General features: G+C 46.7%; 1 protein-coding gene across 1 annotated transcript; it reads left to right on the forward strand.

The window, feature by feature from the left end:
- The first annotated feature begins 43,994 nt into the window (after window positions 1-43,994).
- On the forward strand, window positions 43,995-121,222 carry CADM3 (cell adhesion molecule 3). Its single transcript, XM_081968239.1, has 9 exons — window positions 43,995-44,340; window positions 106,208-106,348; window positions 110,707-110,859; window positions 112,251-112,388; window positions 113,337-113,507; window positions 114,400-114,490; window positions 115,031-115,197; window positions 117,602-117,727; window positions 118,920-121,222. Exons 1-9 carry the CDS (start codon window positions 44,271-44,273, stop codon window positions 119,036-119,038), a joined length of 1,176 nt encoding a protein of 391 aa, XP_081824365.1. The 5' UTR covers window positions 43,995-44,270; the 3' UTR covers window positions 119,039-121,222.
- Window positions 121,223-137,822: the final 16,600 nt, after the last annotated feature.

Consider the following 137,822-nt stretch of genomic DNA (forward strand, 5'->3'; position numbering starts at 1 on the left):
TTGCAAGATATATAAATGCTTCCATTCCCCACCATCCAGTCAGAGCTGAAGAAGCTTTTTGGATGAGAAGCGAACCCTCTTCAAAGAAAAAACAGAAAGCCCAGTTGCCTTTTGAAAAAGGGACACTCAGTGCATTTATGTATTTTTAAAATATATATATAGAGATGTCTAGGAAGCACAGCACGAGACTCGCTCCCTTACCACCACATCCAATTGCTGTTTAAAATAGGATGCTGGGCGAAAGCTGGTCATTTTTGCCCCATTCCTCGCGCACCTTTTCCCAATCCCCTTATCCAGTGGCGCCAGGGCTGCAAAAAATTTAAAACATCGGACGCGATTGGGGAGAGGGGAAAAAAACCCCCACCTCTCACCAATTACTCCCGGCGTATAGATTTGAGGGAGGTGCATTCAGGGCTGGCAGAAAGATATCAAAGTTATAAATCAGGCCGAAGATTGGGTTCCCGAGTGTTTGAGCCACACTCTTTATGTCCCTTTTATTAGTTCAATTATGCTTCTTTAATAGCAGCCGGCATTTATGCCATAAGGGGCAGCCAGGCAGGGAAGATTTAAATCCAGAAGGTGGGTTAGAAAAGGCCTCCCGGGGACAGACGGTCCGGGCTTGGCAAAGGACAGGAATCCCCCCCCCCAACATTGTTCGGGGCCGTGATTAAGCATCTTCAACATCGTGACCCTGTTCTGCGTTCAAATAAGGCCAGGAGGTGCGTAGAGGCAGGATGAAAACCTAAGTGCGGATGAACAGCAGGGAAAAAGACACACAAGATGGGGTGTGTCCTTTGCCGTTTCATCATTGCGCCCTTTTCCAAAATGCCAATGTGGAATAAGTGTGCAACGGTTTGCAGGAGGCCCAGTCATTATTGCAGCGGGGGTGTGTGGAATACCAGTTCTGCACCCCCTTTTTAGGGGAATAAAAAAGCACCAGGAAGAGGTAGTGATTGGATTCGCACAACCCACTACACCAGGGGTCGCCAACCTTACGAAACTCAGGGACCGCTAAATTCATAATTTTAAATCCCGCGGACCATTAATGCGATCTGCCTAAGGACTGGCTGGGTGGACGTGGCTAGGCGGTCATGTGACTGGGTGGGCGTAGCCAACTCGATATCACTCACGTTGAGGAGCTCTTTGCCTGCCTCTACTCGCCCCTCCCCTCCCAGCTACTCCTCGCCTGCCCGCCCGGGCTCCTTAGGGTCCCAACAGGAAGCAGTTGCTGGAGCTAAGCAGCCACCATGAAAATGAGTTGGCAAAACTGCTCAGTTCATATTGGATCTGATCGAGAAGGAGGCTCAGCAGAAGCACCTCAATGAGGACTACCAGCATGGGAAGTCAAGGAATGCAAGGCCAGGTACTGGCGCCTGGAGGCTCAGTGGGCTGAGATGGTCAGCCAGTTCCAGGCCATGATGCAGTCCCACTGGAACGAGGCCCTCCGGCTCTTTGCCACCAGCGGTGCTTCCCTCCAGCCTTCGCCCAAAGCCCCCCACCAGGAAGCTGAAGCAGATCCCAAGTGGGAATTTCTGCCCCCCTCCGACCCACACAAAAAGACCCCGAAAGGGGGAGAATCCCTGCAGCAACACAATCGTTCATTGCACGTATCCATCCCAGGGGCCGTAGTTTGAGGACCCCTGATTGAGTGCAATATTTTAAAAATGCAAATAATTTTTCTGTGGACCATCACCATTTTCTCATGGATCACTAGTTGGTGACTAGACTGAAATGGGGTTGCATGGTTTGCGAATCTGGAGGCACGAGTGTCTTTGCAGGCTGTGTGAATGGAGCCGCTCTCTTCCTCTTTATTACTGGTGGGTTTTGTGGGTTTTTGACCCTTCCTCTCTCCTCCGGGAGATCAAAGCAACATTGATAGCACCCCGTTCTCCAATGCCGCCCCCAGAACTGGTTCTCTCACCGCTGCTGGGCTGCCGCCATTTTGGTGTTTAGTAACTGTGCATGTGCAGTTCACTGTAAATTGTTCTGAGCACGCGTCTAGCACGTGGGGGGTTGCAAACCTGTAGTAAAACTGGCAGCAACCTACCCCTGCCCCAGCCCCCTAATCCTCTTTGTTGCTCTTCTTTGCACTCTTCCTATAGTCTCCACATCTTTTTTACATCATGGCGAATGAAACTGGGTGCCGTATTCCAAGTGTGGCTTTACCAAGTGGTATTAGGCGGCGCAGTGGTTAGAATGAAGTACTGCAGGCTACTGCTGCTCCCTGCCAGCTGCCTGCAATTTGACAGTTCGAATCTCACCAGGCTCTAGGTTGACTCAGCCTTCCGTCCTTCCAAGGTGGGTCAAAGGAGGACCCGGATTGTTGGGGGCAAGAGGCCGATGCTGTAAACCACTTAGAGAGGGCTGTAAAAGCACTATGAAGCGGTATATAAATCTAAGGGCTATTGCTAGTCTGTCCTTCCCTCCCTCCCTCCCTCCCTCCCTCCCTCCCTCCCTCCCTCCCTCCTTCCTTCCTTCCTTCCTTCCTTCCTTCCTTCCTTCCTTCCCAGTGATTAAGATCGCAGGCTAACTCTGCAAAGTGCCAAAAGTTCAATCCTAACCAGCTCAAGGTTTACTCAGCCTTCCGAGGTGGGTCAAATGAGGACCCGGATTCTTGGGGGGCAAGAGGCTGTAAACCGCTTAGAGCGGGCTGTAAAAGCACTGTATAGAAGCGGTATATAAGTCTAAGTGCTATTGCACTATTAACAGAAGTGGCATTTCAAGGAAGCCTCTGAGTCTGGATTCCGAAGCTCCTTTCTCGAATTCCCCTCCTTTTCACTTTAGCAGAGATGAAACCATCCCTCTGCATCCTGTCCGTCACCCCCCCCCCACCCCCAAACCTTTCCCAGAATGGATGGAGGCGTTAGCAGGCCATTACCAATGGCAGGGTCACCGCAAAGTGTATCGATGCACAACCTGTCCCTCCCTGGATGGGATTCCCAGCCGGTCAGTTTGACATCTCCAGATTTTAGAATCCAGGGGGGATCGGAGTGGGTTGTATCAACATTTCCGAAAGCAGCCGTCGGTATCGGTGGCACCTCTGCTCTCCGTGGGTGTTTGATTACCTCTTTACACCCACGCTGGATGGATTAAAAGACCTTCTAAAACTCCCTTTGCTGGCAATGGCCACTTTAAACAGCAGGCCGTGACGGTGAGTGGCACCAGCGGTGAGGAAAAGGGGAGGTAAAGATGTGAGGCCTTTCCCTACCTCCCCAAAGACCCTGGGATCAAAACATTCATCTATTTGTAAATCTTTCTGTCGCCCGGGTCCTCCCAATACTGTGCTTTTTCTTAGCCGGTGGCGGTGTGGAGGAAAATCTAAAAAGGTGACTGCAGTAAGTTGTATTGTAGTGGGATGAGGGAATGGCTTTGGGGGGGAGAAGGGAAGGGATGCTGCCCAGGACAAAGCAATTGGATAAGAGAGGCTGGAGCCCCCAGTGGGTTAACAGTCAAGGGAAGAAAGGGCCCTCGTTAACCGGTCAAGCAGTTAAAAATGGTGGCAAAAGTTTACACTTGCAAAATTGATGTCAGTCTGTCAAGTAAATTAGGTAGAAAATACAACTTACTTCCCTACCTCCCTCACATAATCCTTCCTTCCCTCTCTCCCTCCTTTTTAATACTTCCTTCTTCCCTTCTTTTCTCCCTTCCTTCCCTCCCTCCCTCTCTTAATCCTTCTTTGCTTCTCTCCTTCCCTCTCTTAATTTTTACTTCCTTCCTCTCTTCCTTCCTTCTTTCTCTCCCACCCTCTCTTAACCCTTCTTTGCTTTCCTCCCTCCCTCTCTTAATTTTTCCTTCCTTCCTTCCTTCCTCTCTCCCTTCCTTTCCTCTCTCCTGCCCGCTCATAATCCTTCTTTGCTTCCCTCCCTCCCTCTCTTAATTTTTCCTTCCTTCCTTCCCTTCCTCTCTCCCTTCTAATACTACCTTCTTCCCTTACTTTCTCCCTTCCTTCCTTCCCTCTCTCTGTCCCTCTTAATCCTTCTTTACTTCTCTCCCTCCCTCTCTTAATTTTTTCTTCCTTCCTCTCTTCCTTCCTTCTTTCTCTCCCTTCCTCTCTTAACTCTTCTTTGCTTTGCTCACTCCCTCTCTTAATCTTTCCTTCTTTCCTCTCTCCCTTCCTTTCCTCTCTCCTGCCCTCTCTTAATCCTTCTTTGCTTTCCTCCCTCCATATCTTAATTTTTCCTTCCTCCATCCCTCCCTCCTCCCTCCCTCCCTTCCCTCAAATTCTGCCATCACTCCAATGACTAGCCAGCCAAGCAACTGAAAGAGAACAATAGCCGAGGATGCTGAAGCTCAATTTATTCCAGATGGCCACAAGCGAGTGGCCATTAATTTGTGCTCAGTGGCTGGAGGGGGCCGAATAGAGATGTGTCCATCCCTCAGCAACAGAGACGGCTTGCAATGTATGACCCTTTGCACCAGTCTGGAGGGAAGAGGCCAGGATGATGCAAATCCAAACTCATGAGATTGTTTTGCAAGCTTCATTAAGAGGATTCCTATTCAGCCACTCTTCTTTCCCTCTTCACATTTTTGGAATTCCACTTGCAAGTTTAGAATAACAGAGTTGGAAGGGACCTTGGAGGTCTTCCAGTCCAACCCCCTGCTCAGGCAGGAGACCCTACACCACTTCCAACAAAAGGTTATCTAACATCTTCTTTAAAACTTCCAACATTGGAGCATTCACAACTTCTGGAGGCAAGTTATTCCACTGATTCATTGTTCTCCCTGTCAGGAAATTTCTCCTAAGTTCTAAATTGCTTCTTTCCTTGATTAGTTTCCACCCATTGCTTCTTGTTATGCCCTCTGGTGCTTTGGAGAATAGCTTGACTCCCTCTTCTTTGTGGCAACACCTTCAGAAGTTGTGGGAGCTTCATCCCTGGAAGCTTTCAAGAAGTGACTGGGCTGCCCTCTGTCAGAAATCTGTTTGGACGGGCGGTTGGACTAGATGACCTACAAGGTCCCTTCAAACTATTCTATTCTAGTCTAGTCTAGTCTAGTCTATTTTATTCTATGCAGAATTCTCCTATTCTATTCTATTCTATTCTATTCTATTCTATTCTATTCCTTATTCTATTCCATTTCATTTCATCCCAATTCCATTCCATCAAAATAAATACAATGGAGCATATGTGTGGAAACCCTTTAGATGATTTGGGGAGGACAGAAAATAGTATCCAGTTGCCTTTATTTTTGGAAGGAGGATGGAAATCCATTGGGGGGTTATGGCGGTGGGGTGAAGAAGGTCAAATTGTTCTCCAGTGAGCCACGACTGACTTTCTAGTTGCAAAGAAGACTCTGAAACGATCTTTCCAGTTTTTCTTCTAAAGTTCCAGCTGAGCTGATTCACTTCCCAAACTTGCAGAGAGCTACAGAAACTCCCTGGCTATCTTTAGATCAGCAGTGGGGGGGGGGGTTATTCATGATTGGGTGTCCCCCTTGTGTGTGGTAAAGATAAAGGTTTCCCTTGCACATGCATGCTAGTCGTTCCCAACTCTAGGGGGCAGTGCTCATCCCCATTTTGAAGCCGAAGAGCCAGCGTTGTCTGAAGATGTCTCCGTGGTCATGTGGCCGGCATGACTCAATGCCGAAGGCACACAGAACGCTGTTCCCTTCCCACCAAAGGTGGTTCCTGTTTTTCTACTTGCGTTTTTTTACCTGCTTTCGAACTGTTAGGTTGGCAGAAGCTGGGACAAGTCACGGGAGCTCACTCCGTTATGCGGCGCTAGGGATTCGAACTGCCGACCTTTCTGATCGACAAGCTCAGTGTCTTAGCCCCTGAGCCACCGCATCCCTCTAACTCTTCACATTTTCACAGCGGTGCAGAAGTCATTCCTTATCTCAGTTGAGTGACCTCACATGGAGGAGTAATACCCCTATTTTGATAGTCAAGATGATGAAGGATCCGGAGGCTAAACCGTATGATGAACGGTTGAGCCAATTAGGTATGTCAAGACTAACCAAGGGAAGGGCGAGGGGTGATATGATAGCAGTCTTCCAAGACTTCGGGGCTGTCACAAGGAAAGGGGTGCCAATTTATTCTCCAGAGCACCCGAGGGCAGGACAAGAAGTAATGGATGGAAATTAATCAAGGATAGAAGCAACCTCGAACTAAAGAGGAATTTCCTGACAGCAAGAACAATTTGTCAGTGGAACAACTTGGCTTCTGAAGTTGTTGGCACTCCATCAATGGAGGTTTTTAAGAAGAGACTGGGCAGCCACTTGTCCGAAATGGGGGTTGGTCTAGAAGACCTCCATGGTTCCTTCCGACTCTGTTATCACTGGAGGCTTTCAAGAAGAGGCTGGACTTGTTTGGAATGGTACAGTTCAATCGAATTGATGTCCAATATACAGTGCGGATTCCAGGCAGACGAGCTGTATTCGAGAATTGGTCTGGCCAAGGTTTTGTGTGCCAGAGTTTGCAGTACAATGTCCCGGGAGAAAGAAGCTTCGCAAGATTTTCCTTGAAGACGTTTCGCTTCTCACCCAAGAGGCTTCTTCCAGATCCAGTTTCTTGGGGGGAAAAAAAGCACCTTTGCGATGCTTTCTCTGTGGCATCTGCAGGAAATTCATGCTGCATGAAATGAACTCAAGGAGCTGCCACACGGCCCCTTATCAAGAGAAGGGGAGGGAAAATCCACTTTTCTCTCTTTCGGGAATGGCTGCCCATCTGTGCTTCTTCTTTACTAACCTTAGAAGTGGACCTTCATCCAAGGGAAGGGTTGCATTTTGTGCTGAAGTGGATGGTGGGGGGGGAGGGGAGGAAGGGGGGGGGGAGGAGAAGAGTAAGCACAGCCCAGGAACCAAGAATGCTGGAGGTTGCAATGAGATTAATTTCTCCTGTAACGAGGAAATTCCTCAAGCTTGTGTTGTGTTGCCCCAGTGAGTAATCTGTTTGATTACCCACCCGAAAGGCAGTAAAAGGGAAATGGAGTTCTCTCTTTTTTAGGCCCCTGCTTTTCCCTCACTTGAAAGCAAAAACGTGGGACCATGAAAAGCAAATATGGCATTGTGTAGCATGCCGTGGTCTGACTCCGTGGTGGGTTTCAATTTATTTTACTACTGGTTTGCTCATGCTTGTGCAATGCTTCTGCCACTACTGTTTGCCTGATCCGGGGCAAACCACCCCGAAACCCACCTCTGGTCTGACTGATTTAAATGCTGCTCCTTTGGGAGGTTTGGGAGAGGTCTGGCAAGAGATGTGTGTGTGTATGTGTGTATCAGTGGTGAGATTCAAATTTTTTTTGCTACAGGTTCTGTGGGCGTGGCTTGGTGGGCGTGGCACAACTTAACGGGTGTGGCTTGGTAGTCATGGCTGGGGAAGGAGACTGCAAAATCCCCATTCCCTCCCCAGCCCACTAACCTGCTTCCCAGCTCCATTTTTCTGTGCGGGGCAACAAGTTAAAGGTCAGGACCAATTAAAGGTCATGACAATAAGAGTTTTAGTAGTGTACAAAAAAAAAGAGGCACTCCAAATGAATTGTGGTTGCAAACCAAATGAATTTTGGGATGCAAATGAATCTATATACTGAATATATAAAAACTGTTGTGTTTGTGTGTGTGTGTGTGTGTGTGTGTGTGTGTGTTCCAGCATAACTCTGGAAGGCCTTGAGCAATTTCAACCAAACTTGGTACACAGATGACTTACTCTCTGGGAACAAATACTGTGGGGCTAAAAGACCCCTAACACCCCTTGGGGTGTGTGTTCTGTTAAGATACAGCCTGTTGTACCTTAAAATGGCTTCTACTGTACTGCCATAAAATGGCTTCTATTGTACTGCCATCAAACGGCTTCTACTGTACAGTGCAGTGGAGTTGCCATGGTAACGGCTTCACAGTACTCCACAAGGGGGAAAATCCAACATTAGAAATTACGTTTGGTCCGGACATTCCCCCCCCCCACCTCTCCCCCTATAACACCGGGTTATCAATTAGTCTGAAATAAAGAGACAAACACCCCCCGCCCATTTCCCCCTGAAACTAAGAAAAATGGGACATAACCACAGAGATGAAATTTGCTGGGAAAACGTCGCAAGTTCAAGGAATACAATTTAGATCTCATTCGCAGCTGGGTTTTCTACCCCTCCCTCCTTTCTCCACCTTGAGGAAAGTGACAAAGTTCGTGTCACTCAGAAAACAAAACAAAAAACACATCCACAGTGTTTCTCCACCTGTTCTCATTCAATCCAAGAGTATTTGTGTTACAAATTGCTTTCAGAGGGACGGGGAGAGAGAGAGAGAGAGATGGGTGCATTTCTTACGATTGGAGACGGATGTTCCTACGTAGGATTTATTTGGAGGTTTTAAAAACTGGCTGCCCGGCTTTCAAACGCAGGTTTCCTCGTGGTGGTTTCCAGTGCCATGTTCCTGTAGTGCCAAAGGCTGTGTGGGTTTTCTATTTTTCCTTCCACGGATCTTTTTTTCCCAAGGGGGGGATCACAGGGTGGGTGGGTGGCATTTGAACTTAGAAAATAGGCCATAAATAGTTATAGGGAGGGCCATAATAACATTCTTTTTCAAGTTTTATTTTCCTTAGTCGTTCACACATTCACAACCGTACATTCTCATAAGTACTATTAATATTTATATGTTTTCTTCTAACATTTATCGCAATTCATTTAAGCATTTTTAAAAATATATATAATTGGGGTTGCTTCTACTTCTTCCGTCCTCCAAACCTCCCTTCTCTCCCTTCTTCTTTCCTCTCCTTTCTCTTTTCTTCTTCCCCCTCCCTCTCCCCCACTCCTCCTCTCTTCTTCCCCTTCCTCCTCTCTCTCCTACTCTTACTACCCCCTTTTCCCTTTCTCCTTTCCGAGGACCATAATAACTTGATAACATGATAGCAGTATTCCAGTATTTGAGAGGCTGCTACAAATAGGAGGGGGTCTTATTTTCCAGTCCCTGTAGGCAAGACAGAAAGCTAAAACATATGAAGAACGGTTGCAGGAATTGGGGTTTGTCTAGTTTAATGAAGAGAAGGACCAGGGGAGACATGATAGCAGACTTCCAATATCTCAGGGGCTGCCACAAAGAAGAGGGAGTCAAGCTATTCTCCAAAGCACCTGAGTGTAGAACAAGAAGCAATGGGTGGAAACTAACCAAGGAGAGAAGCAACTTAGAACTAAGGAGAAATTTCCTGACAGTTAGAACAATTAATCAGTGGAACAACTTGCCTCCAGAAGTTGTGAATGTCCCAACACTGGAAATTTTTAAGAAGATGTTGGATAATCAATTGTCAGAAGCGGTGTAGAGTTTCTTGTCCAAGCAGGGGGTTGGACTAGAAGACCTCCAAGGTCCCTTCCAATTCTGTTGTTCTATTCTACTTAAAGACAAAGAAACAATGGATGGAAACTAACCAAGGAGAGAAGCAACCTGGAACTAAGGAGAAACTCCCTAACCGTGAGGACAATTAACCAGTGGAACAGCTTGCCACCAGAAGTTGTGGATGCTTCATCAGTGGAGGTTTTTAAGAAGAGATCGGACAGCCACTTGTCTGAGATGGTATAGGGCAGTGGTTCTCAACCTTCCCAATGCCGCGACCCTTTAAGGCAGTTCCTCATGTTGTGGTGACCCCCAACCATAAAATTGGTGTCTCGGTTCCTAAGACCATCGAAAATACGGGTTTGCTGATGGTCTTAGGCGACCCCTGTGAAAGGGTCGTTCGACCCTCAAAGGGGTCCCGACCCACAGGTTGAGAACCACTGGTATAGAGTCTCCTGCTTGAGCAGGGGGTTGGATTAGAAGACACCCCCCATCCCAAGGTCCCTTCCAGCTCTGCTCTGATTCTGATTGAAACGGTGGCTGTGGTTGTTAAAGCGAGGGCTTCCTGTATAGCAACAGGTGTGAATCTCTCTTTGTTTTCATGGACCAATTCTGTTGTGCCGAACGGGGAGGAAATGAAAGGACTTTGTCCATCTCGGCTGGGAGATGCTATTCCCAGGAGGCCGAAGCGAAGCTTTTTTTTGCTAGTGCATAAAATGGGTTTTGATTTAATCAGCTTAGGCACTGTTTCCATCATACCTTCTTCTCAACACAGGTGCATTTTCTCTCGCTAAGCCGCAGAGTGGCAAAGCGGGAAGCCAGATAAACAGGGTTATGCGACTTCTCTTTGAAAAGCCCAGCTCTGCAAACGTTCGCCAGGGATGTCATCTTCCTTCTTCCTCAGATGGTGGGATCAGTAGTGGTATTCAGCCAGTTTGGACCGGTTGGAACGAACCGAGAGTGGTGCCCCATCCCGGCACAATGTCGTCCAATTTAGCCACATTTGCTAAGCCACACCATGCATGCAAGCCATGTGCACAAGCAAAGCACATGCGTGGAATGCCGTATGCGTGCGTGGAATGGCGAACCAGTGGTAAAACGATGTGAAACCCACCTCTGGGTTGAATTTCCAGTGGAGGATGGGCCACTTGATCCTGGTCCCCTCCCAATCTCTGGTCCTTCTTGGATCAATGGTTATTCGTAATTACTGGAAAGTTTTCTGGAATAACAAATGGAGACCAGAGAGATTTACCGGAATTTTAATCCCTGCCAATTGTTTTTCCATCTGGATAGCGACTTGTGCTTACCCTGCTTTTCTCCCCCCCCCCCCCTCAATTTGACATACCTCTCCATTTCCCTACAGCGGAAGGGAACATATGATCCTCCAGATGGCAACTTCAAGTCCCATCATCCCTGCCCGACATGGCCCAGGGTAAAAGATAATAGGAATGGCAATCTGGAGGGTGACTTAGCCAGTTAAGCGTAATTGAAACACACTTGTATGCAAACATTGCTGCCTTCTGGAAGGCGGCAATCCATCTCGGGGTTGGGGAGAATCTTTTTTTTTTTGTGTAAGAGCTATGCAAATAAGCCAGGATCCAATTAAGATTTGCAGTTTAAGGAGCTGATTCAATTTGAAGTGGGGGGACCGAAGCAAGAAGATTTGATTTGGGAACACGTGTGAGTGCATGAAAGTCAAAAAAGTGTGGAAAAGCCGTTCCCCCAAAGGCTACTGTGGTCAAGATCTTAAAATGGGGCTTCCAATTTGAAACCACCTGTTCACAGTCCTAAAGGTGTTTTTTTTTTCCAAGAGGCAACTGGGCTTTCTGGTTTCGCTTTGGAGACGTTTTGCTTCTCATCCAAGAAGCTTCCTCAACTCTTTAGAAGATTCGCTTCTCATCCAATCTTCTTCAGACCTTTTGCTTCTCATCTAAGAAGCTTCTTCAACTCTTTAGACCTTTTGCTTCTTGTCTGAGAAGCTTCTTCAACTCTTTAACCTTTTGCTTCTTGTCTGAGAAGCTTCTTCAACTCTTTAGACCTTTTGCTTCTCATCCAATCTTCTTCAGACCTTTTGTTTCTCATCTAAGAAGCTTCTTCGGCCCTTTAGATGTTTTACTTCTTGTCCGAGAAGCTTCTTCAACTCTTTAGACATTTCGCTTCTCATCCAAGCTTCTTCAGATATTTCGCTAACCATCTAAGAAGCTTCTTAAACTGTTTAGATATTTCGCTTGTCTAAGAAGCTTCTTCAACTCTTTAGATGTTTCACTTCTCATCCAATCTTCTTCAGACGTTTCGCTTTTCAGCCAAGAAGCTTCTTCGGCCCTTTAGACATTTTACTTCTCATCTAAGAAGTTTCTTCAACTCTTTAGATATTTCACTTCTCATCCAAGAAGCTTCTTCAACTCTTCAGACGTTTCGCTTCTCATCCAAGAAGCCTCTTCAACTCTTCAGACGTTTCGCTTCCCATCCAAGAAGCTTCTTCAACTCTGGATGAAGAACTCTTGTTCGCAGTCTGAGGGCAAAAATAGAAAACCTATCCCAAATTGGCGAAGGTTCATTTCTGGCTTCAAAATGAAGAGATGTGATTGTCACGAGCCTCTGGGCATGTCCAGACAGCACAGATCCCTAGCAGTGAGTCCTGTAGCAAAAGACAGCGCGACAATGGAAAGTGCCAATTATAAGTAAAAATGGTTTATCTGCTCTAAAAAACCTTATGGAAGAAAACTGAACGCTCAGTCTGTGGACTCAGCAGAATCTTTGTTATGTATATGTTCACATTTTGTCATGGCGGGACTTTACCGTTTATGATTAATTGGAACAATAATGAGAAATAAACAGCTGGGGCAGGAAAGAGATTGGGGGGAGGGGTGCCTTGGTATGTATTCCACTCCCCTCTCTCCTTTCCTGCAAATTTTGGGGTGAAAAAAAACAATTTCTGGGTTCTTAAGGCGCAGGCCTTGACATCCAGGACATTCCCAATTCAGATAGTCCTCAACTTATGACCACAATCGAGCCCAACATTTCTATGGCTCAGCGAGACCGTTCTTAAGAGAATTCTGCCCCATTTTACAACCTTTCTTGCCACTGTTGTTAAGTGAATCACTGTGATTGTTAATTTAGTAGCCCAGCTGTAAAACGAATCTGGCTTCCCCATGGATTGTGCTTGTCCAAAGGCCACAAAAGAGGATCACATGTCCCCCGGGACACCACAACCATCATAAGTCCATGCCAGTTGCCAAGCGTCTGAATTTTGATCTCATGGCAGTGAGGATGCTGCAATGTATACCTTTCTCCAGCTGCTCACCCTTTACTACCTATCTGGATACCATCTATACTGTAAATAATGTATAAATATCCACTATATATTTTTGCTTGCAGTGTCTCCTAATACTACTCATTTCTTAGGTCATAGTGTTTTTTTTGGTAAGGTAAACTTTTTTCCAACACCCTGATTTTTTTTTTAAAGTACCCCGCCTTTATTATTTTTACAAATAACTCAAGGCAGGAGACATATCCAAAACATCTTCCTTCTCCTATTTAGGCGAGACTAGAACTCACAGTCTCCTGGTGTTTGGGCTGACATGATCCAACTGGCTTTCACACCTAAGGCGGGACTAGAACTCACAGTCTCCTCGTATTTGAGGAACTAGAACTCACCGTCTCCTGGTGATTGGCTCAAAGTCACCCAGTTGGTTTTCACGCCTAAGGTGAGACTAGAACTCACTTTCTCCTGGTGATTGGCCCAAAGTCACCCAGTTGGCTTTCACGCCTAAGGCGAGACTAGAACTCACCATCTCCTGGTGATTGGCCCAAAGTCACCCAGCTGGCTTTCATGCCTAAGGCAAGACTAGAACTCCCAGTCTTCTTGAGCTTACTTTCTAGCCTCCCACTTTCCAACTTGGTGCCTTAACCATTAGACCGAATTATCTCCTTTAAAGTTTTTAGTTGCCACCTGGCAAATTCCAGGGGTCGCCTTCATGCAACACGAGTTGCAATTCAGCGTCTTAGCCCCTAAGCCACCGCACCCCCATATTGCAATATGCAGTGGTGCTCTTTTATTCTCCCTCTCTCCCAAAGAGGGGAGTCCGTGCTATGTTTCAGAGCCCTCCAACTTCACAGCGATCCTTGTTTATTTGAGCTGGTTGCCCTTTGAGTTCCCTTCCCTTTAAGAGGAAAGAATCATCTTCAGACTGCTGGGCGATCCAAAGGAATTATCTATTTATATCGGCCAGATGGCTGTCTTCATTGCTCAGTGGAACATGGGTGTGGCAAAAATCTTGGAAGGAAGGAACAGAACGCTTCGTCTTTCCCAACATCCTTAGTTGCCCCTTGAATGACTCTTGGCCTGCATAGAATCCTAGGGCCGGAGAGGACCTTAGGAGGCCTTTAATCTCTTGTCTAAGGCAGGAGTTCTCATATCCCCTTGGGCACCTTGTCTAATCTTTCTTGCCCCATCAGTGTTGGTAGGAGGTGGTTCTTTGATCAGGCTGCGGCTTACCTTATTTTGAGTTGGCAGTTCTTTGTTTACGACAGTCGCTGCGAATAAACAGAGAGCAACTCTTACGCCCTTCTAACAAGGATGAGGTTACCTAGTTGGGCCATGAAACGCCTGCAAGGAAACAACCAAGCTCAGAGACCACCACTGATCCCGTAGTCATTGTCCTCCTCCTCCTCTCCTCTGCAAACCCCACTCCCTTCGAGCACTGATGATGTTACTGAGTTGGGTCGTGAAACGTCTGCAAGGAAAAAGAGTGCACGCAGAACCCTGGGCTACAAATATTCTCTTCTATAGATCCTCCTCTCCAATTACGGAGGGCAGGAAGTTGGACCTCTCCTGTCCCAGGATCACAAAACTGCACCTGAGCCCCCTCTTCCTCCCCTTTCTCTCCCTCTCCTCCTCCTCCTATTACCAGTTGCTAAGACCAGGTCTACCAACCCACCACCTACCCTCATAATTTATAAGACTGGGCCAACGCTAAACATTACCCTAGACTCCACAGTATTGAAGGCTAGAGCAGGGGTGTCAAACTCAAGGCCCAGGGGCCGAATCCAGCCTGCGTGGTGCTTAGATCTAGCCCGCAAAGGACAGGCCCACGGTGCCTCTGCCAGCGGAAACGCAGCTTGGGAGCCCACTTTCGCTGGCAGAGTGCCCGGGCTGCCACAGTCACCCCCAACACAACACGAGTGACATTGAGGCTGGCCATGCCCCACCCCCCCATCCACCCACCCACCCCCCGAGGTCAAATACAACCCTAGCAGTGCCCGCAACGAAATTGAGTTTGATACCCTTGGTCTAGACTAGAGGAAAGGGTCAATTGGTCTTTTGTTTGGCAGCAAAATAAGGGAGCAATTAAAAAAAACCACACACACACACACACTGTCCTGGGGCTGGTTGGAGTTAGAAGTAGCCAGCATTTCATAATTCCTCCAATCTCCTACTGGCCTTCCCCCCCCCCCTTTCGGAAGAAACGCTCCTCTGCTTGTGTGTGTGTGTGTGTGTGTGTGTGTGTCTCCAAGACATGGAGAAGGGGATCATCCATCATTTCAGCAAATTTTGGCTGCTTTCCTAGGACTCGCCGTCCCAGCCACCCAGCTGCATGAGCCAGCCGGGAAATGATGGCAGGAGACGGAGTTTTGCGGGTGAATCGAGGCATTCGCCCAACTCCCAGTCTGGGGGAACATCCAAGAGGTGGCAAAGTGGACCTCGCGGGTGCGCGCATCCTCCTACTCCTTGCAGCCTTTGCAAAGGCTTTGCACGCTGTCCCTCCCTCCCTCCGTTCTCTCCTTCCCTCTCTCTCGCTTATATTCTCTCTCTCTCTCTCTCTCTCTCTCTCTCTCTCTCTCTCTCTTTTTTTTTTTTCTTTTTTTTTTTACTCCTTTTTTGCCAAGTGCAGCAGGATGCCATCTGGCCTTTTCTGCTTACTTTCAGATGGGAAATGTTGCCCCCCCCCCTCTCTGCTTTCTTTAAAAAAAAAAATAAATTGCAGAATCCAGCCAGGCTTAGCTAGACTGAGAGGACGTAGCCCTGAAGGAATTATTAAATGATGAATAAGATCTGCTGAGGTTGGTGTGATCTTTCACCCAGCGTTTAGAAAAGGGTGTGTGTGTGCCTTAATTCCGAGCAAACCTCAGCTTCGCTGGAACTTCATCCTGTCCTCCGGTTGGGTGGGGATCTAATCTTCACTTCCCACTTGTGTTTCAGTAAACCGGGGTTGCTAAATTGTTATAACCCCGTTGCCCCGCTCCTTTCCCCTTATGGGAATCGGGGCTAAATTCAGACCAAGGAAAGCGAGAGGGAAAAGAGAGAGGGAAAGCTAGATGGGAAAGACTGAGAAAAATTAAAGCATATATCCACCCCTTCTATTTTTGCCCCTTTTGCAGATGCGAAAACCTTTAGGTAAAGGTAAAGATTCCCCTCGCACATGTGTGCTACTCTTCCCGACTCTAGGGGGCGGTGCTTATCTCCGTTTCAAAGCCAAAGAGCCAGCACTGTCCAAAGACGTCTCCGTGGTCATGTGGCCAGCATGATTCAATGCCAAAGGCGCACGGAACGCTGTTCCCTTCCCACCAAAGGTGGTTCCTGTTTTTCTACTTGCATTTTTTACGTCCTTTCGAACCATTAGGTTGGCAGAAGCTGGGACAAGAAATGGGAGCTCACTCCGTTATGCGGTGCTGGGGATTCAAACCGCCAAACTGCCGACCTTCCTGATCGACAAGCTCAGCGTCTTAGCCACCAAGCCACACGTCATGTCAGTAGAAGTGATTAACTTGGCTTCTCAACTCTTCAGGAAAAGTGGGTAGAGGGGGAGTTTATGAATGGGAAGGAAGAAGTAAACAAACTAACTTATAAAGCCTTTAGTAAGGAGACACCTGGAATACGGCATCTAGTTTTGGTCACTTCATCGCAAGAAAAGATGTGGAGACTTTGGAAAAAGTGCAGAGAAGAGCAACTCGGATGATCAAAGGCCTGGAGACTAAAGAAAAGAAGGACCAGGGGTGACAGGATAGCAGTCTTCCAGTATTTGAGGAGCTGCCCCAAAGAGAAGGGAGTCAAATTATTCTCCAAAGCACCAGAGGGCAGGATAAGGAACAATGGATGGAAACTAACCAAGGAGAGGAGCAACCAGGAATTAAAGAGAAACTTCCTAACAGTGAGGACAATTAATCAGTGGAATAGCTTGGCTTCAGATATTGTGGGTGCTTCATCACTGGAGGTTTTTAAGAAGAGACTGGGCAGCCATCTGTCTGAAATGGTATAGGATCTAGTCCAAGATCTTCCAAGGTCCATTCCAGCTCTATTCCTTCCTTCCTTCCTTCCTTCCTTCCTTCCTTCCTTCCTTCCTCCCTCCCTCCCTCCCTCCCTCCCTCCCTTCCTGTTAGAATGCAGGCTAACTCTGCCAACTGCCAGCAGTTCGATTCTGACCGACTCAAGGTTGACTCAGCCTTCCATCCTTCCGAGGTGGGTAAAATGAGGACCCAGATTGTTGGGGGCAAGAGGCTGACTCTGTAAACCGCTTAGAGAGGGCTGTAAAAGCACCGTGAAATGGAATATATGTCTAAGTACTACTGCTCCTTCCTTCCTTCGCTCCCTCTCTCCCTCTCTCCCTCTCTCCCTCTCTCCCTCGCTCCTTCCTTCCTTCCTTCCTTCCTTCCTTCCTTCCTTCCTTCCTTCCTTCCTTCCTTCCTTCTTTCCTCTTTTTAAAATAATGTTTTAAAGTAGCCTGCTTGACTAGTTCTCCTGCTTGAACAGGGGGTTGGAGTAGAAGACCTCCAAGGTCCCTTCCATCTCTGTTATTTTGTATTCTTTGATTGCCCTCCACGTGGATACCTTTTTTTGGCCCCCTTGTTTGCTTTCCCCGACACTGTTTTAGAAGAATACAAATCGAAGCACAAATGTTGTTTCCCCTGACTTTTATACCCAGGGAAAACAAACAAGACCACAGCACACACTGTTTCTATGGCGTTGCAAAAAAAGATTAATAGAAGCCTGTTGAATCTTGCAGCTCAGGCCTTCCGACTAAGGGAGAATAATATTGGAGGAAAACTTATCTCACACCAGTGATTGCTTGCTGAGCCCCCGATTCACCCCATAGCGCCTCTTCATGCGTTATTCCCTTTATTTGCAGGGAGTTCTAATGCTCAATCTTTGTGGTGTTAAAGTTTCATTCCGATTGCTTACGGATAAATGTGGAAGCAAGGATTGGGGTGGGTGGGGCTTAAAAATGACAGGCTACGGCTGGTGCGATCAAAGCCTTGTGTTTGTGGGTCATTCTCTGGACTTTTTTTGAATTTAGCTCCTCTCTGAGGATGCCTGTTTTAAAAGGATGGACGGGTGGATGGGCAGGTGGGTGGATGGATGGATGGAGGGCAGGTGAATGGATGGATGGACAGGTAGATGGATGGAGGGAGGGAGGGGCAGGTGGATGGATGGACAGGTGGATGGATGGATGGGTGGGTGGATGGATGGAGGGGCAGGTGGATGGATGGACAGGTGGATGGATAGATGAATGGATGGAGGGACAGGTGGATAGATGGATGGATGGGCAGGTGAATGGATGGATGGATGGACAGGGGGCTGGATGGATGGGTGGATGGATGGATGGACAGGTGGATGGATGGATAGATGGATGGATGGACAGGTGGATGGATGGATGGGCATGTGAATGGATGGATGGACAGGTGGATGGATGGATGGATAGGTGGGTGGATGGATGGATGGATGGATGGATAGGTGGATGGATGGATGAATGGACAGGTGGATGGATGGATGGATGGATGGACAGGTGGATGGATGGATGGATGGATAGATGGATGGATGGACAGGTGGATGGATGAATGGATAGGTGGATGGAGGTTTGGGGTTCTCCAAACTGCACAGAATCTTAGCTAGAGGTTCTCTTGAACCCCTGCAAACCCCCAGCAGCCCACCCCTGGTGAGTGGATGGACAGATGGACTGACAGACAGGTGGATGGATTGAGAGACAGTTTGGTCTAGTGATGAAGGCACCAGGCTAGAAACTAGGAGACGGTGAGTTCTAGTTTCGCCTTAGACATGAAAGCTGACTGGGTGACTTTGGGCCAATCGCCTCCCCTTCCCTCTCTCTCCTAAGAGGAAGAAGGAAGATTCCAGCCTTAACCCTCTATTTTTGCAAACTTGTGGGTGTGTGGCTGACACTCAAAACAGAAGCGTCCTCCCCAGACTGAAACCAGCTGCGTCTCCTCTAGAAGGCCACACCGCTTATACGCTTATGCGCATCTCATGTCCACCAGGCCACAGAGATTTCCACAACACGGTTCGACGACGCAGCAAGCGATTAGTGCATTCGTCTCGGGAGTTAAATACTTTTTTCCCCTGCAACTCTTGACCTTGTAGAAGGGATGTGTGTGCGAGCCTCGGTGCGGGAAGCTGCCGCCTTTGGTGTGGTGGCGCGCGATAGAAATCTCACTCAGACAAGGGTACTTCTCTCACCGTGGAGCAATGCAGCGGCTTTGTTTAGTGTCCTTGTCGGAGACGCGTTTCGAACATGATCTTTCTCTCCCCAGCCACACAGCAAGGCCGAGGAGAACAATGTGGGAAGCGCTTGTAAACGGGGGAAACTTGAAAAAGCTTTTCGCTGGCTGCACAACTGATTATCTTCTCCTGCCATAAGCAGTGACATCATTGTGATGTTTCTAGAGAGGGGGGTTGGAGTCACCTCTGCCCCAAGGGTGGGTTCCTACCAGAGTTGTTACCGGTTCGCTTCGCTCACGTGCACGCCAGATGTGCAAAGCACGCGCGTGGGCAATTAAATTGTTCTGCGCATGCACAAACAACATGAAAAACTACTAAAAAAAACATGTCAGCCATGGCAGTGGAGAGTGGGGAACCAGTTCAGGGGCGTGGCCAGCCTGGACCACTGCCGGTTCTGCGACCCAGGCCAAGTTACGACTACCAGTTCACCCAAACTGGTAGAAACTCACATCTGCTCTGCACCCCACCGGCCCAACATAACCTGTCTGTTAATCTGAACTGGTATAGGTCTCCTGTTTGAGCTGGGGTTTGGACTAGAAGACCTCCAAGGTCCCTTCGAGCTCTATTCTGAAGTAATTAAAATGGTGGGAGCTTCACCGCTCGAAGCTTTTAAGAAGAGACTGGACTGCCATGGGTCAGAAATGGTGTAGGGTCTCCTGCCTGGGCAGGGGGGTGGATTAGATGACCTGCAAGGTCCCTTCCAGCTATGTTGATCTGTCTGTTAAGATGTTAATCTAATGGGAAAAACGAAAACATGGGCAAGGAAATTTTGGAATCAAATTCAAATGCGGTTAGAAAAAAATGACCAGACAATATATAGAGTTTAAGCCAGAATTATTTCTATATGTATATGTATATGTATGCGTATACGTATACGTATATGTGTGTGTATCTATGTATGTAAGTATGTCTGTCTGTCTGTCTTTCTGGGTCTGTGTGTCTATGTTGTTATTTTTGTTGTTAGTTGCGAAGTCGGGCCTGACTCATCGCAACCCCATGGACCATGTTCCTCCAGGCCTTCCTGTCCTCTACCATCCTCTGGAGTCCATTGAAGCTCAGGCCGACTGCTTCGGTGACTCCATCCAGCCCCCTCCTTCTCTGCCGTCCCCTTCTTCTTCTTTTGCCCTCCATCCTTCCCAGCATGAGGCTCTTCTCCAGGGAGTCCTTCTTCCTTCTCATTAGGTGGCCAAAGGATTTGAGTTTCCTCTTCAGGATCTGGCCTTCTAAAGAGCAGCCAGGGTTGATCTCCTCTAGGACTGACCAGTTGGATGGCCTTACAGTCCAAGGGACTCAATGCAGGAGTCTTCTTCTCCAGCACCAGAGTTCAAAGGCCTCCATTCTTTGGCCCTCAGCCTTCCTTATGCTCCAACCTTCACAGCCATCCATTGCAACTGGGGAAACCACAGCCTTGACTATACCATAGCCTCAAGTATATATTTTGTTTTGTTTTTCCCTTTGTTTTATGGCAAGTGGAATGCCAGGATAATTACACTGAATTCAATATATTTATATGTAAACAATAAGAATATATTTTTAAAAAAGAAGAGGGGGAAAAAGCTTCCACTGGCTGCACAAACTGATTATCTAATCCACGCCATAAGCAGCGACATTGTTGTAATGTTTCTGGAGAGGGGATTGGAGTCACCTCTGCTCCCTACCAGGCCAACATCTAATGGCAAAAACGAAAACCCAAACACGTTTGATCCCTGGACCTTCAAATCAGGGCTGGGAAAATTGTGTGTGTGTGTGTGTGTGTGTGTTTGTGTTTGTGTGATTACTTCGGAAAGCTCCAGACTTTGATAGCATCTGGAATTTTGCTGCTTCTAAGCTTCATTTTTATGACTGAATATTTTGGCTCGGGGCCTCGGCTTGAAAAGAAAGCCTTATGCCCTTTTCTGTTTTGGCATGTTCCAAGCAGAAAAACCCTTTGATGGATGGTATTCACGGGTAGTCTTCGATTTACGACTAGCATAACAGAATAGCGCAGTTGGAAAGAACCTTAGAGGTCTTCTAGTCCAACCCCCTGTTCAAGCAGGAGATCCTGTACTGTTTCAGACAAGCGGCTGTTGAGGATTCCAAAATGAAGTCCCAAAATTAGCAAAGAAGTCTAGGGAAGAGAAGGACCAGGGGAGACAGGAGAGCAGTCTTCCACTATTTGAGGGGCTGCCACAGAGAGGGAGGGGGTCAAGCCATTTCCCAAAGCACCTGAAGGCCAGACAAGGAACAATGGATGGAAACTGACCAAGGAGAGATTCAACCTGGAAATAAGGAGGAATTTCCTGACGGGGAGAACCATCAACCCATGGAACAGAAGTTGCCTTTGGAAGTTGTGGGAGTTTCATCCCTGGAGGCTTTCAAGAAGAGACTGGGCTGCCATTTGTCAGAAATGGTGTAGGGTCTCCTGCTTGGGCAGGGGGTTGGACTAGATGACCTACAAGGTCCCTTCCAACTCTGCTAGTCTGTTCATCTGTAAATCTATTTGAGCTCTCGGGAAACCGTTGCACGTCTCGCGCTTCAGATCTCTTGCTTTGGTAACTGAACTTCATTCTGGGGGAGAGGAAGAATTTAAAAATTAAAAAAAAAAAACCTACTTGGTCCTTTGTGGCTTTCATGTCACATTAGCCCAAGTGGCAAGGCTGCGATTTGAGGCAGCTCATCAGTTCAATAATTTTTCCCCCAAAAAAGAAAGAAAGAGAGAGAAGGAGTTTGCATAGACCCAGTGCTACATTTTGCACCGCGATTGCACAATCCAGTTCCCCAGGATGCAGAAAATGAGTTCCCTGGGTGGAGAACTGGCGCGCAATGCATAAATTAGGTAAATTGAAGTCCTTGATCCATAGAAAGCTTCCTTGTTCTTCATCACTTCTCCTGGGAGGAGCCAACAGGGTAATCTTTAATTCGGGACACACGCACGAAAGCACTCTTTTACACCGAGTGCGTAGTTAAGTAATTTGCGAGCCTAAGAGGTAGTGATGGCCATCAGCAGAGTGGCTTGGAAGATATTATTTCCCTCCTGGAGACAATCGTACCATTTGTTGGTAGACACAAGATGGTATTATGCTGTAAGCCGTTCGGAGTTGGCAAATAAATTTAATAAATAAATAAGACTCGTGTTCTGGAGTTCTGTTGTGGTCTGCCAGCAGCCAGTGGAGGGTTGGGGAGGAACCTGGGCCAGTCCTGGAGTCTGGGGAAGGCTCTGATGAGGGCTCTGTGTCGGAGGCAAAGAGGGGGCCAGGGCCGTCCGACTTGTTAACTGCAATTAACGTGATTTTATAAAGTTACCAACGGACGAAGAGTCCAGGTGGTTTTGAAATAAGATTTTGGAATTGATTACAAGACTCCTTCCTTTGGGAAAATGCCTTTGTTTTGAATTCTTAAAAAAAAAAAAACATGATAAGATGACAACGTTGAAAGTTGTCCACTAGGGGGAAGCAAAGGGTATGTGCACTCATAAAGAACAGAGCAATATACTTTAACATTAGACAATAGTTTTGAACAGTCAGTGGGGGAATACCAAATTTGCTTAATGACCACATAATTCCCTTAACAGCTGCAATGGTTCGCTTAACAACTATGGCAAAAAAAAAAAGTTGCAAAATGGAATTGCAATGGAAATTTTGGTGCTCATTGTTGTCGTACGTTGAGGACACCTAAACTTGCCAAGTCCATTCAGAACAACAGAGTTGGAAGGGACCTTGTAGGTCATCTAGTCCAACCCCCCACCCAAGCAGGAGACCCTCCACCATTTCTGACAGTCCAGTCCCTTCTTGAAAGCCTCCAGGGATGAAACTCCCACAACTTCCGAAGGCAACTTCTGCTCCATCAGTTGATGGTTCTCCCTGTCAGGAAATTTCTCCATACTCCCCCATCTTTCAATTTATTCTATCTTAAGTCAACTGAGGACCAGCTTAAGGGGACCCGTGAAAAGCTGGAGACAGAGGCAGGGGGAAAGAGACGGAGGACTGGAAAGCATCTGTTTGCTTCCAGATGAAAAATGGAGCGTGGGAAATCCTCGCAGCTTCTCGGTCGAGAGAATCAGTCCAACTTTGATGGGATTAACCCATTTCATTGAGTAATTGCCTGCTGCAAGGAGCAGGGAAATCGGACTTTGTGGCGGAGACAGAATAGGGGAGCCTGTGGCCATGCCTAATGGAAGCCAAGACGTTGCAGTGGAGCTTAATCTGGGCACAATTGAGGGTTTCAGATGAACATGTAATCAGAAAACCCAAGCTACGCGTTTCTTTAGCACCGAAAAGGTCCTAGCAGATTTGCACCAGAGCAAATCTACAAAAAATAGGAGGCTAAACAAAATCCAGCATTTTCCCGTGGGCTTTATCTTCTGCGGGGAGGAAAGCTATGGCAAAGCTAGACAGCATGCTAAAAAGCAGAGGCATCACCCTGCCAACAAAAGGGCATTTAATCAAGGCGATGGTTTTCCCAGTTGCAATGGACCATAAGGAGGGCTAAGTGCCAAAGAATGGAGGCCTTTGAACTCTGGTGCTGGAGAAGAAGACTCCTGCATTGAGTCCCTTGGACTGCAAGGCCATCCAACCGGTCAGTCCTAGAGGAGATCAACCCTGGCTGCTCTTTAGAAGGCCAGATCCTGAAGAGGAAACTCAAAGATTTTGGCCAACTAATGAGAAGGAAGAAGGACTCCCTGGAGAAGAGCCTCATGCTGGGAAGGATGGAGGGCAAAAGAAGAAGAAGGGGACGGCAGAGAAGGAGGGGGCTGGATGGAGTCACTGAAGCAGTTGGCCTGAGCTTCAATGGACTCCAGAGGATGGGAGAGGACAGGAAGGCCTGGAGGAACATGGTCCATGGGGTTGCGATGGGTCAGACATGACTTCGCAACTAACAACAACAACAATGACACAAACAAACACACAGACATATATATGCTTTGCTTTTTAAAAACCCTTTGCAACGCTAAATTGGTCCTTCCCTGCATTCAGTTTTTCCAACTTATCTTTTCCCCGAGCCCATTTCTACCTCTGATTTATCTACAATCTCTTTTCTGTGTTCTCTTTGCTGCCTTTTTGTATTCCCCTTCTTCTTTGTTGCTTGTGTTAAAACCCTCCTATCTCCTTCCACCGTTTCTTGTCTTGGTTGCTTCCGTTTTCCGTCGTTATCTCCCGGCTTCTTTATCAGCCAATATCCATTCGATTGATTTTTCTCTCCTTTATTTGTTATATATATATATATATAAAATCCTTAAAACTCATTTATTCCATCTGGGTTTTGCTTAATTGCTTCGGGCGACCTTGTTCTCCTCCTACCACCACATTGTATTTTTATTTTTAATTCTCCCTCATTCACGGGGTTTAAATTTAACTATGAGCTAAAGGGAAAATGCAGAACCATTTTTATGATAGTTGTATGACATCTCATTGGTACATCTTATTGTTGTGGCCCGCCAGTGGCCAGCAGAGGTGGCAGCAGAGTCAGACAGTGAGGAGGGTTGGGGAGGAACCTGGGCCAGTCCTGGAGTCTGGGGGAGGCTCTGAGGAGGGCTCTGTGTTGGAGGCAGAGAGGGGGCCAGGGCTGTCTGACAATTATCAGCTGCCTTCGGAGTCACACATCAGTGAGGCTGGAGCCTGTTCCCAGTGTGCGCATGCGCAGAGTTGCCAGACGAAGGGAACAGCTAAAGAACAGGGGGAGACTTGAGAGTGAGGCCACAGGTGGACGGTGAATGGCCCCTCCCAGAGGAAATAAAAGAGGAGCGAAAGGGGAGTGGAGTTTGCAGGAGACCATTAGTTCGCTTAATTGGTTCGTGACTCTCCGAGACTCCTGGCCAAGTTTTGCAGATATCAGCCTGGCAGCTCTCCAAGCCAGATAAGGTCTGTGACTGTAAATTAAATAAAAGAGGATTATTGGGACGAGGACTTGGCTCTGTGCTGCTAGGAAGCCTAGGCCAGAACACTTAATTCCGAGTAGTGTCAGAATCACATAGTTGATTTTTCATGGGTGAAGTAGGATTTGAACTTGGGACTCGCCATTCATAGTTTAGCATCTACCCCATTGCACCAGCCTGGCCGAGAGGGAGGGACTGCCCCAGAGTCCCAGCCAATGGGCTCCCGTGGCTGAGAGGGGGACTCGAACCTGGAGCTCTCCTAGACCTTCTTCTTCATCACTGTTCACCCTATTTCTTGGGCTAAGAAGGCACCTTAAAGGGACTTCTGTGGTTGAGGAAGGACTAGAATTGGGGGCTCTCCATTGTACCCCTTTTTAACCATCTCTTCCAACATCGCAGTGAGGTTTCACCTCCATGGAGGACTTCCACTTCTCCATAAGTTGAGGAGACCTTGAAGTTCTCCTTCTTGAGGTCCTTCTCAACCAGCCTCTTCTGGGGCTTCAGCAGCTGCCCAGAAGAATTGAGAGTGGCTTCTTTGCAGACAAGAGTCAAAAAATGAGGGGATTTGATGAGAGTCCCCCCTGGAACGGCCCAGTCATTTCCCCCAACTCAACTATGAGCTTTGTACCTGTTGGTAGAAATGTCCTTCTGGGTTCAGTTCCAAGTAGGGAAAAAGACACTGGAAACATGGAAGCTGCTTGGAAAGATGGTTTTAATGGTGGACAGGACCACATGGCTTGAGCCCTGAACAGAAAAGGGGGATCAGATGTTGGGTGAAGAAGAAAAAGAGAGAGAGATGCCGAAAGTCCCTGGTTTTATTCCCTCTCTGGCCTTTGATCTTGATCTTGTATTCTGATTGGTTGTCAGACTCCCATGGGGCCATGCAGGGGCAACTCTCTAGGCTGTGAGTCCATGTTTGGTTGAGGATCGCTTCTTCCCAGGTGCCCTGTGGCGAGATGGGTAAAGGGCCAATATTATCATGCTTTAATCCCATCCCCCTAGAGGTGAAGGGGGAGATCTTTGTTATGTAGAGTAGACCAGCTCAGGCCTTTGAATGGCCCATCGGCAAAAGGTGGGGGCTATTAAGAGTCGAGTCTGTCTAAAACCATGTTTCTCTGTTTTCCTATCCAAGGAAATATAATATCCCTCCTTTCCAATATTTCCCAGGACATCTCATTTTTTCTAGGAAAAGGGTGGGTGCTAACTTCCTACACACCTCTCCTTCGCAACACCCGTACAAAACACAACACAACGCTGCTTTCAGCACGCATTCCCCTTGACCTCCTCCCCCCCCCCCGGTACTTTTGTGACAATCACAATATCTGAGCCTCGATTCAACATAAAGCGCTAATCATAACAAACATCGTGGCGAGAAAGAACCTTTTTAGCGCTCCATAGAATCAAATAAATGCATTCTCGTCTCAGTTCAGAATTGGGGGGGGGGAGTGTTCCCTTTGCAGACCTGGAAGGGGATTCCACCCCCACCCCAATTTGGGGGCTTGCCGGGGAACGTCTAACATCAACAGTTGGATCTTTTGTATTTGCCTCCAAGGGAGGGGCATTTTGAGTTTTGATTACTCAGCCTCCCATAATTTCAAAGGAAACCTTCTGGCTGGAGTTATTTGACAGTAGAAGAGGTTGCCTTGATGGGTTGTTCCTACATTGGATAATTTACTAGAGGACAGACATCCATCTGTCAGGCCTGTTTTTTGCTTGGTTTTGAATACTGTGACAGTTTAATCTAGATCGGTGTTTCTCAACCTGGGCGATTAAGATGGGTGGGCTTCAACTCCCAGAACTCCTCAGCCAGCATGCTTTAATATGGGTGGACTTCAACTCCCAGAATCCCCCAGTTGGATGTTTTATGGTGGATCGACTTCAACTCCCAGAACTCCTCAGCCAGCTTGCTTTAAGATAGGTGGACTTCAACTCCCAGAATCCCCCAGTTGGATGTTTTAAGGTGGGGGGACTTCAACTCCCAGTTAGTCTACATTAAAATGGGTGGACTTCATTTCCCAGAATCCCCCAGCTAGCATGCTTTAAGATGGGTGGACTTCAACTCCCAGAATCCCCCAGCCAGCATGCCTTAAGAATGGTGTAAGATTTTTTTCTTCCCCACTGGCATCTTTTCCATATTTCTCCCCTAGGCAACAAATACAATAGTTCTTGACTTACAACAGTTCATTTAGTGAGCATTCAAAGTTACAACTGCACTTCAAAAAGTGATTTATGACCATTTTTCACACTGAATGACTATTGCAGCATCCCCATGGTCATGTGATCGAAATTCAGACAGCTGACTCATATTTATGACGGCTGCAGCGTCCTGGAGTTACATAATCCCCTTTTGCAACCTTCTGACAAGCAATGGGGAAGCCAGATTCACTTAACAACTGTATGACTAACTGAACCGCTGTGATTGATTCACTTGAAAACAGTGGCAAGAAAGGTCGTAAAATGGGGCAAAACCAGAGGTGGGATTCAGCCGGTTCTGACTGGTTCTGGTGAACCGTAGTGGAAATTTTGAGTAGTTCGGAGCACTGGCAAATATCACCTCTGGCTGGCCCCGCCCTCATCTATTCGCTGCCTCCTGAGTCCCAGCTGATCAGCATCCCATTGCCCTGCACAGGAGAATGGAGCTGGAAAGCAGGTTAGTGGGGTGGGGAGAGAATGGGGATTTTGCAGTATCCTTCCCCCAAGAGTGGGGAGGAAATGGGGATTTTGCAGTATCCTTCCCCTGCTACGCCCACCAAGCCACGCCACACCCACAGAACCGGTAGTAAAAAAAATTGAATCCCACCACTGGAAAACTCACTTAACAACTGTCCCGCTTAGCAACGGAAAATTGTGGCTCAATTGTGGCCATAAGTCGGGGACTACCTTTACTATGGGTGGGCAGCTCCTTTCCTTTTAAAGGAGTCTTGTGGAACTAACCCCTCCCCCTTCCTCCATGCTTCAAAGCCCATTTTCTTTCCACCCCCTACAGGCCTCCTACCTACCCAAGGCCAGATGTTTCTAGTTGGGCCCCTCCTGGACTGTGGGGGAAACCAGGAGAGGGGATAAGAGATCATGCTTGCCCGACGGGAGTTCACTGGGGGCTTTGGTGATGATCTGGAGGGGAAGACGCCTGGCATGAAGCGAGGGGTGGGGGGGAGTGGAAGAGCTTCTTTGATCTGCTGCTCCAGGAGGAGCCTCCAGAGGTAACGCTTCAAACTAGCAACTCACCTCTCCTTGGATGAGTTTCCCTTTCATCTAAATGATGGCAGGAAGAAGAGAAGAGAGGGACGCGGAAAAGGAAAAGCAAAACACCGTGTTGACTCGGCTTTAGCAGAGCCAGGCTTGGCTCTGGGCTGGGGGAGGGGGTCTTTTCTTGTTTCTCTTTCGGAAGGCCGAGAATCCGGGGGTGCAAACAAGGAGTGAAATCCTTTTTTATCCTCCTTCGTATCTATTTATCTATTTAATAATTTTAATTGCTTAATTTTATAGTTATTTACATGATGTATTTCTGATATGGACTGTACACCGCCCCGAGTCCCTTTCGGGAGAGGGGGCGGTCTATAAGCGCTCAGTAAATAAATAAATAAATTAAATAATCCTCCTGGTTCGGCACGGTTCGGCCGAACCAGTAGGGAGGATTGTCGTTGGTTCTGTGAACCGGTAGTAAAAAAAAAACAAAAAACTTCTGAGGATTGTACAGCTCAACTGTGAGCTGCATAATCATCGGAAGCTCCCCCCACTCCTTTTTAAAGCATTTTCTTTCCTGCCTATTTGCCCAAACTGGCAGGAATAAAATGCTTTTCAAAGCAAAAAAAAAATGTTGGCCATGCCCACCCAGTCACATGATACCCCCCCCCACACACACACAAAGCCTCGCCCATAGAACCAGTGGCAAAAAAAATATGTAGATTTCACCAGTGGTGCAAACAAACCCACTGGGGCATCGTGCCCCATTCGAATCAACTCTTGGAGAGCTCCAAGGAGCAGTCAGAAGGGCCAAGAAAAGGAACCATCTTCACTGTGAAGCTGAAGCAGATGGTTGTGGCCCACCAGTGAAGTTGGCAGCAGATTCGGACAGTGAGGAGGGTTGGGGAGGAACCTGGGCCAGTCCTGGAGTCTGGGGAAGGCTCTGATGAGGGCTCTGTGTCGGAGGCAGAGAGGGGGCCAGGGCCGTCTGACAGTTATCAGCTGCCCTCGGAGTCAGACATCAGTGAGGCAGAAGAACAGCTGGAGCCTTTTCCCAGTGTGCGCATGCGCAGAGTTGCCAGACGAAGGGAACAGCTAAAGAACAGGGGTCGACTTGGGAGTAAGGCCACAGGTGGACAATGAATGGCCCCTCCCAGAGGAAATAAAAGAGGAACAAAAGGGGAGTGGAGTTTGCAGGAGACCATTAGTTCATTCCTGCATTCTTGCCAAGAATTACGACGACTGAAAGATATCAGCCTGGCCACTCTCCAAGCTTGATCAAGGTCGGTAATTGTGAACTCTCTTGAAAGACGGTGGGAGAGGAAAGACTTTGCTGGAGAGGAATTCACTGTCAATCCAATAAAAGGGGTTTATCGGGACAAGGATTCGGCTTCGTGCTGCTGGGGAAGCCTAGGTCCGAACATGGATGGGAGAGGGTACTCAGTTTGTCCGGATCTCTGGAGATCTTTAAGACCAGCGTTTCTCAACCTTGTTAGCAATGTTAAGATGGGTGGACTTCAATTCCCAGAATTCCCCAGGCAGCCTTGGGAATTCTGGGAGGTGAAGTCCACCTGTCTTAAAGCAGGCTGGCTGGGAATTCTGGGAATGAAAGGACATTTTGAAACTGTTGGTCCTTGTCCTTCCTCTGGAAGAAGCTGATAGCCAGGGGCAAAGGTGGGTGAAGGACGCCCTTTCCTCCCTCCCACAAAGAACGTGTCCACCATTGTTTCAGAGGGAGGGGGCGATCTCCTTCTCTCTCGCTTCTCATCTCTCTCTTCCTTGCTTCTCTCCGGAAGCTGGCTGGCTTACGCATCTTTGGCTGCTTGGCAGCACACACACACACACACACACACACACACACACACACACACTTCTCAGCATCCCCAATTAAGTGGCCAGTCCAGGCCTTAAAAGCAGGGATGGAAATATATTGATCAAATCTGACTGGGGACGAGGCCAAACTCCTGCTGCAAATCTGCCCTGCGGTATTCGCTCTCAGCTCCCAAGGGATGGACATCCTGGTGTTTCGTGGATTTGGGGAGACTGGCCTGGCCCCAGAACCATTTGGAGGGTGGTGGGAAAAGACACTGGCTTCCTGTTTGGGTAGGGAGGGGGGGCAGTGATCTCCCCACCCAGAAAATCAATATCTAGAAGTCTCCCCAGTTTTGAAGGAAAGTCTTAAAACCCAGCAGCAGTGACCTTTGACTTCCCACAGTTCGTTGTGTGTCCATTCCAAGTTGCAACAGCACTGGAAAAAAAGTGACTTAGGATCATATTTCACACTTACAACCATTGCAGCATTCCCCACGGTCACGTGATCAAAATTCAGACACTTGGCAACTGACCCATATCATTGTCCCGGGAACACCTTTTGTGACCTTCTGACAAGTAAAGTCAACGGGGAATCCAGATTCATTTAAAATAGAATGGAGTTGAATGGAGTAGAATGGAATGGAATGGAATAGAATGGAATGGAATGGAGTGGAATCGAATGGAATGGAATAGAATGGAATGGAATGGAGTGGAATAGAATGGAATGGAATAGAATGGAGTGGAGTGGAATGGAGTAGAATAGAATGGAATGGAATGGAATAGAATGGAATGGAATAGAATGGAATGGAATGGAGTGGAATAGAATAGAATGGAATGGAGTGGAATAGAATGGAATGGAATAGAATGGAATGGAATGGAGTGGAATAGAATGGAATGGAGTGGAATAGAATGGAATGGAATGGAATAGAATGGAATGGAATGGAGTGGAATAGAATGGAATGGAATGGAATAGAATGGAATGGAATGGAGTGGAATAGAATGGAATGGAATAGAATGGAGTGGAGTGGAATGGAGTAGAATAGAATGGAATGGAATGGAATAGAATGGAATGGAATAGAATGGAATGGAATGGAGTGGAATAGAATGGAATGGAATAGAATGGAGTGGAGTGGAATGGAATGGAGTAGAATAGAATGGAACGGAATGGAGTGGAGTGGAGTGGAGTGGAACGGAACGGAGTGGAGTGCAGTGGAGTGGAATGGAGTAGAATAGAATGGAATGGAATGGAATGAAGTGGAGTGGAGTGGAGTGGAATGGAGTAGAATAGAATGGAACGGAATGGAGTGGAGTGGAGTGGAACGGAACGGAGTGGAGTGCAGTGGAGTGGAATGGAGTAGAATAGAATGGAATGGAATAGAATAGAATAGAATAGGATGGAATGGAATGGAGTAGAATGGAATGGAATAGAGTGGAGTGGAATGGAGTAGAATAGAATAGAATGGAATGAAATGGAATAGAATTCTTTATTGGCCAAGTGTGATTGGACAAGCAAGGAATTTGCCTTTGGTGCATAAGCTCTCAGTGTACATAAGGAGAATAAAATACATTCATCAAGAATAAAAAGATATGACACTTAATGATAGTCAAGGCTATTAATAAGCTATCAAATCATACTAGGAAACAAATAAATACAATATAAATGGAAAGATACAAGCAGCATGATTATAGTCATAAGTGGGAAGAGAGAGGTACTAGGAAGGAAGAGGAGAATAATAGTAATAATAGTCTTAGTAGATAATTTGAGTGTTGACGGAATTAGTTGTTAAGCAGAGTGATGGCTTTCGTGGAAAAACTGTCCTTGTGTCTAGTTGTTGTGGTGTGCAGTGCCCTATAGCATTATTTTGAGGGTAGGAGTTGGAACAATTGATGTCGAGGATGCGAGGGGTCTGTAGATATTTTCCCAGCCCTCTTTTTGACTCCTGCAGCGTGCAGGTCCTCAATGGAAGGTGTTCCTAGCTTAACAACTGCACAATTACCAAGTGTGGCAAGGAAGGTCGTAAAACAGGACAAAGCTCACTTAACCCATGTCTCACTTAGCACCGAAATTTGGTCATAAGTCAAGGACTACTTGTATAGGATGCTACACTTGCGGTAGTAGAGATATCAAACTTTTCGCTGTATCACATTGGGACCATCGTCTTAAACTATACTAACATCGCATGTTTGTTTAGCTTAGCACTTCTGCATTTTTAAAAATAGCTGGAATGCAGCTCAAACGGTAACCAAGCAAGAATTTGTTTTACACCAGTATGATTTATTCAATAAATGTATGTAGCTGCCCATCCGAGCGGAGGAATTCTGGATGGTGAACCAAGATAAAAGCATAAATACATAATCCAGAGGTCTTGAATAATTAAAACAAGCCGAGTGGAGGCCCCTGCAATTAAAAAAAAAATACACCCTCTTGCTAAGATGTCACACAAAAATATCACAACTCCATTAGCATCCCAACCTTAGTGCCTGGAGGGGGGGAAAGCTGGGTCTTCTTGATGGCCTTCTGGAACCCAAACAGGATCTTTGTTAGTGTAAATGTAAATGATGGTTTCCAGGTCTGACAGTGTGTGTGTTTGTGTGTGTGTGTTCCATAAGGCAGTTGTTGTCACCCGCCAGCAGCCAGCAGAGCTAGCAGCCGATTCGGACAGTGAGGAGGGTTGGGGAGGAACCTGGGCCAGTCCTGGAGTCCGGGGAAGGCTCTGAGGAGGGCTCTGTGTCGGAGGCAGAGAGGGGGCCAGGGCCGTCTGACAGTTATCAGCTGCCTTCGGAGTCAGACATAAGTGAGGCAGAGGAACAGCTGGAGCCTGTTCCCAGTGGGTGCATGCGCAGAGTTGCCACACGAAGGGAACAACGCAGAAATCATGGTAGACTTGGTAGTAAAGCCACAGGCGCAAGGTGATTGGCCCCTCCCATAGAGAATAAAAGAGGAGCGAAAAGGGAGGGGGCAATTTTTTGTTCGGTCATTAGATTTGTTTCAGGAGTGTGAAGATCTGTCCCTGAATCTCAGAGACTCTGTCCCAAGTCTTTCTTTGCACAGCCCCTCATTTGGGAAAATATTGACATGGCAGATTTCCAAGATAGATAAGGTCTGTGGTGATAAATATTCCTTTGAAAGACTGTTTCCCAGGCCCTGCTGAAAGTGAATGAGAGTATATCACATTTGTTTAATAAAAGGGGTTTTGTTGAGACCAGGACTCTGTCTCCGGCTTTTTGGGGAAGCCTAGGTCAGAACAGCAAGTGAGTTAGAGGCCACAGCAGAGAAAGCATCCTGCTAAGACCCTCACCCACTCAAGATGGCACAGCTTCATCCGAGGACTCAGAGCAGCCCACCCTGCCAGTTCTGGCAGGGCCAGCAGAGATGAATTCAACTATTGCTGAAAAAATCCAAAACTTTCTCTAATTATCGGCCTTACGGTGTTTCATAGATTTCCAGCGTAATTGCATTTCGCAATTGCTTTCTTGGCAATCTTTTATTCAAGTCTATCGAGAGGTCTTTAAAAGGGGGAGGGAGGAGAAAATAAAACGTAACAGGGATGGAAGGGAACTGGGAGATCTTCTAGTCCAACCCGTGTGTGTGCAAATGTGCATGTGCGTGCCCAGCACCCCAAAATGCAATGCATCTGCGGGGCCCCCGCATGTGCCCTCCCACGCCTGCCCAGTTGCTGAGTGGGCATGGCCTACTCAGCCTCCTGCACCACGGCGGTGTGATTGCATGTTTTCACCCTCCCCAGACTCCGGAGGCTTTCCTGGAGCCTCCGGGTGTGCAAAAATGGCCTCCCCTGGGCTACCGAGGCCCCTCCTCTGGAAATGGGCCCATTTCTGGATTTCCAGGAGGCCCCTTTTTCGCCCTCCCAGACCTCCGTGTGGGCCCTGTACTTAGCTGGCATGATGTACAGGCCGCGTGGAGACTCCTGGGAGGGGAGGGGTGGGTGTGGCCAGCCAGTCTTTGCAACAACCGATTCGGCAAACCGGTTGCAAAATGAACATCCGGTTCGCCCGAACCGGTGCGAACCGGCTGAATTCAACTCCTGTTTCCATCCAAAGCACTTTCAGAGCCCTTTCCTATCTCTCCCTCCATCCCCGTCGGGTTTCCCTAACTAGGCTTCCTGCCAATTCTCCCTCCCTCTGCCACCCCCACCCCCCCTTTTTTAAAATCCAGCACAGTGGCATTAGTTTCCAAGCAACAATATTTGAGATACGGCAATGAACACACGATGATTATTTTATTATATGTTTCTCCCGCCGCGTCACCAAGAGATCCCCGATGTGAAATCTGCCAAGTTAAATGCTGTGAAAAGGCAAGATGCTGAGAGGGATGGGGAGAGGGAGAGAGAGAGAGAAACAGAAGGCTTGGAATTTATTTTTATATAACTATCTATTTTCCCCTACCGGCCGGGACATTTCTTTGCTCCAATCCCACTAGGCGAAGGAAGATGCTGTGAATGGGATTGAGCAAATATTTGGCTGAGAGGTCTGGCAGTTCTCCAAGCAGAGGGGGAAGAAGAGGAGGAGGGGAGGGAGAGAGGAGGAGGAGAGGGAGGAGGAGGAAGAGAATGCGAAGAAGAAGAGGAGGAGGAGGAGGAGGGGGAGAAGGTGAAGAAGAGAATTCGGGGAAAGCCTCCGGAGCCTGGGGATGGCGAAAAGACCACGCCCACCCAGCAACTGGGCAGAGAACATTTTAGAATCCCACCACTGGATAGGACCAATAGCAACAAGCTCCTTGGTGCCATCCTTATACACCTGGAGCATCTCTTGAACACCAATCTGCATTGATAAAAATAAAAAAAATAAACCCTTGGTCAATAGCAAAAGGCAGCTCGACTTGGAACGGTAACAATAACCTTTAATGTCATCCAACAACATCTGTTGATCCCAAATCCCTGGGAAGGACTCGTCGGGTGGATAAAAAAAATGCCAAACCCAGTCTAAACATCTGGCTGACTGCGCCACAAACCGGAATAACATTTCAAATCTGCCCTTTTGGCTCTGTCCTCTTACGGGAGGAATGAAACCGACTCACCCGCAAAACATGGGAAAAAATGAACAATCAGAAAAACAAGCTGCGGAGTCAATATATATCCCTGATAAGGAGGTTTAACTTCTGATCCGATGAATCCTGGCAAGGAAAACCCTTTAATTTTTTCTAATGTCTCGTTGTTTACCAACGGGATGAGCAGAAAGACGAGCTGTCCCTTATGTCTTCTCTAAGACAGACCTTGCCAAACGCAATATTTTCCCTTTTTTTATTTTTCGTAACAAGGAGCTTGCATCAAAACCAGGCTTTTTTTAAAAAAGGGGGGGGGAGGGAATGCCACAAATTCAGATGAGCTGTCAAAATTGAATCGGATCCACGTTTTTTAATGAATTAAGGACGGGCTTAATTTGGTCAGTCCAGCCGATCTCTGACAGGTTGATCTTTTCACATGTCGACTCAAAAGGAGGTCCCTCCGGAGTTTAACCGGGTTTATTCTCCAAGTGGCTCAGGGGCTAAGACGCTGAGCTTGTCGATCAGAAAGGTCGGCGGTTTGGCAGTTCAAATCCCTAGCGCCGTGTAACAGAGTAAGCTCCCGTTCCTTGTCCCAGCGTCTGCCAACCTAGCAGTTCGAAAGCACGCAACAAATGCAAGAGGAAAAATAGGAGCCACCTTTGGTGGGAAGGGAACAGCGTTCCGTGCGCCTTCGGCGTTGAGTCATGCTGGCCGCATGACCACGGAGACGTCTTCGGACAGCCCTGGCTCTTCGGCTTTGAAACAGAGATGAGCAGCGCCCCCTAGAGTCGGGAACGACTAGCACAGATGTACGAGGGGAACCTTTTTACCTTTACTTATTCTCCAAGTAGACATGGGGAAAGCACCACCAACAGGCAAAGTCATCTAACAGAACTGAATCTGGGGAAAATTTATATTTTCCTCCCTTTCCAACTACAGGCAGTCCTCGACTTATGACAGTTCATTCAGTGACCGTTCAAAATTACAACGGCATGGGGAAAAGGCCATTTTTTCACACTTGTCACTGTTGCAGCATCCCCATGGTCACATGATCAAAATTGCGACTCTTGACAATGGACTTATATTTAGGATGGTCTCAGTGTCCTGGGGTCACGTGATACCCTTTTGCGACCTTCTGGCCAGCGATGGGGAAGCCAGATTCACTTAACGACCATGTTACTAACTTAAGTGCAGTGGTTCACTTAACAACTGGGGCAAGAATGGTCGTAAAATGGGGCAAAACTCACTTAACAAATGTCTCACAGCAACACAAATTTGGGGCTCAATTGTCATAATTCGAGGACCAGCGGTATAAAAATCAGTACCTCTAGCAACTAAACCAAGACGCCATTGTTAGTGCATCAATCTGGGTTCATTCACTTGGCATCATCGGCTGCAACGGTCACAAGTGCGAGGACTACTCATAAGTCACTTTCTTCAGCGCTGTTGTAACTTCAGTCACTAAACAAATGATTGTAAGGTTGTAAACATGTGTAATGTACAATACCTCCTGTATGATGTATACATTTATACATTTTTGGACATTACAGATCAACCTGTGTTAGGTTGTTCATACAAGATAATCTTCTTTTAATGACCAAATAATCCCTTGCGAGGTGGAGTGTGGGCAACTGAATGGAGCTGGCAAAGTGCTTTAGTGGCCGGATGCCCATCCTGTTGCCAGTGCGGAGTTTTGTGCAGCAGATTTATTCTCATTGTGCCCAGAGAGAGAAATATCTGCCTCTACCTAGGATTGAACTCACAGCCTCCTGATTGTGAGCCAAGAGCTCCACCTCCAGGCCACCGCACCACTCCTCAGATATGAACAAGATGGCGCCTGGAAACTCCCAGTGTAATCTAAGACACTTGCTTTGGTGCCCATCAAGCGCCAGACGCATCCCGCCTCTTGTAAAAATAACTCTTACTTTTTAAAAAAAAAAATCTTTAGGCAATAGCTCTTTAGCAAAACAAGCTGTTTCTAATATCCTAATTATTTGCAAGGAAGCTGTTTGAGAGAGGGGGGGGGAAGTATCCAGGGAGATAAATTTGCCTTCCAGAAAATGGGCTGTTCAGAGGAACAGGCCCCAGCCAAAATGGCATGGTGGAATTCCAAATTTGTCAAGATCCATCTGGATCTTGAGCCTATCATCTAGGATGTTGGCTATTCCTGCCAGTTTAGTATCTTCTGCAAATTTGGTAAGTTCCCCTTCTACTCCCTCAACTAAATCGTTTATGAAGATACTAGCTGGATACCCGTTATGCTTCGCGACAAAATGACGTGATCGGGCTATGCAGGAGAAATTCGATTCACAATCCGTTGGCTCAGTGGTGGTCCATGATTGAAACACATAAGGGAATTCTGCTCCCGCCGCCTTGAGTCCGGAAGCAGTTCCATAGGTGGAAGGCGTAGACATTTTGGTGAAGTACCGGCGTTTAATACTGTAAGGTGCCCCAGACCTCTCCCGAGTGAAAGAGTGGAATGTCTGCCAGTTTGAACTAAGGTGACAGAATGTGAGACAACTGGCAGTTGGAACAGAGTTCTTTTCAGGTGGGGAGGGGTAGTAGAATGTCTAACTCCTTAGCATCAGAGCGTGTTAAGAATGTAAGACAAATGGCAGTTGGAACAGAATTCTTTTTAGGTGGGGAAGGGGAGTAGAACTCCTTAGCATCAGAGTGTGTTAATTACTGTATAAGAAATACTAATGATCTGATGGTCATTCCGAAAAGTACTTTCTTAGCGGGCACTTAGAAGCCAAGAGGAACATAGGTGCCAAACTTCAAGTTTGTAGGCTTTACAGTCCTGGAGATTTCATGATGAGTGAGTGGTATTTTATATTTACACAGTGAGTACTAGTGCTTCACATACAGAATATTAGAAGTGAAAGATATCAATACATGGATATATTGGCTGGTATGTTCGCAACTTCACTGCTGCTGGAGGCTGGGAATTATTATTTTTTTGTTAAAGCCATTCCCTGCCTAGAAAATTACTTATCAATTCATGTAGTCAAATTCCTTAATCTAGGAACGGAAGGGATGAATTGATCAAGATGAATTGACCAAGGATCTAATTGCGAACGACTAGTAGAGATGTGTAAGAGGAACCTTTACCTTTAGGGGCCCAAGGAGGCGAAGGTTTTCGAAGTACACCTAAAAAGCAAATGCCATTGTCACCAGTCTGTTGGCCACAGGCCCTTGATCTTTTAATGTCTTCCCCAACCTCCTCTGCCACGGATCTGTAGTACCCATTTGCCTTTCTGTCACCTGGGGATGGCCTGGAGGAGAGCATCTCTGCATCTTTGGCAGGCGGCTACACACCAGTGTGTAGCGCATATGCAAGCAGTGGGGGTACCCGCTGTGTATTATTGTTCCGTCTTTGCCTGCCACTCCTTCCAAAGATGCCAACGCTTTAAGGTGGAATTCAGAAGTTTATTGCAACGAGAGCATCCTGGGTGACTAATGAATAGAGAGAGTGCCATTCTTCCTTCCTTTCCTTCCCTGCTGCTTTCGAGACTGGCAGCCTGAATTTAAAATAGGCATCGCCGAACTCTCGGGAGGAGTGAGAATCCCTCATTCCCCGTGGCCTTTTCAGGAAAGCAAAAACAACATTCAGAAAGCACTTGCGGGGAAGGAGAAGAAAAAAAAATTAAAGTTAGGGGTGAGAAATTGCCGTGGAAAATTAGACACGGGAGACTTAGAGACTTATTCTCAAAACAGACAGAGGCTTTTCAAATAAATCCCCCTGGGTCAGCAAAAGGAAATTCTGATTTCTTAAAAATGATGCAAGCTTTCAGAGCGGAGGGGCACCAGAAACGACCAAAAAACTACAACTCCCAGCAGCTCGGACAGCAGAGAGGGATGCTGGGAATTGTAGTTCAACGGGTGGGAGAGGATCTTGTGAAGCTTGTTTCAGACGGGGAGGTTGGGAATTTTGCAGCCAGAACGGTTTTTAGAGCAAGGCTTGGCTATTTTTTAAGGTTTGCGGACTTTGACAACCATAATTACTCAGCCAGGCATGTGGCTGGGGTATTCTGGGAGTTGAAGTCCACAAATTTGAAAAAAAACATTGTTTAGAGAGATGGGAAAATGTAGATAGATGGCTAGATAGACAGACAGACAGACAGACAGATGATATAGATAAAATAAGATTAGCAGTTGCACCCTTTGCCATAAGGTAAAGGTTCCTCTCGCACATATGTGCTAGTTGTTCCCGACTCTAGGGGGCGGTGCTCATCTCCCTTTTAAAGCCGAAGAGCCAGCGCTGTCCGAAGACATCTCCGGGGTCATGTAGCCGGCATGACTCAACGCCAGAGGAGCACGGAGCGCTGTTCCCTTCCCACCAAAGATGGTCCCTCTTTTTCTCCTTGCATTTTTTATCTGCTTTCGAACAGCTAGGTTGGCAGAAGCTGGGACAAGTCACGGGAGCTCACTCCGTTACGCAGCGCTAGGGATTCGAACCGCCCAACTACTGACCTTTATGATCGACAAGCTCAGTGTCTTAGCCACTGAGCCCACCATGTCCCTTACCTTTGCCATAAAGCAGGTTAAAGAGGGAGATGAGAGGAAAGAAATGCGAAGGAAATTCTCAAATACGACGAGAATAAAGCAGAAAAAAACGAAGCTGCTTTTTCAGCGGAAGAAATGGCAAGTTAGATTTGGGGGCTGCAATGATTGTTAGAGATCATGGTGGTATCGAACAAGCCGGATTGGTCTTCTCTCCTTGTGTAACAAAGGGATCCATCCAGCTAATCCACAAGGAAGGCTGATCAATGGCTCTTAGCTGTCCTGATAATTGCCAAGCCAGCTATTGGCATAAGGGATGGGAGGAGGAGAGCTCTGCAAGGAAAGAGGGGAGGAAGAAGGAGAGGCAGTACCAGCCTTGCCCAGGAGGTTGGTAGAAAAGCCATTGGATTTCCAGTCATCATTTCCCATTGAGCCTAAGATCAAGAGATTGGAATGGACACTGCTCCCCTTCTTTTGTTTTCCTTCCTTCCTTCCTTCCCCTTCCCTTCCCATTTTCCTTTCTTAGTCCCTTCCCTTCCATTCATTCATTCATTCATCCTTCCTTCCTTTCCTTCCTTCTTGTCCCTTTCTTTCCATTTTCCTTCCTTATTCCCTTCCATTCATTCATTCTTCCTTTCCTTCCTTCCTTTCTTTTTTCCCCTTCTCCTTCCCTTTCCATTTTCCTTTCTTATTCCCTTCCATTCATTCATTCTTCCTTTCCTTCCTTCCTTATCCCTTTCTTTCCATTTTCCTTTCTTATTCCCTTCCCTTCCATTTTTCCTTCCCTCCTTCCTTCCTTCCTGGCTTTTCCTTCTCTTTCCATTTTCCTTTGTTACTCCCTTCCCTTCCATTCATTCTTCCTTCCTTCTCCCTCTCCTTCCATTTTCCTTTCTGATTCTCTTCCATTCATTCTTCCTTCCTTCCTTCTTCCTCCCTTTCCATTTTCCTTTCTGATTCCTTTCCATTTTCCCTCCCTCCCTCCCTTCCTGCCTTCTCCCTCCCTTTCCATTTTCCTTTCGTCCCCTCCCTTCTCCAAAGTTCATCCAAAATTTTCTCTAAAAGGTACCAAAAACATCAGAGGGAATCTGGACTGCAAATTTTTCAGCTAACAACTTTTTTTATTAAAAACAGTGAGCTGCAGCTCACAAATCCACATGCCTTTCTCCAAACATCATTCGTTGGAAAAATTGTTACCAGATTCCTCCTGATTTTGGGGTACAGCACTATAGACAAGTGCAGTTCTCTCTTCCTACAATCTATCTTGTACACCCATCTTGCAGGAGTTAAATGAACCCCCTTCCTGGCTCCTTGTTGTTATAATCTATTTTATTAAAAATAAGTGTCTCTTGTTTGCTTGTCTCCTCATTTAATGCTTAGAAGGGAGTTTGAGAAGCCAAAAAGGAGCAGGAGGGTAGGAGGGGGACAATCGACTCCAGAGCAAGGATGCATTTTATTTTATTTTTTGGGTAAAAGCACATTCACCTAATCCATTTCATTTTTTTTACTGCTTTTTCAATTCAATCTGGCCAGAATCCCATCTTAAATCAGTGTTTCTCAACCTTGGCAACTTTAATAAAAGGGTAGACTTCATCTCCCAGAATTCTCCAAGCCAGAATTGTTTAAAAGAAATACATCTAATTGAATTAGATGATGGATGAGATAATTAGATTAGATCCTTTAAAAAAAAAAGACACATTTGGGCTTGTGAGTCTGCTCATTTCCATAAGCAGAGATCACATTTGGCTTGTTTCATAGCTGTATACATGTTGTTAGTTGCAAAGTCATGTCCCACCCAACGCAACCCCATGGACAACGTTCCTCCAGGCCTTCCTGCCCTCTACCATCCTCTGGAGTCCATTCAAGCTCAGGCTGACTGCTTCGGTGACTCCATCCAGCCTCCTCCTTCTCTGCTGTCCCCTTCTTCTTCTTTTGCCCTCCATCGTTCCCAGCATGAGGCTCTTCTCCAGGGAATCCTTCCTTCTCCTTAGGTGGCCAAAGGATTTGAGTTTCCTCTTCAGGATCCGGCCTTCTAAAGAGCAGTCAGGGTTGATCTCCTCTAGGACTGACCGGTTGGATGGCCTTGCAGTCCAAGGGACTCACTGCAGGAGTCTTCTTCTCCAGCACCAGAGTTCAAAGGCCTCCATTCTTTGGCGCTTGGCCTTCCTTATAGTCCCACCTTCACAGCCATCCATTGCAACTGGGGAAACCAGAGCCTTGACTAGACGCACTTGTGTTGGCAGGGTGATCTTTCTGCTTTTTAGGATGCTGTCTAGATTTGCCATCGCTTTCCTCCCCAGGAGCAAGCCTCTTTTAATTCCTTGGTTGCAGTCCCCATCTGCGGTGATCTTGGAGCCCAGGAAAATAAAATCTGTCACTCCCTCCATTCCTTTCCCATCTGTATGTATGTATGTATATATGTATGTATGTATCTATCATCTATCTATCTATCTATCTATCTATCTATCTATCTATCTATCTATCTATCTATCTATCTATCATCTATCTATCTATCTATCTATCTATCTATCATCTATCTATCTATCTATCTATCTATCTATCTATCTATCTATCTATCTATCTATCTATCATCATGTATGTATGTATGTATAGCTGTATACTAGCATTTCCATTTCCCCCTGCCTCTTCTACATCCCACATGGATGACTTTAGCTGCACTGGATATTATTAATCGACTGTCGCTTTAATTGTAAACCATCTTTGGTTTAAGGGACCTCCAACTCCTTCCAGACTTTTGTCCTGGTCTATACAGGTAGTTAATAACATTCTGAAACCTGTTTAAACTCTGGTGCCCCCTGCAGGCGGCCTGAGACTTAGCATAAAGGTTTGAAGAGGGTGTGGTCCAGCTCCCACCACCACCACCACCCACCCCCTATTTTCTCATTCCTTGCATGGGGTGAGGATGCTTTGCTTCTGTTGTTTATTATGAATTTTCCTCTGGAAAGTTAGTGCCAACCTGTTCAAGAAGGCTTTTGGGGAGAAATAGCTCTGATAACAGGGACGCGGTGGCTCGGTGGCTAAGATGTTGAGCTTGTCGATCAGAAAGGTCGGCAGTTCAAATCCCTAGCACCACGTAACGGAGTGAGCTCCCGTGACTTGTCCCAGCTTCTGCCAGCCTAGCAGCTCGAAAGCACGTAAAAAATGCAAGTAGAAAAATAGGGGCCACCTTTGGTGGGAAGGGAACTGTGTTCCGTGTGCCTTCGACATTGAGTCATGCCGGCCACATGACCACGGAGACGTCTTCAGACAGTGCTGGCTCTTCGGCTTTGAAACGGAGATGAGCACCGACCCCTAGAGTCGGGAACAGTTAGCACATATGTGCGAGGGGAACCTTTACCTTTAGTCCTGATATCACTCACTTCTGGTAAGCTTGCAAAGGGGTGTGGTTAAGGGGAAGACTTGGGCTGGGACAAGCCAACAATCAGGCCTTGATCATAACAGAGTTGGAAGGGACCTTGTAGGTCATCTAGTCCAACCCCCCGCCCAAGCAGGAGACCCTACCCCATTGACAGATCAGTCGGGGGAAATCCTGATTTTGGGCCTATCTCATCTCTCAGCCCTAGGTTTGTCCCCAAGGACCTAAAACTAAGTGAGATTCCCACCAAATTAGCCTCAAGCCCACTGACAACACTACATACAGGTAGTCCTTGACTTAGTACTAGTTGCTTAGTGGCTGACTGATGTTATGACACCCCACCCCCCAAAAAATAGGACGTAGAACCCAGATTCAAAATTCCAGCATCTGGGATCACCCCATGGTCACGTGACTGCCATTGTTGGCCCTCGGCAACGAACCCCTATTTATGTCCATTTCGCCAGAAAGCAGCATTTACGTCCGATTCGCCCCATGGCCAACAATGGACTTGCTTAACGACCGCTGTAACACCCCCCAAAAAAAGTGATAGCATTGGAATGCGGCCATGCGGCGATCCCCTTTACGGCCATCCCAACTCATAGTGGTCTCCATTCCAGGGGTAAGTCGCGGACTTCCTTTCTAAAGGAAGCTAAATTCCCACTCTGCCCCTTTCAGCGTAGACAGAACCCCGAGAGGGAAACTCTGAACAGGTGAGTCTTGTCCCACCTGTCTTTGGTTTTAAAACAGGTGGGACTTCGATCTCGTAGGTGTGGCTGTCATCTTGACCCTCCCATCCACGCGTTGGGTGGGATGACAACTGGCTAAAGCATCCCAGTGGACCAAGGGGGAATTCCACGCTCCAGACCCATCTCACACTAGGGACCCTCTTACCCATCATCCCCCCCCCCCGCCTTAGATGCTTGCATTATGATAATCATCCCTAGCTTTGTTCTGCTTGGCAATACACCCCTCCCAGTGCCCCTTTCCCTTCTGTTGCTTCCCCCCAATGTCCAGCCACGGCATGAGCTCCAATCTTATATATCCAATATATTGGCCGTAGCTTCCTCCTCCCTGGGGGGGGGGAGAGAAAGGGTGGGGGGAACCAGCCATCTGGACCGCACCAAGTCTCCGCTCAGAGGGGGAGGCGAGTGGGAGCTTCCCCACTCTCTCCCCCTTTCTCCCCTCCCCACCCGCAGGTTTGGGTGGGTCTCCCAAACGGGGCATCCCACCTGGCCCAGGCATCGCCCACCTGTCCGCCTCCGCCCGCGCCTCACCTGTCCCGAAAGGACCCTCCCCGATTTGCATGGAAGAGGGTGGGGTGATGCAAAGCCCCCCCTCTCTTTCTCTTCCTCCTCCTCCTCCTCCTCCTCTCCCTTTCCGTCCTCCCCTCTCCTCGGCGGCCAAATGGTCTCTCCCGGGTGCTCTATTTAATCCCAGTCACTGCAGCATCCTCGGCTTTTCTGCTGGACCGCTTCGGCAGCATCCTCCTGGCCGGCACGCTGCGCGCCACTGCGGTCCCGCTTCGGAGGCTCGAGCCGGGGCGGAGGGGTCGGGGGCAGAGGTCGAGCCCTGCTTTTTCTCTCTCCCCCCTCCTCTCTTTTCCCCCCGCCGGCGGGGAGGGGGCAAGGGCGAAGTTTGCCAGCCGCCCGCGAGGAGGGGAAGGCATCGGATCGCCCCTCTCCTCCTCCTTCTCCTCCTCCTTTCCTTCCTTCCTCCTTTCCTTCTTTCCTCCCCTCCTCCCCCCGGAACGACGGCCTCCCCCCGGCTCCCCCTGCCCACGATGCTGCCTCTGTGGCTACTGGTCAGCTCGGGGTTGATCGCCGCCAGCCGTGGAAACCTCTCGCACGACCGTGAGTCCACGCCTCGGCTGGGGAGAGGGGTCGGGGAAGGGGAGGGGGATGGGTGCGTGGAAGGGGAAGCGATGGATGCGTGGGAATGAGGTTGGAGGAGGGAGAGCCGTCTCTGTGGGGTGGTGGGAAGGGGCAGTGCCCCGCCGGTCGCCGGAGGGAGAAGGGGAGGCTGGCGATGATTTATTATTATTATTATTATTTCTCTCCGCCGTTGCAAGGAAGCCTCGGCCGTCTTAGGGGGGTTTCCTGGCCGCGGCGAGGGTGGGATGTTTTGCACGGAAGGGCTCCGCGCGCGAGGACCGGGGAAAAGAGGGAAAGGGGCCGGGAGAGAGAGAGAGAGAGAGACGGGGCTCCCACCGGACTCCAAAGCCAATCCAAGCGAACAGACTTCCTCGCATGGCACCCCAAGTCTCTCTCTCTCTCTCTCCCGGCCAGAGCAGAGCTCCTACCCTCCCCCTACCCCACCGAGCCCCCTCCCCTCTCTAAGGGACCCCCTCAAAGATTTACCCGGGCTTCGCTTTCAGGAGAGCAGCAAGCCAAAAAAAAAAGTGGGTGGGGGGATTTCCAAAGGGGCGTCCTGCATTTAAAATTAGGGAGCAGCCCTTGGAAAGGAAGCCGCTGGCAGAGACGGGAGAAACGCGAGGAAGCGGGGGGGGGGGGGGGTTCGCTGTTGCTTGCTTGCAATGGGAGGGTGGGGGTTGGTGGAAGAACCCCCCCTCCCCCGCCCAGGATAGCAACTGGGCTGGTTCGTGTTGATGTGTCTGACTGGGGGGGGGGGCGCAGAAGGAGGAGGAAGAAGAGGGGGGGAGGAAGAGGAGGCGGTGGCGACTGCAGGAATCTTTGCCAGCTGTAATGTATGCAAACAGAGCCACCTTGGGAGGGAGCAGCCCTTAAGTGGGGTGGGGGGGAAGGGAGGAGCCGTGGGTGGATTGTGGCGGTGGTGGTGGTGGGGGCGGCTGCTGCCCTTCGGAAGGAACATCAACAGGCCGGCTGGCTGGCAGGCAGGAGGAAACGGAGCGACGGCTGCGGCAACCTGCCCGCCTGCCAAGACGAGAAGGCAGCCGGGAGGGCACTGCCATTCCTGTCCCCTGCCAAGGCGCGAGAGGGGTTGGCGGATGCCACAGCAGCACATTTTCCTGAAACGGCTTTTGTTTGCCCAAGCGGCGGGCGGTTGGATGCCTTCGCGCGTCCCCTCCCCAAGGAGAGGGGAGGCCCTGTGTCTGGTGCTTTTGCCCTGTCCTTAAAATAATAATAATATTATTATTATTATAATTCTGGCTTGCAGTGACATTCAAATCATTGCATTCTTCAAGGCTGTTGAGAATAGAAAGGCGTGGGTTTTGTATTTTTATTTTTTTTATTTTTGCAAGAATAAATAAAAGCGCATGCTTTTTTTTTTTTTTTTTTGCAGTCTGCCTGTCCCATAAGTAGCCCTGCTTGGGTTTTACTCACCCTAAGTTAGGGAGAAGTTAAGCTTGCTGCTTTCAGAAATGTTCTCCACCACGGTGCTGGAATCCGGAATGCGTGGTCTGTTTTTGCTGTTGCGTGGACTCGGCGGTGTTGCGTAAGAACCGGAAGGGGGAGAGAATTTTATATATTTGCAGTATATGGAAGCCAAAACATCACGGCTGCTGTCAAACGGGAAGGCCAAGCTTGAAGGGATAGGAGAGAGAGAGAGAGGGAGGTGTAAGGAAACATTTTGGCTTTGTGATGAATGAGACTTTTGGGGCAACTGAGTTCAGAAGTTGGCTTCCTCCGAAGGGACCATCGCTGGAGCATTGAACTCTAAGTCTAGGGTCATGGGTTGGGCCTTCCCTTATTAAAATAAAAACTCTTGGCATTGAATTACTAATCAAACATGGGCTGGGCTTAGCAAATGTTTCTTAGCAGTGGAGAATTGGAAAGGATTTCTCTGTTAGATTGGTATCAAAGACCAGTAGTTCATCTTGCGGTCTCTGGCAAGCCCTGGGAGATGGCTTGGTCCCAACTCTTAGCTCCACACTCTTGCTTACTCCCCAATCTTCAGATTCAGGGGTGGACTGCCTTTGAACCTGGAGGTTTCATGGAGTCTAACAACCCATAAGAACCCCACTGGTTGAGGCCAACATCCTGTGAACCAAATTACCCCCTGCAAGATCTCTTCTATTTTCAACCACCATCTAAATATTGGTGACTCCTCTCAAATTCCATGGTAGCTGATTCCTTGGCATGGCCACGTCCCCTGGTTGGGAACTTGGACCATCCTCCACCTTAACTTCAGAGCAAACGTTTGACATCCCACTTCCTTACGTGTGAGTACGATTCGCTTCCAGTTGGAGAACATGGCACGATGACTTTGCAATCTCACAATTTCCTGGAGAGCTTCTCACAAGGGCAAGGTCTTGAGGGACGACTTGCTTCTTGAGATTTGGAAGCAGAGGAGAAAAGGGTGCTTTCGTTCCTTCCAGGAGTCCTGGGGGAGGAGACCATCCTGGGACCCTCACCAGATCTTCTCATCCTAACTCTCCCAACCTTACAGAGTGTTGTCCAAGCACAAAATGGACCTTCTTCTCAGTAATGGACTACTGTACTCCTAAAAAGATCTCCCTCGCAAGGAAGAAGGTGGCAAGGGCACTTCAGTTGCCCCAAGGTTGGGTCCTCTTTAGAAGGTCTTGGTTTCAGGTTGCTGGATGATTATTTGGTCTCTGTTCGTTGACTTCCCCCAACCATTCTTGAGTCCCTTTGTCTGACGTTTGCATGGATAGACTTTGGACAGCCTTGGTGTCTATTGATGAAGTACCACAGCCTTCTAAACAGGCTGTAATTTTCACTCTCAGGATTAATGGGTCTGAGCAGCACCTGAGGGAGCAACGCCTGTGAATACTACTTAGGTGTGTGCGTGTGAGAAAAAGAAAACTTCTTGGCACAGAGAGATGCTCGGTTCACATCGCACCCTTAATCAGATGCATTTGTGCAAATATACAAAGGGTTGTTTGCTTTTAATCTTGGTTTTGCAGTTTGGCATGTTGGCCAGGCCCAATCTCTTCAATTACCGTATTTTTCGGAGTATAAGATGCTCCGAAGTATAAGACGTGCCTAGCTTTGTGGGAGGAAAACAAAGGGGGGGGGGGAAATCTGCCTCTGCCTCCCAGCAATTTGCCTCCTTGCAGCAAACAGCAAATAATACAGACTCTATACACTGTTTGTGGTGTTACATTTCAGACTATATTTGTACAGATGCTGTTAAAATTGATGTGGCTTTCTGGAAGTATACGTTATTCTCTGCTATTTAAAAGAAGATACAATAGCACTGGGCCTCTTCAGATCAAACCTTTATTTTAAAAAAAGCTTCTTCATTTTGTTAAATTGTCTAGAACAATAATAAAGCAGTCTTTAAAAAATAAGTCTAATCATTTGAACATTCGATAGGCATTTATAGTTATTGACGTACCTCCTTGCAGCAAACAGCAAACAGCCTGTTTCAGTTTAGCCTGATTAGAAGAAAAAAATCTTCCTCTGCCTCCCAGCAATTTGCCTCCTTGCAGCAAACAGCCTGTTTCACTTTCAGTTTCAGCCTCCCGATGATCAGCTGTTTCAGGCTGCAGGGAATGCCACAGCCTATTGCCGCCTCCACAAACCCCATTTTCCCCCTTTGCCGCAAGGAGGTAAATTTCTGGGAGGCAGAGGCCAAAGAGTGGGGGGAAGTGGGTGGGTGGGGCTACATTCAGTGTATAAGACACACCCAAATTTTCACCCTCTTTTAGGAGGGAAAAAGGTGTGTCTTATACTCCGAAAAATACAGTAGTTTCTGCTTCAATATATGGCATGACCTCGAAAGATGGATTAATTCGGGAACCAAGTTTGATATATTGTCCTAACTAATGGATTACCTTGAGCCTGGTGCCCTGTTTCTCTGTAAGGTTCAAGAAAGGTTAAGGGAAAAATGCAATGCCTACCTACTTGAATCGGCATTATAACTATCCTGCAAAACTCTAGTTGATCACTAGATGGCAGCAGAAGATTTGATTCCCCCCCCCCCCCCAGTATCTCTTTGTTGCTACCTGGAGGCTCTCAAGTGTATTGCAACTGCTAGATAAGTTACATTTTCCAATGAACTTATCAGCACAGGAGGTTATTTCTCATGAATCATGGCCTCTTTTGTGAGTCAGTCTTTCTCGTGAAAATAACTTTTTACTGAAGGAATGGCAAGTTTTGAATTTTCCCCACCCACATGGAATTTTATTTCCTTTTGATCACCTGGTATGCATTTTGCAAAACCTTTGATCTCAAACTTGCACATTTAATGCGCTAGCGTGTATTTTCTGAATTACTGTCAATTGCCTCCTGACATTTGGAGAGAGTTAAATTTGATGATGTCCTGAACCAAAGATACACAAAATTGGCCATTCTGAAAATAGAACATTCAAGAGGACTCCAGAACCTTCCATTAGCACCACATCAACCCACTTATCCTGAGGCTGATCTGGTGGGTTTTTCAGAAGTTAATCCTGTACACTGGAAGGTAGCCCTTGACTTGCATTCATTTAGTGACCAAAGATAGAATGGCATTTTTAAAAAACACCGTATTATGACCGTTTTCCCACACTTACGACCGTTGCGGCATCCCCATGTGATCAAAATCCTTGATGCTCGGCAACTGGCATGCATTTATGACGATTCGAGTGTCACATGATAACTTTTTGCCTTCTTTTGGCAAGCAAAGTCAGGGGGGGGGGAGCCAGACTCGCTTAACAACTGTGCTACTGCTCTAACAACGGCAGTGATTCCCTTAACTGTGGCATGAAAGGTCGTAAAATGGGGTAAGGCTCCACTTAACTGTCTTGCTTAGCAATGGAAATTTTGGGATCCAATGTGGTTGTAAGTCGAGGACTGCCTGTACCAACAGACCTCCCTAGAATGACCAGATGTTGTGGCCTGTCGGCGGCCGGCCCCTCCAGTAGCTGAATCAGAGGAGGAGGAAGTGTGGGAATCAGGGTCAGCATCAGGGCAATTTGAAAGCTCCGAGGGGGAATGGAGCTGTCAGAGAGAGGGAAACAGAGAGAGACACAGAGGCAGTGCCTGGGCCATCCGTCAGCAGATGGACAGTCAACAGCCCCCAGGTCTGGAGGTGGCTGATGAGGAAGAGGAGAAACAGCTGGGTCCAGTGCCTGACGCGCAGATGCGCAGAAGGCAGAGGAGAGGAGAGCAGTGGAAATCTATGGGCAGGTCCTTGGGATGGAAGAGTCACCGCTGCTAGCAAAGCCCCATCCTAGCTCTGGGGATAAAAGGCAGGATCTTTGCATTTATCAGGTCTGGACTAAGGACTATGGATGTTGTCAGTTTGTACCAGCAATGTTCACCTCCCAGAATTCCCAGCCAGTGGGGCCTTGGGTGCTTGTTGGGAGAAGCCTGGTTGAAGTTAATGAAATTCATAGGTTGGCTGGTTTTCTCCTGTACAGCAATTCCAGCCTCCCCGTTCTCATTGGCTAGAAGTACTTCCTCCAGAAATTGCTTGGTTGAATTACCTGCCTGGGCTTGAAATGTCATTAATTTAAATATTAATAAGAGAGTGCGTATGTTTAATTTAGGCACCCGCCGTGCCCTTTTTTTTTGTTCCTTCTGTACCGCTGACTCTTAGGCTCGCAGAAGAAGGAAACATTCAACAGACATAGCGTTCTCTGGCGCGGGGCCACAAGAGTTGAACAGAGGTTGCTAGAAAAAAAGGACAGAGGGATAAAAACTGGGAGGATTCGCAGGCACCCCGTGATAAGTTCCAAGAAGGGAGGAGCAGCGGCTCAGCAGCTAAGACGCTTGTCGTTCAGAAAGGTCGGCAGTTCGGCCGTTCGAATCCCTAGCGCCGCATAACGGAGTGAGATCCCGTTCCTTGCCCCGGCTTCTGCCAACCTAGCAGTTCGAAAGCACATAAAAAATGCAAGTAGAAAAATAGGAACCACCTTTGGTGGGAAGAGAACAGCGTTCCGTGCACCTTCGGTGTTGAGTCATGCCGACTACATGACCCCGGAGACGTCTTCGGACAGCGCTGGCTCTTCGGCTTAGAAACGGAGATGAGCACCGCCCCCTAGAGTCGGGAAGAACTAGCACATATGCGCAAGGGGAACCTTTACCTTTAAGAAGGGAGAATGTTCACATCTAAAAAAGCACATTTCTTCCAACAAACTGCATGAGAACGGATAACAGAGAGAAGGGGAGGAGGGGGAATCTCTTACGACAAATGTCTTAAACCTGTTTTCCAAGCAAATGTTGGACAGATGGACATTGGCCACTAAGTCATCCATACCCCGTGGTTCTTGCACACAGTAGAATGTTCCAGAGATTCCTTTAACCCACGCCAGATCACTTCTTTAGAGAGGCTCATGCAAACACAATGAATTACCGGAGCTGAACTGAGTCGGGAGGCCTGGCGTCTTTGGCACGCCGCTTCCGGCTGGATGTTTGAGCACTGGCTTTGCTCTAAACTAGAATTACAGAAGAGAGAAAATATTCCCCAAGTCCCTTCCCTAATTCTCTTTCTGCTCGATGCAGGATCCGTTCGGCAAAGAACAACGACGGGTGTCTCGTCTTTCCAAGGGGCCACCTGGGAATGTGGCTCTGCCCACAGTGAGAAGTCCTAAAGGAGCCAGAGTTTGGGCAACAGGGTGATGTCAGAAAGACAGGGAGGAAGAAGGAAGGACAGTGCTTTCAGGTTCAAAACTGCCCTTGCTTGCCATTGTGATGAAATGTGCAGATGGAGAGGGGCCGGGGGGGAGGGGGGGAACGTCAGCAGTGGCACCACGGTTTTCTGGGAACAAGTATAGAATAGTATAGTATAGCCTTTATATGAGCTTGTTGATCAGAAGGGTCGGCAGTTGGGTGCCCCAGCGCCGCGTAACGGAGTGAGCTCCCGTTCCTTGTCCCAGCTTCTGCCAACCTAGCAGTTCGAAAGCAGGTAAAAAATGCAAGTAGAAAAATAGGAACCACCTTTGGCGGGAAGGGAACAGCGTTCCGTGCGCCTTCGGCATTGAGTCATGCCGGTCACATGACTATGGAGACATCTTAGAACAGCGCTGGCTCTTTGGCTTTGAAATGGAGAGGAGCAGCGCCCCCTAGAGTCGGGAAGCACATATGTGCGAGGGGAACCTTTATCTTTACCTTTTTATATCATGTATACAATGAAATTGATTGGTTAGTAGGGGCCCATAAGAAGAGACTGGACTATCCTGGATGGGGGAAGGGAGGAAGAGGTTCAGGTTAGCCACCCCCTAGACTGTCCCAGGATAGATCTGTTCTCTTACATAGAACAGTGTTTCTCAACCTTGGCAACTTGAAGATGGGTGGACTTCAACTCCCAGAATTCCGCAGCCAGCCATGCCAAAAGTCACCTAGCTGGCTTCATGCCAAGGCAGGAGTAGCATTCACCACTCCTTGGCAATTGGCCTAAAGTCACCCAGCCGGATTTCATGCCTAAAACGGGACTAGAACTCCCAGTTTCCTGGTAATTCTCCCAAATTCACCCAGCCAACTTTCATGCCTAAAGCATGACTAGAATTCACAGTCTCCTGGTGATAAGCCCAAAGTCACCCAGCTGGCTTTCAGGTCTAAGAGGGGACTAGAACTCCCAGTCTCCTGGTGATTCTTCCAAAGTCACCCAGATGGCTTTCATGTCTAAGAGGGGACTAGCACTGGCTTCAAATCACCAATGCTTGCTGGGGAATTCTGGGAGTTGAAATCCACCCAAGTTGCCAAGGTGGAAAGACACACTGTTAGAAGGCTACAGCTTTAGTCCGGCAAGATTGAGTCTATTAGCTATAAGCGGACAAGGAACTGGACTCATTTGGATCTCACTGTGTCATCTTTGGACTTGACACCCTAGGCATGGATTGTGGATGGTTCTCTTGAAAAATAACTGATGTGGCGCTATACTGTTTTCATGTTTAAGGAATATATTTATGATAAATGCTCTCCCCCTTACATGCGCTTGACTCATCCCTGGCAACAGTTAGATGGATGTGCTTGGATTAAGTAGGCAGGTGGTGCTTTAGGAAGATCCGTTTAACTCTGGCCGCCGCATTATCGGCCTTCCGATCTTTCCTCCCAACCCCATTTCTCTCTCTCATGTTCCTTCTCCCCCACCCCTCTCTCTGGATCCATCTGTCTTATCCATTAAGCCAGTACAGTGAGTGCCTCAATTAAGTCAGGTTTCCGAAGTTGCAGCAGAAGGCTGTGATGAGGTCACAGAAGAAGGAAGAGTCAAATTGTTCCTTCCTCTGAGCTGGCTCCCACAGGGTCACCTTCCGGAGACATCTTGCTTCTATTCTGGTGTCTCACTTCTTCTAGTTTCTAGACTTCCTGGAGATAAGATTGTTGTTGATCCTGTGCTCCAGCCTTGAATATTAGATGTTCCTCAACATCTAATATTAAAGATGGGTGGATAGTGTTGGTGTGGTCAGCCAGCGGCCAGCGGAGCTGGCAGAAGATTCAGACACTGAGGAGATTGGGGAGGAAGATGGGCCAGTCCTGGAGTTTGGGGAAGGCTCTGAGGAGGGCTCTGTGTTGGAGGCAGAGAGGGGGCCAGGGCCGTCTGACAGTTATCAGCTGCCTTCGGAGTCAGACATCAGTGAGGCAGTTAACAGCTGGAGTCTGTTCCCAGTGTGCGCATGTGGAGAGTTGCCAGATGAAGGGAAGAACTAAAGAACAGGGGTAGACTTGGGAGGAAGGCCAGAGGTGAACAATGAATGGCCCCTCCCAGAGGAAATAAAAGGGGAGTGGAGTTTGCAGGAGACCATTAGTTCACTTCATTGGTTCGTGATTCTCTGAGACTCCTGGCCAAGTTTTGCAGAGATTGGCCTGGCAGCTCTCCAAGCCAGAGAAGGTCTGTGACCATAAATCCTCCCTTGAAAGACTTTGCTGGATGTGAAGGAGCAGAATTCACAGTCAATTAACAAAAGGGTTTTTTGTCGGGACAACAAGGAGTTGGCTTCATGCTCTTGGGAAGCCTCGGTCAGAACAAGTGTCTCTCAGCTCAAAGTTGGGTGGACAGCGTCTCTCAACCTTGAAGATGGGTGGACTTCAACTCCCACAATTCCTCAGGTAGCTTCTGAGAATTGACATCAACCCATCTTCACGTAGCCGAGATTGAGAAACACTGTTGTGGAGGCATCTCAGGAAGATATGATGGAAATATGGAGCGGAGCCTAATGAAATCCTGAGATTGTAGAGTTGATATCTTTGGTGGCATCTAGTCCCACTGTGTCGATCCATGCATGCTCTGGGCAAGATCCACAGTGCAGCTACGTCATCCCTTGACTAATGGTCACCCAGTTTTGGCTTCAACGTCATTGATTCTTCAAAAATGGATTATGTTCCATCAAATCGGATCAACTTCTAGCAACCACAGAGTAATGCAGATTTTCTCCTTGATATTGTGCTAAAGGTGCTTTTTCAAGAGGCAACTGGACTTTGTGGTTTTTCTTTGAAGATGTTTCACTTCTCATCCACGAAGCCTCTTCACCTCTGACTGGATGGTGGAGAAGGGAAGGGTTTATATTCCTTGCTGGTCATTTGCATTCTTTTTTAGAGAGTCGTTGAGGCCACTTGGAGGTTTATCTGTATCCTTAGAGTCACCTGAGTGGTGCAAATGGGTGTTGAGACTTCTTGGAACTGCTCAATGGACTGTATTGTAAACTGGCGATAGACAATGTTGTATCTCTCCCACTCTCTTGAGAGAGGGCCAAGTGGCCTCAACAACTCTCTAAAAGGATGCAAATGACCAGCTATCTGCAAGGAGTATAAATCCTTCGATTCCCCACCATCCAGTCAGAGCTGAAGAAGCTTCTTGGATGAGAAGCAAAACGTCTTCAAAGAAAAAAAACCCCACAAAGTCCAGTTGCCTCTTGAAAAAGCACCTTTGGGACAATCATGGTCTGGAGAACGGAGAATCTCTATAGAAACCTCCTTGATATTCTGTCCCTAAACTGGTTTTCCATTCTTCCAATACGATGACGGAAGATCTTCCTTTGTTTAATGTTCTCCATTCCTTGCTCAAAATGGATCACTTGGCTAACATTGATTTCGGGCTCTGGAAACAGTCTATCTGTGAATCATATCAAATGCTGGAAGATCGATAAAAGGGAAGCGAACTGCTGTGATTGATTCGTGGACTTTCCAAGAGAGAGAGGAAGAGATCTGAAACACCATTTATCGATTTATCGATCTGCCTCCATGCCTTCCTTCCTCACCTACCAACCTCTGAAGGCCTCCATCTATGTGGGCCATCATTGACCGAGCCTTGGGTTGGAATTCAACCCAACTGGGTAATCAGAGCCAATGTAACTAAAAGTTTAACCCAACAAGGCTGAGCTTGTCAACCAGAAAGGTTGGCAGTTCGGCGGCTCGAATCCCTAGCGCCGCATAACGGAGTGGTCACATGACCAATTAGCCACGCCCACCCAGCAGTCTGACACACACAAACCCCAACAGTCTGAAGGACCGTGAAGTGGCCCCCTGTTTAAAAAGTTTGAGGACCCCTGATTTAAAGCGTCAACATTCTCCATATTGACGGGGGCAATTTAGGTCTCTTTGGAAGTTGAATAAACCTTCCCCCCCCCACACACAATTATTTAGAAGCTCCAACCAAAATCAATGCCGTCTGAATATTTGAATTTGGCTGATTTCTCTCTCACACACGAAGTCTGTATTAAAATTGGATGGCAGATCTGAACTGTATGGACAGTTGAAATCAGATTCCGGCTGATTTTTGGCCAGCCTGATTAAAGATGACAGACAGGTTTTCTTCATTTCTGGTTCAGACAGAAAAGTGCAGCTGGAGACCTTTGAAAACCTCGGTGTGTTCATCCCCAGAGCCTTTCTAGAAGTTACAGCTGAATTGTAAATTTTTTTTTTTCATGTGAAGGAAGTGGGATATTCTTAGCAGGTTAGGTGAAAAACCCTATTTTAACTGACGACAACGGATGTTATAACATGGCCTTAGCTGCTTTGCGCGCACAGTCCATGTGTGCAACATAATTGGGCATCTTGGTTTCCAACAACATCTGGTTGCAAATGAGAAATGCAGGGCTTGTTGATCAGAAAGGTCTGCAGTTCAGTGGTTCGAATCCCTAGCGCCACATAACGGAGTGAGCTCCTATCATTTGTCCCAGCTTCTGACAACCTAGCAGTTCGAATGCATGTAAAAATGCGTGTGCCTTCGGCGTTTAGTCATGCCAGCCACATGAGTACGGAGACGCCTTCGGACAGTTTTGGCTTTGAAACTGAGATGAGCACCACTCCCTAGAGTCGGGAACGACTAGCACATATGTGCGAGGGAAACCTTTACCTTTAGGAGTAACATCTATCTGAGCTGCAAATACACAGACAGCCACTAGGTGGCAGCAAAGCACGACAATTCTTTACCCGCTGCTGCCCTCTTTTGATTTCCTGGAAGAGTACAGCCCCAGGTATAATCTGCTTACCTCTGCAAACTACCTCTGCAAATGCCAGGCCTGCTGGCACCTACCCAAGGTTGCCAGGTGCTGCTGCTGAGCTGGTCAGCAATTCGATTCGGATATCTGTTCCAAGCCATGAAGCATCCTTTGGCCCTTTTCCTTGAGGGGGGAAATCCTGCAGGAACAATATCTCTTTCAAAGCAAATTGGAATCCATGGCTGCCATGTTGGTAAATTAAATAGAGATCTGGAGTCTCTCAGGTAACACAGCCATTTTCTGGCCCTGGCAAGATTTGAGCAGTCACTTTTTTGCACCCGGGGACAAATAAGGGAGATGTGAAGACAAAAGGGGGCAACCCCCCTCCCATTCCTGCTTTTAGCAATGAGCCCCCATCAGGAGCAACAACCTTGGCGAGCATACAGGAAGTGGCAGTGAGTCAACCGTATTATACTGAGTAACTGGAATTGTTGAGCGTTGCATTAAGAGCATTTTAGGCCCTAAATATTGATCCCTCACTGAATTTTGCTTGTTCATGGTTGCATTTAGTCTCTTCCCATTTCCTGAGAAGAACAAAATTATATATACACGGGGAAAAACCTGAATACAACAAGGCCAGCATACCTACACCACATGACCACAGAGACGTCTTCGGACAGCGCTGGTTCTTCGGCTTTGAAACAGAGAGGAGCACCGCCCCCTAGAGTCAGGAACGACTAGAACATATGTGTGAGGGGAACCGTTTTACCTTTACAAGGGTATTTGTTTTCGAACGAGAGGAAGCCAACAGTTATATGATGTCCTGCTCCCGTGGAAGTGGTTTTGCATATCTTCCCCAATCAAGTACGTTGGAGGGAGGAAGAAGCATCAGTCCTCATACAGAACAGGGGCGGGGGAGATAAGACACCCCCACCCCCAAATCCTCCCTACAAGACTGTTCACAGCCTCCCTGGGCACTGCAGTGATCTCTGACATGGCATTTTTGCCTGCAGCATTGAAGGGTACCGGACAAAAGGGTGGAGAGAAGGAAAAAAAAGCTCTCTGCGAAATCACGGGCTTTAAAAGCAGCCACTCAGCTATCTGGCAAATCTCATTAGCATCAGCAGGATAGGCAAATAATCCACCCATTGGCATTTGCAGAATAGGGCATATTTGGCTGCCGGGCAATTGAACATCACAGTGGCTACAAAAGGACTTGAGAGGGAGTATCCTTGGGCAGGGTTAGAGATTAGCAAGGGGGTGGGGGCAAGAATGCAGTTTGGGGTGCAGGAAGGCCAGAGAGCATGCAAGGACTCTCCATTGGATTTATTGCCGAGGCTGAGCTTGTCGATCAGAAAGGTCGGCAGTTTGGCGGTTTGAATCCCTAGCGCCACGGAACGGAGTGAGCTCCCATTACTTCTCCCAGCAGTTCGAAAGCACGTTAAAAAATGCAAGTAGAAAAATAGGAACCACCTTTGGTGGGAAGGGAACAGTGTTCTGTGTGCCTTTGGCGTTGAGTCACGCATGAACACAGAGACGACTTCGGACAGCGCTGGCTCTTCAGCTTTGAAACGGAGATGAGCACTGCCCCCTAGAGTTGGGAATGATTAGCACATATGTGCGAGGGGAACCTTTCCTTTTTAAGTGGGGCAGACCATAAGGAAGGCTGAGCGCCCAAGATGGAGGCCGTTGAACTCTGGTGCTGGAGGAGACTCCTGCATTGAGTCCCTTGGACTGCAAGGCCATCCAACCGGTCAGTCCTAGAGGAGATCCACCCTGGCTGCACTTTAGAAGGCCGGATCCTGAAGAGGAAACTCAAAGACTTTGGCCACCTGATGAGAAGGAAGAAGGACTCCCTGGAGAAGAGCCTCATGCTGGGAACGATGGAGGGCAAAAGAAGAAGAAAGGGATGGCAGAGAAGGAGGGGGCTGGATGGAGTGCCCGAAGCAGTCGGCGTGAGCTTGAATGGACTCAAGAGGGTGGTAGAGGACAGGAAGGCCTGGAGGAACGTTGTCCATGGGGTTGTGATGGATCGGACACGACTTCACAGCTAACAACAACAAATTGGGGCAGAGGTAGTGATGATGATGTTTTTGCTGTCGGTTTACTTGTGTTTTCTCCGTAGGCGTACTCGCGCGTCTCCCTTCGCTAGGTTGGCCTGTCTGAAAAATGGAGCCGGGGTTTTGGGTTAGGGTTTACAGGCCCTTGCATGAAAGGGAAACTGTGTCCCTGGGAGACGCAGCATGACAAATAGAAACAGATGTCTTGGCTCCGAGAAGCATTCACCTTAGTTGGCTTCATGAGATCATTCGGGGGAAATCAATCAATCTCATTATGCCGAATGGAGGCATCGTCCGATGGCTCTCGGGTTTCTGATTGGCTGGATCACGTCATCGGCCAGAATAACAGAATGACAGAGTTGGAAGGGACTTTGGAGGTCTTCTAGTCCAACCCCCCGCTCAGGCAGGAGACCCCGTATGGGTAAATCCTCGACTTACCAACCACAATTGAGCCAAAAACGTTTGCGGTTTGGTTCAGTGAGTTCCCCACACCCCACGATCTTTCTTGCCAGAGTTGTTAAGTGGATCACTGCGGTTTTTAGTAAGTAAGATGGTAGTTAGGTGGACTTGGTTTCTCCATTGATTTTGCTTTTCAGAAGGGACACACTCGGAATACGGCATTCAGTTTTGGCCACCACGATGTTAAAAAGATGTGGAGACTCTAGAAAGAGTGCAGAGAAGAGCAACAAAGAGGATGAGGGGAATCGAGGCCAAAGCATACGAAGAAAGGTTGCAGGAACTGGGTAGGTCTAGTCTAGTGAAGATAAGGACAGGGGAGACATGATAGCAATCTTCAAATATTTGAGGGGCTGCCCCAGAGAGGAGGAGGGGGTCGAGCGGTTTCCCGAAGCACATGAAGGTAGAACCAGAAGCAACGGACGGAAATTAAGCAAGGAGAGATGTAACCTAGAACTAAGGAGCGAAACGCCTTCAAAGAAAAACCAGAAAGTCCAGTGGCCTCTTGAAAAAAAGCCACCTTTGGGACAACTGTGACCTGGATGGAGACTTTCCGTAGGCATGAAGTAAGGAGATGGATTGAATCTTTTCAAACCCAATCGGAAAGCTTAGTTATTAAAACATTCAGCCGTGTTCGTTTTCTGAAATTCGCAAGCCGCCTCTTCGCTCCTAATGCAAACTGTTGCGTTGGCTATGTCAGCAGTATGTCCTGGTCCCTGTCCGCCCCCCCTTGTCCCCCCCCCGCTCTCCTGGCATCATGACAGTCCGTTGTGATCGGTTCCTCGCCATTTCACTCAAGTCATCACTTTTCCCCACTTGTTTGCTAAAGAGATTGAGTTTGCTAACAGCGGGCCTCCATGGTCTGCGGTTCGGTCTGCTGATGCCGAGATTCAGGTAACGGATGAACGAATCGCGGAGAGAGTGTCTTTTTTTTAAATTAAAAAAAACCCCAACTTTCCCAGACCCCCCCTCTCTCTCTTCAACGCAGCAGAGCTATGCAGCTATGGTAACTGAACTGGGCCTCGTTCACACGTTCATAGCGCTCAGATCCAGGAACAACCAAAATGTCAAAGGTTAAAAGGTAAAACTTCCCCTCGCACATGCCTGCTAGTCATTTGCCTCTCTAGGGGGCGGTTGGAAGAGTTGGAAGGGACCTTGGAGGTATTCTAGTCCAACCCAATCTCTTCTTGAAAAACCTCCAGTGCTGGAAAACACACAAGTTCTGGTGGCAAGCTGTTCCACTGGCTAATTGCTTTCATGGTCAGGAAATGTCTCCTTATGTCTAGGTTGGTTAGTGCTTCCATTTTTGCTGTTAGGTAAAGTTAAAGGTTCCCCTCGCACATACGTGCTAGTCATTCCCGACTCTAGGGGGCGGTGCTCATTTCCGTTTCAAAGCCGAAGAGCCAGCGCTGTCCGAAGACGTCTCCGTGGTCATGTGGCCGGCATGACTCAATGCCGAAGGCACCTGGAACGCTCTTCCCTTCCCACCAAAGGTGGTCCCTATTTTTCTACTTGCATTTTTTACCTGCTTTTGAACTGCTAGGTTGGCAGAAGCTGTGACAAGTCACAGGAGCTCACTCCATTACGTAGAGCTAGGGATTCAAACCGCCTAACTGTCGACCTTTCTGATCGACAAGCTCAGTGTCTTAGCCGCTGAGCCACCGTGTCGCTGTGATATGTCGAAAAGGAAGCCTTTTTTAAAAAAAACAACGGGCGGCTACCCAGACAGAGACAGATGGCTCTGTTCCCCCCCCCCCCCACTCCCATGGCATAAAAATGGAGCACACGCATTTTCCATCACCTCTGGTCAAAATGGAAAGGTTTTGTTTTCGTTTTGTTTTCAAAAAACCTTTTAAAAGCCCTCGTCGGTCCAGACAAAACAGCAAAGTGCTCAGTTTTGGCTCACCATTATAGACAGGGGCGGATTTTTTTTATTCGGGTTGTAATTTATTTATTTATTTACATCCAACCAAACCTCATTTGCGCTAATATGCGGATGGGAGCATTCATTCTCCAAATCACATCCTTTCTCCCCCCAAATGTTGCCATACAGTTCTTGGCTCAGGGAAGGCACACACAGATTTTGTATTTGAGAGGGGACGTTGCATATAATTTAAATGCAAATGTCGAGGCTTTTATTATTTTGCAAAAAAAAAGAGGGAGGAAAATGTAACCGACTTATGATTAAATGCAGGCTTTATCTGGGGCTGTTTTAAGTTGCGAACTGTAAAAAAAATGGCTGTGGAGGGTAAAGAAATTTGGAGGCCTGGGTTCTCGCCAGGTTTGGAGAAAATTAAGTTCAGCTGTTACACGCTTTTATCTTCATCCGCGAACTAAGAGGCACACCTTTCTTGGCAAGCGAAAAAAGGAGCCTTCTGTCGGCTGGCAATTCCTTCTAGCCAATTGCAGAACGACTAGTTATTTTGAGGTTGCAAACTTGATATAATGATTATATCAAATCTCGTGTGCAGAAAAAGCAAGGATGCCTTGCCTCAAGATGTGGTACAAAAAAAAAAAAACACCTCCCAAAAAGAGATTAGTTAGCCGAAGAGTAGAACATCCTTGTTCAAAGGCAGTGTATCTTTGATTATATTTGCTGGAGGCTGTATAGAACTGGGATCATACTAGCTGGCTTATGGTCTTCCTCCGTGAATAATGGACCATGGATGTAGTCCTCAGTTGACAACCACAATCGGGATGCGGGTTTTTATTGCTAAGCAAGGCAGTTGCTAAAAGAGTCGCGCCCGATCTTACAAACCTTTTTATCCTCCGTGGTTGTTGAATGAATCACTGCAGTTGTTAAATAAATCACACCATCGTTAAGCGAGTCTTGCCTCCCCCATTGGCCTTGCTTATCAGAAGCTGGCTGGGACATGACTCAACCCCCTGCTTAAGCTGGAGACCCCCATACCATTTCAGACAAATGATGGTCCAATATTTTCATTAAATCATCCAGGGAGAGAGGGAGGGAGGGAGGGGAGGGGCGAGTAGAGGCCAGCGAGACGCCCCTCCACATGAGTGACATCGAGTTGGCCATGCCCACCCAGTCACATGACCACCTAGCCACACCCACCCACCCAGTCATTAGGCAGATCACATTAGTGGTCTGTGGGACTTAAAATTATGAATTTAGTGGTCCCTGAGGTCCGAAAAGTTTGTTGAGCCCTGGAATATAGGATCTCGTGCTTGAGCAAGTGGGTTGGACTATGGGATGCTGCAACCGTTGTGTGAGAAACGATCATAAATCCCTTTTCCCAGTGCCGTTGTAACTTGGATCAGTCACTAAATGAACTGCTGCTGCCAGTTGAGGATTAACTGTACTCGTTGTGAATAAATAGGAATGGACTTGGGTCAGGTTGAGTATTTTGACTTGTGGAATGCTTCCCGGGGCCAGAAATGGGGGTCGTCTATCCTAAGGTTGAACCCGAATCTTTCCACTTTCAGAAGGAGAAAAAGAAAAGTATTCTCTTGCTAAAGAGATTGCCTTTTGGGGACGTTGCATTCGAGGTACTTGCAAATGTCTTTTATGCATCCTTAGGGAACAGTTCTCTGTTGGCTTTATTGTTGGAGGAGCATGGTGTGGTTTACAGTTGACGCATATTTTTTTAAAAATATATATACATGTTTTTTATTCCCTCCTTTCAAACCTCCCTGACCGTCACGCTTTTCCGTCTGAAGAATTTCCTCCTGTGTTTTTCTTCCTTGGGGCGGAAGGGGAATGTGGGAAAACAGGGAGGTGTCACACCACCAGGGGAGAAGATGGGTGTTCTCCGTCTTGTCATCCTTTCTCAACGTCTCTGACCTGCTTGTCCTACTTCTTTACTTCCTCTTTCTCCTTTCCTTGCTCTTTTTCATTCCTTCCTCCCTCTCTCTTTTCCTTCCTCCACTCTTTCTCTGTCTTCCTCCCTCCCTTTATCCCCTCCTCTTTCTCTTTTCCTTCCTTCTTCCCTCCGTCTTCCTCATCGTTTCTACCCTTTCTCTCTTTTCCTTGCTCTACATTTCTTTCCTTTCTTTCTTTCTTTCTTTATTTCCTTTCTTTCTTTCTTTCTTTGTCCCTCCCACCCACACTCCCTCTTTTTCTCCTTCCCACTCTCTCTCTCTCCCTTCCTCCATTTCTTCCTGTTGCATAGAACTCCTAAATTCTCACTTTTTATATCTTCTATGTTTTTAGGTCTCCTCCCTTCCTTCCTTCCTTCCTTCCTTCCTTCCTTCCTTCCTTCCTTCCTTCCACCTGCTTTCCCATTCCCTTCCTTCCTTTCCATTCCCTTCCTCTCTCCCTCACTCCCTCCCTTCCGTCTTGTTTCTGTCTCCTACCTTTCTTTCCTCTGTCCCTACCTTTCCCTTTGACTTCTTCCTTTCTTTTCCCCTTTCCTTCCTTCCTTACTGCCTTCCTTCCTCCCCATTCCCTTTCTCCCTCCCTCCCTCCTTTTCTTCATTCCTTCCATCTTATTTCTGTCTCCTACCTTTCTTTCCTCTGTCCCTCCTTTCTTCCTTTCCCTTTCTTTCTGACTTCTTCCTCTTTCTTTTACCTTCTTTCCTTCCTCCTTTCCTTCCTCCCTCCCTTCCTGTTAGAATGCAGTATTGCAGGCTAACCACCCACTGCCAGGAGTTCGATCCTGACAGGCTCAAGGTTGACTCAGCCTTCCATCCTTCCAAGGACGGTAAAATGAGGACCCAGCTTGTTGGGAGCAAGATGCCGACTCTGTAAACCGCTTAGAGAGGCTGTAAAAGCACTGTGAAGTGGTATATAAGTCTAAGTGTTATTGCTATCTCCCTCCCTCCCTCCCTCCCTTGAAGCCAGGGAAGTTGCAGGCAAAACTGTACCAAGAAAAGCAGGGCATTCATGCCAACCCCCATTCTCTGCCCACCTTCTTGTAACCATGGGTGAGAACAACACTTTTCCTTCCCAAGACGTTTTGAAAGCCTGTTCTTTTTCACCGCACAGAATAAAAACTGGCGGGGGGAAGAAAACACTGGAGACATTCCCCCCCCCCCCATCTCTTCTGCTGCAGAAGATGCTGGAGTGTGGAGGCAATGTGCTCAGAGCCAATAGATGGTCAGTTGCTCAGCCAGCCAGTGCGCAGAGATATTCCCAATGGGGGGTCGGGAAGAGAGGGGGAGAAACTTCTGTTTTCGGAACGGGGATAGGATTGAAAGAGTCTGTCAGAAAAAGTCCTTTGTCAGTGTTCCAAGTAATACATCCATAGCAAGCAAGACCCTCCCCCTCCTCCCTCTCTCCTGCCTCACCATCCTCTGTGTGTGTGTGTGTGTGTGTGTGTGTCTCTCTCTCCATCTCTGTTTCTCTCCCTCCCTCTCTCTTTCTCTCCCTCTCCCCCTCCCTCCCCCCCACTCTGTGTGTGTGTGTGTTTGTGTGTGTGTGTCTGTCTGTCTGTCTCTGTGTCTCTCTCTCCCTCCCCCTCTCTCTCTCTCTCTCTGACTCTCCCTCTCCCTCCCCCCTCTCTCCTGCCTCTCCATCCTCTCTCGCTCTGTGTTTCTCTGTGTGCCTCTCTCTCCATCTTTGTTTCTCTCCCTCCCTCTCTCTTTCTCTCCCTCCCCCCTCCCTCCCCCCCACTCTGTGTGTGTGTGTGTTTGTGTGTGTGTGTCTGTCTGTCTGTCTCTGTGTCTCTCTCTCCCTCCCCCTCTCTCTCTCTCTCTCTGACTCTCCCTCTCCCTCCCCCCTCTCTCCTGCCTCTCCATCCTCTCTCGCTCTGTGTTTCTCTGTGTGCCTCTCTCTCCATCTTTGTTTCTCTCCCTCCCTCCTTCTCTCTGTCTCCCCCCTCTCCCTCCCTTCCTCCCCTCTCTCCTTCCTCACCATATTCTCTCTGTGTGTCTCTCCCTCCCTCCCTCCTCTCTCTGTCTTCCCCTCTCCCCCTCCCACCTCTTTCCTGCCTCTCCATCCTCTCTCTTTCTCTGTTTCTCTCTGTGTGACTCTCTCTCCATCTCGGTGTCTCTTCCTCCCTCCCTCTCTCTGTCTCTCTCTGTGTGACTCCCTTTCCCTCCCCCCCTCTCTCTGTGTCTCTGTCTCTTTCTTTCCATCCCTTCCTCCCCTCTCTCCTGCCTCGCCATATTCTCTCTCTGTGTGTCTCTCCCTCCCTCCCTCCTCTCTCTGTCCTCCCCTCTCCCCCTCTCCCTCCCCCCTCTCTTGCCTCGCCATCCTCTCTCTCTCATATATGTATATGTGTGTATATGTATATGTGTGTGTATGTATACACGTATACATGAACACACACACACAAATACACACATACACTCCGCATCCAGGCAAGCCTCTTCCTCCCACTTGGCATCTAAGCGGCATCAGAACCCAAACAAGTTTTCCTGGTTCCCTAGTCAATTGCAGCTGCCCGAGATGGATGATGATGCTACGTCTGGTTTCCAATAATGAGAGTCACCAACTACCACTTATCTGGAGGAGTGTCAAGGCAATGAGATTAAGATGATGCATGAAAAGAAAGGCAAGGTTTCTTTCCCCCTTTCTCTCTCTCTCTCTTTCTCTCTCTTTCTTGGCACCAGCTGAAGCTCTTTTCTTAATTGCGTTCAAGGCTCCCTTGTCCAAAAGGATCCTTTCCCCACCCCTGTCCACACATAGCCCCCAACCCAATTGAGAGCATACAGTGTTTTTTTTTTAAAAAGCCCAAAGAATCCTCAGCTGTGGATCGGACCCATTTTAACCTAGTGGGAGGGAGGGAGGGAGGGACGGAGCTCCATTTGAGAATGATTCCCTCCAGGTTTAAAAGAAGTGGAACATTACACAGAGAAAGGGGTCTAATGCAAGACCCCTCCCTCGCATCTAGGTGTTTATTCTGCAAGGGGACACACATAGTGACTGAAGTGACTTCTTGGTTGCCTCTTGCCCCCTAGATCAATATATCACTTCTATATATACTATCTATATCTGTATCTATATCCATATCTAATACCTATATCAATATACAGTATCTCTTTCTGTCTCCCTATTCCTCTCTCTATCCCTATTCCTATCCACCTCTCTCTCTCTTTCCATCTATCCATCCATCCATCCATCTATCCACCTACCATCTATCCATCCATCCATCCACCTATCCATCCATCTATCCACCTATCTATCCATCCATCTCTCTCCCCTCTCTCTCTGTCTCTCTGTCTCTCTCTTTCCATATCATCTATCTATCTATCTATCTATCTATCTATCTATCTATCTATCTATCTATCTATCATCTATCCACCTACTGTATCCATCTATCCACCTATCCATTCATCTATACATCTACCATCTATCCATCCATCTATCCTTCTATCCACCTACTATGTATCTATCCATCTATCCATCCATCTATCCACCTACTGTATCCATCTATCCACCTATCCATCCATCTATCCATCCACCATCTATGCATCCATCTATCCACCTATCCATCCATCCATTTCTATCCCCCCTCTCTGTCTCTCTCTTTCCATATCTATCTAACGATCTATCTATCTATCTATCTATCTATCTATCTATCTATCTATCTATCTATCTATCTATCTATCTTCACATCTCTCCCCCCCCCCCCTCCTATACCGACTTCAATTTTTCCATTCTGGCATCACCATTCTAAGAAACACCAGTCCTTCTCTGAGGATCTGGTTAATGCCACCAATGCTTCCTTGAAGAAGGCTCTTCAAACACTCCTTGTATGGACCACTCCTTTGGCCTACCTTGGAGGAAGACTTTGTAATGGAAGAGTGCCTCTGCCCATATGAGGTTGGCCAAGTGGAGGACATCCTTGATTACAGCCTCTGCTACCCTATCTATGATGATAGGTACCTTTATCCTATGCTTTCCACCCATCTGGTAGGATTGGGCAGAATTGACCATGAGCTCTGGGCCTCCTCGCTCAAACCATGCCACCTCTGAGGGCCCGGGAGTTGGGCATCTTCCATGGTGGTGCCTACCTACTGTCGCAGCATTCCTCTGAGTTCTCTGTGGCTCCCGCCCTGATGGTGATGATGCTCTCGAAGTCTTCAAAAACTTGGCTGTTCTCCCAGACCTTGGAGTAAGGTGTTTGTAGAGCCCTGTCAGTTGTGTTTTATGGTTGGTAGAGCGTGCTTTGTCCAGATGTTTGTGCATTTCTTTGTATCGTTTCCTGTTTTTTTTTTAAGTCTAAGACACCCAGAGTGGTTTGGAAAGAAGGCAGCCTTTAAATAACAATAGATGGTGGCAAGGATGAGGAGGAGGAGGATAATGGAGGAGGAGGAGGAGGAGGAGGAGGAGATGAGGATGGAGGAGAAGAAAAAGGTGTTGGAAAAGAAGGAGGAGGAGGAGGAGGAGATAAGAAGATGAAAAGATGATGATGGAGGAAGATAAGATGATGGAGGGGAGGGGAGGGGGAGATGAGACGATAGGAGGAAAGGAGGAGGAGATGAGAAGAAGATGGAGGAAGAGAAGATGATGGAGGAGGAGGAGATGATGGAGGAGGAGAAGATGGAGGAGGAGGAGCAGATGATGGAGGAAGAGAAGATGATGGAGGAGGAGAGGAGGAGGAGGAGAAGATGATGGAAAAGGAGGAGAGGAGGAGGAGATGGACAAAGAGAAGATGATGGAGGAAGAGAATATGATGGAAGAGGAGAAGAGGGGCTGGGGGAGTCGAATGAGGAAAGAGGAGAAGGGGAAGAGATGATGATCATGAAGAAAGAAGAGAAGGAGATGATAATGATGTAGGAGGAGATGAAGCTGAGGGAGGAGAAGAAGATGGAGGAGATGGTAATTATGATAATAATAGTGATGGAGGAGAAGGAGATGATGAGAAGTTGATGATGATGGAGGAGGAGAAGATGAGGAGGAGGATGGAGGAGGAGGAGGAGGAGGAGGAGGAGAAGCTAAGGGGGGGGAGATAATGATGATGATGATGGAGAAGGAAAAGAAAGAAAACAAAGGTGGAAAAGGAATCGAACCGAACAACCAAATTCTTACAGATGTGATTCCATTATCAACTAGATCTTTGGTCTTGCTTTCTTTGATGCTTAGACGTTGCCAACCTCTCCATTGTAACACTAGTTCTGTCTTAACTTCATTCCCTCGTGCGCTTTTTTTCCTTCCTTTTTCTTCTTAATGTCCCCTAGTTTCAATTTTTTTTTAAAAAAAAAGGTTGTAACAACACTAACAGGACGGATAGATTGAACGGAAATCTAGGATTAAACCTGTCTTTAGTTTAGGGTTTTTGCCCAAGACATTTACCGTCGAATTAGCCCATAATAATCCTGACATTGAAGATCGGGAAAGCAACTGGGGGCTCAGCGCTTCCCCCCTTTTCAAATAGGGTCCTGGGGGTGGATGGGTTGAACTTTGGGCGGGGGGGGTTGGACTAGATGACCTAAAAGATCCCTTCCAACTCTGTTAACCTGAATCTATCGAAGTCGATTGCTACAAGGGGGAGCCCACAAGGAACAAACATAGGGGATTTTGCTTGCCCGAAATACTACTTGGCTACAAGCTCTATCCCTCCACCCCCCCCTCCACCCCAATCCCCCCCCTCCCCACTTCTGGCCTGCCTGGAAATCAGCTCGCAATACCGCTGTGTTTTGTTCAGCTAATTGACATCAAGAAGTGTAAACACAACAGAGACTCCAGGCCAACACAGATGATTTGCCAAGGCAGACGCGGGGCTGCTGACAGCAAAAAAAATAAAGGGGGGGGGTAGTGGCAGACTTGTACTCTCTCCGTCGCCTGTAGAGTCCCTAGAGGGGGGAAGGGAACTCAGAGGTCATCTAGTCCTGCCCCCACCCGTTTCAAGATCCACAAAAAAGTTTCAGGGGGAATTGTTCACCTGCCTTTGCTCGAAGGCCCACAAGGGAAAAATGTCCCACTCATGGACATTTGCCTTTGGGAAATCCTTCTTAAAGTCTATCCCGAATCGACTTCTCTGCCATTTCAACTCATTAGTTCCGGCCCTTCGCTCTAGGGGAATTTCTCAATCTCTTCAGCTTTAAGAACAGTGGACTTCAACTCCCAGAATTCCCCAGCCAGCATGCTTTAAGATGGATGGATTTCAACTCCCAGAATTCCCCAGCCAGCATGCTTTAAGATCGGTAGACTTCAACTCCTAGAATTCCCCAGCCAGCATGCTTTAAGAGGGGTGGACTTCAACTCCCAGAATCCCCCCAGTCAATATGCTTTAAGAGGGGTGGACTTCAACTCCCGGGATTGGCATTCCAGAAGTCCTTGACTTACAACTCTTTGTTTCGCGACCAGCGAGTCACTCGCACTTACGACCGTCACAACATTCCCCACAGCCCCGTGATCAAAATTCAAATTGGATTGGAATTGGATTTAGGACTGTTGCAGCTTATTCTGAATCAAAGCCAAGGTTTGGTCTGGATTCCCTCTTTCCCCCACCCCAATTGTCCATTCCCCCCCCTTTTTTTTTTCTCCACTCCCTTTCATCTCCTAACACCTTCTCCGGGGTGCTAATTGCCTATTGATTGCTAATTACCAGCTGGTTTCCAATCATTTCCTTTCTAGCCCAGCAATGCATGTGTAGCAACTGGTGATTTTTGATGGAACGGGCAGACTGGTGAGAGCAGTTGAAATTCTTTGGAGGGAATTTAAGAAGAAGAAAACACAGATTAACAGAGCAGGAAGGGGCCTTGTAGGTCATCTAGTCCAACCCCCTGCCCAAGCAGGAGACCCTATACCATTTCTGACAGGTGGCAGTCCAGTCTCTTCCAGGGATGAAGTTCCCACAACTTCTGAAGGCAACTTCTGTTCCACGGGTTGATTGTTCTCCCTGTCAGGAAATTCCTCCTTATTTCCAGGTTGAATCTCTCCTTGGTCAGTTTCCATCCATTGTTCCTTGTCTGGCCTTCGGGTGCTTTAGAGAATAGCTGGACCCTCTTCCTCCTCTCTGTGGCAGCCCCTCAAATATTGGAAGATGCTATTCCTGTCTCCCCTGGTCCTTCTCTTCCCTAGACTAGCCAGGCCCAGTTCCTGCAGCTGTTCATCGTAGGTTTTAGCCTCCAGGCCTTTGATCATCTTAGACAGATTCAGATTAACAGAGCTGGAAGGGACCTTGTAGGTCATCTAGTCTAACCCCCGCCCAAGCAGGGGACCCTATACCATTTCTGACAGAGGGCAGCCCAGTCTCTTCTTGAAAGCCTCCAGGGATGAAGCTCCCACAACTTCCAAGGGCAACTTCTGTTCCATGGATTGATTTTTCTCACTGTCAGGAAATTCCTCCTTATTTCCAGGTTAAATCTCTCCTTGGTCAGTTTCCATCCATTCTTCCTTGGATTTGGGCTCTCCTCTGTGCCCTCCCCCCCTCCTTTTTTTTCTTTTTTTGCTACACTCAACTTTTTCAGCATGGGGTATTTAGACTTTCAGGATTCTCCAGATGAAGATGTACCACAGAATTAAATACAAGTTCTGCGTTTCATAAATAAGATCCGGTTCGAGAATTGTTGGCCCGGCGGAAAGATGACGGATTATAAATTTTTGCAAGCTCCATGTGATTCCACGGCCTATTTTGCAGCAGCTGCTGGCTTACCCAAAATTGTGCCAAATCATCATTATTATCAGTGATAGTGGTGATAGCATTTGGCTTCACCCTCCTCCCTCAGAAAATCAGAGAAGGGGGGGAAGGATGCAGTTATCCCCTCCCTTTCTGATAATAACAGCTCCGTGCCCTGCCCAAGCCAAAAATGGGTAATGAAAAAAAGTCTAATTCCTGTCTGCGAAAAAGGTTATGTGTATTGCGACTTCCGCTAGCCGAAGCTGTAGCAATAACAATAGCACTTAGACATATACTGCTTCATAGTGCTTTTACGGCCCTCTCTAAGTGGTTTACAGAATCAGCATATTTGCCCCCAACAATCTGGGTCCTCATTTTACCCACCTTTCTATTAAAAAGTGAAAGTTTTCCCCTTTCCCCCTGCCAAGACATCAGTCATATCATTTAATCGAGGTGCTGGATGGTTGCTTGGTTACTTTGCTCCTCCTCTCCTCAGCCACCTGTCAGAATGACCTTGGTTCCCACGAGCAAAACCTTTTGTTTTGACTGCAAAACCCCAGATATCTATTACCCCTCTCCCTGTCCCTCCTTCTGCTTTGGGGCAACCTTGAAGCCTCCAAGATGGCCTCCGCCAGGCTCGCTTCAGGGTTGACAACATGTGTGCTTTTCTCCTGCCATTTTGTCTTCGGTCTCTCGCCATCCCTTTGCTTGGACCCATCCTCTTTCTGGTTTCCTTGGGGGGGGAAGGGGGGAAATCAGCCGAAATCCAACTTTCCTGGCCTTGTCTTCTCAAAAAAAATAAAAATAAAAAAAATAGATGCTCTCTTTCAAGAACAATTTAAGGAGATGCCAGCAACAAAGAAACTCGCCGGCTGCACCGAGTCATTTGAATATCGTTGAACCACAAAATCAGCTGAGGCTGCAGTGTTCCAACTTGACTGGCTTCTTCTTGGCTCCGTCAAACGGTCTCGGTCATCACGCAGGGTCTTTGGCAGCACGCTCTTTTTCACTAAGCTGCTTCGGGGAGCTGAGTCGGGCCTTTTATTGTGCTGAAATCTCAGCCGCGCAGGAAGGGTGGATCCAAACGGCCCTTCCTGGGCTGATCTTACGAAGGTCCAGGATCCAGACCAAGGTCTTGGTCAGCCTACTACAGGGATGGATAACCTTTTTGTTGTCCTGTGCTTAAAGTGCATGCATGCACATGTCCAATAGCGATGCCTCCTTCCATAATGCAATATGTGCATGACCCCTCACACCAGCCATTCCTTGCAACTACCGGTTCGGCGAACCAGATGTAAAATTAGCATCCAGTTCGCTCGAACTGATCCGAACCTGCTGAATCCCACCCCTGGGTTTGTGTGGAGACCAGGACAAGAAATATTCCGTCTGATCTCATTTAATCTCTGAAGTCAAGAGGGTTGAACGAGAGCTTCTGTGTAGTTTGGTTGATTGATTGATTTTCTATGGCTTCCCCATTCATCATGTAATTCCGTGCTCCCATTTTTCTCATTTTCAATTTGCTTTCGAGTTCCCTGATTTAGCCCCAGTGCCTGGTGGTTTCTTTTCCAGTCCGAATTCAGCTAGGGGCATATTGAACTAGCTGGATACCTGTGTTTTGCGATGAAACTATGTGATCGGGCTATGCAGGAGAAATTTGGTTCACAATCCATTAGCTCAGTGGTGGTCGGTGGCTGAAACACATAAGGGAATATCGCTCCCACTGCCTTGAGTCTGGCAGCAGTTCCATAGATGGAAGGAGTAGACATTTTGGTGCGGTACTGACATTTAGTACTATAAGGAGCCCCAGACCGCTTGTGAGTGAAGGAGTGGAACATCTGCCAGTTTGAACTGAGGTAGCGGAATGTGGGGCAACTGGCAGTTGGAACAGAGTTCTTTTCAGGTGGGGATGGGGAGTAGAATGTCTAACTCCTTAGCATCAGAGCGTGTTCATATAACGCAATAGGCAGTTGGAACAGAGTTCTTTTCAGGTGGGGAGGGGGAGTAGAATGTCTAACTCCTTAGCATCAGAGTGTGTTCATATAAGGCAATAGGCAGTTGGAACAGAGTTCTTTTCAGGTGGGGAGGGGGAGTAGAATGTCTAACTCCTTAGCATCAGAGCGTGTTCATATAAGGCAACTGGCAGTTGGAACAGTTCTTTTCAGGTGGGGAGGGGGAGTAGGACTCCTTAGCATTAAACCATGTTAATTACTGTATAAGAAATACTAATGATCTGATGGTCATTTCAAAAAATCCTTTCTTAGCGAGCACCTAGAAGCCAAGAGGAACAGATGTGCCAAATTTCAAGTTTGTAGGCTTTACAGTTCTAGAGATTTTGTGATGAGTGAGTGGTATTTGCCTTTTATATACATAGATTACAATTCAGTAATTAGTCCTTGACTTTTAAAACCCTTGCTTTAGCAACTCTTCAGAGTTACAGCAGCACTAAAAAAATGATTTATGACTGGTCCTTGCACTTACAACTGCCGCGAGAATTCCCGTGGTCCCCTGATCAAAACTCAGTTGCTTGGCAACAAGGATGTATTTATTACGACGGTTGCAACCTTCCCAACAGACTTCTGAAAAGCAAGGGGAATCTGGACTCACTTAATGTCCATGGAGTTCATTTAACAACCACAGAGTTTCGCTTAACAGCCACGGCAAATAAGGTCATAAAACCAGGCACGAGTCACTTAACAATCACTTCGTTTAGAGATGGGAATTCTATTGTCATAAGTTGAGGTTGACCTGTATACATCCACTCATCAACAAGGTTCCATCTTAGGCCCAGGACTCTTCAATATCTTCATTAATGACTTAGATGAGGGACTAGAAGGGGAACTTAACAAATTTGCAGAGGATACTAAGCTGGCAGGAATAGCCAACATTCTAAAAGATAGGCTCAAAATCCAGAAGGATCTTGACAGACTTGAACCCCGGGCCTTATCTAACAAAATGAAATTCAATGTAGAGAAAAGTAAATTCTTACACTTAGGTAAGAAAAACCAAAAGTACAAATATAGACTGGGTGAAACCAGGCTGAACAGCAGTGACTGTGAGAGGAATCTTGGAGTCTTAGTGGACAACCAGCTAAATATGAGCCAAGAGTGTGCGGGGGCAGCCAAAAAAGCCAATGCAATCTTAAATTGCATTAACAGACGGTTACCATCAAGATCAAGTGAGGTCCTAATACCACTCTATAAAGCCCTAGTAAGACCACACCTAGAGTACTGCATCCAGTTTTGGTCACCACACTATAAAAAAGATGTTGAGACTCTAGAAAGAGTGCAGAGAAGAGCAACAAAGAGGATGAGGGGACTGGAGGCTAAAACCTACGATGAACGGTTGCAGGAACTGGGCCTGGCTAGTCTAGGGAAGAGAAGGACCAGGGGAGACAGGAGAGCATCTTCCAATATTTGAGGGGCTGCCACAGAGAGGAGGAAGGGGGTCAAGCTATTCTCCAAAGCACCCAAAGGCCAGACAAGGAAGAATGGATGGAAACTGATCAAGGAGAGAGTCAACCTGGAAATAAGGAGGAATTTCCTGACAGGGAGAACAATCAACCAACGGAACAGAAGTTGTCTTCGGAAGTTGTGGGAGCTTCATCACTTGAGACATTCAAGAAGAGATTGGACTGCCATTTGTCAGAAATGGTGTAGGGTCTCCTGCTTGGGAGGTGGGGGGCAGGTTGGTCTAGATGACCTACAAGGTCTCTTCCAACTCTGTTAATCTCTATCTACAGCATGTGATACCTGGACGTGTTCATCCCGTAGGCCAACCCTGTTGCCCAATTCCTTTGCAGGTATGGCCAAAAAAAGCTTCCGTGCTCTTTTTACCTGGGAGAAAATGTGTCCCTCTGCACCAACCGCCTTTCTCTTATAAAAATTCACAGTGCAGGAGAGCTTTGCAAAAGGAGTGCAAATAGTTTAATTAAGGAAATATTGATTTCCCCCCCTCCCTTTTCCACCTTCCCCGACGGTGTGTAAGACAAGGAAGGTTGCTTTAATTTGGCTGCAATGGGCTGTCTCTGAACGCTTGTTTAACTGACCACGGAGAGATCAGGATTGGAGCAGAAGTGCCAAATATGGTCTATTGTCTACATCAGCGGTCACCAACTGGTGGTCCGCAAGAAAATTTTGGTGGTCCGCAGAAAAATTATTTGCATTTTTTATATTGCACTCAATCAGGGGTCCTCGAACTACGGCCCCTGGGACAGATATGTGCAGTGAACGCTTGTGTTGCTGCAGAGAGTCTCCCCCTTCGGGGTCTTTCTGTGCGGTTCGGAGGGGGGCAGAAATTCTGACTTGGGGTCTGCTTCAGCCTCCTGGTAAGGGGCTTTGGGCGAAGGCTGGAGGGAAGGGCCGCTGGTGGCGAAGAGCCGGAGGGCCTCGTTCCAGTGGGACTGCATCATGGCTTGGAACTGGCTGACCATCTCAGCCCACTGAGCCTCCAGGCGCTGGTCCCTGGCCTTGCACTCCCGCAGGTCTTCCCTCTGCTTGGAAAGCCCATGCTCCTAGTCCTCAGTGAGGTGCTTCTGCTGAGCCTCCTCGGTCAGATCATATTAGTGGTTCGCGGGATTTAAAATTATGAATTTGGTCATCCCAGAGGTCCGAAAGATTGGTGGCCCTTTCCTCCCTCTGCTGCGGCTCCGTCACCGGTCGGCGCCACAATTTTGAGAGGAGCTTCCAGTGGGGGTGGGGGGAGAGAAGCTCAGTGCACCAGGAGAAGACTCTATGGCAAGGGGAGGGTTTTCCAGTTGTCTCCACCATTGATAGGGCTTTCGGCTAGGACGGGTAGAGGAAAAAGGAAGCCGCGCTAGGAGGAGATTCTACGGTGGGGGAACTGAACTTCCGGTCAGCTCCAGAATTGAACTGGGGGCTTCTGGTTAGGACCTTTGTGGCTCCCAGTGTTTTATTTTCTGTGGGAAACGGGTCCAAATGGCTCTTTGAGTGTTGAAGTTTGCCGACCCCTGGCATAGCTCACCTTAAACGCGGACAATTATATTTGCCCACATGCCCGCCAGAGCAGGAAAAATGTCTGAAAAACGAGATCCGTTTTGAGGAAAAGATGTGTTATGTTTATAAATTATCACATTATGACGGGGGCTAATTCTGTGAAGAATTAGGCTGGGAAAGAAGGTGAAAAGTAAGTGATAAAAGAATAAAAGGAGCGTTACAGATCTGGTACAAACCTCATGGGAACGAAAGGCTAGGATGCAAGTTCAAAAAAAAAAATTAGCTGAGAAAAGGAAGCTTGGAGGCAGGGCTCAATATTTTCCACATCGACTTAACAACCATTCATTTAGTGACCGTTGGAAGTTACAACATGATTCGCAACGGCTTTTCACACTTACGGCTGTTGCAGCCTTCCCATGATCACCTGATCAAAATTGGGATGCTTGGCAACAGCTTCATATTTACGAGGGTCGTGGTGTCCCGTGGTCATGTTGCAACTTCAAACGGTCGTTAAACAATCAGTCACTAATCGAGGACTACCTGCAGTGCTTCTACCTCATGCTATACTGGTGTTTTTGAACCTTCCCAACTTGAAGATGTGTGGACTTCAACTCCCAGAATTCCCCAGCCAACCATTCTGGGAGTTGAAGCCCACCCATCTTAAAGCATGCTGGCTGGGGGATTCTGGGAGTTGAAGTCCACCCATCTTAAAGGATGCTGGTTGGGGGATTCTGGGAGTTGAAGTCCACCCATCTTCAAGCATGCTGGCTGGGGGATTCTGGGAGTTGAAGCCCACCCATCTGAAAGCATGCTGGCTGGGGAATTCTGGGAGTTGAAGTCCACCCATCTGAAAGCATGCTGGCTGGGGGATTCTGGGAGTTGAAGTCCACCCATCTTCAAGCATGCTGGCTGGGGGATTCTGGCAATTGAAATCCATCCATGTTAAAGCTTCCTGGCTGGAGGATTCTGGGAGTTGAAGCCCACCCATCTTAAAGCATGCTGGCTGGGGGATTCTGGGAGTTGAAGCCCACCCATCTTAAAGGATGCTGGTTGGGGGATTCTGGCAATTGAAATCCACCCATCTTAAAGCTTCCTGGCTGGAGGATTCTGAGAGTTGAAGTCCACCCATCTTAAAGCTTAATCTACCATCCTGTCTCTCCGTTCCAATTCTGGAATATAGCCGAGTGTGATTTAGTCACTTTGGCCATACCTGGAACCTCCAGAGGCCCCCAAGGTCTTTCAGAAGCTCCGATATTTGTTGTCATTGTCACCATCTCAATTCCTTGCCAGGAGGCCCCTGGGACTAACAAAGTTTTAAAAACAAGGACAGCCACGAGCTGTTGATTAAAAGAGCCAGGTGCCTGTCTGTGTGGTTTTGCCTCTGTTGTCAACAGTCCTTGTGTGTTGACTAATTTCTAAAGGTTATCATTTTCGTGAGTATATTTAAAAGAGAGAGCTGGGGACATTGGCATTGATGTGTCAAACGATCTCTTGGGCTAAACCTATGGCTCTACACGCACTGTAACTCTTTTCTCAAAGGCTTAAAATGCCTTGTGTACAGATAGTCCTCAACAAGGACAGGACTAAGGGGGATATGATAGCAGTCTTCTAATATTTGAGGGGCTCCCACAAAGAAGTGTATGTGTGTGGGGGGGTCAACCAATTCTCCGAAGCACCAGAAAGCAGGACCAGAAGCCCTGGATGGAAACTAATCAAGGAGAGAAACAACCTGGAATTAAAGAGAAACTTCCTAACCATGAGGACAATTAACCAATGGAACAGCTTGCCACCAGAAGTTGTAGGTGCTCCATACAACAGAAGTTTTTTTAAGAAGAGAAGGGCTAAACATTTGTCTGGAATGGTGCAGGGTTTCCTGCTTGAGCAGAGGGTTGGACTAGAAGACCTCCAAGGTCCCTTCCAGTTCTATTCTGATCCAAATCTATTCTCCAAGCCACCTGAAGGCAGAACATAGAAGCAATGGATGGAAACTAATCAAGGAAAGAAGCAACCTAGAACGAAGGAGACTGGTCCAATGTCACCCAGCTGGCTTTCATGCCTAAGGCGGGACTAAAACTCACCGTCTCCTAGTGATTGACCCAAAGTCACCTAGCTGGCATTCGTGCCTAAGGCGGGACTAGAACTCACCATCTCCTAGTGATTCGCCCAAGGTCACCTAGTCAGCTTTCATGTCTAAGGCGGGAGTAGAACTCACGGTCTCCTGGTTTCTAGGCCAGGGGGGATGAAGGGGTTGAAGGCAAAAATTGCTTCCTTCAGACTTTCAAGCTGTAGAATACCACCAAATCCACAACGGCACGTTCCACCTTGACAAAAGTTGTCAAAGGTTTTATTGCAAACCCTTCTTTATCTTGAATTGTATTTTGTCAGTGGCCACAAATACAGAGAGACAAAGAATGTTAGCCCTTCAAATAAATGGCAGGGATGGGTGGAAACACATCTTAAGCAACCCTGTTTAAGATGCTGACGGCGTTTCCATTCTCCCAGCTGGGTAGTCCTAGTAAGCTGATGAGAACAATGTTTGCCATCCCTGTAATTTGGGAAACGTCTGAATTCACAATTTAGTGAATTGTGGCTCCGTGGCTAAGATGCTGAGCTTGTCGATCAGAAAGTTCGGCGGTTCGAACCCCCAGCACCGCGTAACGGAGTGAGCTCCCATGACTTGTCCCAGCTTCTGCCAACCTAGCAGTTCGAAAGGATGTAAAAAAATCAGATCAGAAAGGTCGGCAGTTAGGCAGTTTGAATCCCTAGTGCCACGTAACGGAGTGAGCTCCCGTTACTTCTCCCAGCAGTTCGAAAGCACGTTAAAAAATGCAAGTAGAAAAATAGGGACCACATTTGGTGGGAAGGGAACAGCATTCCGTGCGCCTTCGGCGTTGAGTCATGCCGGCCACATGACCACGGAGACGTCTTCGGACAGCGCTGGCTCTTCGGCTTTGAAACGGAGATGAGCACCGCCCCCTAGAGTCGGGAACGACTAGCACATATGTGTAAGGGGAACCTTTACATTTACTTAAATTCACAATAAACTTTCTCATCTCTCTATCTCTTTTTTCTTTCTTTTCAAAATTGCCTTGTTGTTTTCTTTTCCCAGGCAGGTGGGCACATGTCCAAGGAAAGCTTGGAGCCATAGACACCTGTCATTATCATCCTGGGGGGACCAAGAAGAGCCACAGAGGCAGTCTGGGAAAATCAATACGATGTTGGTAGCCAGCCAGCTCTTGGTTTATTTTGTTAAATTACAAAAATCTTAACAAGGGAAGAGAGGAGGCGGGGAGAGAGAGAGAGAGAAAAGGACCTTGCGGCTGTTGAGAAAGTTGACCGCAAAATTCAGGCAGGCACCAATCCCAATTCTTCTCTTATATGCAGTTAGTCCTTGACTTATAACAGTTTTGTTTAGTGGCTGTTCAAAGGGACGACAAAGGACCAGTTTTCACGCCGAGGATCGTTGCAGCATCTGGGCAATCATGTGATCAAAATTAAAATGCTTGGCAACTGGCATGTTCTTATGACAGTTGCAACATCCCAAAGTCATCTGTAACCTTCCCAGCCAGCTTCCGACAAGCAGAGTCCATGGGGGAAGCCAGATTTGCTTAGCGGCTGCATTGACTCGCTTAACAACCGCAGTGATTTGCTTAACAATCCTGGCAGAAAAAAAGGTGGGGCAAATTCACTCAACAACTGCCTTGCTTTAGCAATGGACATTTTCGGCTGAATTGCGCTCCTGTGTTAAGGTGGGGAACCTACATCATTCTCAGCCCTTTCATTTTCCCTGGAGCTGGAAGCTGAAACGCTTTTGCAAATGTCCAGCTGTCTGCAAGGAATATAAATCCTTCCATTCCCCACTATCCTGTCAGAGCTGAAGAAGCTTCCTGGAGGAGAAGCGAAACGTCTTCAAAAGAAAAAAAAACAAGGAAGTCCAGTTGCCTCTTGAAAAAAGCACTTTTGGGATAACCAGGACCTGGATGACGGAGAATCTCCACAGACCTTTAGCGATACAATTTGGGATGGACACCCTTGGAATGGAGTGGGAGTAGGAACGGATTCCCAGAGGAAAAATGGCAGACTAAAGGAACCATTTGCACCACCCGAGGACACAAATAAACCTCCAAGTGGCCTCAACGATGCTCTAAAAAGGATGCAAAGGACCAGCTGTCTGCAAGGAGGATCAATCCTTCCCTTCCCCACCATCTAGTCAGAGCTGAAGAAGCTTCTTGGATGAAAAGGGAAACCTCTTCAGAGAAAAACCAGTTGTCTCTTGGGGGAAAAAAAGCATCTTTTGGACTTTGGCCTTTTTGCACACCAAAGTTGGTCCAAGATCATGACCTAAAAGGCCTCAGGGCAATTGTATTTCTCTCCAAGTCTTCCCCAGAAACAAAATGCAAACTTTTGAGTTGCCATCTGGCCTTCCCTAAACTTTCATGCCAGGAGCTCTCCAGGGTCCTGAAAATCCAGCCGTCCTCCGTCAGCCTCTGGCTCTTCCATCTTCCATGCCTTGCTGTTCTCTCTCTCAGTTCCCCCTCCCCCAAATCTCTCACCCGTTGCCCATGAACTGGTGGGCTCTGTTTCCCCAGTGATTCCATTAGGGATCCCTCATTGGAGATGTAATGGGGCCATGTTTCATGTTCTCCTCTGCCTTCGGGCGCTCGCGTTGATTTGCGACCTTCTGCTTCCTTACCATCTTCTTCTTCCTTGGTTGGCGGCTCGACGGTGGAGAACACCAGGAAGTGCCATGTTGGGTCAGATCAATGGGTCCCTCAGCTCTTGCTTTCCATCTCATAACATCGCCCCTCGGGTATTCTTTTGAGTTCTCGTCGTGAGACACAACTTGTCTTGTTGTCAAGTCTCTCTCCATCAAGCAACTTTGATGCAGGACAGCTGAAATATTTCATTTAGCACTGAGGTTATCCTGATTCAGGAACCAGGGTGGCGGAGGGGGGGGATATCGCAGCAATTTCAAGAAAACACTGGGTGACAAGGAGTTCTAGTCCCATCTTAGCTAATAAACCAGCTGGGTGACTTTGGGTCAGTCACCAGGAGATGGTGAGTTCTAGTCCCACCTTAGGCATAAAAGCTAGCTGTTTGACTTTGGGCCAGTCACCAAGGAATCCTGAGTTCTAGCATGAAAGCCAGGTAGGTGACTTGGAGCCAATCAGCAGGAGACAGTGAGTTCTAGTCCCACCTTAGGCATGAAAGCTGGATGGGTGACTTTGGGCCAATCACCAGGAGACAGTGAGTTCTAGTCCCGCCTTAGGCATGAAAGCCGGATGAGTGACTTTGGGCCAATCACCAGGAGACAGTGAGTTCTAGTCCTGCCTTAAGCACGAAAGCCAGGTAGGTGACTTGGGGCCACTCCTGCTTTCTCAGTCCAATCCACCTCACAGGGTTGTTGTCGGGCAAGGAGGAGGAGGAGAACGGTGGATATGTTCACCATCTTGAGTTATTTGTGAGAAGAATGAGACAGAAATAAATAATAAATAGATACACAAATACATTCATAAATCAATTTTAAAAACCTTTGTTCTGGGACCCTTCTAATCATGTTTTTTTTTTCTGAGTTGATGGCCCCCTTTGGCATATTAATAGCAGGCCCAACATCCGAATTTCCAACGTCAACAATAACTTTGAAGTTATCTAGAGGATAATCTGTGCCATTATACCTGTTTAACAACTTCAACCTCTCCCGTGTTTAAAAAAAGAAAAAAGAAAAGACAATTGCGTAACCCTTTTGAACAGAAGCCGATGTGATGGAGCCTGCCTGTCCCTTCTGGCAAGCAAGCTTCTCCCCAGGATCCCAGGAGGTTGGCGTACAGGTGTCATGAGCTCACACCTGGCAACAGGTGCGGTTGCACCAGCTGTAGATGGTTCCTTGGTTTCGCTTTGTTTTGTTTTCCTTTTGTCTTTTCCACGCACATCACCTCATAACCCTGAAAATGCCCTTCTGAGCCCAAGGAGACCTGAAAGGGGATTGCGTGATGGTTATTCTTCTCCCCACATCCCGCAACTCGTGACAATTGACTTCCCACCACCCCTCCCATTTCGTCGCTTTTGTTGTTAGTTGCGAAGTCGTGTCCGACCCATCGCGACCCCATGGACAATGTTCCTCCAGGCCTTCCTGTCCTCTCCCATCCTCTGGAGTCCATTGAAGCTCAAGCCGACTGCTTCGGTGACTCCATCCAGCCACCTCCTTCTCTGCCGTCCCCTTCTTCTTCTTTTGCCCTCCATTGTTCCCAGCATGAGGCTCTTCTCCAGGGAGTCCTTCTTCCTTCTCCTTAGGTGGCCAAAGTCTTTGAGTTTCCTCTTCAGGATCTGGCCTTCTAAAGAGCAGCCGATCCCCCTCTAGGACTGACCGGTTGGATGGCCTTGCAGTCCAAGGGATTCAATGCAGGAGTCTTCTCCAGCCCCAGAGTTCAAAGGCCTCCATTCGTTGGCGCTCAGCCTTCCTTGTGGTCCAAACTTCACAGCTATCCATTGCAACTGGGGAAAACAATAGCTTGCTTACTAATTGTCTCTTGGTCTCAACCATTTCCCTAGACTCCAAATACTGGCTAGTCCTCGACTTACGACTGCAGTTGGGCCCAGAATTTCCATTGCTAAGCAAAGCGATTGTTCAGTTTGTCCTGCTCCTTTTTACGACCTTTTTTTCTGCCAGGGTTGCTAAACAAATCCCAGCAATTGTTAAGCGCATCATACAGTCGTAAGCAAATCCCTCTGACTTTGGTTTTACATTTACGACACTGCGACCATCGTAAAATGCATGCCAGTCACTAAATGAATGGTTGTAAGTCAAGGGATTCCTGCAGGGCTTTCAGCATTGGTTTATTTTTCATTGTTTCGTGATTTCATTATTTTCATTTCAAGCCCCGCGGTGGCACAGTGGTGGAGTGGGGTACTGCAGGCTGATTCTGCTGACTGCTGGCTGCCTGCAATTTGGCCGTTCAACTCTCACCAGGCTCAAGGTTGATTCAGCCTTCCGTCCTTCCGTCCTGACCCAGAATATTGGGGACAAATATGCTGATTATTTAAACCACTTAGAGAGTATATAAATTTAAGTACTATGGTATTGCTATTGCCCGCCCGCCCTCCCTCCCTCCCTCCCTCCCTTCCTTCCTTCCTTCCTTCCTTCCTTCCTGACATTGGTTAGAATGCTGCATTGCAGGATGACTCTGCCCACTGCCAGCAGTTCGATCCTGACCAGCTCAAGGTTGACTCAGCCTTCCGTCCTTCTGAGGTGGGTAAAATGAGGACCCAGATTGTTGGAGGCAAGAGGCTGACTCTGTAAACCACTTAGAGAGGGCTGTAAAGCATTGTAAAGCAGTATATAAGTTTAAGGGCTATTGCTATTGTGATTGTGGGGGTACCAACTCCAAAGGAATTCCCATCGAGTCCAATGAAGCTATATCTCGGGCGCACGAGGACAGCATTATAAATCTAGACAACTGTTTGCAAGGGATGGTTCTGGTCCCCATATAGAATCAGGAAGGTGCAGCCCGAGGTACTCTATAGCAAAAAATTGGAATAAACCTATTTCTGCTTCCTAGCAACTAAGCTTTCCAGAACCTGCAAAAGTAGGGATCGGGGTGTATCTGTGTGAGTGATTTGATCTCAGCTTGCCGATTGGGAACCAGAAATGTGTTTTTGATTTCCCTAATCTTCGAAATATATTTCTTCCTTGCTGCTCTTCATAAAGCAAGATCTCATTAGGTGAGGCGCAGCTGGGTTTTCGCAAAAACTTAACCGGCTTTTCATACCTAATGCGGCCTCCCTCTTAGCGTCCCTCTCTCTGGGTTTCGGTATCCTCTCTCTATCTACCGTTGTTTTCAAAACCGCTCTTGAAACAGGGAAGATTATGAGTGCATCTAAATAGAATAAATGTGGAATAATATGCCAAATCCTCAAATCCACACGGTGGCTAAGACGCTGAGCTTGTCGATCGGAAAGGTCAGCAGTTTGGCAGTTTGAATCCCTAGCGCCGCATAACAGAGTGAGCTCCTGTGACTTGTTCCAGCTTCTGCCAACCTAGCAGTTCGAAAGCACGTTTAAAAAATGCAAGTAGAGAAATAGGAACCACCTTTGGTGGGAAGGGAACAGCGTTCCGTGCGCCTTCGGCGTTGAGTCATGCCGGCCATATGACCACAGAGACAGCCCTGGCTCTTCGGCTTTCAAACAGAGATGAGCACCCCCCCTAGAGTCGGGAACGACTAGCACACATGTGGCCAGCAGGACTCAACGCCAAAGGCGCACGGAAGGCTGTTCCCTTCCCACCAAAGGTGGTTCCTATTTTTTCAACTTGCATTTTTTTACCTGCTTTTGAACTGCTAGATGGGCAGAAGCTGGGACAAGGAACGGGAGCTCACTCCGTTACGCGGTGCTAGGGATTTGAACCGCCGAACTGCCGACTTTTTTCTGATCGACGAGCTCAACTTCTTAGCCCCGGAGCGACCGCTGGAGGTCTACCTGTAGTTATTTTTTTCTGGAAGAGAGATTAAAAACTCCCCTTTTCCCCAGCAGAACCGGTCCGGGGAAGCATCCTGGGCGAGAGTTCAGACGTGCCATATCCCTGCCAGTGCCGTGACCCCATTCTGTCAAGGGCCAGTGGGTTACAACTGGGGAACTCTTTTAATTAAATGCAACTGGCTGCAGGGATGCGTTTCAGCGTTCCCATCTGTTAGTTAAAGCTGTCAGCATCGCCAGGCGCTGGAGGGCGAATGGCGGATTTAGGTCACGCCTGTGGGAGGCAGGCAGGCAGGCGGGCCGCTCGGTGCTCTTGGGGGCGATGGGAGCCGTGGCAAGGAAATTGCCTTTATTCTGATCCTTCGGAATGTATTCCGATTATTCAGAATTTGTTCCGGAGCAGTGCAGCGTCCTAGGGGTGGAGCTCTGGCCTCGCAATCAAGAGGCTGGGAGTTCGATCCTAGGTAGAGGCAGATATTTCTCTCTCTCTGGGCATGATGAGAATTTATCTGCCGAACAAAACTCCTCATTGGCGACAGGAAGGGCATCTGGCCATTCAGACACTCCGCGAGCTCCATTCAGTTGCAATCCCGCAAGGGATTATGGGGTGGTGAAAAGAAGATGGTGTTTCAGAATTCATTCTGACTATACAGCATTTATTCTGATCGTTGTGCCACGAACAATGATAAATAAATTTAATTTAATTTAATTTAATTTAATTTATAGACCGCCCCCTCTCCCCAAAGGGACTCGGGGTGGTGTACAGACCACAATAAAACAATATTCAAACTTAAATAATTATAAATACCCATTAAAACAAATTATATGATAGGCTGTACAGTATAGTTAAAAATTAAAACAACCTATAAAATCTATCCCTAAACATTTAAAATATAAAGAATAGGAGCAGAATGTATTAGTCTACAGAAGACACTTACCTTAGGAGGCCTGCAAAGGCCAGAGAAGGAATTTTGCATTCCAGCAGAAACAGATGGTTTTCAGGCAGTCCTCAATTTATGACCACCGTGGGGAGCAGACATCCTGTCGCTAAGCAAGGCGGTTTTGAAATGAGCCATGCCTGGTTTTACAAATTTTTTTCTTTGTTGGCCAGGATTGTGAAGCAAATCAACTGTGTTTGTTCAACGAATTGCACCGTTTTTAAGTGAATCCAGTTACAAATGGGGATCACATGAGCCCAGGATTCCGTGACTGTTGTAAATACAATTGCCAAGCGCCTGAATTTTGGGGATGTTGTGTGCAATGATTGTGTGAGGTCATAGGTCACACAGGAAGTTAGTCCTTGAAATACGACCACAATCGGGGGCCCGGATTTCCATGGGTAAATAAGGCAGTTGTTTAATTAAATTGTGCCACATTTTAATGAGCTTTTTGGCCATGGGTTGATAAGCAAATCACTGCAGTTATTAAATGGATCAATCAGTCATTAAACGAATTCAGATTTCCCCCAGCATTGATTTTGCTTGTCAAAGGTTGGCCCAGATGCTGCAACTGTCATAAATACAAGACAGTTGTCAAGTGCCCAGATTTTGATTGCGTGACCCCCGAGGATGCTGTGATGGTCATAAGTATGAGGATGAGTCATAATTCTCTTCTTCCAGTGCCGCTGTAACATCGAATCATCGCTAAGTGAATGGTTGCAAAGCGAGGACTTCTGTTCTCTGCGACATTTTCCCAACCTGTGGTGTTGTGGCCCGCCAGCAGCCAATGGAGCTGGCAGCTGATTCGGACACTGAGGAGGGTTGGGGAGGAACCTGGGCCAGTCCTGAAGTCTGAGGAAGGCTCTGATGAGGGCTCTGTGTCGGAGGCAGAGAGGGGGCCAGGGCCGTATGCCAGTTATCAGCTGCCTTCGGAGTCAGACATCAGTGAGGCAGAAGAATAGCTGGAGCCTGTTCCCAGTGTGCGCATGCGCAGAGCTGCCAGATGAAGGGAACAGCTAAAGAACAGGGGTCGACTCGGGAGGAAGGCCACAGGTGGGCGATGAATGACCCCTCCGAGAGTAAATAAAAGAGGAGCGACAGGGGAGTGGAGTTTGCAGGAGACCATTAGTTCGCTTCATTGGTTTGTGACTCTCGGAGACTCCTGGCCAAGTTTTGCAGAGATCGTCCTGGCAGCTCTCCAAGCCAGATAAGGTCTGTGACCGTAAATCCTCCCTTGAAAGACTTTGCCGGCAGAATTCACAGTCAATTAATAAAAGGTTTCTTTGTTGGGACAACGAGTCGGCTTCATGCTCTACGGGAAACCTTTGTCAGAACACTCAGCCTCTTCATAGCAGGGAGCTGCAACAAGGATCTCCTTGGCCAACAGCACCTCCCTGAGGCCTAGCGACTTGTGGCGATGTTTTTGGCAGCCCAGTCGCAAAAGGTGGGTGGGTCTCATCACCCGCTCTAGGCCAGGAAGTTGCCATCTCACAGCCCAGCTTTTTATTTCCCCTGGGACCATCTTGTTATATCTCCGCTGCTCTCCCACATCCTAACATCGCCATCTCGTCTCAGCCGTTGGCTGGGATGACGTAAATAATAAAACCGAGGCACAGAGAGTGATCTGTTGATTACAACAGATCTTCTGAAAAGCCGTGGCAAGGATGGAATGGTCTGTGTGTGTGTCCAGAGAGCCTCCCCGACCATCTCTTTCCTGAATAAAATCATAAACCTGCTGTTTATATTTCATATTATTTTTCGCATCAGGCAAAGGTGCTTTTTTTCTCTTGTTGAAGACATTTTGCTTTTCATCCAAGAGGCTTCTTCCGCTCTGACTGGATGGTGGGGAATGGAAGGATTTATCCTCCTTGCAGACTGCTGGTCATTTGCATCCTTTTAGAGGGTCATTGCGGCCACTTGGAGGTTTATTTGTGTCTTTGTGGCTAAGACGCTGAGCTTGTCGATCAGAAAGGTCGGCAGTTCAGCAGTTTGAATCCCTAGCGCCGCGTAACGGAGTGAGCTCCCGTTCCTTGTCCCAGCTTCTGCCAACCTAGCAGTTCGAAAGCACATAAAAAATGCAAGTAGAAAAATAGGAACCACCTTTGATGGGAAGGGAACGGAGTTCCGTGCGCCTTTGGCATTTAGTCATGCCGGCCACATGACCACGGAGACATCTTCAGACAGCGCTGGCTCTTTGGCTTTGAAACAGGGATGAGCACCGCCCCCAAGAGTCGGGAATGACTAGCTCATATGTGCAAGGGGAATCTTCACCGTTACCCTTATCCAGGCAGTCTCCGAAAATTGCACACTGTTGAATGGGAGGAAAAAATATCAATACTTTTTCTTAACATATAATATAGTTTATTAATAATAAATGCACATGTATATGTCTTTGTTTCTTATGTATGTATGTTGTCTTTATCTGTATTTTATTTGCTTTGATTGTACGCCGCCCCGAGTCCTTCGGGAGAGGGTTGCGGCTAATCAAATAAAATTATTATTATTATTATTATTATTATTATTATTATTATTATTATTATTATTATTATTATTATTATTAATCAGGCCACATTGAGGGTAAGGCTACAGGTAGCTTCAGCCTAGTGCCCTGTCCTAACCATGCTGATTAAAGGCAACCTTAGGAAATATTAATATTCAAAAGTCGTGCAAAAATTTGATTTGGAGATACGGTTGGAGTTGTGTCATCCTTCCAAGTGGCTTCCCAGATAAAATTGGAAAGCGTTTGTTTATTCGTGTGTTTATTCATCATATTTATAGACTCTCTCTCTCCCTTTCGGAATAAATCTGTATCGATCTGGACAATTTGGCTGCTTTTGTGCAAGGGATTTTTTTTATTTTTTCTGAATCGGTTCTGAAATCTGTATCGAATGGTTTGAGTGGCTGGCCCGATGGGAACCGGAGCTACGTTGCTTTTCCAAATTGACGAAAATCAGCAAATCAGATTAGGTTAATTTCCCAAACCAAATCAGTGCTTGGAATCAGATTTGGCTCCATTTGCTGGCTTGATCGGGAGCCTACGAACAGACAAGGTGCATTGACGGCTTTGGAAAGGCGATTTTTTTCCCCTTTTATATTCAGCCAAGATTTGAAACAATCTAGCAAAGGAAGCAAAACTTTTAAAAGAGTTTTGTAGGGCAAAGCCGTCAATATTAAATAAAAGAGAGAGAGAGAAAGTTTGGTCTAGTCGTTAAATTACTAGGCTAGAAAGTGGGAGATGGTGAGTTCTAGTCCCAGCTTAGGTATGAAAGTTGACTGGGTGACTTTGGTTCTCCTCTCTCAGCCCGACCCACCTCACAGGGTTGTTGTCGTGAGCACATTAAGAGAAGGAAGGCGTGTTGGATATATTTCTGCTTTTAAGTTATTTGCAAAAATCATTTATTTATTTATTGATTTGATTTGATTTCTAGACCGCCCCCTCTCCCCGAAGGGACTCGGGGCGGTGTACAGGTGCCAGATTAAAAACCATACAGATAACAATAAATATAATTAAAACCGGATTAAACTTTAAACCCCTGTACAAATTTATAAAAATTAAAAACTTAGCTTTAAGACCAACCCGTAAAATTAAAAAAAAACAGACTGAGGTAGGAGAGCTGGAGTTAGGCCAGGCCGGCTAGATTAAACAGGTGGGTTTTGAGCTTCTTGCGGAAGGAGCGGAGGTCCGTGGTTGTTCTAATATCAGGGGGAAGGTCATTCCAGAGGGTCGGGCCCATCACAGAGAAGGCCCTTCCCCTGGGCGTCGCCCGCTGGCACAGCCTAGTGGACGGCACCCGGAGGAGTCCCTCTCTGTGTGAGCGGATCGGCCGAAGGGATGTATGGGGCAGGATACGATCCCGAAATCATAAAGGTGCAGGAGACAAATAAACACAACGAAGAAATAAACATATTCAGTGATGCCAACAATTTGTCCTGGTGGAGAAAGGAGATTTGAAACCCTGGATTGTTCTCATCGAACCGAGCCGGTAAGATGGCCTCTAATGCCCCCTCGGTTATTAGGACTGTGTCAAATGTTGGAATTCCTGCTTTTCTCCCCCGTTCTGCTCACTGCTTCCTGATTCGTTTCCCTCGCACCGCTTTACACGGGTTTAACTTCTGGTGTTATTAGGGGCTGTTAGGAAGTGTTGACCTCCATCGCAGCTATGAGCTATGCCTTGTTGCCTGCAAATGGTTTTGTTTTTAACTTATTATCGAAATTGGTCTGGGATTTTTTTTAAAAAAATTATTGTTGCTGTTTCCCTCCGCGCTGTGGGTAGGCTGTTTTATTTTCTCCCTTTTTCCGTTTTAATTGCCTTTGCCATGTTAACAAGGTTTTCCTCCCAGCTGTACATGCTGTGATCACCCCGAGATTAAAACCAGGGCAATGAATCCTTTCTCTTGAGGTTGGCTTTGACACCCCTTCAGGAGAGGTGGCTGGATGGAGTCACCGAAGCAGTCGGCGTGAGCTTAAATGGACTCCAGAGGATGGTAGACGGCAGGAAGGCCTGGAGGAACGTTGTCCAGGGGGGTCGCGATGGGTCGGACACGACTTTGTGACTAACTACAACAGGATAGATGCACATTGGTGGGTGCTGGAGACAAGAGGAAGGCATCTCAGCAGCATTTAAAGGTCTCTGCTAGTTAACAGATGGTGTCCACAAGAGGCAGGGCCTCATTGGATAGAGCCGTTGACCAACCTTGGGTGGTGAACATTGATGACGTTACCTAGTTGGGTAATGAAACGTCTACAAGAAAATAACCAAGCTCAGAGAGCACCAGGGACCCCACAATCCTCCTCCTCCTCCTCCTTGCAAGCCCCACTCCATCCAGCACTGATGATGCTATCTAGCTGGGTAATGAAATGTCTACAAGAAAATAACCAAGCTCAAACAGCACCAGGGATCCCACAATCCTCCTCCTCCTTCTCCTTGCAAGCCCCACTCCATCCAGCACTGATGACATTATCTAGTTGGGTAATGAAACATCTACAAGAAAATAAGCAAGCTCAGACAGCATCAGGGACCCCACAATCCTCCCCCCCTCTTCCTCACTTTGCAAGCCCCACTCCTGATGGAAGCTGTCTCCATCCTCTCCCCTCTCCTTGCTGCACTTCTTGTGGCTGTGTAACTACAACTCCCATGATCCTCCACTGTTGGGGATATTGCTTGGCTTGCTACAGGTTAGAGCTCAGCAATGGCGAAGGGCCAGACACGATGAGAAGGAAACCAACCCAAACAAAGCAGTCCCCAGGGTCGTAGCTCAGAACCATGGCAAGACAAGAAGCAATGGGTGGAAACTAATCCAGGAGAGAAGCAACTTAGATCTAAGGAGAAATTTCTTGACAGTGAGAACAATTAACCAGTGGAACAACTTGCCTCCAGAAGTTGTGAATGCTCCAACACTGGAGGTTTTTAAGAGATTGGACAAGTTTTAAAGAAGATGTTGGACAACCCTTTGTCTGAAGTGGTGTAGGGTTTCCTGCCTAAGCAGGGGGTTGGACTAGAAGACCTCCAAGGTCCCTTCCAACTCTCTTATTCTATTGTTATTCTACGATGGAATTTCTCACTGCAAGCCAGCAAAGTAGCTTTTGAAGGAAGTCAAGGTTGACAGTACAATAAATCGACCCTTGGAAAACCGAAGGAGGAAGCACAACGTAATTTGAGCTTTCTGAACTGCAGGGGCAATATAAATGGACTCGAAATGAATAATATAAGAAGGTTACATAAACCTCCTTAGATTATGTTTAACTGTTGGAATAGCCTGGCTCTTTCTTCGTAGGCATTTCTGCTCGGGTGGCCATTTATCCATCCTTTTGTCATTCCTCTCCGGAAGACTGGAGATTCCACAGGTCACCCGCATTATGGTACTCAGCGGCTAAGACGCTGAGCTTGTCGATCATAAAGGTCAGCCGTTCGACGGTTCAAATCCCTAGCACTGCGTAACGGAGTGAGCTCCCGTTACTTGTCCTGGAGTCTAGGAAAGGCTCTGATGAGGGCTCTGTGTCAGAGGCAGAAAGGGGGCCAGGGCCGTAAGCCGGTTATCAGCTGCCTTCGGAGTCAGACATCAGTGAGGCAGAAGAACAGCTGGAGCCTGTTCCCAGTGTGCGCATGCGCAGAGTTGCCAGACGAACGGAAGAGCTAAAGAATGGGTGTCGACTTGATAGTAAGGCCACAGGTGGATGGTGAATTGTCCCTCCCAGAGGAAATAACAGAGGAGCGGAAGGGGAGTGGAGTTTGCAGGAGACAATTAGTTTGCTTAATTGGTTCGTGACTCTCCGAGACTCCTGGCCAAGATTTGCAGAGATCGGCCTGGCAGCTCTCCAAGCCAGATAAGGTCTGTGACTGTAAATCCTCCCTCGAAAGACTTTGCTGGATGTGAAGGAGCAGAATTCACAGTAAATTAAGAAAAAGGATTTATTGTCGGGACAAGGAGTTGGCTTCATGCTCTTGGGAAGCCTCGGTCAGAACATGAGCCATCCAGCCACTAAACCTCACCTTTTGCTCCCTTTCTCCCTAACCTGCCACCACAAAGGCTGTTCCAGTTGTGGGGCAGCCCCTCTGGGCCGCTATCCCTGCAGGCGTTGGGACTTCCTAACCCTAATCCCAGCCCTCTTCTTTCCTTCCGTGTGAAATGAGGTCTTGCCGTTGCAATCGGGAAAGGAAGGAGTCAGCCAAGTGGGAAGCTTGGTAGGGTAATACTGGAGAGGAAGCGAGTTAGAAAGCAAGGAGCTCCAACAATTAGCTTCCCACCTTTTCAAGGGAGGCTGTGCCCCTCCCCAGGGGTCAGCCAGCTGCTGGAATAAGTACAAGATCCTGCAGGGAGCCAGGATCTCGCAGTCTGCGAACACCAAAGACATCCAGACTCGACAGCCTAGGGGGGCCCTCTATCCAGCGCAGTTAATTGCTTTCCAAGCTCGCTTCAATTTTAAGTTTCCGTCGGTGCCAAGAAATCAGCTTCGGCTCCTAAAACTCAGCTGCAGGAAAGGATTGTGTCAAGTCGGCCTCCCTCAGCAATTCTGTTCTATTCTATTTTCTTATTGCTATTCTATTCTATTCTATTTTTATTTTTATTCTATTCTATATTCTTATTCTATTCTATATTTTTATTCTGTTCTATATTCTATTATCAGAATCCTATTCTATTCTATTTTCTATTCTATTCTATTTTTATTCTTATTCTATTCTATTCAGAATTCTATTCAATTCTATCCTATTCTCTATTCTGTTCTCTTCTCTTCTCTTCTCTTCTCTTCTCTTCTCTTCTCTTCTATTCTATTCTATTCTATTCTACCCTATTCTATTCTAAACCAGCAGAATGGAACAGTCTACCACAATGCAATCTACCAGCAGAAAAACAGAGATTCATAAAACCCACCACATAATGTCCATCTTGAAACTTTCCCCGGTTTTTCAAAATTTTCTAGAAAAAAAAAAAAGAAACTTGTGGAATACATCACTGCACCATTTGGGAAGTTCTTAAAACAATTATTTTGGGTGGGGAGCTCGATTGGATTTGAAAGCGAGTCGAGGCCGGTTCCAGAAACGCCCGTCGTATAAAACAAGAAGGATCAGAAATCTCAGCTGACAAGCTATAAATCACCGAGAAATCTTTTTCAACACCCTTCTTCTGTTTTACATACACGGCGTTCTGTTTACTCCCTCGATCGGAGGTGTAAATGTCATTTTGTGTAGCGAGTAAATTCGCCATTCATTACCTCTAATAAGAATTTATTGTGTGCCTTTTCCGAGGGGTAGCACCCCTCGGAAGGAAAACACAATTGTTACAAAATGCTTTGCCTTATTAGTTAGCCATTTAAGCGCCGACCTGCTAAACCAATATTTAGAAGTCAAACAAAAGAGGCATGCATATTTAAAGGCAGCTTTGACAATACTGTGCTGAATTACACGTAGGCATCCATAATTTATCTAAAATAAATCCTAACCCGTCTTAAATCGGAGTCAGGTAAAACAACCTGTCCTTACACTAAACCTTCTCGTAGAATCAAATAAGTCTTTAACCTCCTCTTTGAAGGCCAGCAAATGACAGTCAATCCTCAACTTACGACCATGATTTAGCTTAACTGTTGCTAAAGCGAGACGGTGGTTGGTGAGTTTTGCCCCTTTTTACTTTCTTGCCACATTGTGCTCTGACCAAGGCTTCCCGAGAGCATGAAGCAAACTCCTGGTCCTGACCAAAAAAAAAAAAATCCCTTTTCTTAATTGACTGTGAATTCTGCTCCTTCACATCCAGCAAAGTCTTTCGAGGGAGGATTTACAGTCACAGACCTTCTCTGGCTTGGAGAGCTGCCAGGCCGATCTCTACAAAACTTGGCCAGGAGTCTCGGAGAGTCACGAACCAATTAAGCGAACGAATGGACTCCTGCAAACTCCACTCCCCTGTCGCTCCTCTTTTATTTCCTCTGGGAGGGGCCCTTCACCGTCTACCTGTGGCCTTCCTCTCAAGTCGACCCCTGTTCTTTAGCTGTTTCTTTTGTCTGGCAACTCTGCCCATGCGCCACTGGGAACAGGGTCCAGCTGTTCTTCTGCCTCACTGATGTCTGACTCCGAAGGCAGCTGATAACTGTCAGACAGCCCTGGCCCCTCTCTGCCTCCGACACAGAGCCCTCCTCAGAGCCTTCCCCAGACTCCAGGACTGGCCCAGGTTCCTCCCCAACCCTCCTCACTGTCCGAATCTGCTGCCAGCTCTGCTGTCCACTGGCGGGCCACAACACATTTGTTAAGTGAATCAGTGCAGTTAAGCCATGCTTAGCCACGGAAATTCTCCTCCCCACTGTGGCCGTAAATGGAGGGCTTACCTGTATCATGTAGCCACTTAAGGAAAAGGAAATAATTTGAATTAACCTGCTACCCAGACAATATAATATATATCATAGAAATAATCCTAATTTCATTGGAATAGTCTCAAAGATATGGAGAGAGGCTTCCTCAAATCGGATTTAAGCTTCCCCTTTTTGTTGGCATTGTCTTCAAAGGTAGACTGTGCCAGTTTACGGAGGTTCCAGAGGAAGGAAAAGAAGAACCTATGTGCAGGGAGTCCTCAACTTACGACCACAATGGAACCCAAAGATTGATGTTGCTAAGTGAGAAATTTTGCTAAGTGAGTTTGGTCCCATTTTACAAACTTTCTTGCCACATTTGCGATGGGCCACACAGTTGTTAAGCTTCCCCGTTGACTTGGCTTGCCAGAAGGTCGCAGAAGGAGATCACGTGACCATGCACACACACACACACACACACACACACACACACACACGGGATGCTGCAACCGTTATAAATGTGAGACAGTTTCCAAGCGTCAGAATCTCTGACTGCGGGGACACGCCGACGGTCCTAAGTGTGCAAAAAATGGTCCTAAGTGGCTTTTTTTTAGCGCCGTCGTAACTTTGAACGGTCACTAAGCGAGCTGTTGTAAGTCGGGGACCGCCTCTTTAAGAGCAGGCTTCCAAGTTGCCCTCGTCGCACCTTACAGCTATAAAACACCATTCCCACAAACCTACCACGAAAGACAGCGACTCGCTAAACCTAACATTTATTATTACGTGAGACTTTTAAGGTTTCTAGTTTTCTTTTGATTTCTTCTGTTGCTCCCGGCACACAGCACAACCTCAGCTGGGATCTGCATACACAAACACACCCTGCCGAATCTTTACACAAGTCACGCTTGAGAGATCGGCTCGCCCTGCCTCTTCCCGGTTCCCTGGAGTGATCCTGGTTCTGTATATACACACACACACACAGTATTGCTGAGCGGCTACTACTCCCCTTCTTTTTGTTTTGTTGTTTCTGTGCTCCTTGGAGGTCAGATTCAACCTCTTCCTAGGGAAATACCTTGGCAAACGCCCAAAGGGGAAAAAAGAAGAAGGATAAATTATACCTAAATCGGAATAGAGCTGGAAGGGACCTTGGAGGTCTTCTAGTCCAGCTCCCTGCTCAAGCAGGAGAGTACAGGAGTACCATTCCAGGTTGCTTCTCTCGGTGATAAGTTTCCATCCATTGTTTCTTGTCCTTCTCTTCAGGTGCTTTGGGGGATAGCTTGACCCATTCTTCTTTGTGGGGTTGTTGTTGTTAGTTGCGAAGTCATGTCCGACCCATCACGACCCCATGGACCACGTTCCTCCAGGCCTTCCTGTTTTCTCCTATCCTCTGGATTCCATTCAAGCACAGGCCAACTGCTTCGATGACCCCATCCAGCCACCTCCTTCTCTGCCGTCCCCTTCTTCTTTTGCCCTCCATCCTTCCCAGCATGAGGCTCTTCTCCAGGGAGTCCTTCTTCCTTCTCATTAGGTGGCCAAAGTCTTTGAGTTTCCTCTTCAGGATCCGGCCTTCTAAAGTGCAGCCAGGGTTGATCTCCTCTAGGTCCTGCCTTCAGGTGCTTTGTAAAATAAATTGACCCCCTCTTCTTTGTGGCAGCCCCTCATATACTGGAAGACAGATATCATATCCCCTCTAGTCCTTCTTTTCTCTAAACAGGCCAAACCCACATTCTGCCACCATTCTTCGTGTGTTTTAATATCCAGGCCTTTAAAATCATCTTGCTTGCTCTTCTTTGCACTTTCCCCCCCCCCCCCAAAGTCTCAACATCTTTTTTGTAACGTGATGACCAAAACTGGATGCTGTATTCCAGGTGTAGCCTTACTAAAGGCTTTATAAAGCGGTAAGTAATACTTCACGTGATGTTGATTATATGCCTCTGCTTATACAACCCAGGATTGTGTTAGCACATCGATTGTTTCCCTTCGGTGTTCAGAATCAGAATTGCCTGTGAGCCGAGCTCCCCTGTTCAGAGGCAGTCTATCTTAATTCTATCTCAATTCAACCACCCATAAGCAGTCTTGTGGAAAACCACGGTGCGTTTATTTTAATTTTCAGTCTGGACATGAGACAGGAGGGGCTTACACAGGTATTCCTTGATTTACAAACTCCACTGAGACCGTTGTTAAGCAAGGCAGCTTTTCAAACTCCAATCTCAGTGGGAACCAAATACCAACTGGAAAGTTCCCAGAACTTATTCCCGCTTCAACTAAAAACAAGGATTTAAGGGGGGCAGGGGGGAGGGAAATGTTCTTGGCATTCAAACTGCAATGCTTGGAATCGCATTTCCAGACACAGCAGGGAAAACGCAGCTAGGACAAAACCTAAATTGGATTGCTTTTCATTTGCATCAGATTCAGGTTAGAATTAAATATCGCTAATTCGATTCCTTGCTAGTCGTCTGCTTAATTACGTTCATCTCTTCCAACACCTCCCCCACCCCCAATAAAATCGGCCACATCTTAATTGATTTTGCAAACTCAGGAGGGTGGAAGGGATGCCATCCTGGAATTTGGGGTGGCGTGTTTTTGTAATAGAGAACTGGGCTCCGAAGTGTAGACAGACAAGACAGACAGACAGACACGCACTGAGCATCTGTTTATCATTTGCCCTTCTCCCCGTCTCTTCGATTGAAAACGCCACAATCTGCTTGCAACAGATTTGACGGTTCACAGCAAATTTAAATTGATGATAAGGCATCACGCGCTCAACAGAGGCTATGTCTCCGAGCAATTCCGACTTTGGAAAAAATGTAACCGTGTTGATCTGGAGGAAGAAAAAACACTTTGTTTTGTCGCTGGACAGGACCAGTCAAACAAGAAAGAAGAGGAGGAGGAATATATATATATATATACAGGCGAAACTCGAAATATTAGAATATCGTGCAAAAGTTCCTTTATTTCAGTAATGCAACTTAAAAGGTGAAACTAATATATGAGATAAGACTCATTACATGCAAAGCAAGATAGTTCAAGCCGTGATTTGTCGTAATTGTGATGATTATGGCATACAGCTCATGAAAACCCCAAATCCACCATCTCAGGAAATTAGAATATTACACGCAATCAATAAAACAAGGATTGTACATAGAACAATATCGGACCTCTGAAAAGTATACGCATGCATATGTACTCAGTACTTGGTTTGGGCCCCTTTTGCAGCAATTACTGCCTCAATGCGGCGTGGCATGGAAGCTATCAGCCTGTGGCACTGCTGAGGTGTTATGGAAGACCAGGATGCTTCAATAGCGGCCTTCAGCTCTTCTGCATTGTTCGGTCTCATGTCTCGCATCTTTCTCTTGGCAATGCCCCATGGATTCTCTATGGGGTTCAGGTCAGGTGAGTTTGCTGGCCAATCAAGCACAGTAATCCCACGGTCATTGAACACGGTAGCTCAGGCGCTGAGCTTGTCGATCAGAAAGGTCGACAGTTAGGTGGTTCGAATCCCTAGCGCCGTGTAACGGAGTGAGCCCCTGTGACTTGTCCCAGCTTCTGCCAACCTAACAGTTCGAAAACTCGTAAAAAATGCAAGTAGAAAAATAGGAACCAACTTTGGTCGGAAGGGTACATCATTCCGTGTGCCTTCAGCATTGAGTCATTCCGGCCACATGACCACGGAGACGTCTTCGGACAGCACTGGCTCTCCGACGTAGAAACGGAGATGAGCAGCGCCCCCTAGAGTCTACCAAAGGAGATCTTCCAAAGCTATCTTTACCAGAAAGATCGTGCCAATCATGTCCTCCCAAATTCTAATCATCATTTTTCTTCTTCTTGGAAAGCCTTGGAAAAGCATCAAGGCTAAAGGCAGGGGATATTCCCGAAAGAGTGCAAGGAATAATTTGGTTGAGATATAGACAGAGGACCTGGAATTGCAAGGAGAAATTTAAGGTCAAGAAACGGCCTCCTTCCTTTTTTTTCCCCGGGGAGCGAACTAAAATCACATTTTGCAACTTTGCAACCCATCCTTGGCATCTCCATGCCAGCCCTCAGCTGATGCAAAACGTGCTCTTTCCATTGTCCTGATATTTTTAGGAAATTATAGCGATGTCTCATCTTTCCTTCAAGGGCCTGGAGAAGGATGCAAGGAACTCAAGGTTACCTAGAGAGCTTTTTGTGGCTGGCTGAGGATTTAAAACCCTTTTTTCCCCCTCTCTCGGTGGTGGATCGAACAATTTACAGGTAGTCCTCAAATTACAACCATTTGTTTAGTGAGTGTTGAAAGTTACAATGGCGCTAGAATCACAGAATCATAGACTCATAGAATAACAAAGTTGGAAGGGACCTTGGAGGTCTTCTAGTCCAACCCCCTGCTTAGGCAGGAAACCCTACGCCACTTCAGACAAATGGGTATCCAACATCTTCTTTAAAACATCCAGTGATGGAGCATTCACAACTTCTGGAGGCAACTTCTGTTCCACTGATTAATTGTTCTAACTGTCAGGAAATTCCTGTCGTAAGTCGAGGACCACCTACATCTGGCCGTGTTCAGAGAAATCGGGGTAGAAGCAGACACAAAAGAGTGTCGTCTCATGGGAAGCAAAAGAGGAGCGAACGGGGAGGGGGCTTTTGCAGTAAACAATTCGTTCCTTCGGTCGTTTCAAGAGTGGAAAGTTCTGTTTGTGACTATAAGAGACTCTGTGCCAAGTCTTGCCTTGCCCTGCATTTGGAAACTAGTTATCTGGCAGCTCTCCAAGTGAGATGAGGTTCGTGCCAATAAACATTCCTTTGAAAGACTATTTGCCAAGCCTTGCTGACTGGGAATGAAAGGAATTCACAGGCATGTAAATAAAAGGAACCCAGACTCTGCTTCTTGCTTTTTAAGGAAGCCTAGGTCAGAACAAGATTTTGAAATGTGTGGCAAGGAGCGTTGGCTTCCTCAGGGTGATAAAATCATTCAGAAATCTTGCAAATTGGATGGGCTTCGGTTCAATGGACCTTGCTAAATAATGAGCATTCCTTCCCCTCTAATTAGAGAGTGAAAGCCAGTTTTAACCTCGTTTAAAACATTTAAACAACTTTCCTTTTTAGGGATAAGTGTGGGTGAATTTGAAGGTTGAAGAAAATACCGCGTCTTTTGAAAAGGGTGCACAATCTAGCCAGAAGCGGGACAGGTTTAATACTGTGTGCAACTTGCATTTGTATAAAACAGTTTACCTAGTGAATGTCGGAGTGTTGCGCTCCCCCAGCCTGAAAACTTTAAGCAGTATTATCTCTGGTGAATTGATTGACTAACAGATGTGTTTATATGGCTGTTTAGAAACAGGATTTCCCAATCTTGGCATCTTTAAGACATGCGGACTTCAAATCCCAGAATTTCCCAGCCAGGATGCTTTCAGATAGATGGACCTGGGCTGGGAAATTCTGGGAGTTGAAGTCCACCCATCTGTTCCGACCGAAGCTTCCCAAGAGCCTGAAGCAAACTCCTTGTCCCGGCAAAAAAACCTTTTATTAATTGACTGTGAATCCTGCTCCTTCACATCCAGCCAAGTCTTTCAAGGGAAGATTTACAGTCACAGACCTTCTCTGGCTTGGAGAGTGCCAGGCCGATCTCTGCAAAACTTGGCCAGGAGTCTCGGAGAGTCATGAACCAATTAAGCAAACTAATGGACTCCTGCAAACTCCACTCCCCTTTTGCTCCTCTTTTATTTCCTCTGGGGGGGAGGGGGCATTCACTGTCCACCTTACTCCCAAGTCGACCCCTGTTCTTTAGCTGTTCCCTTCGCCTAGCAACTCTGCACATGCACACACTGGGAACAGGCTCCAGCTGTTCTTCTGCCTCACTGATGTTTATCTCCCAAGGCAGCTGATAACTGGCATATGGCTCTGCCCCCTCTCTGCTTCTGACACAGAGCCCTCATCAGGGCCTTCCCCAGACTCCAGGACTGGCCCAGGTTCCTCCCCAACCTCCTCACTGTCCGAATCTGCTGCCAGCTCTGATGGCTGCTGGCGGGCCACAAAACCGTCTTAAAGCAAGCTAGTTGGGGAATTCTGGGAGTTAAAGTCCACATGTTGATAAGATTAGGAAACTGCCTTAGAGCATTATAAGAATGAGCTTCTTCCAGCTTGTTAGGTGTTGGTTGTGTTTCTACAGTAGTCTTCAAACTTGACAACTTTAACACTTGTGGACTTCAACTCCCAGAATTCCTCCATGCTACTTGGGGAAATCTGAGAGTTGAAGTCCACAAGTCTTAAAATTGCCCAGTTTGGAGACCCCTTGCTCTAGGGCAAACCCAGGATAAAGGTTACCAAATACCTCTGTGCCAACTAAGCCCTGGATGAAAAATGGGATGTCATGCTAGTGGAATAAATCAAAATGTCCAACAGAGAGGTGGATGAAATGGACAGAATGTAGTGTGCTCCCCTGCAGGGCTGTTGTACGATTTGCAAACGAAGAAGTCCCAGAAAAGTTTGAACGGCAAGTTACGTGATCGAAGAGCTAACTTGAAACCAATAGGCATTAATAACAAGCTAATGAAATTAATTATCGCAGTGGCTCAGTGGCTAAGACGCTGAGCTTGTCTATCAGAAAGGTTGGCAGTTCGGCAGTTTGAATCCCTAGCGCTGCATAACCGAGTGAGCTCCTGTTACTTGTCCCAGCTTCTGCCAACCTAGCAGTTCGAAAGCAGGTAAAAACTGCAAGTATAAAAATAGGTACCACCTTTGGTGGGAAGGGAACAGCGTTCCGTGCACCTTCGGCGTTGAGTCCTGCCGGCCACATGATCACGGAGACGTCTTCAGACAGCGCTGGCTCTTGGGCTTTGAAATAGAGATGAGCACCGCCCCCTAGAGTCAGGAACGACTAGCACTTATGTGCGAGGGGAACCTTTACCTTAATGAAATTACAAATTGTTAATTGAGAGCAATTACAACTGAAAAGATGGTTCCGGGGCAATTCAGTCATAATTTTTTTAAAGATAAGTGGATTATTAGTGGGATACGATTTCCTTATTGTCTGGATAGAAATGATAGAGCCCTCTTCATTTCAGCTCTTCCTCCCTCTCGGAATATGGTTCCCATACATTCATTAAGGGAAAAACTGTCATCTTAGATAACATCACCTATATCGGAAGAGTAATATTTATACTAATTAGTTAATTAATTAATGAAGCCAAACAGAGACAGTTAATAGATTAAGAGCATTGGGGGGGAAATCCTGTAATTGATTGACTGTTAGAAGAATAGCTTCCACGCCGTTTTCAGCTAAGGCATACGGTGGCGAGGACTTTTATCGTGGTATAATTATTTGCAATTTTAACAATTGGAGAGAGAAAAAGAGAGAAAGGAAGACTTTCATTCAATTTATGCAAAAGCAGGGTTTGGCAGAAATGTTTGGATCATACATCAAATGAAGGCTGGAATTCCGAAAGCTTTTAATGTTTAATGAGTCTGCTGCATTTCTGATCCTCGGTTTTGAATTTATTTTACTATTGGACAGCTGCTTAATTCTCGCTCTTCGATTTTGTTCTTATTATTGTAAAGCCTTAGTTTGAAGGACCCCCCCCCCAAAAAAATGCGTGTTCTTAGCCCTGTTCCACTTCTCCGTCATCGTTATAACCCTGTTTCCCCCAAAATAAGACAGGGTTTTGACCCCCGAAATAAGTGCTTGGCCTTATTTTCGGGGGGGGGGTCTTATTATTTTTGAGGCGCAAGAGGCAGCAAGCGTGGTCACCTCATGGCTGCTGCTGTGTTGCAATACTTTGGGGAGGCCTTATTTTCGGGGAGGGCTTATTTTAGTGCAATTGGGCTTATTATCCAGGGAGGTCTTAATTTCAGGGAAACAGGGTATTATTATTATTGAGAGAGAGAGAGAGATGAGAGAGCATGAGAATGAGAGAGTATGAGAGTGAGATACAGAATGAAAGAAAGAATGAAGAGAGAGAGAAATGAGAGAGAATAAGAGTGAGAGAATGAAAGAATTAGAGAGAGAATGAAAGAGAATGAGAGAGAGAATGAAAGAGAATGAGAGGGAATGAGAGTGAGATACAGAATGAAAGAAAGAATGAAAGAGAGAGAGAGAGAATGAGAATGAGAGTGAGATACAGAATGAAAGAAAGAATGAAAGAGAGAAAATGAGAGAAAATGAGAGAGAGAGAGAATGAAAAAATGAGAGAGAGAATGAAAGCGAGATACATAATGAAAGAGAGAGAATGAGACAGACAGAATAAGAGAGGAGGGAGCAAATTCCCAGTTGTGGAATTGTTGCACAGCTCCTTTCTTTAAAAGCAAAGCTTGGGACTTTTCACTTGAAAAAATGTGTCTGTAAGCCCAGGTTGCCTGGTGATGGGTGAACAAAAGAACCGCACCATCTATGACACAGAAGCTCCCGAAAGAAACGCCACAGACATCTGACCTGGGGCGACAGCGCATGTGCCAGCAGACAGGGCTCTGCGTGTCACCTCTGGCACGCATGCCATAGGTTACGCAGATGAGAGTTGAACATATTTCTGATGCCTCCTGAAGACGGGTATAGGGTCTCCTGCTTGAGCAGCGGGTTGGACTAGAGGACCTCCAAGGCCCCTTCCAACTCTGTCATTTTGTTCAAGAGGCATCCGATCTCCGTGGCTTCAGCTCTCTCTTTAAAAGCAGAGGTTTGCGGTTTCAGTGCTCAGCACCGATGGATTAAAATCTGGACCGGCAAAGCGACGAAGTCTATTTCTTGACCGAAACTTTGGGAAACAGACCCCCGGAAGTCAATAACTCAGCCAATATCGGAAATGGAGAGACAGAAAATCCCTTGTCAGCCAGCCGAAAAAGCCACTCTGAGAAACTCTTGTCGAAGTCTCTTAATAATGCAGGAAAGACCTTGGTTGAAGGTGATGAACTGCCCTGAATAGTAACTTTACGGGTGGGTCTTAAATCGTCTTCCCGAAAACGGCCTTCGGATCAGGGTGATTTCAAAATAAACATGGCTTCTTTTTAAAACGAGAGAGCCTCGTTGGGTTTATTTTAGAAGAGAAGAGAAGAGAATATAGAAGAGAAGAGGAAATAGATGAGAAGATAAAGGAAAGGAGTGGAATGGAATAGAAATGGAAATAGATAATAGATAATAGATAATAGATAATAGATAATAGATAATAGATAATAGATAATAGATAATAGATAATAGATAATAGAATAGAATAAAATAGTAAATTGGAATAGAATAGAATAGAATAGGAAATTGGAATGGAATAGAATAGAAGAGAAGAGAAGAGAAGATAATAGAATAGAATAGAATAGGAAATAGGAATGGAATGGATTAGAAGAGAAGAGAAGAGAAGAGAAGAGAAGAGATAGAATCTTTCCTTCCTCCCTCCCTCCCACCATGTCTTTCCTTCCTTCCGTTTTTCCCTCCTCCCTCCCTCCCGCCCTGTCTTTCCTTTCTTCCCTCCCTCCCTCCATGTTTTTCCTTCCTTCTTTTTTTCCTCCCTCCCTCCCTGTCTTTCCTTCTCCTTGGAGGGTGGGAGAGGCATTCTTTTATTAAGAGGAATATTGAAAGCTGTCAAGACTGGCAAGGAAGGAAGAAGGCACTCCAAGCCACCGAGCGCATTCAATAAAGAGGATGTTTGTTATGGGACACCTTGCTGCTCAGCCCCGTGTGGGCCTGCCGAGAGAACACCGATTTAATTGGCAGGCCTGCTGGGCCGGCTAAGGCAAGCCAAGCATGGAGGCCAGGGAGGGTTCCCGACAGCCCATACGGAAGGTTCCTGCCTTGGCAGAGCGTGGAGAGCATGGAAACGAAATTGCATGGATTTGCAGCAGAGAGAGAGAGAGAGAGAAAGAGAGACAGACAGACAGAGAGAGAGACAGAGACAGAAGGGGAAGAAAGAGAGAGGGGGGGAAGGAGGGAGAGAGAGAGAAAAAGAAGAGAAAGGGAGGGAGAGAGAAAGAGAGGTGAAAGAGAGGCGGAAGAGAGAGAGAGAAGAAAGAAGGAGAGAGGGAGGGAAGAGAAAGAAAGAAAAGAAAGAAAGAAAGAAAGAAAGAAAGCCATAAGTCGCTTTTTAATGCCGTTGTAACTTTGAATCGTCACTAAATGTTAGGTAGTCGAGGACTACCTGTAACAAGTTAGTTTTCTGTGGTTATAGAACCTATTCGGAATGAATGAATTACCTCTGGAAGAGAGAGAGAGAACATGGGACTGGGGTATGCAAATGAAGGGTGGAGCTTATGCAGATGAGAGTTGAACATATTTCTGATGCCTCCTGAAGTCCATGGGGCAATCTTAAAGGAGATCACATTGGGAGGGCTAGAAAAAAATAATGATCCAGATCTACTCTCATCCCCCAAATTTTCCTCCTTTCTGGACAAGCGAAAAGGAAAAACAGAGTTGGAAGGGACCTTATAGGTCATCTAATCCAACCCCCACCCAAGCTTAGACCCTGCACCATTTCTGACAGAGGGCAGTCCAGTCTCTTCTTGAAAGCCTCCAGGGATGAAGCTCCCACAACTTCCGAAGGCAACTTCTGTTCCGTGGTTGGATTGTTCTCGCAGCTTTAAAACTGAAAAACAGCACAGAATTCACAGGAAATTGGCCATTCCTTCCTACCTTTTTCCAGCTTGCCCCAATTCCCAGAAATCACGTCAAATTGCCAAGGTTTGCAAGAGAAAGTCTAAAAAAAAAAGAATCCTTTTTCGGGCTGGTGCAAGCATTCATCCATCTCATCCGAGATTCCTTATTGTTTTGAAGCCTCGCGTCAGTCTTCACTGAATTTTGCAAAGAGGCAGACGGATGCTGTTCCACAAGTCCCTTTTTGCTTCCTGGGGTCCTTCCTCCCCCCCCCCCCCCACAAAAATCTGTAGCTGGAGAGGAAACGTAAAATATTCCTTCCTTTTTCCAGAAGTCACTTCCCCGGGCACATTTTTTCCCCTTCCTTTCTTTTTTTCTTTTTTGACTGCCAAACCAACAGAAACAGGTTGCGGAGGCTGGGTGCCAAAATCAGCTTGTCCTTTTGCTGTCTGGGGAGAAGGAGAAGGAGAAAAAAAAAGAGAGGAAACGGATCTTTTTTTCCCCTTCACTGCCACCGTGTACGTTTTCCTTGACCCAGATTTGAAGACAAGCGCCCCCTCGTCACCGTAACTCCACCTTGCCCTCGTTTGGTTCGAGCCGGGAAGACTGACAGATGAGGAGTGACAAGGATCCTGGGAAGCCGGTATTCTGAGCTGGGAAGACAATGCAAAAAAGCTCGTCTCGCTTTCCATGGCAACTGAAAAGCCAGAAGAGGGGATGACTTTTGACAGCGGAGAGTAACTAAGCTCATCGCGGCATGAGGATTAACGCTTCGGATGGCGAGAAGGCAGAGAAAAAAGGAAGGCGGACCCAGCACATCTGGCATGGACCAGTTTCCCAGCTCTGGGGATGGATGTTCCTACCGAGGCTTCCCAAGAGCATGAAGCAAACTCCTGGTCCCGACAAAAACTCCTTTTATTAATTGACTGTGAATTCTGCTCATTCACATCCAGCATTCAAGGGAGGATTTACGGTCACAGACCTTATCTGGCTTGGAGAGCTGCCAGGCCGATATCTGCAAAACTTGGCCAGGAGCCTCGGAGAGTCACGAACCAATTAAGCGAACTAATGGTCTCCTGCAAACTCCACTCCCCAGTTGCTCCTCTTTTATTCCCTCTGGGAGGGTCCATTCATCGTCCACCTGTGGCCTTACTCCCAAGTCGACCCCTGATCCTTAGCTCTTCCCTTCGTCTGGCAACTCTGTGCATGCTCACACTGGGAACAGGCTCCAGCTGTTCTTCTGCCCCACTGATGTCCTACTCTGAAGGCAGCTGATAACTGTCGGAAGGTTATAGTCATAAGTGGGAGGGGATAGGTAATAGGAAGGAAGAGAAGAATAATAGTAATACAGTCTTAGTAAATAGTTTGACAGTGTTGTTGGAATTAGTTGTTAAGCAGAGTGATGGCGTCTGGGAAAAAACCGTCCTTGTGTCTAGTTGTTCTGGTGTGCAGTGCCCTATAGCATCGTTTTTGAGGGTAGGAGTTGAAACAATTTATGTCCAGGATGCGAGGGTTCTGTAGATACTTTCACATCCCTCTTTTTGACGGCTGCAAATTACAGGTCCTCAATGGAAGGCAGGTTGGTAGCCCTTGTTTTTTCCTGCAGTTCTAATTATCCGTTGAAGGAAAGGAGCCAGACTGGTTGGCATCTGAACATGCCTTTAAAAAATAAATAAATCTGGCTACGAGCAATGTTTCTTTGACCACCGCTTAGGGGGGTGTGCAGGAGAGATTGGGGGACCCCTTGCTGTGGAAGGACACCTTTGGAGGTCTCCTCCTTCCCTCTGCCAGCTTTGGGACCCACCCACCCTGCCCAACAGACCTTCTGAAATATCATTTAGCCGTTTTGGACCGAGCCTGATTTCGCGCCCACTTGGTGAAATTCCTTGGCTGCCCGGCCTTGTCATGTGAAGTGCTGGGAAGTTTCCCTGTGTGTGGCTGTTTGCCCGGGGCTGCCTCTGAATAGCAACACGGGGGCAGCCGGGCCAAGACAAGGGGCTGGTTGTTTGTTGGGGAGTGTTGGGAAGGGGAGGAGGCAACAGCAGAAGCTCTGAACTTGGGAACCTGGCCAAGAGCTGCTTGGGAGTCCTTCAGAGGATGGGGCAAAGGGAGGGAGGAACTGGGGGCCCCTGACCTGCATTTCCTGGATTAACTAGGCGGTGCAGAATGTGCTGAGATGGACGGCGCCCCCAGCATTTTTGGAGGAGGGGGAGAGGTCAATGAAACGCTTTGGCTTGGAAATCTTAAGGGGGTCAACCATGAAAGGAAGTTTTTGCTGTTTGTGCCGGTGCTGCCAATGGAGTCTTCGTTCCTTGGCTTTCCTTCGCTGGTCGCTGGTCGTGGCTGGCATCCAAAGTTGACCTAAGCGGCTAGTCCTCAAGGCAGCTAAAAGAGGAGGAGAGGCTGGCACTCCCCCTGGTGGCCAAAATCGAGTGATTTATGTGACTATGTGAGTCAACCCAGCAGCAAATACAGTAAAACGAAGGTTTGTATTTAAATAGTGGTTTTATCTACAAAGAATATATACATACGCGTACTTTAGCCGGACCTCAAACAAGCAGCAATCAGCAATTACAGCACGGAAGCACACACACACACACACACACAGAGGGAGAGATACGCCCCCAACAGGGCCTCTTCTTATGACAGGCTCTTAAAGTGATATCAGCCCAAAAACCTTGCTGACACATTCCCAGCATTACGTCATCGTATCAGCTGGTCAAGTGCTTAAATCATTACCCTGACAAAGGGGGAGCTTTTGTTGACTCCCCTAAATTGTGGCTCATCGCTGTGTCCTTTTTTTTTTTTTTTACAGGAAGCCAGCCGGCGACCTCCGATGAAGTCGTGGTGGCGGGTTCGAAAGTCATCCTCTCCTGCAAGGTGGAGGATCCAGAAGATTCCTCGCTCCAGTGGTCCAACCCTGCTCAGCAGACGCTCTACTTTGGAGAAAAACGAGGTAACGCCTGGTGGCATCATCAACACCCCACCCCCTTCCCAGCCCAAAGGCGGGAGGCCGACAGCTGTGGCTACTGCCGGTGACAATCCCCACATTTATTTACCGTGATTTATCCTTTAAATCCCAATGATGGGGGGGAAACGCCGTAGGCTGTCAGCGCACACCAATAACAAATGCAATTAGCCACCGGCCAAATCCCTCCGGCTCCATTTGGAAGCGGGGTTTGCAAACCGAGCTTCTGTTTTGTCGCGGTTTTATATTTTCTTGGCCCTGGCAACCTGTCCCCTTTTCCGGCATCCAAAATCTGCCTTCCAGCAGCCCCTCTTGATGTCACGGAGAGGAAGGTAAAATCCAGCGGCCTTTTGGAGAATCTCAGTCCTTGTCCAATAAAGGGAAATAAAGCATTGGCTTCAATGGGGATTTCTCCTGCCTGGTTAAAGGAGATAAGGGGCGGTCGGCAAACAAACCTTTAAAACGCCTGTTTTCCTTGCTCACCTGCGGCAATTCAAAATTGCCTCCGAGCGACCGGCAAAACATATATATATATATACATATCTATTTCCCCCCTCAAGGAGAATATGATGGCTGATTTGTTTTCTCCCACCTGGAAGCTATTAATATGCTACGGACACAATACATTTTTTATTGTTGATGTAATCTATATATTTTCGGTATCTTCCTCCTTCTCACCAGCAGGCATGACTAACACATTCGAAAGGCCACACTTGAAAACTGGTGTTAAAAAGCAAAACAATTTGCTTTAAAAGAGCCCAAATCAGCTACTTTTAAAATCTTGGAGAGTTGGGGGGGGGGGGGAGGGTTGGTCTAAATAGAAAACCAAGTTATTTTGGATCACACATATTTAATTGACCAGACAACCATTTATCTGAAATGGCTTGAGCAGGAGGTTGGTATAGAAGACCTCCAAGGTCCCTTCCAACTCCTATCCTATCCTATTCTATCCTATCCTATTCCATTTCTATTTTCTCTATTCTATTCCATTCCATTCCATTAAGAATCCTAGTCTATTCTATTCTCTCTATTCTATACTATTCCTTCTTCTATTCTATTCCATTCCATTCCATTCCATTTTTCTATTCTATTCCACTCCATTCTACTCAGAATCCTATTCTATTCTATTTATTCTAGTCTATTCCTTTTTCTAGTCTAGTCTAGTCTATGCTATTCTATTCCTTATTCTATTCTTTCTCTATTTTGTTCTATTCTATTCTATTTCATTATTCCATTCCATTCCATATTGTCTTTGCTCTGCTCTGCTGTTCTTTCCATAATCTCCTCTGATTATGCATCACAAGTAGAATATAAACTCGAAGCCATGATAATATGTATACCCAAAGTTTAACAGATGAAACTTTTTCTTCTTCTTCTTGCCATCCTCAAACGAAGCCTGCTCTATGCAAGAATTCCCAAAACAATTGTTTTGCTCCAGGCTTGGCATTGAGAGAAACAATGGCTGCTCTTCGTTTGTTGAATTGCCGAGATGTTTATCCAAATGTGATCTATGATTTATTGATTAATGCCCCAGCCCTATAAATCTAAGGGGGAAAGCCTATTGATTTTCATATGGCAAAGTCTAAGGATTCCATGTCATGTCACACATGTTTTTAATAGCATTTACAACGTTGTGGATCGCTGGATTTTTTTTCTCTTTGTTTTGATTTGCAAGCTGGGGAAGAAGTTTGATTTTATTTTCCTTTAAATTTGGTCTCTTTGTTTCCTTCTGCCTGCTTGCCATGGATCACGTAGCAATCCACTGAAGCTGTGGCTTGCTCATTCCAACTTTTGTTTGTTTATTTTCTATTTAGTTTGTCGAACATGTACAAGATAACAAGTATAAGTATAAACATGGACACGAACAAGAGAAATGAGTACAAATAAATGGGGACAGTAGGACAGGGACGGTAGGCACGCTGGTGTGCTTATGCACGCCCACTTTTACGGACCTCTTAGGAATGGTGTGAGCTCCATGATAGACAGTTTAAGGTTAAAGTTTTGGGAGTTTGAGGATGTAACAAGGAAGTCGGGTAGAGCATTCCAGGCGTTGACCCCTCTGTTGCTGAAGTCGTATTTTCTGCCATCGAGTTTGGAGCGGTTTACCTTGAGTTTGTATCGATTGTTTGACCGTGTGTTATTTGCGGTTGAAGCTGAAGTAGTCGTTGACAGGTAGGACGTTGTAACAGACAATTTTGTGCACTGTGTTTAAGTCAGACCGTAGGTGGCATAGTTCTAGGTTGTCCCAGCCCAAAATTTCGAGCCTGGTGGCATAAGGGATTCTGTTGTGAGCAGAGGAGTGGAGGACTCTTCTCGCGAAATACCTCTGGACTCTCTCAATCGTATTAATATCCAATATACGATGTGGATTCCAGGCAGATCAGCTGTATTCGAGAATTGGTCTGGCAAAGGTTTTGTATGCCCTAGTTAGCAATACAATGTTACCGGAGAAGAAGCTTCATAAAATTAGGTTAACAACTCTTAATGCATTTTTGGCAGTGCTGTTACAGTGAGCTCTGGGGCTTAGATCGTTTGAGATGAGGACTCCTAGGTCCTTGACAGAGTAAAGGTCCTCTACGAGGTCATATCCGCCCGGCCCGTATTTGATGTGCTGATTTTTATAGCCAGTGCGTAGGACAGAGCATTTGTTGGTCAAGATGTGGAGTTGCCAAATGCGCAACCATTCAAGGTTGCTTTGTAGGGTAGCAGCATTGTCGGTGGCATTAAATAATTTTACGTCATCAGCATAATTTCAACTTTTGTTTATTTATTTGAAGGCGTGAAGATGAACGTTAACAGAAAAACACTTTGCAAGTGTCACACAGAAAGATTTTATAGTATTTTGGTCTGGAATTCACACAAATACAGGTGGCGCTGAACAATTTGCAATCTCTTACTGATTCCTTTGCCACCGAATGTCCCCCTAAACACAGAGTTCTCGCGTTCCCACTGGAGCGTGCGATTGCATCCAGCGTGTTGTTGGTTTTGTTACTGCCACACATACAGCATTCTTCTTGATTTCCTGTAGTTACGGGTGTGAAATTCTCTAGCGCGGTGTTTCTCCAGCTTAGCAACTTCAAGATGAGCGGACGTCAACGCCCAGAATTCCCCAGCCAGCCATGGGAATTCTGGGAATCCAACTCACCACCATGGAAATGACCACTAGATGGCAGCAAGGAGATTTCTATCTCTTTGCTGTCCTCTAGTGGTCATCCAAAACTTTGCCACTCCAAGATGGGGCAGGGGGAACTCTGGGAGTTGAAGTCCTCTTAAAGTTGCTAGGCCTGAGTAACACTGTGTTAATGTTTAAAAGGAAATCTGTATACATTTGCACTTTAGAGCTTTCCCTGATTTTACATTTCAGTTGAGGTTTAAAATCTTGACCTGTACATTTTTCCAGGATAGGAAAAGAATTAAAACTTTTTCAAGCTGTTGAAAACAGTAGCAAATGTCTTTGTTTTGTTTTTTGTTTTAGTCTATAAAAAACAATAACTGGTTTTATGTATTTATTCACTGTTTTAGCTTCATTGTATGGGTGGGTGGGTGGGTGGGTGGGTAGGTAGGTAGGTAGGTAGGTAGGTAGGTAGGTAGGTAGGTAGGTAGGTAGATAGATAGATAGATAGATAGATAGATAGATAGATAGATAGATAGATAGATAGATAGATAGATAGATAGATAGATAGATAGATAGATAGATAGATAGATAGATAGATAGATAGATAGATAGATAGATAGATAGATAGATGGATAGATAGATAGATATGAGTGGAGGGAGGAGGGAAGGGAGGGAGGGAGGGAGATAGGAAGATTGCTTTTGATGAGATGAGCTATATAAAATAGATGGATGGATGGATGGATGGATGGATGGATGGATGGATGGATGGATGGATAGATAGATAGATAGATAGATAGATAGATAGATAGATAGATAGATAGAATCAGAGTTTGTTGCAGTGATCAAATCCAGAAAGCACACACAGGTAACTGATTCAGCAAGATTCATTAACCTCTCTTTACATACATTAACACATGAGACATATATACAATACCAAGAGTGATTCTCCCAACATGGTGGAGAGTACAAGCAAACACACAAACAGATGAGAGGGAGAACAGTTTCCACTTTCAGTTCCAGCAGCAGACGAGACTAGTTTTAATTCTAGCACAGACTCAGAGCTACAGAGCTAAGCCATGCCCAGGCTCCAAAGTGTCTCAGCTCCCATTGGCTGACCTTGTTACTCAGCCCTATTCCAGTTCATGAATATACTTTGACAGATAGACAGACAAACAGACCTAAGGTGACCCTCTCTACCCCTTCTCTCACTCCCCCTCCTTCCTTGACCTAGCATTGCGAGACCTTCGAATCCAGCTGGAGAATTCGACGGCCAACGAGCTGAGCATAAGCATCGATAACACCACTCTGGCTGATGAGGGAGAATATACCTGCACGATATTTACCCGGCCTGTACGGACTGCAAAAGCGATGGTCACCGTCTTGGGTGAGGCAAAGGGGTCAGTGACAACATACCCAAAACGGGAGGGTCTGTTCCCATAATATTTCAGTCTTCCCAAGATGTTGGGGCTAGCTCCATCTGGAATATCCCAGTCATATCCTGTCTTGGACTCACAACCACAATCGGGCCCAAAATTTCCATCTGCCTTGGAAGCGCAAGTAGTCCTCGACTCACGACCACCAGCCAATGTTCCGTTGCTAAGCGAGACAGTTGCTAAGCTTTGCCTCAACTTTACGAACTTTTCACACCGCGGCGGCTAAGCCAGTCGTGCAGCGGTTCAGTTAGTCACACGGTCGTTAAGTGAATCCGACTTCCCCATTGGCTTGGCTCATCGGAAGGTCGCAACACAGGATCGCATGACCCCGGGACGCTGTGACCGTCATAAGTACATGCCAGTGGCCGAGCGTCTGAATTTGGATCATGTGACTCCGGGGAATGCTGCAGCGGTCATAAGTGTGGAAAAACGGGTCATCAGCAACGGCGCTCCAAACGGTCACAAAATGAATGGTTGTAAGTCGAGAACTGCCTGTACACTTCTGAATACAGGCCCATGAGTTGCAAATTCCCAGGGGAAAACGAGAATGTATACGGGGGGGAGGGAGGAGAATGAAACGTTCCAGGAATGGAATGACTGTTCTGTACATCCCAGGCGCAAGAGTATTGTTGAAGAAGCAGCAACAATTGGGACATATTTAATAACGAGGCAGGGGAGATGTCATCCCGGTGAGGAAGAAATGCTTCAAACTAAGTGTCTTCATTGTGGTCCACCGGCGGCCAGCAGAGTTGGCAGCAGATTCAGAGAGTGAGGAGGGTTGGGGAGGAACCTGGGCCAGTCCTGGAGTCTGGGGAAGGCTCTGATGAGGGCTCTGTCTCGGAGGCAGAGAGGGGGCCAGGGCCGTCTGACAGTTATCAGCTGCCTTCAGTGGGGCAGAAGAACAGCTGGAGCCTGTTCCCAGTGGGCGCATGCGCAGAGCTGCCAGACAAAGGGAACAGCTAAAGAACGGGTCAATTTGGGAGGAAGGCCACAGGTGGATGGTGAATGGCCCTTCCCATGGGGAATAAAAGAGGAGCGCAAGGGGAGTGGAGCTTGCAGGAGTCCATTAGTTCATTCCTGCATTCTTGCCAAGTATTGCGGCATCTGAAAGATATCGGCCTGGGCCCCTCTCCAAGCCTGATCAAGGTTGGTAATTGTAAACTCTCTTGAAAGACTGTGGGAGAGGAAAGACTTTGCTGGAGAGGAATTCACCCTCAATTCAATAAAAGGGGTTTATCGTGACGAGGACTCGGCTTCGTGCTGCTGGGGAAGCCTAGGTCAGAACAGTCTTCTCCGGGATACTTTTAAGTCGCTAGTCCTCATTGTTGCTCTTTCCTTTCAGGAATCCCACAGAAACCCCAAATCTCTGGTTACTCAGGTCCTCTTAGGGAAGGAGGCGTGGCTGTGTTGACATGTGTCTCTTCTGGCAGTAAGCCAGCAGCTCAACTCAGATGGAATAAGGGTGAAAAACTCTTGACAGGTAAGTTGCCAGCACAACTATTTAAGAACCTAAGAAGGATGTTAGATTGGGGCCATCCAGTTTGTTTCCGTTCTACTTGTGAAATCTTCATCAAATTGGGAGCGATGCCTTTACCATTCGGTATTGGCAGGTAGACTGCACTTGAACATGGAAGCACAGGTGCTAGTTTTCCTTTCTGGTTTAGCTCCATCTTCCTTTAAGGCCTCTTAAATCAGGTTGTGTGACCCTTAACATACAGTGGCCTTACAGTGGTCTTAACTTAATTAATGCAATTAATGCCTAAGCAGGGGGTTGGACTAGAAGACCTCCAAGGTCCCTTCCAACTATTCTCTTCTCTATTCTCCTATCCCATCCTATCCTCTATTCTCTTCTATTCTCCTATTCTCTTCTCTTCCATTTTCTCTTCTCTTCTTTTTTTAGTCTATTCTATTTTATCCTATCCTATCCTCCTATCTTCTTCTCTTCTAGCCTCTCCTATTCTATATTCTCTATTCTCTTCTATTCTCCTATTCTCTTCTCTTCTATTTTTTCTTCTCTTCACTTCTATTTTCTCTTCTCTTTTGTTTTTTATTCTATTCTATCCTATCCTCCTACCCTCTTCTCTTCTATCCTCTCCTATTCTCTTCTATTTTCTCTTCTCTTTTGTTTTTTTATTCTATTCTATTCTATCCTATCCTGTTCTCCAGTCTCTTCCATTCTCCTATTCTCTACTCTTCTATCCTATTCTCTATTCTGTTCTATTCTCCCATTCTATTCTATTCTATTTTCTCATCTCTTCTATTCTATTCTGTTTTCTATTCTATTCTATCCCCTAAGCACGTTGTGATCCAGAATCTTAAAGGATGCGTTTTGATAACCTCTTGCACCTAAGTCACCCCGCTCTCTTCTCTCCTTCTGCTAAGCCACCAATCTTACTTTGTTTTTCCTCTCTCTGTCCCTCCCAAACAGGCCAGCCAATGGAAGTCTCCAAAGATGCCAATGGGAAAACCTTTACGGTCACCAGCCAAGTAGAAATTACAGTCGGCAAAGAGGACGACGGTGCCAACGTCTCGTGCACGGTTGATCACTCGTCTTTGCAAATCTCTGAGAAATCGGCCTTGCAGCGTCTCTCCGTCTACTGTATGTGACCCGGGCCAAGCACGGGACTTTATTTTGAAAATCTTGCAGAATTATGATCGTTTGAAGCTTGCCAACCTGTTTCTCAACTTTGGCCACTTGCAAATAGGTGGACTACAACTCCCAGAGTTCCTCCCACCCCGTTTTTAATTTCTGGCATCCTGCAGGGGAGTGGAGGGGTCGGAGAGGAAGCAGGCAATTGACATGTTGAGATGAGATGAGGGTGTGTGGCATGTTTGATGGAAACAAGCGGTGTGAGAGCCGGTGTTGTGGCCGGCAGCAGCCAGTGGAAATGGCAGCCAATTTGGACAGTGAGAAGGTTGGGGTGAGGAACCTGGGCCAGTCCTGGAGTCTGGGGAAGGCTCTGTGTCGAAGGCAGAGAGGGGGCCAGGGCCGTCTGGCAGTGATCAGTTGCCTTCAGAGTCAGACATCCCTGGGGCAGAAGAACAGCTGGAGCCTGTTCCCAGTGTGTGCATGCACAGAGCTGCCAGACATGAAGGGAACAGCTAAAGAACAGGGGTCAACTTGGGAGTAAGGCCACAGGTAGATGATGAATGGCTCCTCCCAGAGGAAATAAAAGAGGAGCAAAAGGGGAGTGGAGTTTGCAGGAGACCATTCGTTCGCTTCATTGGTTCATGAGACTCCTTGCCAAGTTTTGCCGAGATCGGCCTGGCAGCACTCCAAGCCAAATAAGGTCTGTGACCATAAGTCCTCCCTCGAAAGACTTTGCTGGAGGTGAATGAGCAGAATTCACAGTCAGTTAAGAAAAGGGATTTATTGTCGGGACAAGGAGTTGGCTTCATGCTCTTGGGAAGCCTCGGTCAGAACAGTTAACGATGTTAGTACTTCTGCTTACTGATTTTCCTCATTTTCTCCTTGCTCGTTTTCTCCGCAGACAAACCAACGGCAAAGATTGAACCCAAACCAGAACACCCACAAGAAGGGGACAGTTTAGTGCTACACTGCAAAGGGGAAGGGAATCCGATGTAAGTTTCCTGTAGCAGCAGAACCATTTTTGACCACCAGGGGGTGCTTTACAGCAGGGAGTCTCCAACCCTGGCAACTTGAAGACTTGTGGACTTCAACTCCTAGATGGCCGAGGAATTCTGGGAGTTGAAGTCCACAAGTCTTTAAAAGTTGTCAAGGTTAGAAAGTCCCACTTTCATCTTCATTTAATGACCCCTTAATCCCTTGCTGGGTGGAGTCTGAGCCAATGAATGGAGCATTTGAATGGCCCGATGCCCTTCCTGTTGCCGATGCGGAGTTTTGTTTCGGCAGATCTATTCTCATCGTGCCCAGAGAGAGAAATATCTGCCTCTACATAGGATCGAACTCCCAGCCTCCTTGATTGTGAGGCCAGAGCTCCACCTCTAGGCCACCGCACCACTTCATGGAGAGCCCCACTTTACATCCCCTAAAGTGGTTGTTAAGCGAGGACTGCCTGTAAATGAAGCCCAAAATAAACTCTTTGATACATTCATCTGTTCGAATCGTTTGAGATGACTCTCTTCTTCCTTCCCTTACAGCCCTCAGGATTACAAGTGGGAGAAGGATGGTGTGGACACTTTGTTGGACGCTCAAGATAACATCCTCTCCTTCCCCAACTTAAACAAAAGCGATAGTGGGACTTATATTTGCTATGCTTCCAATCTTGTGGGCGACTCCATTGCAAGATACACCCTCTCTGTCAGCGGTAAGCCGACTTTTCTAGCCCCATCTGCTAAGTTGACTTACTAACAGAATAACAGTGTTGGAAGGGACCTTGGAGGTCTTCTAGTCCAACCCCTTGCTCAAGCAGGAGACCCTCTACCATTTCAGACAAATGGTTGTCCAGTTTCTTCTTAACAACCTTCTTTCCAGGAAGGAAGGAAGGAAGGAAGGAAGGAAGGAAGGAAGGAAGGAAGGAAGGAAGGAAGGAAGGAAGGAAGGAAGGAAGGAAGGAATAACAGAGTTGGAAGGGACCTTGGAGGTCTTCTAGTCCAACCCCTTGCTCAAGCAGGAGACCCTATCCCATTTCAGACAAATGATTGTCCAGTCTCTTCTTTAAAAAACCTTTTCTGGAAGGGAGGGAGGGAGAAAGGAAGGAGAGAGAGAGAGAGATAGCAGATTAACTATCTGCTATTTGTGGAAGGGAAGGGGAAGGAAGGAAGGAAGGAAGGAAGGAAGGAAGGAAGGAAGGAAGGAAGGAAGGAAGGAAGGAAGGAAGGAAGGAAGGAGTTGGAAGGGACCTTGGAGGTCTTCTAGTCCAACCCCCTGCTCAAGCAGACCATCTGGACAAATGACTATCCAGTCTCTTGTTCAGAAATCTCCAGTGTTGGAGCATGACTTCTTGAGGCAAGTCGTCCCACTGGTTTATGGTTCTAATTTTCTGATTTAATTGTTCCCACTGTCAGGAAATTCCTCCATAGTTCTAAGTTGCTTCTCTCCTTGATTAGTTTCCACCCATTGCTTCTTGTCCTGCCTTCAGGTGCTTTGGAGAATAGCTTGACTCCCTCTTCTTTGGGGCAGCCCTTCATCCTTCATCCTAAAGCTCCCAATCCTGTGCCAACTCTTTTCATCTACCTCCAAGGGGTGTTGTGGAAATGAAAATTGTGGGGGGGAAACGCCAGCCTTGACTAATTATTTTATTTATGGCCAACGCCTACCGCCAACTTTCCTGCAACGGGCAGAAAATCAGCCAGTTTGAAAAGGTCATTAACCCAAATACACACCATTAAAAATTAACTTCAGACAATACCAGAGTCATTAAAAATTAATCTAGAGCAATCTAATAAAGGTCCTAATTTTGTCATGAAGATTAGCCTACCAGGGGTCCTGGTGGATGTAACGAAGGAGGGACATCCATATTTGTCCTGGTTAGCAACTTTTATTGCACCCACAAACTTGGGGAGAAAAACTAAATTGAAATCCTCAAAAAGCCATTTTGGCTCTCTACAGTCAGGAAATGAATAGAGAAAATCCAAAAGTATTTGGCTTACATTTCACCTTAGCCAAGAACTTGAAAATGGTCATAATTCTTGACCAGATTTAGTTCTGTTCTGTTCTTTTATTCTGTTCTCTTCTCTTCTGTGCTTTTATTCTTTCTGTTCTGTTCTATTCCATTCTATTTTCTATATTCTATTCTACTATTCTATTCTATTCTATTCTAATCAGAATTGTATTCTATTCTATTCTATTTCTATTCCTATACCCTATTCTATTCTATTCTATTCAGAAACCTATTCTGTTCTATTTTCTATTCTATTCAGAATCCTATTCTATTCTCTATTCTATATTAATTCTGTTCTATTCTATTCCTATTTCATTCCTATTCTATCCTATATTAATCCTATTCTATTCTATTCAGAATCATATTATGTTCTATTTTCTATTCTATTCAGAATCCTATTCTATTCTCTATTCTATTCTATATTAACCCTATTCTATTCTAATCTGAATTCTATTCTATTCTATTCCTATTCTATTCTTTTCTATTCAGAATCATATTTTGTTCTCTATTCTATTATATATTAATTTTATTCTATTCTATTCTGAATCCTATTCTATTCCATTCCTATTCTATATTAATCCTATTCTATTCTAATCTGAATTCTATTCTATTCAGAATTCTATTCTATTCTATTTTGAATCCTATTCTATTCTATTCCTATTCTATTCTTTTCTATTCAGAATCATATTTTGTTCTCTATTCTATTATATATTAATTTTATTCTATTCTATTCTGAATCCTATTCTATTCCATTCCTATTCTATATTAATCCTATTCTATTCTAATCTGAATTCTATTCTATTCAGAATTCTATTCTATTCTATTTTGAATCCTATTCTATTCTATTCCTATTCTATTCTTTTCTATTCAGAATCATATTTTGTTCTCTATTCTATTATATATTAATTTTATTCTATTCTATTCTGAATCCTATTCTATTCCATTCCTATTCTATATTAATCTTATTCTATCCTATTCTGAATTCTATTCTATTGTATTCTAATTCTATTCTATTTCTATTCAGAATCCTGTTCTACCTCTATCTCTATTTTCTATTTTCACTTTGGTTTGGCCACTGAATCTCACATCCTGTTTCTATCCGGAACAGATGCGAGTCCCATGACACCGCAAAGGAGCAGCTATCACGCCATTGTTGGGGGCATCGTAGCCTTTGTCATCTTCTTCCTCCTCATCCTCCTCATCGTTCTCGGACACTACTTGATTCGGCACAAAGGTAAGAGCCAGCCTTCTCCTGCCCCTTCGGTCCCTCTCGTTCCATCTTCATGTGTCTTGGAGTTCCACTGGCTCAGCTCTTAGCTGTTCCTTCAGGAGCCCGGTCGATCTGTTGCCCAGATTGGAAGCACACAGGCAGTCCCTCAATTTACAGCTGCTCGTTTAGCGACGGTTCAAAGTTACAGTGGCAATGAAAAAAGTCACTGCACTTAATGACGGGTGCAGAATCTACATGATCAAAATTTGGGTGCAATAATTTGTGTCTGTTTTACTTAGGAATTAAGCCAAATAACTCTCATTTGTCTTCTTCCTTCCCTCCTTCCTTCCCTCTTCATGCTTCCTCCCTCATTTCTTCTCTCTGTCACTTACCCTTCTTTCCTTCCTTCTTCTCTCCCTCCCTCCCTTATATTTACCTTCCTTCCTTCTCTATCACCACCCTTTTTTCCTTCCCTCCTTTCTCCTTCCTTCCTTCCTTCCATATCATCTTCTTCCCTCCCCTTTTATTTTCCTTCCTTTCTTCCCTCCCTCCTGTATCATTTTCCTCCTTCCCTCCCTTTTAATTTTCTTCCTCCCTTCTCTATCATCACTTCCTTCCTTCCCTCCCTCCCTCCCTCCCTTCCTCCTTCTTTCCTTCCTTATCATCTTCCTCCCTCCCTCCCTTTTATTTTCCTTCCTTTCTTCTCTATCACCACCCTTCCTTACCTACCTACCTACCTCCCTTTCTTCTTCCTTCCTCCCTTCCTCATGTATCATCTTCCTCCCTTCCTTTTATCTTTCTTTCTTCCTTCCTTCCTTCCTTCCTCCTGTGTTATCTTCCTCTCTCCCTTTTATTTTCCTGCCTTTCTTCTCTATCACTGCCCTTCCTTCCTTTCTCCCCTCCCTTTCTCCTTCCTTCCTCCCTTCCTCCTGTATCATCTTCCTCCCTCCCTCCCTTTTATTTTCCTTCCTTTCTTCTCTATCACCACCCTTCCTTACCTACCTCCCTACCTCCCTTTCTCCTTCCTTCCTCCCTTCCTCCTGTATCATCTTCCTCCCTCCCTCCCTTTTATTTTCCTTCCTTTCTTCTCTATCACCATCCTTCCTTCCCTCCCTTTTATTTTCCTCCCTTCCTTCTCTGTCACCATCCTTCCTTCCCTCCCTTTTATTTTCCTCCCTTCCTTCTCTGTCACCATCCTTCCTTCCCTCCCGCACAGGTACCTACCTGACCCACGAGGCCAAAGGTTCGGATGATGCTCCTGATGCCGACACGGCCATTATCAACGCAGAGGGAGGCCAAACAGGCGGGGATGACAAGAAGGAATATTTCATCTGAGAGGGGAAGGGTGGGGCATGGTGGCAGGGCAGCAGGGGGGAGAAAGGAGGAGGAGGAGGAGGAAGAGGAGGAGGGGGAGGGAAAAGGAAGAAGTTGTAGTGGCCAATTGGACCCCGACCTCAACCATCGGATGACAACGGAACCCACCCACCCAATATGTCTATGGCGTTTCTCTCGTGCCCGGGATGAAATTGGACGGGAAGAACAGAGGGACAGTAAGTGAGGCAGGGCCTAGACTAACCACAGACGGAGAAGGAGAGAAAGAAAGAGAGAGAGAGAGAGAGAGAGAGGAAGAAGGGGGCATAAAAACATCAGCTGGCTCATGATGCTTCTTGAACTTGTATAAAACATTGCAACCACATGGGAAGGGGGGAAGAACCCCTCCCCCCCTTCTGAACATTGGGAATGCTTGGAAACCAACAAAAGACCCCCCCTCAGCTTTTCCTGCTTGCTTGTATCTACACACCCATGGCTGCCAGGCTCACACTATACACACAGAACTGAAGAGTGAGTGATGATGCTATCTTCCTCCCCTTTCTCTTTCCTTCCTTCCTTCCTTCCTCCCATTTCCTTCCTTTTCCCCTTCCTTCCTTCCTTCCTTCCTTCCTTCTTCCCTTCTTCCCATTTCCTTCCCCTTTTCCTTCCTTCCCTTTCTCTCCCTTCTTCCCATGTCCTTCCTTCCCTTTCTCCTTTCTTCCTTCCTTCCTCCCATTTCCTTCCTTTTTTCCTTCCTTCCTTTTCCCCTTCCTTCCTTCCTTCCTTCTTCCCTTCTTCCCATTTCCTTCCCCTTTTCCTTCCTTCCCTTTCTCTCCCTTCTTCCCATGTCCTTCCTTCCCTTTCTCCTTTCTTCCTTCCTTCCTCCCATTTCCTTCCTTCCTTCCCTTTCTCCTTCCTTCCTTCCTCCCATTTCTTTCCTTCTTTCCTTCCTTTCGGCTTGTTTTCAGGGCTGTTGATTTTGGGGGTGGGTGCCTCTTCCCTCCTCCCTCCTTTCCCTCCCCCCATTTTTTGGAAGACCTCTGTTCTTGCCCCCTTCTGTTGTAGGCATGTCTCGGTGGTAGGGTTGGGGGACGTTTGAGGGATTGGATGGGTCTGTCTCTGCGTTCTTTAGGAGGGTCCTCGTTGTGGGCTACGGCCTCCAGGATAAAATCAGTTCGTGCAAACAAACACACAAATAAATAAATGGGGGAGGGGGGGTTTCGCATATGCTACCCGGGAGTAAACCCACCCACCCCCATAGGTGCGATGTGGGGGTCCTACCTCCCAGAGAGAAATCTTTCAATTTCTCCCACAAATCTTGGATGGGATGAAGGACCAAAAGGTTTGAGATAGTTGAACCAAGTAAGATATATTTACCTTGAGAAGGTAAAGAAGTTCTTTGAGCCACAAATAATTCCCTTATTGTTGGAAGAATCTTTTTTTGTTTTGCTTTATTCCTTGGGTCTTCCTGAATAAGAAGGAACAGTCTCTGTTTTTGACGTCTTCTTCATCAGGTGCCCTTCTTCACACAAATCGGTACGAGTCCCTTGAGTCCTCTGGATTCGGGGGAAAAAAAATCTTCAGAATTTGGATTCTTAGTTTGGACAAATTGGTACTAGTTATTTTAAATCCTCTTCATTCTGAACAACTGGAGTCAATGATTCAGGGCCAATGATCTGGACGAATTGGTACCGGTGATTTGACTCCTTTTCATTCAGACAAAATTGGCACTTATCACTTGAATTTCAATGATTCGGGGCAGAAAAAAAAAAGGATCAAGATAACTCACCTCCTCCTAGATTTAGACAAACAAGGACCAATTACTTGGATCTTTCTTGATCTGGAGCATCAATTATTCGGATCCAGAATTTGGACGAAGTCGGACCAACCGATGGCTCGAGTCCTCTCGATTTTGAAGAACTGATATCTCTTACTTGGGTTCTCGTGATTTGGAAGAATTTGGGGAGCGGGGGTGTGTGTCTGTGCTGGAACCCCCTTACTTGGTGTCTGGGGAAGAATGGGGAAAGGTCCGTGCCGGAGGGGAAGTCCTCGCGAACTGATTTTATCCTTCAGTCTCGTTTCGTTTCTCTCTTTGTCCGAGAGAAGGATGTCGTTTTGTGGTCTGTGTTACCGAGGGGCGCCAGCTACCCAATGAAGCCCCTACCCAAACCCATGGCAAAAAAAAAATACATATATGTTGTGAAAGTGTGGTTGGGTGTCGTTGAAGCTTCCCGACCACAGGAAGTGGGGGTGGGTGGGGGTGGCGATGGCGGACACGGGTGTTTTAAAAGGGGTCGCCAGTATCTTCCTCCATTTTGTGAGCCACACTGTGTGAGTGTACCAGGGTGTCACACCCTTCTGTGTCTTCCTTGCCATAGAGATGAGAATGGACTTTGGGGCGAGCTCCCCGAGATGGCAAACTCCAAACACGTCCCGTGATGGGGAGAGTTGGATCAACAGGGTCCTTGAAAGCAGCTGCCTCCACCGTAAAATGTTCGCTGCTGACTATAAGATGGGGGGGAGGGTGGATCTCAGCCCCCCCCCGAACACAATTACGAGCAAACGGCCCCCATTTTCTTTCACCAGGATGGGAAATGGTGGCGTTTGGCCAACTCACGCATTTTACTCACCTTCGTTGCAAATCCTGCGCTCTCAGGGGGTCTCACGATGGGATCTCGGAAGGAGAAATTTTAACAGTTTACTCACGATCAGGAAATTGGCGTGATTTTAGCGGGGGGGAGATGTTAAAAAAATCAGGCCCGGGAACTCATCCGCTTGCCAGCTGACGCCGCAACAAAATTGTAACCACCCACTTTAAAAAAATCAAGTATCTACCCCGGACACTTTATTATCCCGTGACTACTGCCAGTGTTTTTTCAAAGTTTTCACAGACGCCTCGGTGAGGGCTAGAAACGTGGTGGGCCTTTGCATGAAATAAAGCGACATGAACTTGAACTAACCTGCATGAAACGAGAAGGTTGGACTTTTCGCGTTTTAACATCCAATCCGGGGTGGGGAAATCTGTTGCCTTAGCATTGGCGAGTTCGTTTTATTTTGTTTCTACAACGTTTCATTTTTCAGGATGGGTTATACGGACACAGGAACAAAATCCTCACAATTTTTTGCGTCGGTTTAACTAGTTTTTGGCAGGATGTAGCATTGGGAAGGGGTGGGGGGCTGTTTCTCCATCCGATCAGGCTCTACAGTTGGGTGGGTGTCCCAAGCCACCCAACTTCCCAAGGACATTCAACCTGTATCCATGCATGGTCTCCTGGCAACTTCTATAACTGAGATCTTAAGAGCCCGGCTTTCTATACAGCTGATACTGTAAATAGCTAGATCTTTCTTGGAATAAGGTGGTTGTGCTTTATACGGTCGTTAGTTTGAAATTTGCAGCGTGATTTGAGGCCGATAAAAAGGAACGATCTCTGGGTAGATGATGGATCCCCGACCACACGTCGAAGGAAGGACCACCAACTCACAGGATTTGTGAGAGACCTGTGGGGGATCCCATTAAGACTTATCTACTGGAGTTACACAACTCCATGTTTATGGAGATGCTCAGTCATCCAAGGTCATGGTTGAAAAAGGTGCTTTTTCAAGGCGCAACTGGACTTCTGCATTTTTTCTTTGAAGAGATTTCGTTTTTCATCCAAGAAGCTTCTTCAGCTGTGACTGGATGGTGGAGGATGGATGGATTTATATTCCTTGCAGATAGCCAGTCATTTGCATCCTTTTAGAGGGTCGTTGAGGCCACTTGGAGGTTTATCTGGGAAAGATTGATATTCCTTGCAGACAGCTGGCCTTTTGCATCCTTTTAGAGGGTCGTTGAGGCCACTTGGAGGTTTGTCTGTGTCCTCAGAGTCACCTGAGTGGTGCAAATGGGTGTGGACTCTTCTTGGAACTGTTGAGAGGACCGTGTTGGAGACTGGAGATAGATGGTGTAGATACATGTACCACCATCCAGTCAGAGCTGAAGAAGCTTCTTGGATGAGAAGCGAAACATCTTCAAAGAAAAACCAGAAAGTCCAGTTGCCTCTTGGAAAAGCATCTTTGGAACCATTCCATGTTGCATCCATGAGATTGGACAAAATCCCTGCAGGGAAATCCCACCAGTGGATTCAGTGAGTTGCGTGGAACGGTGACGTTCAGATGATTGGGGAAATCGAAAATATGATTTGTCGGAATCCGGTTAGACTTTTCCAATCCAGCTCTCCCGTTTGGAACTTCAAAGCAAGGATTCAGATCAATCGGCTTTCTGAATATTCTGACTTTTTTTTTCCCAACGGGATGGATTCAACCGAGGAGATTAAACCTGATTTCTCTTTTTTGAAAGCCTTGGCAATACGTAGAGTGGCGTTATCCCTACCCATGGCTGTCTAGATTGGTGGGAATATGTTGTGGGTCTAACGCAGTGTATTTCCACCTGGAAAGTTTAAGATGGGTGGACTTCAACTCCCAGAATTCCCCAGCTATGGCTGGCTGGGGAATTCTGGGAATTGAAGTCCACCATCTTAAACTTGCCAAGGTGGACCAATACTGCTCTGAGGTTTTAGCCTGAACCCAGGAAAAGGGATTTGGGATCCATCGGTGCAAATCCGCCAGGTCTCGGATCGATACGAGAAAAGCCAACAAGGGCTTTCGAGATATTTGTCTGCTGGGAAGAGGAACCCAAGATTAGTTGTGTATGTGTGTTTTTGTGTGCATGGCTAAGGGGACGCCCTTGCCATCCTAATTAGAGGCAGTATTTTGGCTCAGCGGGACAAGGATGTCTCTTCCCGCATGCAACAACGACTCGCTTTGTGGATGCTTCCCTCGCCGGCAATCCGTGTTTGTTCATTTTCCGATCCGACTCCCCGAACGGATGACAAGGCTGTGCCTGGAATGCATCGCTCTCTTCAAACAGATCAGCTGCTTTGGTGGGTTTTTAAACCTGTGGGCTGTTTTTATTTCCCTGTTTTTTTCAGCCTGCCCCAATCTCCCATGCTGAAAAGATGTGTTCAGCCTGAGATCGCCTGTCTGTGTTGCATTTAAAAACTGAAGTGCATGGATTTTAATGCTTGCATGGCCTGGTCTGTTAAGGTGAGGGTGTTTTAAGAATAATAGGCAGTTGCTTTTACTAGAAGGAAAAATAATATGTCAACTCCTAAAGGCCTGCCTTCTTTCTTTCTTTCTTTCCTTCCTTCCTTCCTACCTTCTTTTGTTCTTTTTCGTTCTTTCATTCCTTCCTTCTTTTCTTCTTTTTCTTTCTTTCCTTGCTTCCTTCCTTATTTTTCTTTCTTTCATTCTTTCCTTCCTTTTTTCTGCTTTTTCTTTCTTTCCTTCCTTCCTTCCTTCTTTTCTGCTTTTTCTTTCTTTCCTCCCTTTCTTTCTCTTTCTTTCCTTCCTTCCTCCTTTTCTTCTTTTTCTTTCTTTCTTTCTTTTCTGTCTTACAAAGCTTTCCAGTGGGTCTGCAAAGAGAAACCGCGCCAATTGTTTCTGTTATGCAAAGGATGCCTTCCTATGGACTAGAACCATGAGGGGGGTTTTTTTCCCCCAGACATGTAAATATTTGGTTTCTGGAGCAGAGAGGCCTTTGTGAATTCCTTTCCTCTTCACTCTAAAGGAAATAAATGGCTTTTTATAATCCACAACGCTGCTGGATAATGGATAAATGAAAATAATAATAATAATAATAATTCAGGGTGGCCATTCAGGGTTGTTGTTTTATTGATGGTGTTACTGTTGCTATAATTATTGTCGTTATTATTATTATTGCTCTTACTATTTTCAGGCCATATTTTCAGGCCATTCAGAAGGTGATTTTCAGAGCAGGAAAAACCACAGTGTGTGTGGGTGTGTGGGTGTATACACACACACACACACACACACAATGCAGATCCTCGAAATTTCAGGGCAGTGGGGGAAGGATTTGATCTGCCCACCTCCTCCCTCTAACTTCCTGGCATGGTTTAAAAATAAAAACAGCAAGAAATCAGTTCAGACCCCTGGTAAGAGCAACCCAGATTTAAAGGAAAGCTGGATAAAAACCAGGAGGAAAAAAGAGAATAAGAATAAAGGGATAGAAAAGAAGACTCCACCCCCCCCCACATCCAGTTTATGCCCCGCCTTGTTTTGTCCTGTGCCCGCCCACTGGATTCTTGCCTGCCCACTTTGGATTCTGGCCCCGCCCACTTTGGATTCTGGCCCCGCCCACTTTGGATTCTGGCCCTGCCCCTTACTCGTTTTGATCCCGCCTTCCTCCAACTTCTGACAAAGCATTCTCAACCCTCTCTATAGCAAAAGAGGCTCTCTCAACCCCTGACGGGGCCCAGCCATGTTTCTAGTCCTCAAGATCACCATCTTTTTATTTTATTACTCATTCTTTGCCTGTTCCTCCCTCTCCTCCCCTCTGAAGGTTTCTTGGTGGATATCTCCTGCTTTCTTCCATCCTCGCCCTCACAACAGTCCCGCGAGGAAACAATCCGGAAAGAAAGCCACAACCAATTCAATGAATCAATTGACAGGGAAGGGAGAGAGGAGCCCGGAGCATTTCCATTTTGACGTATCGTTGCAACGGCAGGGACGGAATTATTCCCAGGAGACAAGCTGTTAAATTGCAAACCTGCAAAGATTTATTGACCGTTTGGGTTTGTTGAGCGAGCAGCGAACGAGCTCCACAGCATCTTCCAAGCAAGCCATCCTATAACTTTAAAAAATAACCAGATCTGCAGATCTAATATCCCCATAACATTGCAGCCTGGTGATTTTAGTGGCCGAGAACTCCGAAATCCAGTTCACAATACCAGGGAAACGTAAATAAATTGCATTTTCAGTCAGCCAGGAAAAGCCCTTTCTTACAAATGTTTGATTAAAATAGTGCAACAGGAAAAGATTGGAAACAAACGAAACTCAAATCTATCTATATATATATAAAAGTGAAATACCACTCACGCATCATCATGAAATCTCCAGAACCGTAAAGCCTACAAACTTGAAATTTGGCACCTATGTTCCTCTTGGCTTCTAGGTGCTTGCTTAGAAAGGATTGTTCGAAGTGACCACCAGAGCATTAATATTTCTTATATTATTATTAACACGCTCTGATGCTAAGGAGTTAGACGTTCTACTCCCCCTCCCCACCTGAAAAGAACTCTGTTCCAACTGCCACTTGGGCATGGCCAGCGTGTGACTCATCCGGCCTGCGGGCTGGCTGTTTAGACATTCTACTTCCCCCCTCCCCACCTGAAAGGGAGAGAAGGGGATAATATATGTAGCAAGCCTGAGGGAGAGAAGGGGAGAGGAGTGGATCAATGGGGCAAGCCTGAGGGAGAGAAGGGGAGAGGAGAGGCCAATCGTAACTCTAATCATGTTGTGTCCCCCCCTTCCTGCTTCCAATATTACCTGATCTCCCCTGTTTAGCTGTACCTACCACCAAGAGGGGACGCTGTGGCTAAGGAGGCTACAACTCTGAGCTTGTCAGTCAGGAAGGTCGGCCGTTCGGCGGTTCGAATCCCGAGCGCCGTGTAACGGAGTGAGCTCCCGTGACTTGTCCCAGCTTCTGCCAACCTAGCAGTTCGAAAGCACGTAAAAAAATGCAAGTAGAAAAATAGGAACCACCTTTGGTGGGAAGGGAACAGCGTTCCGTGCACCTTCGGTGTTTAGTCATGCCGGCTACATGACCACGGAGACGTCTTCGGACAGCGCTGGCTCTTCGGCTTTGAAACGGAGATGAGCACTGCCCCCTAGAGTCAGGAACGACTACCACAGATGTGCGAGGGGAACATTTACCACCAAGAGGGAGATATGGCCCTGATGAGCAGTTACACCACTCTTTGCAAATGTTCACTCTATCTGCAAGATTGGTTTTTTTCCCAGTCATTTCAGTTAGTTGCACTTTAAACAGGAACACACACCCTTTTGGGGGGGGGGGGTGTTCTTCCAAGAAGGACTCTCTTGCTAAATGCCAGCAGGCTGCCCACGTTCCTTCCCACCCATCAGCAGCTCCTCCAGCTAATAAGTGCTGTCAGAAATGTGGGTTTTCCCCCCTTCCTTCCTCCTTTTAAAAAAGGCCACTGATATTTGAATAAGCTGCACTTCCACGCAAGCTACCTTTAAGAAGGCAAACTTGGTTAGCATCCAGCAAAAGAGACTTAGGAGGGCGATGCATGCAAAGAGAGGAATCTCGGCTGGGATTTGGGGTGCAAGAATTAAGTTCTTTCAGACCCGTTGGTGTGTCTCTGAGTAGGCGGGGGGGACATTTTTGTCCCTTATCTGTCCCTGCATTTTTCCCTGCAGGAGTGGTTTGGGGGCTCTTGCCTCACAATCAGGAGGCTTATGAGTTCTATCCTAGGTAGAAGTAGACATTTCTCTTTCTGGGCATGATGAGAATATATCTGCCGAACAAAACTCCGCATTGGTGACAGGAAAGGCATTCGGCCAGTAAACATTCTGCTAGCTCCATTCAGTTACCCAGACTCCACTCCGCAAGGGATTAAGGGGTCGTTAAAAGTAAGATGATGATTTCATTTTTGCCTGCCCACCTCACACGCCGTTCTCTGCACCCAATCTAGGATTTGAAAGCGACTTTAAAAAGTGGGTTTCCTTGATGGGAAAACAGTACTTTTGCAGCTAACAGACTCCTCTGCAAAAGAACATGGAGCCAACAGTCGTAGGAAGAAAGGAACTGCTTAGCTTGGTTAAAACAAAGGCCTACATTCCTGTTTGTTTGTTTTTTATTGACTCTCCGGAGACAATTGACTTTCAGTCTCCGTTTCTCGACAAAATCTTCCCGTTCAAACCATGAGCAAAGAAGCAGAATTCCACATTGGCAAAAGGGGCCAAAATCCAATTTATATTTATTAATTTATATCTCTTCCCCAATATTCTGGTGAAATTGCTTTCCTTTTGCTTGTGGTTTCCTTGTTTTGTTTTATGGATACGGCATTGCTTATGAAAAAGGCGGAGAGGAATTTAGCAACAGCAGGTCAAGAGTTTAGACTAGAGGTCTACAAACTTGGCCACTATGTGGATTTCAACTCCCAGAGTTCTCCCAGTCTCCATATTGGAGTGGCAAAGCTTCGGGTGGCCACTAGAGGACAGCAAAGAGATACGACTCTCCTTGCTGCCATCTAGTGGTTATTTCAATGGTGGTGAGTTGGATCCCCAGAATTCCCACGGCTGGCTGGAGAATTTTGGGAGTTGAAGTCCACACATCTTAAAAGTAGGCAGGTTTAGTTTAGCCCACTGGTTTTATAGTGGACGTCGGAATAAAATTTTATTGATAATGATGACAATGAAGATCAATGCTAAGGATTCTGGGAAGTAAACCCAAATGCATAAAATGGTCAGCGAGCTTCCAAGATCATTATTTTAAAAGCCAACTTATTTTGAGCCAGCTGGTTTCTTGGAAACTTACACACACACACACACACCTACACAAAAGTTAACTCTAATTCCAGATGGGGTGATTTAGTTTGTCACTAAAGCCCCTTCCTTTGGCATCTTGCCAACTTGGAATTTGGACAGATTTTTAAAAGCCGCCTATGCATTTGTAAGAATGGAGAACGCAGATTTGATTTTTCTTCCCGTGCATTCTAATTTTAAAAGAATAATGCAAGGAGGGCCACACATTCCTTTTCCTGGTGGCCCCTGCCCCCCCTATTTCATTCGGGGGGGGAGCCCAAAACCTCTATTGGGGTGAGAAAAATATGTGTCTTGGTGCCATATATTTTATGATATATATTTTTTCTGCTCCATCCACCGATTTTAGATGGATTGCATCTGGCTTCCTTTTTGAAGTTTGACAGCTTCCCAATTTGGCAGCCTCGCATTTCTCTTTGCATCCAAGGAGAATAGGCACCGATGAGATGAAAGACATTATTTTGCTACCCCAAAATATAAACGCTATCCTTGTTGGGCAGGCCTATTTACAGCAAACACGATGGGCTCATTCTCCAGGGGAACAGCTAATGTGGCTTTGGTGTCAAGCCGGCCTCCCTCAGCAACCAAGAAAGAAACCACTTAACTCCATTTTTGCAGAATTAAGAGTACTTTTACTGGTTATGAAAAGGTAGCAGCTAAGCAAAGCAAGATCTGAGGCAAAAGCGCGTGAAATCATACATATCAAATATGTGACCAAACCCGCTCCCCCTGGAAACCCTCATCCCACTGTCCAATCTGCAAATCACCTGTTTAGGAGATAGCTTACGTGGGGTCTTCAGTGCTTCCAAATTTTTATGATCAGTCCATAGTTCAAAAGGGTGTTTCGCCCCTTCTAGGAAATGTCGCCAGGTCATCAAAGCCCATCTGACCGCAAAAGCTTTCTTTTCCCATATAGCCCATCGTATCTCCGTCTCTGTCAGTTTGTGAGAGTTGTAAGCGCACGGCTGCAATTTTCCATCAGCGTTCGTTTGACGTAATACTGCCCCCACCGCCACATCGCTGGCATCAGCTTGAACGACAAATGGTGCCTCCATATCTGGGTGTTTCAAAACGGGTTCAGCTGAAAGAGTCACTTTAATTTCTCAAAAGCGGCTTGACATTCCATAGCCCAATTCAAAGGCTTACCCTGCCTAGGCTTGGTCTCCCCTTTTGACTTTAGGAGATTTGTAATGGGCAGAGCAATGCTGGCGAACGAGGGGATAAATTGACGATAAAAATGTACAAATCCCCAAAAAACTTTGTAATTGTTTGCGGGTGCGAGGAGGTGCCCATTCAATTACAGCCTGGACTTTCATCACCATCTCGATGCTGCGGTAGCCCAAGTAATCAATTGTCTCTTGATGAAATTCACATTTAGACAATTTGGCATAAAGTTCTGCGGCCTGGAGTTTCTTGAGTACTGATTGTACTAAAGTCACGTGTTCATCACGTGTTCCCGGGTAGATAAGGATGTCATCAAGGTAGACCATCACGCCCTTGTACAGGTGTTCATGTAAAACTTTATTTATTAATTGCATGAAAACAGCTGGCGCCCCCTGTAGGCCAAATGGGAGTACTCTGAATTGAAAACACCCGTGTGGGCAGTTGAAAGCAGTTTTCCATTCATCTCCCTCTTTGATTCTGTAGTAGGCCTCTCTTAGGTCTAATTTCGTGAAGATATCCCCTTTACCCAATTGGGCCAACATATCTTTCATCAGAGGGAGGGGACATACATTTTCCACGCACACACTATTAAGATTCTTGTAGTTAACACAGAGACGAAAGGAGCCATCTTTATTTTCTCTAAACAACACAGGGGCGGCCACACATGGCCTAGCAGGTTCAATAAATAAATTTTTGTCAATAAACTTCTGTAATTCCTCCATTATGCGTGGGGTCATTGAGTAAAACGGGGGTTTTGGAAGTTTTACTCAGAAACTTGCGCAGAGCTGCCAGAAGAAAAGAACTCAGAAATCAAGGTCAACTTGGGAGTAAAGTCACAGGTGGAAGGTGATTGGCCCCTCCCAGAGGAAATAAAAGAGGAGCGAAAGGAGAGTGGGCTTTTGCAGGAAACAATTCCTTCGTTCGGTCATTAGATTCGTTTCAGGAGTGTGAAGATCAGTCCCTGAATCTCAGAGACTCTGTGCCCAGTCTTTCTTTGCACAGCGCCTCATTTGGGAAAATATTGACATGGCAGCTTTCCAAGCTAGATAAGGTCTGTGGTCATAAATACTCCTTTGAAAGACTGTTTGCCAGGCCTTGGCTGAATGGGAATGAGAGGAATTCACATTTGTTTTAATAAAAGGGGTTTTGTCAGTACCAGGACTCTGCCTCGGGCTTTTTGGGGAAGCCTAGGTCAGAACAAATATTTTGGATTACAATATCCCTACATACCAGCATTTTGCACCCGTAATCGGAGGCTAAACCTCAGTAGCGCTATCTCAGCCACTTTTCACCTCCTGCTTCTATGCATAATCTTAATGTAATCCTATGCATGTGAATTAGCAACAGCACAGATTTTTTTAAATATATATATATATATAAATATTTGTATATATTTATATATATATTTTGCTGGCTAGGGTCAAAAAAAAAATGCAATCCTTGCCTCTTCTGGCAGCTGGCGCCCCCTACTGGAATTGGTCCAAAATAATGCTTCCTGATTGGAGTCAAGACTCTCCGAATATTTACCCAAAAGCCATATTTGTACTGAGCTAAAATTTAATAATAATAAAAAGGAAAACAGGCATCACACAAACATATACACACATGCAATCTTCTGGGTTGGCTGTGGGGGACAAAGTGAGGTTGGTGGTCTCGAATTGTTGTGCTTTGTTCTTGTATGTATATAAACTTTCAAGGGGGGGGGAGGAAAAAAAAACCGAGTTACGACCGATGTCAATGTTCCTTTATAACCTTTCTAAATATCCTGTGCTAATCTCAGAAGATAAACTTATAAATATATCTGGATAATACATGTGAGCTTGCTGGCGTCTTTCTGCTTTCCTACACGGGGAGGGGGATCTTGGGGGATGTGGGGGGATGGACATTCAGAAGCTCCAGAGCAGTGATGAGTTCCTACCAGTTTGGATCGATTCGGACGAATCGGTGGTGGTTTGTCAGCCTGGGCTGATGGAACCGGCAGTAACTCAGGCCTGTCACACCCCCAAATTGGTTCTCCAGGCAGCGCCTATGACAGCACATCTTATTTTTATTGCACTGCGCATGCACGCATCAAGCGCACGCACGCAAAGCACCCATGAGCGAACTGGCAGTACTGACTGCCAGAAACCACCCCTCCTCCAGATTGTCGCCCGCCAGTGGCCAGCGAACCTGGCAGTAGAGTCGGACAGTGAGGAGGTTGGGGAGGAACATGGGCCAGTCCTGGAGTTCTGGGGAAGGCTCGGATGAGGGCTCAGCGTCGGAGGCAGAGAGGGAGCTAGACAGCAGTGAAGCGGAAGAACAGCTGGAGCCTGTTCCCAGTGTGAGCACGCACAGAGCTGCTAGAAGAAAAGAACAACTAAGAAAGCAGGGTCGACTTGGGAGTAAAGCCACACCTTGAAGATGATTGGCCCCTCCCACAGGAAACAAAAGAGGAGCGAACGGGGAGTGGAGTTTGCAGGAGACAATTCGTTCATTGGTCGTTTCAAGAGTGGAAAGTTCTGTTTGTGACTATAAGAGGCTCTGTGCCACGTTTTGCCTTGCCCTACGCTTGGGAACTAGTTATCTGGCAGCTCTCCAAACGAGATAAGGTGCGTGTGGATAAATATTCCTCTGAAAGACTGTTTGCTAAGCCTTGCGGGCTGCGAATGAAAGGAATTCACAGTCGTGTAAATAAAAGGGGTTTTGCCGGGACCAAGACTCAGCTTCTTGCTTTTTAAGGAAGCCTGGGTCAGAACAATGAGGAGCGCTGGGTAGGGCTGGCCAGCAGGTGAGTGGGCCATCTTTGGAGACCTGGATCCAGGGACAATTCACAGCCAAGGCAAGTCCCACATGGAGAGGGAGCGTGGATTAGGTTCTAGAGAACAGGCCATCAAAACGTTCTCTTGACGTAGACTATGGAAACCCACCAAAGAGGACATCCTTGGTTGAGCCACATCCTTGATGCCATAAAATTATCCTTGTCAACATTGGTGTCTGGAGAAAGGAGATGTTTCCAGCTTTCTTCAACTCTGAACAACACGAGCCTGTTGGCGCCATATATGATCATCCCTTCCAGGCAAACCTTCTCGTAATGACGGTTATCCACGCGAAACTCTACCTCTTCCTCACGATCTTCCATGGGTTGAATCTTAAGACTAATAAAAACAAGTTTCTCCACTTACGTTCACACAACCCTATTACAAACGGAAGCTGGAGAAGAAATGCGGAAGGCAGGCAAGCGCGTGAGAAATCCTTTGTCATGACGCCGTAACGGGAAATCCCACGACGCTTGTCTTTTCATTCGACAGGTAAGGTTGGAGCTTTGCCCTGTGGTGTCACCAAATCTGGGCCCGTTATTTTTCAGAACACACAACTGAGCTAAAATAGAACATGATGGTCGGCGTGGCCTCCGGTATTCCCCAAACTGGATCCTTATTTTAACAGTCGAGGTGAACAAATCCAGGTAAGTCACATAGGGAGTTCCTCGTTTAATGACTGGCTGCTTAGTGACTACTTCAAGTTATGACAGAACCTTCCAAAGGTACTCACGTCCCAGACCCAGAGTTCTGACAGCAGCAGCAACACACAGTCACACAAAACACACACCAACAATGGGATCATATGCCACAACTTTACAGACAGTTGCAGTATTTTGTGGCCACATAATGTGATGGGTTTTCTACGGGCTTTTTCAGCTGGTTTTTGGCAAAAAACACTCTTAGGCATGTATTGATTTGCTTAATGACCATCATGTTTGCTTAACGAACACTGCAAAAAATGTCATAAAATCGACATGGCTGTCTTAACTGAACCATCATCATGACTTAACTATGAAAATGCCAGACTCTTGTTAAGGCCATAAATTGAGGATTACCTGTAATCTCAGGGGCTGCCCCAAAGAAGAGGGAGTCAAGCTATTCTCCAAAGCACCTGAGGGTAGAACAAGAAGCAATGGGTGGAAACTAATCAAGGAGAGAAGCAACTTAGAACAGAGGAGGAATTTCATGACAGTGAGAACAATTAACCAGTGGAACAGAAGTTGCCTCCAGAAGTTGTGAATGCTTCAACACTGGACGTCTTTAAGAAGATGTTGGATAGCCATTTGTCTGGAATGGTATAGGGTTTCCTGCCTAGGCAGGGGGTTGGACTAGAAGACCTCCAAGGTCCCTTCCAACTCTGCTATCGTATTGTATTGTAATAAATTTTGGACATCGCCTGTGATAGGAACACAAGGCATGTATCCATCCTTCGCAGAGCTGGCTAAGGAAAACTGAATTTTGAACAAGCTTTCGGGATGCAAGTCTTTTCTTGGGCTTGCTTTGGCAATGAAGAAATCACATGTTGTGTTTGTGCATTTGTCCAGGTGTGAGTGGGCCCTCTCTCCCCAGGGTTTTAGCAAGAAGCTTGCCCATGTGTTGCCTGTCTATGCACATGGACATGTAGGTGTGATGCCTATTGGTTTTTATTCTCTTCCCATTTCCAGCTCTGCATTATACATTTAGAGAGAGTTATCCTGTGGATGGGTAGAGACGCTATCCAATTTCTAGGCTGCATTAACAGAAGGATAGAATCAAGATAAAGTGTTAGTACCCCTTTATAGTGCCTTAGGAAGACCAACCTGGAATCCTGCATCCAGTTTTGGTTGCCATGAAAAGATGTGGAGACTCTGGAAAGAGTGCAGAGAAGAGCAACAATGAGGATTAGGGGACTGGAGGCTGAAACATACGAAGAACGGTTGCAGGAACTGAGGATGAAGTTTAATGAAGAGAAGGACAGGGGAGACATGATAGCAGTCTTCCAATATCTCAGGGGTTGCCACAAAGAAGAGGGAGTCAAACTATTCTCCAAGGCACCTGAGGGTAGAACAAGAAGCAATGGGTGGAAACTAATCAAGGAGAGAAGCAACCTAGAATTAAGGATAAATTTCCTAGGGGGGGGGGGAATTAACTAATAGAACAACTTACCTCCAGAAATTGTGGGTATTCCATCACTGACAGCTTTTTAAAAAGAGACTAGATAACTATTTGTCTGGTAAGGTAGATAGGATCTCCTGCCCAAGCAGCGGGTTGGACTAGATGACCTCCAAGGTCCCACCCAGCTCTTGCTCTTCCGTCATTCTTCTTTCTCTGAGGTTGAAAAGAAAGGGGTTTCCCCCCCCCCTAATTTGGAGATGTGGTGCCAACGGAGTGTACTGATGATATGACAGAGATCCTGCCCCAACACGCGGCTCAAAATATTTTTTCAAAAAACCCAAAACCAAGTAAGTAGTAAGGTAATATAAGTGCTTCCAAATTCACCCGTTAAATCAATAGCAGGACAGTAGCCTTTTCTAAGGCTAAAATAATTTTAGATGGTGAGAATTATTGAAGTGGACAAGTACGTTTCTAGCCCAGAGGCCAGAGATTACTTTCTGGCCTACAAAGTTATTGAGTGAAGAGCTAAATTTCAATTAAAGGTTAATTGAAAATAAACTCGTGATAGTTTTTCCATCCAAGTTCGTGAGCCCCAGGTTAAAAAAAGAAACCTGGTCTCGCAGGAAATTTGCAAAAAGCCTTGAACCAATGCAGCTTCCTGCATCTTCGAATGGTAAACCAAGCAGTCATAGTCCTCGTTTAGTGACCATTTTCAGGGCTAGTCAGGTGGTGGTTAAGGGAAACAGTCACTGAGCGAAACTGCAATTGACTTACGATCTGAGTTCATTTTTGCTTTGCTTTACAGACCTGCAAAAGCTCTTAAACGTTGTTTCTTCGTTCTGTTGTAAGTGTGAACAGTCACTAATTGAAGTTATTGAAATAAGTTATTGAAAATTGAAATAAATGGGGCCTCTAGCATTTCAGGAATCAATTGTATCTCCTCTTGGGTCAACCAGCTGAGGGTCATAGGATCAGCTAAGCGACCTAGATTTAAATAATTTAAAATTAGAATAAAATAGAATTAAAAATTAAATTAAATCTTGATTCCTAGAGCACAAAAAAACCACGATTTTCGTTCCGTTTTAGCTCAATTGCCCAGGTGCCTTCCAGTTTCCCAGACCCAAAAAGAGAAGAAAAAAAATGTGATATTCAAATCTGGAAATTTGCCTTTGGGAATTTGGATTTGCTCCGTTGAATGAAGCAGTCTCTTTTCTCTTTTAGTACATCAAAACGCCGATCTTGGAGCTGGCGCCCTGAGTTGGCTGATTGAAATGTTCTAGTTAGTTCCTCTTGTTAACTAAAAACCCCTGCCTGCTAAAGAATAGAATAGAATAATTATTATTCCAATAGAGTTGGAAGAGACCCTGGAGGTCTTCTAGTCCAAACCCCTGCTTAGGCAGGAAAACTTACACCACTTCAGACAAATGATTGTCCAGTTTCTTCTTAAAAACCTTCTTTTTTGGAAGGAAGGAAGGGAAGGAAGGAAGGAAGGAAGGAAGGAAGGAAGGAAGGAAGGAAGGAAGGAAGGAAGGGAAGGAAGGAAGGAAGGAAGAACAGAAGAGTTGGAAGGGACTTTGGAGGTCTTCTAGTCCAAACCCCTGCTTAGGCAGGAAAACTTACACCACTTCAGACAAATGATTGTCCAGTTTCTTCTTAAAAACCTTCTTTTTTGGAAGGAAGGAAGGGAAGGAAGGAAGGAAGGAAGGAAGGAAGGAAGGAAGGAAGGAAAGGAAGGAAGGAAGGAAGGAAGAACAGAAGAGTTGGAAGGGACTTTGGAGGTCTTCTAGTCCAACCCCCTGCTTGAGTGGGGGGAAAGTTCATCGTGAATGAACGATGAATTCATCAGATGAATTCATCGGATTTCCTCTGGGTTGAATTAAGGGTTTGCTTTCTACAGTGAACTTCATGGAACCATGGAGTTGGATGGGGTCTTGGAGGTCATCCAATCCAATCTCCCGTTCAATACAAGATGCACCATAACTTTAGAAATGTCAGGCACAAAGAATAAGGACTTTAAATTCCAGTTAAGATTATTTGTGCTCATGCCTATACACAAGAACGGGCACGGTGGCTCGCTGGCTAAGATGCTGAGCTTGTCGATCAGAAAGGTCGGCAGTTGGGCGGTTCGAATCCCCAGCGTCACATAACAGAGTGAGCTCCCGTGACTTGTCCCAGCTTCTGCCAACCTAGCAGTTCGAAAGCACGTAAAAAATGCAAGTAGAAAAATAGGGACCACCTTTGGTGGGAAGGGAATAGTGTTCCATGCACCTTCGGCGTTGAGTCATGCCGGCCACATGGCCACGGAGACGTCTTCGGACAGCGCTGGCTCTTCGGCTTCTTCTCTTAATCCTTCTGAATCGTTACCCGAGGTGAAAAATAAAACATGGACGAATACCACCCTGGCCAGTGGTGAAATTCATATTTTTTTTACTACCGGTTCTGTGGGCATGGCTTGGTGGGCATGACAGGGGAAGGATACTGCAAAATCCCAGTTCCCTCCCCACTCCTGGGGCCAGCCAGAGGTGGCATTTGCTGGTTCTCAGAACTACTCAAAATTTCCACTACCAGTGCTCCAGAACCTGTCAGAACCTGCTGGATTTCACCCTTGACCCTGGCCTGGGTCCTATGCTTGACCGCCTCGCTTTTGTGCCTTGCGTTTCTGCCTTGCCGTGCCCCAGCAGTATGTCTGTGCATGTGTGTGTTTTCTTCTTTGCAAAAGTAATTTCCTGCTTGGACATTGAAGGACCTATTTTCAGCGGACAAAAGAATAGCTGGTGTTCTCTATTAAACCCGGGACCTCCATCAATTTCCCGGGTGCGGCATTAAGCGCCTGGCGTTTGCCACCTGCCCTCTTTTGACTCCCCTCGGCTGCTCGGTGTGAATGTCAACGATGCCCATCATCAAACAACAGGGACAACCATGGGGGTGGGAGGTCAGTGGAGCACATGGGGAGGGCCTTTTCACATCAGAAGGGGTATTCAGTCAGGTTCTGAAGAACCGGTAGCGGAAATTTTGAATAGTTCGGAGAACAGGCAAGTAGGCTGGCCACGCCCCGCTGCCTCCCAGCCTCCCAGCTGATCTTCTTTTGTTGCACTTATATAGCAATAGCCCTTAGACTTATATACCGCTTCACGGTGCTTTTATAGCCCTCTCTAAGTGGTTTACAGAGTCAGCCTCTTGTCCCCCAACAATCTGGCTCCTCATTTGACCCACCTCGGAAGGACGGAAGGCGGAGTCAACCTTGAGCCCATCAGGATCGAACTGCTGGCAGTGGGCAGAGTCAGCCTGCAATACTGCTTTCGAACCGCTGCACCACCATGGTCATTGGTCACTTTTTTTCACTGTCGTCA

The sequence above is a fragment of the Natrix helvetica genome (genome assembly GCF_964273705.1).
Source record: "Natrix helvetica genome assembly, chromosome: 16".
NCBI lineage: Eukaryota > Metazoa > Chordata > Lepidosauria > Squamata > Natricidae > Natrix > Natrix helvetica.

Coding starts and splice junctions, on each gene's coding strand:
- CADM3 (XM_081968239.1), top strand. CDS start 44,271: ATGCTGCCTCTGTGGCTACTGGTCAGCTCGGGGTTGATCGCCGCCAGC. Junction 106,349..110,706: donor CTACTTTGGAGAAAAACGAG/GTAACGCCTGGT, acceptor TCCTTGACCTAG/CATTGCGAGACCTTCGAATC. Junction 115,198..117,601: donor ATACACCCTCTCTGTCAGCG/GTAAGCCGACTT, acceptor TATCCGGAACAG/ATGCGAGTCCCATGACACCG.